The sequence below is a fragment of the Mirounga leonina genome, unplaced genomic scaffold, assembly GCF_011800145.1.
Source record: "Mirounga leonina isolate KUSES-001 unplaced genomic scaffold, KU_Mleo_1.0 Mir_53, whole genome shotgun sequence".
NCBI lineage: Eukaryota > Metazoa > Chordata > Mammalia > Carnivora > Phocidae > Mirounga > Mirounga leonina.
This window is the reverse complement of record NW_023270807.1, coordinates 48,097,402-48,241,580: the sequence shown is the minus strand read 5'-3', so window position 1 is coordinate 48,241,580 and position 144,179 is coordinate 48,097,402. Positions and strand designations below refer to the sequence as shown.

The 144,179-nt window shown below is 36.6% G+C and overlaps 1 protein-coding gene across 2 annotated transcripts; it reads left to right on the top strand.

Moving 5' to 3' along the window:
- Nucleotides 1-48,476: 48,476 nt before the first annotated feature.
- MAP3K7 (mitogen-activated protein kinase kinase kinase 7) lies at nt 48,477-118,914 on the top strand. 2 transcript variants are annotated; one of them, XM_034991430.1, is made up of 17 exons: nt 48,477-48,805; nt 62,573-62,683; nt 65,404-65,469; nt 65,968-66,013; nt 67,124-67,262; nt 75,067-75,191; nt 78,425-78,553; nt 80,330-80,460; nt 82,442-82,523; nt 85,472-85,602; nt 86,266-86,395; nt 89,959-90,039; nt 98,952-99,016; nt 110,918-111,023; nt 114,392-114,453; nt 115,541-115,656; nt 117,758-118,914. In XM_034991430.1, exons 1-17 carry the CDS (start codon nt 48,686-48,688, stop codon nt 117,936-117,938), a joined length of 1,821 nt encoding a protein of 606 aa, XP_034847321.1. In that variant the 5' UTR covers nt 48,477-48,685; the 3' UTR covers nt 117,939-118,914. The 2 variants fall into 2 exon arrangements, with proteins under 2 accessions (XP_034847321.1, XP_034847322.1); XM_034991431.1 differs by lacking the exon at nt 89,959-90,039 and having other exon boundaries at nt 48,479-48,805.
- The last annotated feature ends 25,265 nt before the right edge of the window (nt 118,915-144,179 follow it).

Here is a 144,179-nt window from a genome sequence, read left to right as displayed (position 1 = left end):
TGAATTTAAATTAAAATATTTAAAAAATAAGGATGGTTGTATATAAATGCTGACATCAGAGATAAATGTGATAAAGTTCACTAAAATATTAGAAATGTAATTAAATAAAACTTGTTTTTAAGAGGCATGTTCAATAGCAACATATTTTATGGATAGTCTCAATAAATGAACATAATAAAAAGTAAAAAAAAAAAATTGGTGTAGAGAACACACGACCTCAGGAAAAAAATTAATTAAAAAATGCCCCAAACAGAATAAATTTAAATGACTATTTAATGAGAGATGCTGTAAAAGGCAGAATAGGGGCGCCTGGGTGACTCAGTTAAGAGTCTGCCTTCGGCTCAGGTCATGATCTCAGGGTCCTGGGATCAATTCCCACACTGGGCTCCACACTCAGCGGGAAATCTGCTTCTCCCTCTGCCCCTCCCCCCTGCTCATTTTCTCTCTCTCCTTCTCAAATAAAAAGAAAAGAAAAAGGCAGAATAACAACCAAGAGAATGAAAATAAGATAAAGGAAGAAGTGAAAGAGTTCAGAGAAAAATATTTAAAATGGAAAAACAGGAACAGGAAGTCCAACATACATGTAATTGGAATCCCAGAATTAAAAAAACACAAAATAAAACAGAACTAAAATTTAAAAACATAATCAAGGAAAATATTCTAGAAATGAGAGATAACAAATTTTACATATTTAAAGGTATACATGAGAAAACTAGATAAGACAGTCCTAGTAAAACTGCTAGAGTCCATAAACAAACAAGAAAAAATCTTAGGACCTACAGACAAAAAGATCAAATTAGTCATAATAGGAAGAAAATTTGACTGGTATGAGACTTCTCAAGAGCAATATAAAAAGCAAGGCAACAGTGGAACAACATTGTCCAGAAATTTTTAAAAGAGTAAGGAATTTTATATCCACCCAAGTTACCCTTTAAAGCAGTTTTAAATGTGCAGAAATTCAAAGAATAGTGTACACATGTGCCCTTCTTAAGGAATAAAATAGAGAATGATCTTTATTTAACCAATAGAGTACTGGGGAAACCAGCAAAGGCACTCTGGTGAACATTAAATATACTTAACTGTGGAGCTCAAGAGGGACATTGGTCAGAAAGCAACATATAAACATTGTATATAACAAAGTAGAATAAATGCAACTAATGGGAGGATAAAGAAGAAGAAAAGTGGAAAATAGAATAAAGTCATTATACAGGTAATAAGTGGGAGTGAAAAAAATCACTTTAAAATTGACAAAAGAGATTGTAAATAAGTAAGAAAGATAGAGATTCAGTGAAGTATAAAAAGTATAAACACAATGGTAATAAATAGAAAAACACAAATTTTCTTAAATACCAAAAGAAACTTTTTTAAAGTAGCAAAAATGCACACATGTTAGAAAAAGAAATATAGTAAATATGACATAATACAGTAATTATGGTATAAAATAATATGACACAGTCAGCACCAAACATCATAACAATAAATGTGAATTAGCTTGACATGCTTATTAAAATTTCAAATTGGTTCATAAAACAAAACCCAACTATTCTGTATACAGGAGATACATCTAATACAGTAATTTTAAGATGTTAAATATAAAGGTATGGGCATAGATGTAGAAGGCAATTGGAAACAATAAGAAAGCAGAGTTTGTAATCCTATTATAATGCACAATTCAAATCAAAAAGCAATAAACAAGAAAAATAAAAACACTATGAAATTCCAAAAGCCAGAATTCACAAAGAAAGTAGAATATTTATGAATACCTATGTCCCAAGTAACACATACATATGCAAATCAAAAATGATTGGTGTAGAGAGAAATAGATAAAAAGTTACAAATAATATTTGTATTTGAAAATTTGAAAATTTACAAATACTTAACAACTCTTAGTACAGAACCAGTCAAATGGAAAAACATAAACAAGGACATAGAAGATCTAAAAAATATAATCAATAGAGTATGTCTTATAAATACACATGAAATACAACACTAACCGTGAAAATAAAAAATACTTTCTTTCAGGATGGTCATGAAAAATTCATCAAAAGTGGTAATATGTTAGGTGACAAAGAAAACATTATAAAATTGCATAGAGTATAAACATCACAAATAACACACACTGATCAAAATACAATAAAATTAGAAGTGAAAAATGTAATGAAAAATCAAAAAGGCCTTTCAACTTAGATTTTTTAATTGTATTCAAAAAGTCTTTGAAAAAGTGAAAAAATATAAACAGAAATTACCAAAATTGTGAATAATATTAAAAATGAAAACACTACATGTCAAAGAGTCTGTTGGATATATTTATGGCAGTGATGAAGAGAAAATCCATAGCCTTAAACATCTCTATTCATTAAAATGAAACAATTAAAATACGTAAATTAAATTTCCAAATCAAAAAGTTATAAAAAAGCAACAAAGTAAACCAGAAGTAAGGACTAAAAAGGAAGATAAAGGTAAAAGTGGAAATAAATAATGCAGAGAATTTTTTTTAAAGATTTTATTTATTTATCTGAGAGAGAGTGAGAGAGAGCACAAGCGAGGGGAGGAGCAGAGGGAGAGAGAGGCGCAGACTCCCCACTGAGCAGTGAGCCCAATGCAGGACTCACTCCCAAGACCCTGAGATCATGACCTGAGCTGAAGGCAGACGCTTAACTGACTGAGGCACCCAGGTGCCCAATGTAGAGAATTTTTTAAAATCAAAATTTAAAAAACAATATCCTGATTCTTTGATAAAAATTAACAAATTAGACAAACCACTCCTTAATTTAAAAGGGAAAAAGCACAGGGGCACCTGGGTGGCACAGTCAGTCAAGCAGCCAACTCTTGGTTTCCTCTTCCATCATGATCTCAGGGTTATAAGATCAAGCTTCACATTGGGCTCCACACTGAGTGGAGTCTGCTTGAGATTCTCTCTCCCTCTCCCTCTGCCTCTCCCACTCATGCTCTCTCTCTCTCTCTCTCTTGCTCTAAAATAAAGAAGGAAGAAATAACTATTGATAAAAGAATGGCTTTGCATATCCCTATGTAAATAAATGTGCAAACTGGGAAGTTTCTTAGAAAAATACAGTGTATCAAAATTGATTCCAACTGAGATAAAAAGTTTAATAGACATTTCTATAGAAGAAATAGGTATCTGGGAATTCCACACCAAAAAAAAAACTTTTAAGTAAACAGGAATGATGGTTTTACTGGCAATGCTACCAAACTTTTAGAAACCAGACAGTCCCAAAGTTATATAAATTATTTCTAAGAATAAAAAGTAAAAATAAAAAAAAAACTTTAAATTCCATTTATAACAAAATCACTTAAAAAGAATATTAAAGGCCAATATCACCTAAAATATCGATGCAAAATCCTAAGCAAAATATTAGTCAACAGATTCTAATACTGCTTAAAGAAAATAATATAGCATGACTAAATGGGATTTATACAAGGAATATAATGATTTCTGATATTAGAAAATCTATTAACATAATTCACCATATTAATAGTTCTAAGGAGAAAAATAATATATTTCTCCCTATAAATGCTAAACACAACTTAGAAAATTTAACATGATTCCTAATAGAAACTCTTGAGAAAATAAGAACAGAAGGATATTTCCTCAATATGGTAAAGTATATATCATTTTAAAGTCTGCATCTTAATGACTAAAAACCAGAGGCATTAACATTAAGGTTGAGAAGAAGGTAAAGATGCCCACTATCTCTACTGCCATTTGATATTGTGCTGGAGTGTTAGCAAACACTATTTGACAAGAGAAAAAAATTAGAGGCGTAAGAATTAGAAAGGAGAAGGAAGGGAAGGAGGAGGAGGAGAGAAGGACAACAATGTCTCCTTACAGGTGACATTTCTTATATTTCAGCTTTATTGAGGTACAATTAACATAAAATTGTAAAATACTTAAAATGTACATCATGGTGGCTTGATATATGTATGCACTGAGAGACGAGCCCCCCATCAGGTTAATTAATGCATTAATCATCTCACATATTTACCTTTTTTGCAGGGGGGAGAGTTGCAAACATTTAAGTTCTTCTCTCTTAGCCAATTTCGATCATATATGACAGCATTATTGACTATAATTACAATGTTTTACATTAGATCCTCAGAACTTACTCATAGCTAAGTTTGTACCCTTTTGCCAACCTCTCCATATTTCACTGATACTTCAGCCCCTGGCAAACACTTTTCTACTTTCTGTGTCTATGAGTATGATTTTCTTTTTTTTTAGATTTCACATATAAATGATACTACACAATATTTGTTATTTTCTATCTGGCTGATTTCACTTAGCATAATGCACTCAAGGTCCATCCATACTGTTGCAAATGACAGAATTTCCTTCATTTGCATGGCTAACTCCATTGTATATATATATATAATATATCTTCTTTATTCTTATGGATATCCTTATCCTTTGTTGATGGACACTTAGGTCATTTCCATATCTTGGCTATTATGAATAATACTTCAATGAACATGACAGTGCAGATATCTTTTCAAGATCCTGTTTTCATTTCCTTTGAATAGATACCTAAAAATGGAATTGCAGTATCATATGATAGCTCTATTTTTTTAAAAAAATCTCCATACTTCTTTCCACGGTGGCTGCACCAATTTACATTCCCACCAAAAGTGTACAAGGGTTCCCTTTTCTCCACATCCTCATCAACACTTGTTATCTCTTGTCTTTTTGATGCTGGTCATTCTAACAAGTATGAGGTGTTACCTTATTATGGTTTTGATTTGCATTTCCCTAATGATTAGCGATGTTGATTACCTTTTCACATACCTGTTGGCCATCTGTATGTCTTCTTTGGAAAAAATGTGTATTCAGTTCCTCTGCTGATTTTTTTTTTTTTAAGAGAGGAAGAGGGGAGGGGCACAGGGAGAGGAAGAGAGAGAGAGAGACTCTTACGCAGGCTCCACGCCCAGCACAGAGACTAGGCTCAAACTCACACCCCTGACATGGGGCTCAATCTCACAACCCTGAGATCATGACCTGAGCCAAAATCAAGAGTCAGATGCTTAACTGACTAAGCCACCCAAGGATCCCTCTCTGCTGATTTTTCAATCAGATTGTTTGGATTTTTTCCTATTGAGGTGGATATTAATCCCTTATTGGATATAAGATTTGCAAATGTTTTCTCCCATTCTGGAGACCACCTTGTCATTTTGTTATGGTTTCCTTTGCTGTAAAGAAGCTTTTTAGTTTGATGTAGTCCCACTTATTTATTTTTTGTTGTTGTTGTTACTTTTGCTTTTGGGGTTTAATCCAAAAACTCATTACCAAGAAAGATGTCAAGAGGCTTACCCTCTATATTTCATTATAGGAGTTTTATGGTTTCAAGTCTAATGTTCAAGTCTTTTTTTTTTTTAAGATTTTATTTATTTGACAGCGAGAGAGGGAACACAAGCAGGGGGAGTGGGAGAGGGAGAAGCAGGCTTCCTGCCGAGCAGGGAGCCCAATGTGGGGCTCGATCCCAGAACCCTGGGATCATGACCTGAGCCGAAGGCAGACACTTAACGACTGAGCCACCCAGGCGCCCCTCAAGTCTTTAATCCATTTTGAGTTGATCTTTGTGTATGGTGTAAGAGGGGGTCCAGTTTCATTCTTTAGCATGTGGCTGTCCAGTCTCCCAGCACCATTTATTGAGACTTTCTGTTTGCCATTGTATATACTTGGAACTCTTGTCAAAAATAAGTTAACCATGTATGTGTAGGTTTATATCTGGGCTTTCTATTCTGCTCCATTGATCTATGTGTCTGTTTTTATGCTAAAACCATCCTGTTTTGATTACTATAGCTTTGAAATATAGTTTGAATCCCTCTATTGAATTATTCAATATAGTTATATTCTTCAGCTCTGTGATTTCTCTCTGGTACTTTCGTATATTTTCTACGTCTTTGTTGAAATTCTCACTCTGTTTATGCATTGTTCTCTTGACCTCAGTGAGCAGCTTTGTGACCATTATTTTCAATTCTTTATCAGGGACATCACTTGTCTCCATTTCATTAAGGTCTGGAGTTTTTTCTTATTCTTTTGTTTGGAACATATTCCTCTATTTCTTCATTTTTCTTAACTCTTTGTGTTGGATTTGGTGCATTAGATAAAGCTTCCACCTTTTTGTCTTGATGGAGTGCTCTGTATGGTAGAGGAAATTTATCTTTCAGCCTAGCCCTAGCTCTTGGTTTTCTCTCAAACCTTTGTGATTGTCCAAGTTGCCTTCTTTGTTCTTAATGGCTACCAGTAGTTGAGGCTATGCCCAAACCTGTCCATGTACCAAAGGGCAGGGTATCAGTCAGCATCTAGATGCAGGCTGATGGGAAGCCAGACACTCAGGCAGCAGCTTTTAAAGTATGCAAGTAGACCTCTTCCATGAAAAGAAAGACAGGGAGCTGGGTGTTTCTGTCTGTTCCCTGTGTACTAAGTCCTAGGGGAATAGCCAGTTAAGAACGGTTTCTTTTTTTGCTATAGTTCTAGGGGGCCTGAGAACATAAGCCCCACTGGCCATCACAGCCAGATGATCAAGGGGTACATCCTCTGGGTGGCAGCCACAAAAGCCAGGGCATCAGACATGTGTATAAGCTCCTTCCAGGGAGATATCAGCAACCTGGAGTAGACCAGAGGGAAGACATAGAGAGGACACCTACTAGCCTCCCAGGTCTCAGGGGAAGATCACAATCAGCACTAAAAGTGTGCCAAATTAGAATCCTGACCCTCAGACAGCCCACTTTTAAAGTAAATAAATAGGCTTCTTTCAGAGGAAGATTGGGAGATGGTATTTCTGTCTGCTCCCTCTGTGCTGAGCCCTGAGGGGAATAGCCACACTGACTCCTCTTGAGTCCGTTAAGAACTGTTTTTTAGCTCACTATAGTCTTGTAGGTCTCATGGATGAAAGCCTTTGGCTTTCAGAACTAGATGTTTTAGGGCCCCATCCCCAGGTGGAAGACTTAAAAATTGGGGTGCTAGATGTTGAATCCAAACCCTTTGTACCTCAGGGAGAAGCTGGGAGTTGAGTTCCTTCCTGACTATATGTCACTTTGCTGGAAGTGGGGCTTACGGTAAGAGTTTGTCTCAGCCTTTCCTATCTATTTTAATGTCTATATTTTCTTATTTGCCAATATGTAGTATTTACTCCACTAATTTCTGGATTTCTTTCAGAGGGATTTTCTCCATTTATAGCTATAGATTCAGTGTGTCTGTGGGAAGAGGTGATTTCAGGAGCCTCCTAAATTGCCACCTTGAACCGGAACTCACAGAGAACATTTTAATACATCTAGAAACTCCTAGAGAATCAATGATAAAACTATCTCAAGAAATTAAAGAATTAACCAAGATAGGAATATACAGAACTAACATGTAAAAATCAGCAACCTTCATATACACAAATAATAAATAGAAGATACGATGGAAGAGAAAAACCCATTTACAACAGCAACAAAAAAGATAAAATACTTAGGAAAAAACTTAACAAGAAATGTTCAAAATGAATATGTGAGTAAAACTATATGAATAAACTATAAAACATTCCTAAGTGTAAAGATACTCTTTATTCTTGGTTAGGACATTTCAGCATCATCACAATGTCAGTTCTCCCTTAAAGTTAATTTACAAATTTAATACCATCCCAATAAAAATACTTACAAGTTCCTTTCTAGAGCTAAATAAGATAACACCAGAGTTCATATGGAAAAATAAACATGAGGCAACCTACAGAATGGGAGAAGATATTTGCAAGTGACATATCTGATAAAAGGTTAGCATCCAAAATATATAAAGAACTTAAAAAATTCACTACCCCAAAAATGAATAATCCAATTAAAAAATGGGCAGAAGGCATGAATAGATATTTCTCCAAAGAAGACATACAGATGGACAACAGACACATGAAAAGATGCTCAACATCACCGATCATCAGGGAAGTGCAAATCAAACTACACTGAGATATCACCTCACATCTGTCAGAATGGTTAAAATCACAACACAAGAAAAAACAGGTGTTAGCAAAGATGTGGAGAATAAGGAACCCTCTTGTACTGTTGGTGGGAATGCAAACTGATGCAGCCACTCTGGAAAACAGTATGGAGATTTCTCAAAAAGTTAAAAATAGAACTACCCTATGATCCAGCAATCGCACTAATAGGTATTTACCCAAAGAATACAAAAATACTGATTCAAAGCAATACATGCACTCCAATGTTTATAGCAGCAATACTTAAAATAGCTAAATTATGGAAATAGCCCAAGTGTTCATTGACTGATGAATGGATAAAGAAGATGTGGTTTACATAGACAATGGAATATTACTCAGCCATAAAAGGAATGAAATCTTTCCATTTATAATGACATGAATGGAGCTAGAGAGTATTATACTAAGTGAAATAAGTGAGTCAGAGAAAGACAAATATCATATGATTTCACTTATATGTGGAATCTAAGAAACAAATGAGCAAAGGGGGAAAAAAAGAGAAATAGAGAGGCAAACCTCTCTTAAGAAACAGACTCTTAACTGTAGAGAACAAACTGATGATTACCAAAAGGGAGGTGGGTTGGGGAATAGCTTAAATAGTGATGAGGACTAAGGAGTGCACTTATCATGATGAGCACCAGGTGATGAATGGAAGTGTTGAATCACTCTATTGTACACCTGAAACTAAAATTATACTGGATATTAACTAACTGGAATTTAAATAACATTTTTTTCAGATTTATTTATTTATTTATTAGAGAGAGAGCACGAGTAGGGGGGAGGGGCAAAGGGAGAGGGAGAAGGAGAATCTCCAGCAGACTCCCTGGTGAGCCCAGGGCCCCATGTAAGCCTTGATCCCAGGACCAAGATCATGACCTGGGCCAAAATCGAGTTGGATGCTTAAGTGATTGAGCCACCCAGATGCCTCTAAATAAAAACTTTTTTAAAAAGGAAAAGAAACATGGAAGAATACTAAGAAAACACAGAAAAAGAAAAGTTAGGAGACAGCACTGTCCCTAACAGATATTAAAACATACCATAGAATAGTATACTACTGATGCATGAATAGACAGACCAATTGACAGAAATAAGTGCTCTAAACTGTATTTTAAATAAATAATATAAGCCCACCATGTGAGAAATAGAGAACTAACCAAAATTACTTTTGAACACTGGGTAGTGAATAAAAGAATTGCAAACAAATCTGGATCTCATCTTAGTAGGTTTGTTTTTGTGGTCGTAAATATATGAATTCTTAAACAAGTTGATGTGCATTGAAGGGTTAAGCAAATGAGTAAATGTGTTGATGTGGCCAGAGCCAGAGTTCTCCTGTAGAAGAGACATGCAAATATGGAAGACAGAAAAGCAAGTAAAGAACTTTGTCCTGCTCAGCAGGGAGCCTGCTTCTCCCTCTGTCTCTCCTGCTTGTGCTCACTCTCTCTGTCTGTCAAATAAATAGATAAAATCTTAAAAAAAAAAAAAAGAACTTTGTGAATTTAAATTGAAATTAGAGTTATCAGTATGAGCTCATGATTTCTAATATATAAACACACACACACAAGTTATACCCACTAAATGGGCCTCAGAGCCATGAGCACATTTAACATCTCATCTTGGTTTCTAAATGTCATTCCCTACTAATAGGACAAGAGCTCCTTGCAGAAATGCTGATTCCAGGTCTGTGGCAGGAGAAGTTTAAGACCAGCCTTAAATATCTTTTTATGCCAAAAAGTAAAAAAAAAACACTCAAAAAATGACAGAAGCATATCAGAAAAACGTAAAACCAGCTTAAAGGGCCTCCCACTGACCAACTCTGGGGCAATTTGAGCATGAAAATAAAACAGTAAGAATTATAACCCAATGAATAAAATAGGAATCCATGAGTTCATACTGATACTAAATGACAATAATGATGATAGATGGTAGGTAGATACATACATATATAAACTTTTCTCCTATCTTTAATATTTTTCAATATTAATTTCATTGATTACTAATAATAATAAATTTTAGATCCTTCTATTTCTTTGAAATGTCTGCCCATGTTGTTTCTTTTCATTTTGATTGGAGTTTCAGTATCTTTTGTAAGACTATTAGCTCTCTCTCTCTTTCATATATACCTATATGATGGCAAAACTTTACCGTATTTATTGCAACTATTTCTCCTAATTTGTCATTTTTAATAAACAAACTTTTCAGTCTAAAAACTCCTTCTGACAATATATGCACATTAAGAAAAATACTTATTGTGTTGTGTTCCTTCCAACACATTCCTTAACTTTTTCTCACAAAAATAAAATAAAATGTCACCCAAAATCCCCAGAAGGCACCACTAATGCCAAAATGGAAGAGGAAAGGAAAGAGACAGAAAAGAGGAAGCCAAACTGTGAGGGTTAATGAGAGAGGAGTCATATCCCCTCCGTTGTGCCTTAAACCATTCAATTGCAATTGGGAAGGACATCAGAAGACAAAAACGTGATCTTCTTCCACAGAGAAATTACTTTCTTAGATTTGAAACCTTTCCAATGGAAAATTTCCTGTTGCCCAGAAGCACCTTTCTAATTAATGATCTTTAGTTTCTTAGGTAAGCTCATGCTGCCCAAATCCCTTCTCAGCTTATAAGGGAAGAGGCATTTAAGGAGTGAATTGTGAGCTGAAAGAACAGGAGAGTTACACAGAGGAAATACACTGACAGCTGGAGTCCATGCATCCCACTCTTACGCTTGGAGCCCATGAAGGGCTACAAGGATCTTTGTCCCCTGGCTCGGTGGAGAGGAGTGTGTGCTGACTCAAAGCTCTGGCACATTCTTGAAAAATCACTGCACAGTTAACTTCTAAATTACTGAGGACAATTGTAGAGATCGATAGAAAACACCAACCTCTAAAGACATTTCCTACAGCATAATTTGAAGAAGTAGAATACATGAAGCAGTGAGCCACAGAAAATCAGTTCTTAGCACTAATTAGAAATTTTTCTAAGCTTTCTCTCTCAGGAAAATCAGTTCACCAGATAAAGGGCCAATTTGAAACATGGTTGGTTGACAAATTATCATTTGGGCTGAAAAAAATTACAGCCAGATATTTGAACCAACATTCTAAATAAAATTGTGAGACTGATTAATTACTTACTGTTAATAAAATTGTAATGGAAATTGATTATTCACTAGGAGTTAAAAGCTGTTTTCCACATATCAGAATGAAGGCAGCCTATGAAGCAGAAAAAATAAAACACCAACTAGAGTATCTCGTTTAATCACAAAGGGGAGAAAGAAGCCTAATACTGTGTCCCCAGAAACATAACTTCTTCCCTTAAACTTTGATTTTATAACATTTACTTGCAACAACTTAATAAAGCTTACCTCATGATTAACTATTAATCTCAACTAGGAAAGCAATCTTTTTCTTTTATAGCTTGATCCTCCTTGACCTAGAGTCACAGAGATGCCACAAAGCACTATAAATGTATATCTATGTGTGTGAGTGTGTGTATATGTCTGTGGGGGGTGGTTTCGAAGTAAATCATTTAGAGGTGATTTCTCCTCTTCCTGAAATAGAAATTCCTGCTTAACTTCCACTTAAATCCACCCACCTCATTTGATTTTTGTATGTGTGGTTCAACTGTTTACACTGATGCGTTGTCTGAATTACAGTAACCTGAGAATACACCTGCCAAAAGGTTGTTTTAAATAGAAGAAAATAAACTCTCCTTGATTAGATCAATTGGACCATGTTTTCTCCTCAAAGGGATACAATCTTATAGAAAGGTGGCCAGGGTGTTAGCCAACGATCATCTTTTTTTAAATGAAAGTCACAATTTCTTTCCTGACTGGTTTGATCAATCACTACAAATAATTCTATTAGCCTCTTCCCCATGTGCAGATTCAAAATGTGTATAATTTGGATCTATTGTCTTTCATTTCATTCCTTCTATATGGCCAGGTCACATCCTATACATAATTCCTTCATATTATCTTAAATATTCCCTTCTCCTATATTGCAAAACTTAAATTTAGGTCCATTGTTTGATTGTCCTTTTTTCCAGTTATGAATTCACTCTATCTTCTCATTCGTATGAGACCAATTAGGTATTATCGATGATATATTTTGCTAAATTTTTAATACTTGTTATAGTAAAATGTGTAAATACAAAAACAGAGGACAAATGAACAAATAGGAATTGTAAATATATGTTAGGACCAACTAAATATCAGCAAGAGTACATAGTTATATTCTAAAGTCATATGAAGATTTTCCTGCTAAACACTAGACAGACCAGAATATTAACATATGATATTATATATTGTAATTTATCACATAATTAAATATGTTTGCTGTAGGAAAAATTAGGAAAATACAGATATGCCTAATGAAAATAAAAATCTCCCACAATTCCACTGCCTGAGATAACCACTGTTAACACTGGTATACATCCTTTCTGGTTTTCCCCATTCTCACATATGTCGTTTTTTCTAACATACTATATAGCCTGTTTTGTAATGTGATTTCTATGTCAATAAATACACAACTGAAATATCATTCTTTATGGTTGCATTTTATGAATACCCCAATTTGGTTACCCAAACCTTAAAAGATTTTTAGATTCTATATCTAGATCCATTTTTGCATATAATTTTTACTTACTAATTGCTTTATGATAGTTAATGCATACTAACCAGGCTCCACTTAAAGTCTACTATTATATCAAAACATCAGCAAAAATATTTGGCTCTTAGAGAAAACCATGCATCATAATGTGAAATCCAGCTAAATTTTTTATTGAACTACAGCATTTAGTTCCTTGGGCTCATCTGCTATCAATTAGGGTGATAAGCAGGCACTCAAAAGCTAGCTTTTCAATTATGTTTTCTACCTTTCAACTGAAATGTTCCTGTCATTGCATATCGTGTAGTAACTCTGAAAAGGCTTCATCTTAGCAACCAAGTGATAACTTTAAAATCAAGAATCTGAACCAATTAATTCCTAACATTAATTACTTCTTTTAAAACAAAAGGCACTTTAAAGTAAGTGACTGCAAATATACTTTTTAATCCCACTAACAGTCCTTATCTCTTTTCCCCCAGCTCACAATTCTGTTGACAACTCATGCTCAGACTCAAATCATCATTCAAATCATAATTAAAGCATAATTCTGAGCTCTCTTTGTACATGCTAATTCCACAACCACCAGATGTAAAAGCCACACAGAAATTCCTATAGAGTATTATTAGCTTGCAAGGAGCAGAATTAAGATGCATAAAAGTATCTTCTATAGCAAGTAAATATTTTGGTTTTAATTACATTATTACCTTACTTTATGCAACTAATTACTATGATTTATTGTATAATTGACTCTCAGAAAAAAATATTACCAGAGCAGTTCTTCAGCCTTAAACTGAAGATAGTATATACTAATGACTTTGCCTATACCTTCAGTTCCCTTAGAAATATAATGTAAAATATTTTTTGTAATAGGTTGGATAAATCTCTTTTCTATTCTCCCATTCATATATAAAGTTATCATATACTACAGCTATTTGCTGATTTATTTCTCTGTAAATCACAGGGCAATTTAAAAGAAAAGCATATTTTCAAGCCAACGACAATGTATTAATCTCTTTATTCCCTAGAACCTAGCCCAGAACTTGAAATTTAGCAGGTGCTCAGTTAGCTTTATTAAATAAATTAATGAATTAATCATTTAAAGTATTCCTTTAACTTAATGTCATAAAAGCATTATTATTAAATACTAGCTGGTATCTATTTCAGCTTTACAGATTAAAACCTGAAGCCGTTAGAGCAAAAGACTGAACATTAGAAATAATAACAGTTTGCTGTAGATTGAAAACAAATGAACTCATTCTGAGACTCCGCAGTCATTCATAAGCCTCTTGAGCTGCCTGCCCTCTTGCAGTTTATGACCTCAGCCAAGCCTTTCTAGTGAAATAAAGCCTGTTGTTCACTCTGGGTCCATCCATTGTTCTCTCTGTAATTTGTACCAAATTTTAAAGGTTATAAATACTTGCAGTGAAGCATATTTGCTGAGCTGCATTCATTCACACTTAGGTGCTTTTTTTTTTTTTAACTACAAAACCAGGGACTGGCATTTACTTACTTCATAATAACCTAATCATATGTAACTTTGAACTCAGGATGTTCTTCAAATGCCATGATTTATTATGTCCTCCTTGGTCACATAATAGTCAACCTTGCCAAATTCAACTAGGCCAACCTCATTCTCCTCGGAGTAGTAGCTAGCAATAAAAAGTGAAGAGTTATTTCTTGCTTGAAATTCTATATGCCTGAATTCTTTTCAGATTAAAAAAAAACCTGGTAAATTATGTTGCAAATGACAATGAGTGAACATAAACATAGTTAAATACATAAATTTTCTCTGCCTACTACTTATATTTCCTTGTTGCTATGCTTTTTGTTTAATATTTCTTGGACTAATGTGCCCTCTAATGGTTAAAATAAAAATACAATTAGAACCATAAGAGAAATGCCAACATATTAAATCCAAGGAACAATTCTATTTAAAAGATAGTTCTTTGACTCAAACCTATGTCTTCAAGGCTAAAATGGATATGCCTTTAATAAAGAACAAGATGACTATGCATTTTATTTGTTCTGTACGATAGACAAGGCAAATGAGGTACAGCAAACAGAACTTTGTCAAAAAATTTAAATGTTAGTTCCCATGAAAAGGCATAAAGTATTTTTAATAATGTCTATAATTAAGTCTTGCGTGCATTGAAGTTGACAATGGATTCGGATTATGCCTATTCTAATATTATAATTTAAGAAAGATACTACTCCAAAACAGATTATTTGGGTCCTTCCTTCATTTTTATTTCATTAACCTAAAATGAAAGCCTGCCCCAGCCTCTAAAAAAAATATAAACGTATGTACATAAAAAGAGTTAAATAGCTGTGCTATTTGTTCACAATTTACCCTCAGTGTTTGTGCTTTCTCATTTGTGGTTCAGCTGTAATGTCAGAAAGTAATGGAAATTCAGTAATTACCCAGTTAATGCGACCAATGGCCATAGTCCACTGAGCTAAGGCAGGAATTCAGGGAGAAATTGCTTGAATGATTTAGCTTGGCTTACTAAGTTCAGGAAAGTTATTGTAGTTTTACAACACAATTTATTTGTAAAAGATTTTGGTCAAGACAGAAAAACATATATACAGAAAATATATTTAATTCTATCTAAACAATAGAATTACATCAAAGGCATAAAGAAAGAATATCATGCTTAAAGATTTTCTGCCTTGCTTAACTATATATTATTAATACTTCAAATAATTTGCTTCTTATCAAAACATGATAGTATGTCCATAACTGGAATTTTCAAGCTCCCTTCCAATTGTTGATGCACTTTAAAAAAAAAAAGATAGCCTTCCTATTGTATACATGGGGTAACTGTCATTGAGGTGAACTGACCTACCAAATACCGCACAAAAACCGTGACAAAAGCAAGATTAGAATTTAGAATTATTTATGCAGTTTGCTGATTTTGGCTGGTGCTTTGTGTGTATCAGAGGAATGTGTTATTTTGTTAGAGAAAAAAATTACATTTTCCTGAATTAGATTACAGCGTTCTATATCCTATTCACATGATTTTTTTTTTTTTATTTTAAGTGAATACAAAACTACTGAAAGGGCTACAGACTAAGAGACCCTGTTTCTGTTTGTGCTCCCAAGTGAACTTGAACAAGACCTGAAAAATTCTGATCCTCAGTTGCTCACCCTATGAAGGAGACTGAATTACATAACCTCTGATTTCTCTACTAATTTAAAACCAGAGCGCTTTTTAAAATAGTGCACATGAAAAAAATATGCAAGCATTTTATAAATATAATCTAAAATTCAGGATTTTATTTAGTTTTTTTAAGATATTATGATTTTTTTTCTTTCAGATTTTCATCTTTGTACTTGACCATTTTGCAAAAATACTCAATAATATTCAAACAGATTAGGATAGGATAAAATATCCAGTGAATGCCCTTTTAAACTATAACCACTGAGACTTAATATAAGTGATTCTATTATCATCTGCCCTTATTTATGTTGCTTTTGATTACGTTACTTATTGTTTGTTTTGTTTTGCTTTTTGGCTCTTATATTTTGAAGACAGGAATTATTTTCTCCTCATGGAATCATTATATAATAAAAGGATACTCAATAAGATTAACCAACACAATCAAGATTAAGTTTGGCAGTTGAATGAATAAAACAACTGAGACCAGTTGAGTAAATTGTCAATAAAAGAGGTGAATGAATGTATTCTCATATTCTTAAATAAACTTAGAAACAATATGTCAAAGGCTTTAAAAGTATATGTAATAAATATATATTTGCACCAAAATCAATTTGATAATAAATGATTAGAACCAAAGGTATCTTGGTTGAAAAGAATGGAAATAACTGTCTGAAACATCAATACAACCCAGAGTGCCTGGGTGGCTCAGTCCATTAAGTGTCTCACTCTTGATTTCGGTTGAGGTCATGATCTCAGGATTGTGGGATCAAGTCCCACGTGGAGCCCCAAGACGGGTTCCACACTCAGCACAGAGTCTGCTTGTCCCTCGCCCTCTCTGTCTCCCCCATGATCGTGCTCTCCCTCTCTCTCTCTCTAATAAATAAAATTTTAACAAAAATTTTTTTTAATTAAAAAAATAAAATAGGGCGCCTGGGTGGCTCAGTCGTTAAGCGCCTGCCTTCGGCTCAGGTCATGATCCCAGCGTTCTGGGATCAAGCCCCGCATCGGGCTCCCCGCTCAGCGGGAAGCCTGCCTCTCCCTCTTCCACTCCCCCTGCTTGTGTTCCTCTCTCACTGTGTCTCTCTCTGTCAAATAAATAAATAAAATCTTTAAAAAAAAAAAAATTAAAAAAAATATCAACACAACCCACATTAGAACTGGCAGTATATCGCTCCCAATGCTTGAATCTCATAATTTCCTACTATAAAGAAGGCTGGAAATCAAGGAATAATGGATCCAGTGGTTTCTCTGTGATTTCTCACACAAACGCAGCATTGTGGAACCTCCTTGTGGTTTTCAGCAGTTTAGTGGTAGCCAGGATTGGAGGCTGTGCCAAGGATCTTCAGTGCATTGACTGAAAACCTCCCTTTGTCCCTGTTTTCACCAGCTTTCTTTCATTCTTTTTTTCCCTGGAAGCAAGAGCAAGTCGTTCCCTTCTACCAACAAAAACCGAAGCCCAGGTTGTGTATATAGCTCATGTATAGACAAAAGAATAGCCAGGAGTCTCCATTCCCTGTCTTTATTCCTCATCTAAGTCAGATATTCCTTTTGCCTCTGATTGCCCTGGGTCCACCGTGTGGTTATCATTCCTGCTTCCTTGAAGCATGCGTTAAGATCCACACCTTAGAAAGCACACCAAGGGTCATCCATAACTGCAGTCTCATTCTATAATTTCTGATTTATAATACCAGGTGTTTTTATTGGTCTCTAAGCAACCACTTCACAACCTCCTACCCTGGATTTCCAATTTTTTATGGCCCCTCGGATTGCAAACCTCTGAGATCTGCTCAGCCCTTCAAAAACTATTGCATTCAAGACCTGCCTCCACAACCATCAGTGCTGGATGCACGAGAGGCAAAATAAAGTGATGATTAAGACATAAACTTTGGAGCCAAAATACCTGACTTTGCATCCCACCTCTTTTAGTAGTAGCTTTGTGGCTTTGGGCAAGTAATTTAACCTCTCTAGACCTCAGTTTCCTCATCTATGAAATAGGAACGAGAATAGCTACCTCAAAGAGTTATCATGAGGCTTAATCATGTTTTTGCAAATAAAATACTCATAATATTGCTTGGTACATAATAAGTGATAAAAAATGTTAGCTATTGGGCGCCTGGGTGGCTCAGTCAGTTAAGCGACTGCCTTCGGTTCAGGTCATGATCCTGGAGTCCCGGGATCAAGTCCCGCATCGGACTCCCTGCTCAGCGGGGAGTCTGCTTCTCCCTCTGACCCTCCTCCCTCTCGTGCTCTCTGTCTCTCATTCTCTCTCTCTCAAATAAATAAAATCTTTAAAAAAAAATGTTAGCTATTATTAGAATAGCCAATTTAACTTTTTCCTTGGTCATAATGGCAGAACAATAAAAAAAAACAAATTAATTTTAATGATTCAATCTTAGCTTCTATTTTTTATAATAAAGGTGCTCATAAATCCTAGTTCCCCAGTTTATACCTGTCATCCTGGGGTAATTATTAATAGCAACCTCTTTTATTTTCAGTGTCCAGATTTGGACAATAAAGTATATAACCACCCTAATTATAATATAGAATACTCAGTGGTTCTCCTGTACAATTAGGAGAATGAATTAGATGGCCTCTGAAGTTAAGTAAAATATGAGGGTTTTCATTAAAATATATAGGTTATAAATGAAAAGAAATATTTGAATGTTTTATAAATAAAGTCTAAAATATTACAAAATGCTATTAACTTTGGTTAAGATGACATACTTTGATGGCTTTTTTCTTTTTTAATAGAGTTTGAACTTACACATGGAGAGCTACTTTCATTTCACTTGTTCAAAAAGCATGAGAACCTCTCTGGAACTATGCCCTCCCTTCCCTTTAATTTTTCCTCTCCTTTTCCCTACTTAGTTTCACTCCCTGTTCTCCCACTAGATACAAGTTGGAATGGGGAGTGGGCAAGAAGAAAGAGGGTTTTACCTCTCTCCTTAAACTCAACTGTTAAATCGGGGTTCTCAAAGAAGCTGGCCAGTCTCTAACCCAACCCTGGTAAGTAATCACTCCTAAACAAATATTAACTGAACTTCCTTAAATATAGGGAAGGAAAAAACAGATTTGTAAGCATCGTCTGTCGCTGCATGATATCTACAGAATGACAATATCGAACCTAAGAAGTACTAACATCTTCATTTAGTTCATTACTAACATTTTAAAGTACTGAAAGCCAGAAATATCTACTGGAGGATAACAGGACTTTTAAAGGTTAGATTAAAATACAACATATGGGAATTGCTTTTATTTCTTATCTTTTTTTCATCATACAGAGTAGCTTTTCCAATTTGAATATTATACTATTTATGTCCATCTTTAATCACATTGTTTTGTTATAAGCCCCATTGATTGATAAAAAAAATTTAGGCCAAATAGATATTACTTATAAAGGATATACTGCAATCAATACTACTTACTTAAAAAGTTGATTGATTATATAAACATAGCTCACAATTATGAAAAACAGAGATTTTTATATACCTCAGTAGACATGCAAAATTTAATCTTAAATATGAATCACACTATAATTGCTTGATTGTTGCAATGAGCTGAAAGAAAAAAAAAAACACAAGGATCCTGTGGAGAACAAGAAATTGTGAAAGCAATCATAGAGGGAAATAACTGTTACATTTATGATTCTTTCAATTATGGATTATGGAGACGACTACACAGCAACCTCTTCAGTTTCAAGACAGCATGGTGTTTTATATAATAAGGCTCTGAATAAAGCAACTATTATCAATAGTGTTTGCAACTTAATTGGCTACCTTTGAAGCTAAAGAGTTCTTTTTGCTTTCTAACTTTGATTCCCAGCTATATTTTAAAACATTTGGCATTTTGTCCAGCTGTTTAACTTCCATTTATGTTCTTAGGTTCTCTAGAGGATAGTACATATACATTTTACTAGAGCTGAGAAACATTTTCACTAGGGAGGAATAAGCACAGAATCTGTTAAGCATCCATAAATTTGTGTGTTTATCCAACAACATGCCTACTCTACACCTCTACCCTATTATAATTACATTTAATTTTAAAAGGAACATTACCTTAAACCACAAGTAGAATTTATTAAGTTCTCAAATAAAGCCAGCCTCTAATGCCTAGCGCATTTGCCAGAATAGTATTTTTTTTTTAAAGATGTTTTATTTATTTATTTATTTGACAGAGAGAGAGATAGCAAGAGCAGGAACAGAAGCAAGGGGGAGTGGGAGAGGGAGAAGCAGGCTTCCCGTGGAGCAGGGAGCCCGATGTGGGACTCGATCCCAGGACCCTGGGACCATGACCTGAGCCAAAGGCAGACGCTTAACGACTGAGCCACCCAGGCGCCCACCAGAATAGTATTAAGAAGGATGCTTTCCCCATTTAAACGTTTCTATAGAAGAGGCCTTGCCTTAAATAGGCTTCGGCCTGATACAGGCTGATGTTCTCCAAAGTATCTGTACCAAGAGAAATGCCAGTTAATGAGGATGGCAGTTTGAGAAATGACAGTTTCACTGCCCTGGTTTAATCAACCAAAAAAAAAAAAAGAGTCTTGGTGTAGCCAAAAAAGGGGAAGGCTTATTAATGTAATACTGTAAGTCAGGAAGAAAAGAGGGCAAAAATGTACACCTCACTATTAAAAGTAGAGATCAAGAATTATATGACCTAAAAATCTTGGAAGGTTAAATTTGGGAGAGAGAAACATTCATCTCAGGCTAATTTCAATAATCTGTCCCATTTGATTTTCCTATAGTGAGGTCTCAGCTATTATATGACAACATCCTCTTTAACTTATGCCATTGAAAATAATTGTTTATTTGATGTCTGTTAAGTGTCTTTTGATCAGTAATACTGATGCAGAAAGTGTAAGAGAGTGTATTATTAGAGATAACAATATATAAAGAGCAATATACTGATTCACAAAGTGAGCTTTCCACATCATGATATTACCTCAAATAACTCAGTATTTTGACTCATTCCTCTAAGACTATTGTCTGTTTTTCCTGGATAATCTGTGCTTATATAAAAACATTTGGAAGGAAGTAAATGCAGTTCTGGGCCATAAGGTCCTAGTCCTGGTTCCCACTTCATCAGTCCCTGCAGGAAAGGAGTCCTTCTGTCCCTCACACAGTTCCTCCTGCTCTTGGCCCTACACCCCGCTGGCCCTGAACAAAGGTATGTTATAATTTCAGGCATTGAAAAGCTCCCAAAATACCTCCCCAAGAAATCCAGTACTGATAAATTCCCACTTTTGTGGCTTTTCCTGTACCTCAAAGGACTGATTCCAGAAAGCCCTTCTTAAAATACAAATATGTTACCAGAAGACCTAACACTTTATCATCCACTATGATAGCAACACCAACTTGTAATTTCATAAGCTCTTTGTTAGAAAAGGCATTGAAAAAATGAGGTTAGTATTCATTCATTCAAACATATATTGTCAATCTACCACAGCTAGACTAATGGCTGGGATTTCAAGATAAATAAGACAGTATCCCTACCATCAGGGAGTTTATTGTCTAGTGGAGAAGATGGATATATATACAATCATTTTACTGCATATATTAGATGAGTCTTAATAAAGAATCATTTTTAACAAAAAACAGAAACTCAACTGGACAAGTTAAATAAAGAATATACTAGCATAAATAGCTAAGAGTTTCTAAAAGGCAACTACAGTCTCAAGAGGGACTCCAATAAGAACTGATAAACCAATGAGAAACCAAGACAGCTCCCAACTTGTTCTCTTTCTTAGCACATCTTTCATATGTGCTTTTTCCTGCAATTGCTCCCATTTTCCTACCTTTTCCCATAGATCAACTTTCTTGCCTTGGCCATATGACCACATCAACCCTTGAGACCATAAGACCTTACTCATCCAACATGCATAGCCAACTAATTCACTCTCTATCCCCATATCAATACTTGGAAAGAGAATCTGACTTAATCCTACCCTGGTCCAAGGACAGAGTCTCCTAAAAGGAAGTGTGGGAATGAGGAGGAAATAACTGCCACTTTTAATTCAATAAGGTAAATTACAAGGTGAGCCTTGAAGGAAAGGCAGGCATCTTTCAGAGAAACAAAGGAAAAAATGCAATCCAAGCAGACAGACTGTCATGTTCAAAGGTATGGATGGAGCAAAGCAGCCCTTTTAAAGACACATGTACAAAGATCCATGGTCAGGTAGCAATTGATGCTGGGAAGATAGTCATGGACCAGATAACAAAGTACTTTTTATGCTCTGCTAAGGAGTATGATTTTTATCTGAGAGCCAATGCAAGTGGGGTGTCAAAATTTTTAACCAGAGGAGAGACAAAAGCAGACCTGTGTTTTAAGAAAAAAATAAATAAAACAAAACAAAAACTCTAACAGCAGGTGAAGGATGGGCTACAAGAAGATCTAAATGTACCAGTCAAGAAGCTATTGCAGGGGCGCCTGGGTGGTTCAATCTTTAAGCATCTGCCTTCAGCTCAGGTCATGATCCCAGGGTCCTGGGCTCCCTGCTCGGCAGGAAGCCTGCTTCTCCCTCTCCCACTCCCCTGCTTGTGTTCCTGCTCACTGTCTCTCTCTCTGTGTCAAATAAATAAATAAAATAAATTTTTAAAAAAGAAGCTATTGCAGTAATTCAGATAAGAGATGATACAGTCTCAAAATAAGACCGTGGCAAAGAGGATATAGAGGAGTGAAAGGATTCAAAAATATTATGAAAGCCGAATCTAAAGTTCAGAAAAGCAAAGAATAACAAGCTTTGACCCACAGAAGAGAATGAAAGTCTAAACCAAACCCAAGGCAGGTGCTAAACGGTGTAAGACACACAGGAAAAAGAACACACTGGAAGAAAGGATGGGCACAGAAGACACACTTTGCATTCTTTCCGATCTTTCCTTGGGGGTAGCTTTTCCTATGACCTCTGAATATTTTAACCTAAATAAATAAATGCAGACTCTAAATCTTCAGGATGTAAGCACAGGGAGCAACAAAATAATTGGTAATCAAATCTTAATCAAAAGCATACTCTAGTTATCCTGTCATTTTATTACAACGTCTGTCAATTCAGCCTATCACACGGAAGGACAAGAATCCACTCCTGGTGAAGCCTAAACTCACGGGTGCTGGGCCTTGTTTCATTACGTATTTCATTAGAAGTTTTCACGGTGTTGTTTTCCTTTCAATTCCAAGAATAAAAAGTAAAAAATGAGAAATGCGAACTTCTCAGATGATCCTATGACTTTGAAGCCACATATCTGAATATATGACCTCTTGCTTTTGCATTTAGAAGCCCTGGGGAGCAACATCATCAGACTGATTACGAATGCATATATTTTCATAAGAATATGAATCTCAGCCAGCTCAGCACAGGACACTGAAGTGACTAAGTATCAAATTAAAGATTATTCTTTTTTGTGTGGAATTCACTCCAGCAAGAAATTGAACAAGGGGATTTAAAATCCAAAAACAGTAGGACCCACCTCCTGAGACATTATTAATTATTAGTGGGCCCAGTCTTCCAGTTTCTTATCTCCCTATACACCCAATGCTCCCATTGCTTTAAATTATTATCATTATTTGTTAAATGCCTTCAATGTGCTTGGTACCCTGGCAGGCACAGAAAAAAAAGGTACCATATCTGCCCAGGGGCTTTCTACCTAAATTGCACAGATATAATTTAAGTTTGAAAATGGGTTGTAGTTGTCAGTTACAGTCTTTTCCAAAAGCTTAGAGGCAACAGAACAAAACTAAAAGTATATAAGTTCCTGCTCATCCCTTTTTCCCCCTTGGGCCTTCTTTATATTCCACAGCCTGGTCTACTAACCCAGAAAACCTACTAAAACCTGTGGAAACGTGCCACAGGTCAGAGAAGCCATCAAGAGCTCAGAGAAGATTATCAACACTTAGAAACAATCTTGTGTGTCTGACTTCTCACCCCGCTCCCTGCTGTCCTGGTCTGAGGGTGGGCTGCAGGGTGAGGGAACCTGCTGGGCAGCTTGTATTCAGAAGAGAGGTGAGTGGAGAGTAGAGGCCCAGACCTGACTTTTTCTTCCTTATCCTTGACTTTCCCCACCCAGTCCAAGCTGCGACATTGCCAGCAGTGCCCACACCTGCTCCAAGTCTTCACCATCCTCTCAGAAGCCTTGTCCTTCCCTGATGTCTACTCCAACTCCTGTGACAAATTACTAAAGCGAAGTCTGAAACTTAGCCTCTGATTTAGATCCTTCTCTATATATTTTTCATTCCATAAAAATTAGTTGTATAAAAAGAAAGAAAAAATGGGGATACACTCACACCTCTAGCTGCCCCCTCCTTTCCCATCATTACTAATAAAAACAATCCTTTTTAAAAATAAAAAATGCTGTGTTTGCCTCAAGGTCAGATGGGTCACAGGGCAAAAGCAGTGAATCGGGGCTCTATTCCACCATGGGATGAAGAAAAACACACAAAAAACCATAGGAAACAGATGTGGAAAAGGAAAGCAGACAGACCAACACTTGGACCAGTGAAGAAAACAACAGGATTGGTGGATGGGAGGGGCTATTAGGAAATGGTCTAAGGCTCTGGAGAGTGACTGGGAGTTTACTAAAAAGTTTCCCACCCTATAACCCCACTGCCACTGCAGTCACCACCAAACCGATAACATCCCCCAAGCCCCACCCCAGCTTCCACTAGTGGCCTTGGGATCTACCACCAATGGTTTGGCATTCGGAAATTCCCTTTTTCCACCATCCAGCAGAGAAGAAAGGGAGGAGCTCTTCCTGATTGCACAGAACCATGAAGTTCAATGACTGAAAGTCATTTCCTGATACATCATTACACATAGTGAATTATCTAAATTCGAAAACATGTTTTTCCTTTAAAATACATATTCCTTGAAGGCAAAGCTCTTATCTGAGCATAAATAAAGTGACCAGTGCATGTGTATACATTTCCAAAGGATAAGCACTCATATATCCACAGCATTATTGCCTACCGGCTTTATCCTCTGCTTTAATTCCCAGAGCCAGTTCCTCAGTCATTGCAACCCAGTAAAGTACCACCAATTATGCCCACTTCTACAACTAACAATGTCCAATTCTGCCACCTCCTCTGGCCTTCTCTTTTCTGTTTCTTATCTGTATTCATTCTGTCCTACATTCCCTCCTGCATGCATGTGTTACACAAACATTCACTATTGATATAAAAATTATTCATTGAATGCCTACTATGTACAAGACATTATGCTGAGTACAAAGCATTGGAGTACCTGGAGTTTTAGCATTCCATTCATGTCTTCTCTAACCCACCAATTTCTAAAATGTCAACCAGTGTTAGTCCACTGATGCAATATGAACCTGAGTCCTTATTCCTCATACTCCTGGTATTTGTCTAGAGATTGTTGAAGGCATGCATAGTTCTTTTCTTACTGATCCTTGGTAGTCTTATTAGGTAGACCACAAAAACCCTCGCTCATTTTTTGAGAAGGAACCTCAGTTGTTCAATCATTTAAATAAATGAAATTGCCTTCAATAGATAGTTCTGTGTTTTACAGAGATTATATAAAAGTAACCTTTTAAATGGTTATGTTCAGGGTGCCTGGGTGGCTCAGTTGGTTAAGTGACTGCCTTCAACTCAGGTCATGATCCTGGAGTCCCGGGATCGAGTCCCGCATCGGGCTCCCTGCTCGGCAGGGAGTCTGCTTCTCCCTCTGACCCTCCTCCCTCTCATGCTCTCTGTTTCTCATTCTCTCTCTCGCAAATAAATAAAATCTTAAAAAAAAAATTTTTTTTAAATAAATAAATAAATGGTTATGTTCAGAGGTAATTCTGAGGAGATAAAGGGAACAAAAGGAGATGAAAACTATAATAAAATTAAAATAACTAAAATCCTGAAAGTAAGAGGTATAACTGCCATGTGTACTTGAAAATACAGATTTTTGGAGGGGGGTAGGGAATTGAAGCAGAGGTGAGTTTTCACTTGACAAAAAAATTTACAGTATCACTTTCCAATATGAATAAAGTATGGTTCAATTAGTAAAAATAGAATACACATGCTTATTTTTTGGTATATATGGATATAGTAAATCTGCAGTTTTTATAACACTTTACTCAACATAAGTTTGTTAAATAATGTATGCCCACCTTCTCAATTTTTAGCTCCTACTTCATCTTCAAAACCTTGCCAAATATCTACAAAAATAAGAATAACCAGGTGAGAGGCATATTCTAAGAACAGGTTAAATGATTTAAGATTGGATCAGTCCTCTGCTTCTTCTCAGCCACCCAGACAAAAGCTGATATATGATTGTCAGATCTGGAATCCATAAATGTCATAAGCACAAAGCTGGATAATCCATATCAGTGTGCAGGGGTTGGGGGAAGGTGTGAAAAACAGAGGATAGAGAGGCAGAGAGATTACATTTAAAGAAAAAATTTTATAATCATAGTTTCTAAATGTTGGTTAAAGGAACATTTTAATCTTATTATAATGTATTTTTCCTACTTTCTACACTGCCCAAATCCTTTCTATTCAAATTACTGCTTAAATGTTATTCTTCCTTGCTAGTAAATTCCTTTTTCTCCATCTTTTCTATAGATTTTTACATTTCTCCAGATTTTCTTATCCTTGCTTCTTTTCCCCTTTTCATTAGTCTACATAGTAATGTATTCTTCTCTCAACCATTTTCTCATTTTTTTTCTCATGTTAAATCTGGTTTGTTTACAATCAGATCTATAGATAACATTAGTAGCTAATACAGGATGCTACAAATAAGTATAAGAACAAAAGTATCATTCTAGTTTTAAATTTCTTTGTAAATCAACTTTTTGTTTTTCTCAAGCCTTTCTACCTTATTTTCTTTTTATTGTTAGAAGCATCTTTACTTAGTTAAATGTATAAATGTGAATCAGTGTTTCCAACAAGAGCCCAAACCCCAAGCTAGAAACCCAGAGAATTCAGGGTCTGTAAAAATTTGCCAGTGCCTCCACTTTTTGATGAGAACAGATTTGGGTCTGGATGAAGTCACCGATGTGTCTCTGAAGAAACAAATGTCAGCACGACCTATTAAAGTCAACCCTGAGCTAGGTAGCAACAATGAGCTGGGGATTAGCATTGACAGCTCCCTTAATGTGATTCTTTTGGACAGGGATTAATTTAATGTGTTGCTGTCAAATGAAACAAAAAACGAGATGGATTTACTAATGACTCTATTCTATACCACACACTTTTCCACCCCTGATCTATGTCAGAATGAATCTGACAGCAAAAGAAAATAATTTTTAAGATGAAAAGGAAGAAGACATTGCCTTCTTGACAAACTTCCAAGAAAGGAGTTTTACTGGGCTCCCAAGAGGGAGGATGAGCATAGGGTGCGGGGCCAAGTGAAGGGAGACAATGGGAACAGTTGGCCACCACTCCAACAGAAGCAGCGCACAAGGGCGGGGACCTGGTGTTGGTCCCATGCTTTGGCGCAAACTTACAAGATGCCCTAAACTTCTCCAGGCCTCTTTTATCTCCTGGGTGAAAGTAAAAGGTTGTATGTGCTAGGAGGCTTCTAAAACTCCTCTTACTTCTAAACTGCTAAACTCTGAAAGAGAGGGACCCCAAAACCAACTGGGAGCATTAGCCTTGCAAAGACAACCCTGCACTGAGGCTGTGACAGAGAGGGGGCGAATCAAAGAGCGAAGGTTGATCTTTTAGCAAAACGGTTTGCCTGACTTCAAATGCTAAAGCCTCCTTAAAATAATTTGGATTCTTCTTTGTTCTCCCTAACAAAGAAACTTTAATTCGCAGTTCTCTGCGAAGAAAGACAATGCAGACAAGCCATTTTCAGGTGAAAGGTGTCTCGTCAATTAATAATCATTGAATAATCACTAAGAATTGGCAGGAGCTATTCATCAAATGGGACGCTCATAACATGAAACTGCATTGACTTACAATACAAACTGGGCATTATTCTTCCTTGTGATTGTTTTTGTTTTTACCTCCTATGAGGTGCACAGGTCTCTACTCACGTATCTGTGTATACTCTTGTAAGTTACCATGAGGCTAGTAAATACCCCTGGCTTCCCTGTGTCTGAGTCTGGTCTTACTGAGAGGTACGCTCCACCACAGCGTGAGCCCAGGCGCTGGGAAACACTGCCCTCGGAGCCCTGCCTGAGGCGTGTCGTTAATTCGGCACCACCCCGAGCGGCGCCCGTCCGTAGCCCACCAGTCGGTGGGTCCAGGTGGGGGTGGAGGTGCAGGCCGCTAGAGAGAAAGCGGGGACACCCCGCGATGGTTTGATTGGGGGACCCAAGTGCAGAACGATAAGAACCTGGATGCGACGGTGAGCGGAGGGATGGGACGCCCCTCCCCTTGCAGGAGCCCAGTGCCGCTCGCCCTCGCTCCTCTGCCCAGACTCCGGCTGGGGAGAGGATGGCTAGAGATGCCCCCGGGCTGCGCCCCTGAAAAGCGCCCTTGCTTCGGGAGTTATTGACCGCTCCCCGCCCGGCCCCCTCCGCTGCTCGCTCCTGGAGCGGCGACTCCAGCACGGCGGGTTCTGCGCTTTGCCCGCCCTGCGCGCCCTTTTCCCTGGACCGCTGGCACGATCCGACCAGACCCTGGATCCGGGTGGAGGAGGAGTGAGAATCCTGCCTCTGGTATTTAACTCGGTGACCTTGAACAGTTATCTAGCCTCTTAAGGTCGATGTTTTCCACCCGTTAAACGGGACCGAAGATGCCTTCTCCGCGGGCTGAGAGGCTGAGAGAAACGAGAGGACCTATGCGCAGCCTCGAACTCCTAGTGCCCTGCCCCGTCTTCGTTCAATTCCGCTTCTTCCTCCTTTATGTTCTCCTTCTCTCTTCCCTGGCTTTTGCTGTCATTTTTGATCCCGTGTTTTCCCTTGATTTTGTCTCCCCAATCTCTCCCAGAATCCTTTCACTTCTCTTTTCTTTTTCTTCCATATTCATTATTGTAGCCAACAAATTCATCAAAGATTTGTTTCCACTTCCTAGACTCTAGGATTCCCAAGGCAAATCCCTATCATCTCCATTGGCGTGCTCCCCGGGCCACCCCAAATAATCAGGCAGTCAAGGAAGAGCTCTGCTTACTATGTAAACGGGGTCTCAAGATACACGTCCCCTCGCCCCACTTCCAACCAGTAATTTTCTGCTATGCAGGACCGCTGAGACCAGTGCTGCCCTAAAGGCAAGTGCCACGATGGCATCTTTGTCATTGTGTCCCCTCTGCCAAACCCAGAAATCTATGCAAGGGCTCAACAACGACACAAGCTACCAGCAGGCAGAACCGGGAAGCTGAAACTGGAACCCAGTCTTGTACTGACTTGCCTTGATTTCTTACTACAGAGAAAAACATATATGATGTTCCATATTCATATATGAACATATTTTTCAAATCTTCAAATAAGCTGAATGATAAAGTGTAAAAAGAAATAGCACAAGATCTACTCAAGTGTTTTTGTTGTCTTTTTCTAAGCCATGTTCTGTAATTTTTAGCTATAGAACTGAGGTTTAAGATCAAGGTCTTTATTGAGATTGGTTAGAAGAGGGAGAAAATTGAATTGCCTAAAAATGAGGAGTTACATTTATACTCATTTATTGAAACATTTTAAATATGTCTGATAATGCTATTTTTTGTAACAACAAAAACTGCTACCATACACTATCATAGTATATATAGCATAAAAAGTATAAATAAAATACCAAAAACTATAACCAAAGTTTGTATATGAACTTTTTTAAAAAAAAACAAAAAACAAAGGGGAAAAACTCTTCTAAAGAAGGCTAAGTAGAGAATTTTTAGTTGCTTGCCATTTACCTCAAGCCTAAAAGTATCAAGTTTCCCTTAAAATTATTTCTCATTTTTATTAGAATCTAATTGTAGATCACCTATAAAATGTTGGGGGAAGGAAGACAAGTGGAGAAATACCAATTCTGTGCTTAGATTTTTGAAAGAGTAAAAGAACCACAGTACCACCTTGTGGGGAACTGAGATTTTTTTTCATCTATATTATGGCTGTTTTATTTCCCTTCACTATATAGTCACATACACACACATACAAATTTCAAATAAAAATAAAACCATTTATAGCACAGAACAAAAACTTGGGCCTATGTGAATAAATTATGATACTATGCCTTCTCTATTATTTTAAACACACTAGCATGTTTATGTCAAAATAACTTTCAAGTTTTATTAACAAAGTAGCATAACAATATATGGCATTAAGAAATTTTGCTTCTAATACTAATCCCAGAAATCAAATGTTAGGCATGAAACACTAAATATAAAATTATGTACACATCCCAAAAGAAGAATAATTCTTTCAAAATTGGTTTAAATTTCGCTATTAAATAGTACTTATGCCTTTTAAATTTAATTTCTTTGTTCAGTTGCTTGGACTTGAAAGAGGGATATTCTTAGACAAATACAAAATAACGTTTTACTTTTTAAAGCTGTTTGTTTCATTACATTTAAGATTGGCAAAGAAGCCAGACATGTATAGAACCTATATTTGTTAGTTTAACAACTCTTCTAGTCATTTAGCGGATATAAAAAGGGCATAGATCATAAAGCTTGCATTTTAAGATTATAAGACTCCAAAGCCAAGAAATGCAAAATAAAAACTGTGTCTCTTCTATTATACATCTGGAACTATCTTACATGACATGAATGTCTCCTGCTTCTAAACGTGTTTTCTGCAAGGCAAGAGAAAATTCTGGGGTTACCTATAGGCATTCTTTATTCTCTGTGCTTTAGAATCACAGAGCTAGTATATCCCTCTGACCTTCAGGAAGGACTAAATCAAAAGCATCCCGGGAAGAGAACAGTGTATTTCAAACTGTGTTCGGCAAGCCCTAGGGTCTGTGAAAAGATTATAAGGGGAGGGGAATACCAACAGAGCCCCTCACTCCCAGGTTCCACCAACTGACTCTGATTTCATCATTTTCACTCTGATTTTCATCATTTAAACAACAGGCTCCATGGCTTTAAAAATGTTAGAAAATCACTAACCTAACCTAACCTATTTTGTAAGAGATCAGTAAAGAACTGCTACAGGAAATGTCCTGATGCTTCCTGCACATTTATTAACTAATGCATTTTAGGAGCAGTCCACCATGTTTCCATATAAAACATTCTTTTTCTTTAAAAAATAGTTCATTACAAAATGAACTAAAATTTAAAACAGTTTGGCTGTTTTAAAAAATTTTCAATTAAAACATAAGTATATTAAAAAAAAAAAATCTCTGTATCACCACCTCAACCCACTCACTTCTCAAAGAACAACACAATTAACAATTTGGTTTGAACCCTCCCAGACACTTTATCTCTGTGAGCACAGATACAAATATATGTGGATACACACACACACACACACAGTGTTTGTTTAAAAAAAAACAAAAGGATTTTATCATCTGTGTTTTCACCCTAAATAATATAATAAAGAATATCTTTCTGTGTCAGTACCTACAGAACCACCTCATTTCTTATAATTGACTCCATCTTATAATTGACACCATATATACTTAATTTCATCTCAAATGTTGAATATTTGGATTTTTGTTTGTATTATCATGTATTTCCACTTGCTCTTCCCTGTATCCAAAATGTTTCCTACACTCCACCTGGCCAACACCTACACATACAAGTTTCAGTTCTTTATGTTACCTCAGAGTAACCACACTACCAACCTCTAAGAAGCAACAATTTCAAAATTTTAAGACATAGTTTCTCAATACAACATACTTATCTTCTCTACCTGAACATTTTAAACACAATAATACAGGGTTTTTTTTAAAGCATATTAATTTCTTCACATGAAAACAATAAACCTATATCCTTTTTAGATTTTCCTACTACCTCAAGAATGGGATTTATGGCTCTTTAGAGAGCAATCTGGCTGCACCTATCAATATTTAAAATGTGGATGTCTGTTCTCATGAAAGAGTGGGAAGAAGAAAAGGAAGAAGGAGGAGGAGTGGGGGAGGGGGTGGGAAGGGGGAGGAGAAAGAGACAACAACCCAGGGAGGGTATATGATACTGGGATAAATCTGCACTGGATAAAAAAAATCATATAGTATGTGTATCATTATTAATTTTGATAAATAGTAATAGGAAAATTACATTATGATAAACTATTTTAACATTGGGTTTTCTTCTCAAAGAGCTGCAAAATGTTACAAAACCTCTCATTCTTCTTTACCTTTTAAACCCAATCTTTGGTGGTATATTTCTAAAACATCCCACATATTTTTTTTTTAAGATTTTATTTATTTATTTGACAGAGAGAGACACAGCGAGAGAGGGAACACAAGCAGGGGGAGTGGGAGAGGGAGAGGTAGGCTTCCCACCCTGGGATCATGACCTGAGCGGAAGGCAGACGCTTAACAACTGAGCCACCCAGGCGCCCCTGTTCTCTTTTTAAAAAAAAAAAAAAATATATCTCAACATAAAGACAAGCCACTTTTATGTCTAATGAATCTTTGAAATTGGTAAATCATTGCTTTCATCTCATTTAATGATTATAGTCTTTGTCCTAAATTTATTATTAAGATACTTAGGCCTTTGTTTTTACCAGCTCATTCATTTTTCTACTGTTCATTCATTTTTCAAATAAAGATAAAATATAATTGGATATTCAACTATTAAATAAATACCACTACTTGGATAAAGCCAAGGAGATAGGCGAAGCTAAATTTTTGGTTGATTTCTAAATCATTGCTGATAAGATGGTGTATAAGAGTCCAAATTCAATGTGCAGAGGTAGTTCAGGTGTGTCAATGTTTAAATGTCTTAAGTCTTCACTTTAATACATGAAAAGGAATGTATGTAAGCTAAAGGCCAACATAAAACATAAAGTGTTTTCCATGGTATTACAGGAGTAACAACTAGAAAAAAGGTGTACCCTTCTCAGTGGTTTAGTTTTCAAGGATATCATTTGTAATAGTAGCAGCAGACACCAAGATAAAGCTAAGCTATGAACCCACAGAAAATTCAGACATGTCTGAGTATATATATCTAGAAGAGAAGTGGGATTTGGTTACCAAAGGTCTATTTCTAAAAGAGACCAGGGATGCTCCTGGGAAATACATCTTTAGTTCAGCAGAGACTTTAGGAGTACCAATTTAAACCAAGTGAGGGTAATAAGCTACTGTTAACACAGAGAGATGATTTCGGTCATGTTAGCAAGATTATATATGACATGTATGGAGACTTTTTTTTTTTAAGACTTTTATTTATTTGACAGAGAGAGACACAGTGAGAGAGGGAACACAAGCAGGGGGAGTGGGAGAGGGAGAAGCAGGCTTCCCGCTGAGCAGGGAGCCCGATGCGGGTCGATCCCAGGACCCCGGGACCATGACCCGGGATAGCAGACGCCTATCGACTGAGCCACCCAGGAGCCCCTGTATGGAGACTTCTTAAAAGCACTGGTAAGAATTTAAGAGACCAGAATGACCTTGGAGTGGCCTGGGGCAAGGGGTGAGGGGAGGATGGAGGGAGGTGATAACCATAGAAATACTGTTCCCTTTCTATTAAAGTGAACTTGTAACCCTTTATCCTATCTTTATTCTGTATCTGGTGTCAGATGAGATACCCTGAGACAATGTGAGTTAGATAACACAACACTAGGCCCCAACCGATGAAATTCATTATGAAGCATTATGTGCCAAGTTTTTTCTTTCAAGTTTTGATTGATTTTTAATTTTTGGAAGCAGAATTTTTATTTGAATCATGAGAAGAGCAAATAACTACTAAAGAAAGATTATTTAAGGGCTCATTAATGACCCTAACTTGTATAAGCTGATGTCTCCAAACTATGATAGGGAAAAAATAAAAACAAACAAACAAACAAAACCCAAAAAACAGAACAGCCCTGGCCTTTGAACTGGTAAGGGTGTAAGGGAATTTACACAGATGATGGCAATGTTTTATACCTGAATAGGGTTTGGATTATATAGGGGTATTCATTTGTCAAAACCCAGCAAATGGATACTAAAGATTTGGACATTTACTATATGTAAAACTTACCTCAAAAGAAAAAAAATGTAAAAAAATACTGAACTCCGGTTAATGATATGAATGTTGAAGCACTTAAAGGAAAATGTACCAATGTCTACAATTACTTTCACCAGTGAATACATCAAAAGTTAAGATATATTAATAGGTGGATAAAGGGCTAAATAGAGATGTAATAAAACAAGTAAAAATGTTAATGTTAGACTCTAGGTGGTAAATATTTGGGTTTCACAGTAAAATATTTTCAAGTTTGCTGTACATTTGAAAACTTTCATAATGAAACATCAGGAAGAAAAATTAATACCTTGGCTCTAAGAAGGTTTGAAGTCTAAAAGGGATCAGAGTAGGCTGATAGGATCTGTTTATACCCCATCTAAAACAACCAGTATAGAATGGGAATAGGAAAGAGCAGTATGTCAGCTCATATCATTTCTACTGCCTCCAATTCCCCCGGCATCTCCCAGCACCTCAGATTATTTTGATTCCCCCACCTTTGCCTGGTTATTCAGCCATTCTGTGTGTCAGGCAGTCAGTATGTAAGTAGTTACAGCTGTCCTCCACACCACCTCCAACTCACACAAACATCACACTCCAAACAAACAAGTTTAGAAGCTGACACACTCGCCCATATTCCCAGTCTCATCACTGGCTTCCATGTTGTTGCCTGAACCTCTTTAGCCCACAGTCAGGTTTGGGATTCAGTGCTCCCATAATGACCAAATTACCCTGCCCCTTTCAATTCCAACTCTGAAAAACTCTAGTTGAAAGGGCGGGGTTTCTGTTTTGGTTCCAGTTATCTCATCAGGTTTCTGTGGTCACTCTCCCAGTTTGGTGCCTGCAGCCCAGCCTATCACATAAATAGATGATGACTGCTATACCAGAATGACCTCTAGGATAAGCAGCTTAAAGAAGAGGACTACAAAGGATCCTTGACTTGGAAAGCATGAGGCTCAAAGAAGGGTTAAGACAGTAAAAGCTACATCTAAAGAGGCTGGGGTCAAGCCACATAGTTATGCAATAAATATATATAAGTCCCTACAATGTGTTGGGCACTATGCCAGGCACTGAGTAATTCAGTGGTGAACAAAACAAATATAGTCTCTGACCTCACAGAGAGGGAGAGGTAAATAAACACTAAAAAAATATATATATATATAGATACATATTAAGTTTATTATAAATACTATGAAAAAAGAGATCAAATATTAAGGAGCCCCACTTTAGGCTGGGTGGGGAGGGAATGTCTCTCTGAAGAAGTGTCATTTAAGCTGTGACCATGTGAAGCGTCAGGGGAAGAGACAGACAAGATGGAGAGAAGATGTGACTGTTTGTGAGAAAGATGAATGTTCAAGGGAGGAAAGAAAGCTTGTTTGCCTAGAGCAGCATGAGTAAGGAAGTGTAAGTTCTTGGATAAGGTTTTAGACAAGTGAACATGGACCAGATCCATGCAGTACTGGTAAGCTTGTTAAGGCCTCTAGATTTTATTTAAGTACAGTGGGAAACCACTGGGTTTTAGGCAGAGGAATTAAGTCTTCCTGAGTGCCACCTGCCCCCAAAATGGCTCCAGTTCTGGGTACCAAGTCTTCTGAAATAACACAAGAATGTCAGCTCAGAGAGTTCAGAGACTTTTATCTGTATTGCTCATTGCTCTATTCCCATGCCTAAAATAGCAGGAACTTGGTATACAATTGTTGAATAAACAGTGTATCTCTAAGGATAATAGGTCTTCTTTATGATTGCAGATTCAGGTCATACTCAGTTTCAGTAGCTCTGCTCTCCTTTAAGCATCTAACTATGGTTTCAACATCATAGACTCTTCTTATTGCTTCACAGAAAAGAAAGCTTAACTCTAGCATATATCCCAAGAGCCAAAAGATTTTTAAAATATAAGTCCATTTATTTGGTGTTTTTATCACAAAAGTCTTGCTGGAGGAAGGAGAACAATGGCTTCATATAGTGTATATAGTATTACAAAACCTACTGTTGCAAGTTAGAAAAAATGCAAATAGTTCAGGGGTAGAACTCCAGACACCTCTGAACCCAGATGCTCAGGCATTGTCATTAGGATCCCGTCTCTTTCCATCCATGCTCCAATTCCCTTACAGGCTTTGTTCTCAAGCAAGGTCTCCCCAAATGGTCATAGGAATAGTTAGTAGTAGCTCTGGATATACAAACTACCAGTCTAGCAATCCTAGCAGAAAGAGAATGCCTCTTTCCCATAGTTCTAGCCAAAGTCTATTGGTTCTGATTAGCCTGATTTGGTTTACATATCTACTCCTGAACCAATCACTGTGACCAAAGGGAGGTATTTTCTTTGTGGCCACACCTAGATGGTTTTCCCACCATTGAAAGTTGGGGGCGGAGGGCGGGGGGGAGTAGTCAACCTCACCTGAAACCCAAGTACAGAGAGGGGTCATTCTCCAAAGGAGAACTAAGATGCTAATGCCAGAAGAAAGGGAAGTATTAGGTGGACATGTAAAAAGCCAACTACAGAGTGTTAAGAATCACTTCTATGTGCAAAAAATATTAAAGGCAGAGAATGACTAATAATTATTTTTTTCAAAGGAACACACATATTATACGAGTACAAACCTTTAAATAACAGACTCTATGTGTATAAACTTCCTGCTATTTCCTCAAGGTTCAGCTGAGTGCAAATTTCAGGTGAACACTCCAAACAATGCATACACTTGAAAAAAAAACCACAGCTTTTAATTTATAAATGTTTACCCTGACATGTGACAGGAAAGCAATAACCATTTACAAGAATTTTATGCATTTCTAAGGAAGTTTTAACTTAATATTTTTTAAATGAAGCTAAAATGTGAAAAGCTAAATGTGACACTTATTTCAAACTACTATATGCTATTCTGCATAGTATTAAGAATTACTTGTGTTTTGAACCACTTATTTACTTAATAAAAATGTATTCAGCTGTAAGCATTTTTATACTTTATCAAAAACTTTAAAAAAATCTTAAGTGTAAATATGGCTGAACCAAATATGATAACATTGAAAAATGCTAATTGCAGTAAGACATTACTGGAATAATAAAGACCTCAAAATGGAGTCTACAGTAATGAAGTCGTTCTTGAAAGAGAATTCTTGAAAGAGAAGAATGTCTGAAACTGAAGAGGAAAAAAAAGGACTGATTAAGTAGACCTACCAAATATGCAAAATCAGTAAGCAGCAATCAATATGGAAAGCATAACAGAGGAAATGTATTACAACTTTGAGTCTTGCAATGCAAGTACTAGGGAAAAGTATTAAACACATTGAGTAAAACCAATAATTTATTAACAACTATTAAGATTTGTAAGAATAGTATGTAAACAACAAAATAAGCTCAACTTTAAGTTTCCATAAAAGGGTGGAGAGTTAAGACTAAGTAATCAAAAAAAAAAAAAAAGACTAATCAATAATCTTATTAATTGCTGTATCTCTAAAGCCTCCTAGAGTACCTGACACATAGTGGATGTTCAATGTATTTTGTTCAATTAAAAAAAATGGCGTATGTAATCATTCCATTCAGTTACTTCCATTAATTAAAGTGAACAATTTGGTGGATCATTTGGTGAATCCAATACAGCATTTACTTGAATGTGAATTTACAGTCAAATATACCCAGTAAGATTCTGCCAGTCATATATTGGGGTATGTAAGTTTTCAGTCCTGAAAAAGTAAAAAAAAAAAAAAAATCGTACCTACTATTTGAATTTTGTAGACTTGCATGGCTTCAACCAAGATTCTATCTTTATTGTTTAGAGAATACCAAGTTCTTAGTTGGGTTTCCCCTAAAGGCAAATCCTGAGACAAGGATTGAGTGCACATGGTTTATTTGAAATAGTGACCTTGACAGGGAAATGAGAACATTTTACAGAAAAGGAAAGGCAGCTAATACACGGTGCATAAGCCAAATACCACAGTGGACACCGTAGGAAAGCTCTAGAATTATTCCAGTAAAGGGGTGAAGAGCCTCGTGTTTTATCCCTCTATACCATGTTCACTGGGGTAAGGGCCATTACCTAAGGAATATTACTTTTCATGCATTTTCAGACCACCCAAGCATGTCAACAAAGTGAGTTTTGGTAACCCAAAGTTAGCCCCAACAAAGATGTAATAGCTGGACCTTAAAAATCAAGTTGGTATGCTTGGAAATACTAAAAGAATCTGGGAGGGTATGACTATGGCACTCATAGTGTCTTCTACAACAGGCAAGAAATGGCAATTGGTATGTGTAACTGAAGAGGCTCTAGAATAAAAAGAGAAGATATGAAAATAAAACTCTTCATAGCACCATGCTAACTAGCCTTTAAGGACACTATAGTATAGTAGCTACTACTGTCTATACTCAGTAAATCACTGCTGCTTGATGGAGGAGTGGATTAATGATTTAGGACTGAGCTATCCAGGAAGAGATACACCACAACACTACACACAGCCATAGCAGCCCACTTGCAGTGAGCTCTCAATTTTATTTTTTAATGTTTACTTTTGACCACCTAGCTAAGAGGGGATGGCTTTGACGTAGGACTTTTTCTTCTAAGAGATAGTTAGTTATATACAGTATTTTAGCCATAAAATATCAAAAATAAAAATAGATTAAACCCCAACAATTTCTCCTAATATAAACACAATTATAAAGTCAATTAAAAATCTAAAGTAAAAAAAGCATCTTGAAAGAAGTGTTGTCATTTAACTTCTTATTCTCTACACGTCCTAAATCTCCCACATTCTTTCTCAAAATATAATGGCATTTCAAGACTAAATTTTTAACCCAGATTTCACATCTTATTACAGTCCTCCAGCTAAATTTTGCTGCTTTCAGAAATCTTTTGTATGTCGGGCGCCTGGGTGGCTCAGTTGGTTAAGCGACTGCCTTCGGCTCAGGTCATGGTCCTGGAGTCCCGGGATCGAGTCCCGCATCGGGCTCCCTGCTCCGCGGGGAGTCTGCTTCTCCCTCTGACTCTCATGCTCTCTGTCTCTCACTCTCTCTCTCTCAAATAAATAAATAAAATCTTTAAAAAAAAAAAAAAAGAAATCTTTTGTATGTCAGTTCAATATGCTTCAACTGGAGCTGAATTATCAATTTTGATGATATGCATTTTTTTTTTTTTTTTGGTAAATTAAGCTAGAGACTCAGGAAATAACGTATTCTTTGTTTTCCAAAGGGGATCAGTCTGAGGTTTATTAAAGTTGATAATGAGTCTTTTAGAAAAAGCAGAAATCAATTCTGAGCAAGAAAGTTAAGGTAAGCAATATTATATGAAATTGAAACCAAAGATGACTCCATTTTTGTTAGTTTAATAAAGACCATACGTCAATTCAAATATGCTATTGTCTCTCTTTTAATGAAGATAGCTTATATTGATTAATAAACTTTTGAATTGTCTGGATATATGAGACGGTATAAAACTTACTCTCATTTAGATTGATCAAGAGTTGCTTCATTAGATTTCAGAATGAAATTTCCCTTTAGGCTGTGAATCCAGTTTGATCAGGATAATGACATACTAACCTTAAGCAAGTACCATTTATCAAGGAAACACAAGTATTTACTAGGAAAGTTTTTAAAAATTAAAGATTTAAAACCCTAACATAAACTGAATGATAATATTTTTCATCATCTCCAAATTACAAATTTCTACATAATGGCCATGCAGTAAAACAACATTATATTTGATATACTCATTACAGTATGACCATATTCCTAAACATCCCTGAAGATTCATTCTTAATGATTAATTGAACTTGCACTCTTTAAAATGTTTTACTCTGCTTAAATTTCAACTTTTATTTCTTCTCCCTGAAACCAAAGAATCTCACCACACCACCACCAAGTTTTAAGCATAGTTGGCCTTACATCCATAAATGATCAGATAAGAAAAGAAATACTATTAGAAAAATCATAGTGATGCAATCCTAAAGTATAATTATCTCATCAAATAAATAAACAGAAAAGGCTCCACATTTTTCCAGAGAAGGCCCATATTCAAAAAACATCCTGCAAACAAATAAGGTTACAATTAACCTATTTTTAAGGGATCCCAATATACCAAAAGCAATTTGATCATCTGATAGTTCAATACGCAAAAGCCTAGAACTGGATTGTTAGCAGCTACAAGTAGTAGTAGAATCTAATTCAATAGCTCCATAGAAGCTAGGACCAGTAATCTGGCTCTAAACTTTCAGGTAAATAGGTTTTGGTGATTTTACAAAGAACCTCAAGGGTCCATTAAAATGAGAAATCTTTCTACAGTTACAATGCCAGTTACTGTCTTTATAAAAGTATTCAGAGAATGTTGGTAAAATGATTTCATAGGACACTGGTGAGTTCATCACAACCGCACCATAATCTTTAAATACACCACCCCTTTCAAGCTTCTTTGGTTAATCTACTCTATTATTAGAGTCCCCCGCTTTAACTAGGCTCCCTTTCTTCAGCCCCTCACTCAGAAGGACCATACTATAGTACTGGCTTTTAGTTCTTTTGGTCACTAGTGGTTTTGACAAGCAGGAATCTAAAGCCTAATCAGCCTCTGAGTGAACCAATAAAATTGATTTACTGAATTTATAAAACCAAAGATTTCAACCAAGATCAATGTGTCCTCACCAAGGTGAATTGTTCCATAGATGCTACTGGAAACAGCCTTCAACTGTGGCCAAAAGATATGTATTATAAATCAGAACAGAATCACTAACATCAACTTTCTTATTTTCAACAATAGAAAAATAGGCCCAAGATTAAAGTTGTATAATTTTTAGTTCTTCAAAATGAATTATTAAAATACATGCTATTACCTATATGTGACCTTAACTGTTCTCAACTCCAACCAGGCTGGGAAATAGAAACTAAGGCTGCCTCAGTCACATTTTAGACCTACCTGATCAGATTCTCCAGGAGTAATACTCACTGATAGAACTGTAGGCTGTGGCTAACTTTTGTTGTCACATCATGTCATCTACTTCTGTTCCTCTATCTAGTATTTCATTCATACTAACATTGCTGAACACCACATATTTTCTAGGCACTGTACTACATACTTTCACATACCATTTCATATACATTAAGATTTAGAGATGGATTGACATTTTAATATTTAACAACTTTGATATGATTCATATTCCTAACAACATGAACAAAATGTTGTAATATTAATAGGAATATAGCATAACTTACAAGGTAACTCATTTAGCTCAATATTGACAGTGTGGTCAGTCAGGCTTCAAATAATAAAAAAATATTGGATTATTTCTTTAACAATTCAAGCTAAAGCTCCCGGCATGAATTTAATAATCCATGCTAAAATTGCACTACAAGTAGGAAATTCCATTTAAAGAATAATCGTCATAATTACATTTCCTGAATTTTTCTAATATTTCCAGTATTTCTCCAACTATCTGAGCTTTAAATATTGATTTCCCAAACTTATCAAATATGACAGAACAAGTGAATATTGAATATCAAGCTAAAACACCACTGGGGGATGATTTTCGTTTAGACTTATTTCCCTTAACTTTCTGAATGCCTCTGGGCATAATTGAAAGACCCTGTTTCTTTTCCTGTACCATGTGTTAAAGTTTAAGCACGTTACATAATTGAATTGATTAACAATTTTTAGAAGATTAATTAGCATCCCAACAGAAATTTAACAGAACTTTTCATTAATACCTTAATCTTGATAGTACCAATTTTCCTCTCAGAACACTATGAATTCCCAGAGATGGCTTCTAAATACAGATCCTCTATTTACTTAATGGAGATTTGCACCACTGAGAGTAGCTCTGTGGGGTGCTGGGGAACTCAGAGGAAGATGTGAAATGGGCTGTTTACGAATAAGAATGCAAAGTAGGCCCTCTCAGCCTTGCAGGTTTCAAGCACTATATATCCCTTATCCTGATTGCAACTTCAGCAGAGTGGAGTGGTTTGTTTGTTGAAATAATGAACAGTAGATGGCATTCATTTTAGTGGAAAGTTTTAATTTGTCATTCCCTGAGGCTGTGTGAAATAAAACACCCTTATTTATTCCCATAAATGAAGTCAACTTGTTTCTGGAATTTCTTCTGATAGACCATCTAAGAACACTAATTTGACATATTAGTCTGTGAAATAAAATACTTAATGAATGCACTTTTGTAGTGAAGAGCAGTACTTCTATGAAGATTATTTTTATTTCTGAAGTATATTCTTATCTGATTAAGTTTTTGCTTTTAAAAACGAATGCTAAAATATATCATGATGTTTAAGCTTGCCTCCGAAGCTCAAAAAATAAAAATCTGCCTATTCTGTTTGATTCTACATCTATTTTATTTATTTATTTATTTATTTAAGTAAGTTCTATGTCCAATATAGGGCTTGAACTCAGGACCCTGAGATCAAGAGTCTCATGCTCTACTGGCTGAGTCAGTCAGGCACCCCTGATTTTATATCTATTTTAGTTAAAATATCAGTTATTTCTGAAAGCAATCATTAGCATCACAGTAACATTTCAATTTCAATAAGCAATTTAAATGCATTAAATAGTAATGAGTATTTGGAAAGAAGAGGAACTAAAGTTATCCTTGCAAAATCTAGAAAGTGAAATATCTTAAAAATGAATAATTTTAAGATTGGAGAAAGATTTAAATTGACCAGGATAACAAAGCATTTTCAAAACTCTCAAATACTTAAGAAATCTCCATGATAAACATGTGATTAAATCATTCCTTATACCTGAAATAAATTAAACAGTATTTACTTAGAATTAAAGATACTCATTTACATTTTAGAAAATTTTTAAATGTCTACTACATTTCAGGTGCTGTTCTAAATCCTGAGACAGTGGTGAGCACAATGCTTATAATCCCTGTCCCAAGTGGAACTAACATCCAGTGAGCAGGAATGGGGAGGGGTGGGAGGACAGAAAATAAACAAGGACGCAAATAATTAAATAAGATGATGTCAGATAGGTAAAGGGCTAGAAATGAAACTGAGTAATGGATAGAAAGTGAAGGGGTATGTTGCTGAAGGGAGGCTAACATCACTACCTCTGGGATGGTGACTGAGTTGAGACATTGTGGGAAATTTGGGAAATTGCAAATCCAAGTTGAGAACAGCTTACCTGTAGACTAGTATGTAGGAAAAGAAACCTAACACACAAAAAACAGACCTTCTCCTAATATTTGTGGGTCCAGGGCAAGAATACAAATAAAGGCTCACATACTACATGTCTAAATATTTGTAAGTTCTAACTCAAGACAACAAGCTGGTAAAGGAAATATATTCCATCCTCCTACTTTGATGATATTACCTTCACCAGAATGTGGTAATATGAGCAAAGCCTGTGTTCAGCTCCTGACCTAGACCCCTCTTCTCCTATTTTGGACTCAAGTCCATACTGCAAGGAATCTTACACACCCACATGTGGACACCTCATGTTTAACTTCCTGGAAGTATTGAGCACTGAAACATCCTTTTATCTTGGTTCCCACAACATCATAATTTTTAGTTTTCCACAGATTTCTTTAACAATTCCTCTGCATCCACCCACACCTTAAATATTTTATTCCTTAAGGCTCTGTTTTAAGTCCTATTCTTTCTCACTTGACACATCTTCCCTAGGTGACCTTATTCATTTCCATGACTTAAATTATTGTCAGCAGGCCAGGATCTGTTTCCCTAGTGCCATGTTTTTCCCTAAGACTGTCTGTTTGATAATTCCACTTAGAAGTCTCTCAGGTACCTCTAGCTCAATATGTCTAAAACTGATTTCTTTATTTTCTCCCCCAACCTTGTCCTAGTCTTCTCTGCTTCTGTAAATAGCATCCTTCCTATCCAAGTTGTACAAGTGAAAAGTTTGGGAATCATTCTTTATTTTGCTCTTTTCTTTCCCTCTTTCCTCCACATCCAGTCAATCACTAATTCCACCCATTCCATTTCCTCAGTATCTCTCAAATCTATCCATCTATCTATAACTCTTATGGCCACTATCTATACTGTTCAAACTACTTATTTCTTGCTTTACCTACTTTAACAGCCTCTTAGTGCTTCTTCAAATTTTTCATGTAGAGAATAACACTGTAAGATACTCTAAGATGAACTGTGAAGAATTTGGAGGTATCTATTTGGGGCTTAATAAAAGAATGTAATTGCTTTTCTCAAAATAAACAAAACATTAGAGATGATATTAAGCATTGAATTTATATAAATATCAAATATTTTTCAAAATTTTAATAGGAATTTTTAATATATTTTCCTTCATAAATTTCACTTTTTAATATAAGATTTTCTGCTTAAAATGCCCACTATCAATTCCTGATCAAGACCTTTAAGGATGTTCCCTTCAAACTCTTGATAGTCATCATCAAAGAGAAACTTTATTCTCTTTGATGAAAAGAAATGAAAAAAATGTTTAAATATTTTTAGAACCATTTTAAAATTTGCAACAGTTGAAATATTTAAGACTCTAACAGCTCTTCCTCTTCTTTAAATGCAAATGTAATGTTCAAATTTCTTGTGATAATATGAATGAATTTTGAAACCAGTTGAACTTTTTCTTATCAAATATTCAAAAACAACAGAGATTCTATCTGTAGGACATAAAGGCACCATCAAGGCAGTTGCCTTGCAGCCAGCTTAGCTGAGGGAGTAAAAACTAAAACGTTAGCTACAAACAGAAATGTCCATTATATGTAATGTCGAGAATGCTTTGGAACTGTACCCGCCTCTACTCCCCCCCTCCCCTTCACAGGCCTAACTTTACCATCCACATTATGGGCATCTGAAACACAAACCCCTTCAGCAGCCCCATGGGCTGCAAAAGACCTAGGATAAAGATGTAGGGAGTAGCAAATATGGAATAAATTCAAATATTTGAGAAATACATGAATTTGGGGAGCTGCTCTCCAGCTGTGTCATTGAATTGCTAAGGAGTTGGCTATCCTTCATGTATTGCAGTTTTGAATATTTGAACAGAAAACTATTTCTGAACTTCCTGGAAAGAATAATGTTTGATCAGGTTGGGCTAGTTTGGTTCTAGAACAGGCAGTAAAGATAATACTTTCTAGATATACAGCTCAACCAGAATAGACATATGAATAATGAACATTTGTTGGTTGCCAAACAAACAAACATTCCCTGCTTTGCTCCTCCTAGGGGTCTTCAGATTTTTCTTCTGGTTGGGAGTTCCTCCTTCTCAAAGCCCATGATTCCTGGAGTCCTCAGTCTAAGTTATACAAGATATTTTCAACCTCAAACCTCCTGTCTCCTATTGCTCACTCAAGGTACAGTTGCCAAGGGCTTTTTGAAAATGGAAGTTCCTTGCTCTTCTGAAATAGCTACCAAAAGAGACACTCTCTGTCATTGTACTGGAGAGTGTGTATGTCACATGAAAAGCGAAACTGCTAGAGCCTACATTCTCAATGGGGGTGAAAATTGGGGAGAGAAAAAAAAATCTTACTCTTTTTATGTATAAAGCATAAAACAGGCATAAAGTCCATAAACAGATATGTACCATATCTGTGGTATTAAAACTGGGGCGGGGGGGCGCATTGAGAAAAAAAATCTTAAAAGGCTCTTAGGGAAGCAATAAAGAAAAAAGGGTTGAGAAACACTGTTCTAGAGCAATGGCAAATACCACAAAAGGCAGAAGACAATAATGAAAACTAAATTATTGATATCATTAAGTTTATGAATCAGTTTATGACACCTAAAATCTGTCCTAGCTCTTGACTTTCCACTTAACTAGGCAAATAAATTCCTTTTAATGTTTAAGCCATTATGTGTTGAGCTCCTGTTATTCATAACAAACGTCATATTAACTGACAAAATATGGAACTCATTATCTGATGTATTATACATGCCGATGCAACAGAATATTAAAGTGGAACTATTTTAGTCTGTTTCTGCTAAGTCTCCATGAAAATAGGTGCCAGATATCCTCATATCCAAAATGAGCCAAGTAAGATGAGAATCCCACTTAAAACATTCAAAAAGATAGTGGGAAATTGATATCAAAACTCTTGGTCCTCATCCCATGGAAGTGCAGAAGAGTTAAAATTGAAGACAGGGTTGAAGGTTAAAGAGTAGTTATTAAGACACTGACACGAGGGTAGTTGGTGGAGAGTGCTCAAATTGGGAGGGACTTCATGAAGACTCTTTAAAAGCCTTGTTTGTATCTCTGGAAATTTGTGTAGACACAACAGACTGGTAACCAAAGTTTAAATTGTGAGGTTCAACCTTCCATTCTTAACTCATTAAAGTTAAAGAAGTTAAAGGGAATACAAAGTAAAAGTTAAGGTGAATTAAGATAAGTTCAGCCCCCTTCCTTCATTTCTCTGGATTCAAACTGAATTACTTAGGAATCTTTGATTGCAAATGACAAAAATACAACTTGACTCAGCTTAAATGAAAACTGGGAATTGACATAATCAAATCACAGGAGGTGAACTGGACTTTGGGGATGACTGCATCCAGACATGAATAATGCTGGGACTTTATCACAAGCTAGTGAAAAGGTTCCAGGCAGACCTCCCTGCCTGCCTCCCCGCCCCCCCCCCAAAAAAAGCAGTCTGCAAGCACATTGGGGAACTGACTTTAGTATCAGTCTCATAAGTCCAAATCAATGGATAAAATATAGAAGCAGAAATATTGGAGATTTCAAAATCATGTAGGAAGTTCACTTTGAAATGCATCCAACAAAAAAATGATAGAAGTATGTGTGCATGGGTAAATAGATGGACAAATATAGAATAAAGCAAGTATAGTAAAATGTTAATGTTAGAATCTTGATGGTAAGTATATAGGAGTTCACTGTAAAATTCTTTAAACTTTCCTGTGTTTGATTTTTTTTCTAACAATGTTGGGGGCGGGGAGAGGAAGTCAAACAGAATAGCATCATGGCTGTAAGGATTAGTCCCTTGCCAGCAGGATATTAGTTCTAAACTGAAGGTACAGAAAACAGACCTTACACTCCAGGCAAAGGGAGAACTAGCAAAAGCTATTCATTTAACCAGAACATGGAACAAACATTTCTTGTGCTTCCACTTGGTAGACCCACTGAATTAAGATCAAGGTGTTAACGCAGTAATGACCTGCAGAGTGATAGCATGAGGTAAGAGGTGACCATCTTAATTTGAGAAATCCAGAAATGACAGGTGAAAATGAAAGTTATCCTATTGACTTAATCTGCTTCTGTTTAGTTATTAGTGCACTAAACATCATTTTAAATGTTGAAATAAAGCCCTGATTTCGCACTTGGACAAATGAGTAGATGGAGGGTATCCTTCAGAGATAGAAAATGCACACGGAAAAACATTTGTAGTGGCTAACATTTGCATTTGCTTTTGAAATCTTGAGTTTAGGTGCTTAGGTTACACCTAAATAGAGATGTTCAATAGGCTGGGAATTCAGGTAATATTTGAGCATTGGGAGATTGGAAGTCATCATAAAAGTGGTCTAGGTATTCAAGACACTGTGTATCATCCAGAGTGTATATGGAGAAGAAATTCTTTCATTCTTTTTATAGCTATTCACCAAACTATCATTATTACCAGAACTACAAAAAAATGACCGATGTTTTTCAGTTCAAAACTTAATTTCCAAATCCAATGACCCATTTGCTATCCCAAATGTGTTTAACTTACTTCTGTACAGCATTTATTGGGTTGGCTACTCTTTAATTGGAAAGCTCTCCCCCAGTGATATTCCCATCACCATTCCTCTCACTTCCCCCTGACTGTTCCTTTTCTGTCTCTTACCCTATGAGTCTTAGAATTTGACATTTATAGGGTTTCATCTTTGGTCCTTAAGCCTTCATTTTTAACTCCAATTTCCCAGTTAGGCTTTGGTTCAAATCGACTAAATAAAGTTTAAAGGCTAGTTTAAAACTAAAAATGGTATTGATAGCACAACACTATTCACCTTGGAGCTACACTGACCTAGCTTCTACTAGCCTGTGAGGTTCATAATCTTTTTCATCTCTCTGAGCTTATTTTCTCATGTCCTTAAAATGGTAGCCAAAATATTTAATTTGCAAGGATACTGATGATTAAATTATAAACGTAAAGCACCTGAGTGCTCCGCACTCTATAAGTACAATTAATACAACCCACAACTTCAAATGAATACAAGTTATGCCAAGTTATAAATATCTACCTTACCTAATATTAACTTCTGTTCGTGTGCACTCAGCCTACACAGTGTTATTCAGGTTACATGCGTTGACTCGCTCTGTATTATTCTCTTTAGAATCTCTTATAGCATCAGGGACTGGCTCAAAGTAACAGTAGCAACTGCTTCCTTCCATACACCGCATTGAGGGAAACACATTTCCCAAGGCTTCTTAAATAGTTCAGTTTAGCTTAGAGGTTAAACTAAAAAGCTTCGTCACAAAAACTTAGTCCAACACTAGCCCATCCGTCCGCAGGTCTCTGAGAGAAAAGGGAGCGGAGCCCTAACACAGTTTACCAGAGTTGAAACCTTAGTTTTTATCTTTCCCGCTGGTCTCTGAACGACCAACCGCATTAATATTTCGTCCTACTCCGCGCCACTTCCGTTCGCGCATTTTAATTACGTCAGCGCATCAGCTCTCGCGGTATCACCCGATGCTGAGGCCCTTTAATAAAGATCTCGCGAAATTTGTTCTGCAGTTCCAAGCCCGCCACTCACTCTCACCCACCCCACCCCCAATCTGTCCTTCCTTTCCCTGTCTCAGTCACAAAATTCTCCCCTCCCCTTTCTTGAGCTCACAGCCCTCCTCCAATTTCCGATTTCAGGCCGGAACCGGAAGTTCAGTGGGCGGGGCCCGGCGGCGGAAAACGCAGCGGAGCCGGAGCCGGGACTCGGCTGTGGCCGCTGTCCCTGTACCCGCCACGGATAGCCGTGGCTTCAGTCTGAAGGTCGGTCCGGAGGCGGGTGGGCGCGGGGCTCCCCCGGAGTGTCCGGGTGGCAGCCTCCCCAGGCCCCCCGGGCTTCGCGAGGGATCATGTCTACAGCCTCCGCTGCTTCCTCCTCTTCTTCGTCTTCGGCTGGTGAGATGATCGAAGCCCCCTCCCAAGTCCTCAACTTTGAAGAGATCGACTACAAGGAGATCGAGGTGGAAGAGGTGAGTGAGGCCCGGCACGGGGGCACCGGAACCGGCCTTTGCGTGGTCCCGACTCTTAAGGTGCCTCCCCCGGCCCGTCTGATTCTCTGGGCCCCGTCGGGTCCACCCGGGAGTCTCCACACAGGCTAGGTATAGAGGGGACTTTGCCTTCAGATGCTCTGGGAAAGCTTACTTTTTCCTCGCTTCGGCACTTTTGTGTTTGGTCCGGTGCCTGGAGTTCGATCGTCTGAAACAGCAGGATGAACTGGTGAGATGGTGTGGTCCACCAGTTCTTAAATACATGTATGTAGTCAATTCATCGAAGACCGTGGTCGTTTTGGAGTTGCAGTTCACTGAGATTTGGTGTTCTTAAGGGCCAGCGATTGTATTATGTTCGACTTATAGCTCAGTGCCTGGTACGTAATGTGTGTTCAATAAGTGCTTGATAAATAAATATATCATCATGTCTAAATGAAGTGTTTCCCCAACTTCTGAATGGTTCTGTTTCGCCGATTCTATAGAACAGTAGTCATAGTATTAAATGGTCTGCCTTCAGTTGGACTAATTTGGATAAATTTTACCATTAGTAATGTAAACTACGATGAAAAAATGTTTCAAGGTAGCATATTCCGAAGAGATAATGATTTCGGTGACAACCACAATATAACACCAAACCAGAAATCGCTCTTAGAAAATCCAAATCATTCTTTATTCTGTATTAAGTTATCTTAGAGAAAGATAGTAATGTGCTTTTAACATGTTGTTTGTTTTCATATATACAGAGTAGATTGGTTCTAAGGACCACAAAATTTAGAAAAGTAAAAACTATATATATTTTAAAGATACACTTTAGAAAGTGTTAAAGCTTTAGTTGAACATAGTATCAGTTACCATTTATTCTTCATTTTAAAAATTTATTAAATATTTTGCAGTATATATGCCATAAAGAATACTGTGTATCCTATGTTATAGACTTTCAACGAGTTATCTCTACTCTAAAAATCCAAAATTATTTTTAGGCAGTGGCAAGCTAAAGTGGTGAGATAATTATCATTCAACAAATAATTTTTTTTTCTATGCATGTTTTGGGAGAAAATGGATTCCTTAATCATATCTTCTTATGGCATAAAGTAATCATTGAGAACAGCCTCATTTTACAAGGTAGCATAAACAAGGCCTTTGGAGTTAGAAGGTTCAATATATCAGGTATACTACTTATTAGCAGTGTGATTTGAAGCAAGTTTCCTAACTAATCCCTTTGAGCATTATAGCTTTATTCCTTAACTATAAAACAGGGATAATAATTTCTATTTAATTTTATCTGTATACTTCCTTATTAGGCAATAAAATCAAAACACCCAACATGGTACCTGACACTTACTACTAGAAAACTGAGTTCCAGAGAGGAACAGTGACCCTCTTTAAGGTCACATGGCTAAAAGAAGGACCCGTATTTTGGAAAGAGGAGGGAATTTTTTTTTTTTTTAAGATTTTATTTATTTATTCATAAGAGACAGAGAGAGAGAGAGGCAGAGGGAGAAGCAGGCTCCCTGCCAAGCAGGGAGCCCGATGTGGGACTCGATCCCAGGACCCTGGGATCATGACCTGAGCCGAAGGCAGACGCTTAACCATCTGAGCCACCCAGGCGCCCAAGAGGAGGGAATTTATTTGCGTGTATGGGATGTGTGTTTTCTATTGAGGCTATGATAAATTCCTTTTTCAGAAGTGGATAGTTGATCCGCTTTCATGGCTAACTTTCTTTTTTAAGAAAAATTCAATGAGTCAGTATAGAAGAATTGCAGTTTTTAAATAAGCATTTACGTCTACTCTGTGGCAAACTGCTGTACTTGTAGACTACAAATTGTTATATAATAATAACTTGTACTACTAAATGCTTTCACAGACTTAAATCATTTGATTCTTACAACCTTCATTTTCTCACACTACTTTCTAAAGCATTTTACATTATTGCCTTTTGGAAGAATGGAAGTTACTGAGGGGACATTCATCATTTTACTGCTCTTTGCAGAAAGCTGTTTAACTTCTGATGAAGTTTTATGTTTCTAAAGATTTTTCTTTCAGTTTAGATATTGTTTCAACCTTTCTTTATTAGTATACTTAGGACATTCCTGAGGAGTAAATTTTTGTTTTCAGATGAAAATTTCTAAAATTAGCTGGTTATTTAGTTTAGTTTTCATTTTTTAATACCCCATTTATTTTCACTTTAAAGATTGAATTTGGACCTTTCTAATGTTGAAAACATTACATAATTCCCATTACATTTACTTGCACACATTAAAACAGTGTTATATAATCCAGAGTACTATAGGCACTCAGTTAATAACTAGTTCTCAACTTAGATTTTGCTTCTAGATTAAAATCAAAAATAAGAGAACAAAGAAAATGACCAGAAACAAAAAGTATTTTACATTGCTTTTAGTATTTTAAATAGTACAAATACATTGTCTATAAATAAAATTATATTCTGTATTTCTTAAATAACAATGTAATTGAAGCAGCATTATATTGATTCAGTTAGAAACTGTGTAAGAAAAATACTCCAACCACAGACCAAATATGCAGTCATTTAGTAGATATTTTAGTGCATCTTTTTAAGGCATCAGCTGATTGTAATCCTTACATTCCTAATCTTATGACTCAGTAATACCAGGGCTGCACTTCCTAAATTCAGTTCTGATATCAAATTATGTGAGGTCTCAGCCTCAGAAACCAGAGACCTCAAATTATGTGAGGTCGCAGCCTCAGAAACCTTAAAAACTTTTTTTTTAAGCCACCTAGTTTTTACCATTCTGGAAGAGAATGTTAGAATAAATTGTGAGGTATGTACATTGAAGACTAGGTTGCAAAAAATGGTAAAGGCAGTGTGATGTGGTAAAAAGTGTATTGGGCTGGGTATTTTAAAAAATTGAATGTCATACTGATTCTACCATAATATTTTCTGTAGCCTTGAGCAGGTAACCTAGTTTTTCTGGGTGTCTGACTTCTCATGTGAAATGAAGGATTAAACATGATCATTTAAGGTCTCTTCCAGTTCTAAAATGAAAACACATTCATTATTTTCAGTATTTTTGTTCTGTTTCCACAGTAAGCTCTACATGATCTCTTGTGGAATGTAGTTGGTGACCAACCAACCCTGGTTAGGCAGGACAAATATCCCCATTTTACAGATATTGACAAATGGTCATAGAGTTTGATTTACTAGAAACCTCATGTCTAAGTAAATGGTAAAGCTGGGAATCGAATTTGAGATTTCTCACTCATGAGTTAGTTGCTCTTTCTTCTAGATATACAGTGTTGCTCTAGTTCTTTTTGAAGCACTCTGACCAAACCTTATTCTGGGAATGGAGAAACAAAATACTGATTTTCTTTACAGTGGTTGGTCCTACACATTTAATGAGCATTCTCTTCTGTGTAGAATACAGCTAAGATACTGTGGAAGATGAATAGAAGAATGCTAGGATTCTCTTGAAATGTTTGACTTATTGTGAGACTAGAATAAACACAGAACAGTTAATAATTAACATTTTCAGAACCATGAATTTAGAACTGTGGCTATAGATAACCGAGCACTGAAGCCATAATTTGAAAGTAGGGTTAAGCACAGAAGACTTCATTGAATGGAAAGTAGCTTGAAACCAGATTTTGAATAAGGTAAGCATCATAGATTGGTAAAGGCACAAAGGTGAATTGTCTTTGCACTTGTTCCTCTGCCTAGAATTCTCTTCCCCCAAGAACTTCACAGGGCTGGCTCCTCTCACCAAGTCCCACCTCAAATGTTTATTCCTTAGGGAAACTTGCCCTGAGTAACCTAGATCTTCGTCAGTTCTGTTGTTATCCTTTGTGGCACTTAACCAGTAAGCAAAATTGTGTATCCCCCAGCAAAATGTAAGGTGCCTTATTCACACTTGTAAACACCAATGTGTAGAGAACCTAGTTTTTCTATAAATATTTGTTGAATGAGTAGTTGAAGTTATCACTGCATAATCATGTGGATTTAGTGCTCATCCAGTTCTTTTATACTGCATGTGATAAAACCAGAGGTTGCAGTAAGTATGTGATTTGGCTAAGGCAGCATTTAAACTAGAAATCTGATTCTCTATCCAAATGTTGATTCCGTTATACTCCATTATACCTAGCAAATAAGTTTGTTTAGCAGGGGTTTTAAAAATGCTGTAAAGGGTAGATGCTATAAGTAAACCATGTATTAGTGTGCTTTCACTAAAATCCTAAAAAGACCCTCTTTGGCGTGGCTGCTTTTTAAAAGGGAGACCCACAGTGCTGACATAAAGTGTAAAATGAGCAAGGCACATATAATCACTACAGTATTTATATGTTGTTAAGCTTCATTATAGAGACCCAAACGTTTTGTTTTAAAGGGAAATGTAGAAAGAACTTTGGCAATGATGTATATTTTGTAGTTTTAGAAGTATATGGGCAACTGATAATGGAGAAAAACCTTGTTTATAGTGGCCTGAAAAAAAAACTGAGTCTATAAATGTGTTAGTATTTAATTGTGGATATCCAGAATTATTAATAAACTCTTCCATATGAAACTTAATGATCATTGGTTTCATTAGAAATCTGAAATTGGGGCGCCTGGGTGGCTCAGTCGGTTAAGCGACTGCCTTCGGCTCAGGTCATGATCCCAGGGTCCTAGGATCGAGTCCCACATCGGGCTCCCTGCTCTGCATGGAGCCTGCTTCTCCCTCTCCCACTCCCCCTGCTTGTGTTCCCTCTCTCGCTGTGTCTCTGTCAAATAAATAAATAAAATCTTTAAAAAAAAAAAAAAGCTGAAATTGTTAGCAGTGAAGAGATAAGCACACTATAACTTATATTGTGTGTGTGTGGCTTAAAAGATGACATGGGCATATTATTTGAAAGAAAGGCCTACTAACTGGGTCAGATGTCTATGGCAGGTTTTAAAACACTGCGTGAAAATTCAAAAGTAAGTTTGAATAATCAAAGCTTTACTTTTATGTTATCAACCCTGTCTTGTCAGCAGATGGGAGTTCTGCTCTGCCACAGTTTATTAATAGATATTGAAGTTCTAAGTTCTGAAATAGTTGGAGGCTCTAAGTTCTAATGAATAAACGTAAGGTCTATGCTTGTTCTGTCATGTTCCATATTTCTAGCCAGAGCAGTGGCAGCATAGCCAGGGTCCATTCACATAGTCCACCAAGCAGGGCCAAATCAAAGTGACAACTATAGTCACTGAACTAAAAATAACATGAATTGGGGACAATTAAGAAGAATTATTTCATAGTAAATTAAGAGCATATGGGCATCCTTTTCCATTTTGTATAACTTAGGTGGGTTTTTTGTTCATTTGTTTTTATTTTTTAAAGATTTATTTGTTTGAGAGAGCGAGAATGAGAGAGAGAGACAGAGTACATGAGAGGGGGGAGGGTTAGAGGGAGAAGCAGGCTCCTCGCCGAGCAGGGAGCCTGATGTGTGGCTCGATCCAGGGACTCCAGGATCATGACCTGAGCTGAAGGCAGTCGCTTAACCAACTGAGCCACCCAGGCGCTCTGTTCATTTGTTTTTAATAACATGACTTGGATGAAGGAATAGTCTTTCATCCTAAAGAAATTAGTTATTAAAGGAGTTGCTTTCTTTAAACACACACACAGAATGAATTCTGATTTTGATATTTATGTTTTTTAATATTAATTGCATGGAAATATTCACACTTTCATATTCTTCTGTTCCATTTTTTACTTAAAAATTACATTTAAATCTGCTTTACTATATGAAACTAAAGTTTTGGACCCAGAACCTAGAAGACTACACCACAGGGGGAAAGATGCATATCATAAGCGAATTAATCTAACAACATTTTAATTTAGAAAACATTCATAAATTTAGGAGGAAATATTTCTAAATTAACTTCCCTTTTAAAACCAGAGTCCTCTTTGCATTCCTCTGTTCTATTTTTACAGATGAGGGATTGTGAAAAATATCTAATATTTATTTCTGGGTTTGCCATTTTGTATGGATGTGTGTGATGGGGGAGATAACTTGTAATTTGGATGTGTGCCCTTTTTTACACACTTGCTGAAAATTGGTCTTTGGGGAAAGCAGTCATCCAAAATAATTGTTAATGATAATGTGTCAAAGAAACTTATGTTATTTGGATATGAATGCAATCCAAAAAGCATATTTGATTTGTCAACTTGAATTAGAAATTTGGTAGTAAGTAAAAAGTGACTTCCTTTCCTTGTTTTGTAATTTGAATATTAGGTTTTTCATTGTTTACCTCAGTTGCCAATGTGTATCAGTTTGACATCTATGCCACTCATTTATACTGACCTACTGTATGTCAAGAAAAACATTGGGTTGCTCACAAGAATTCCCCTTTTCCTTTCTTCATGCCCAAGATGGCCTCTTAGTGCTCTGGACAACTTTCATAGATAATATCAACTGGTCTCTGTGATGGCTTCCACCAGAGTATTTTGTTTCACTGTTAATTATGTTTTTAATATAACCTAAAGTTGTTCTCAAACCAGAATCACTTGAAGAGCTTATTAAAACACAGATTGCTGGACCCTACCCTCAGACTCAGTACTTCTGGGTTGGAACCTTAGAATTTATATTTCTCACAAATACCCAAGTGATGCTGATGCTTTTGATCCAGAGACCACACTTTGAGAGCCATTGAATTAATGCTTTTGCTGTTTTTGCATTTGCTTTCTTTTTAGAAGTCTTCCCTTGGCTTCTTGTGACACTCTTCTGGTTTGCCTGCTACATTATTGACTGTTCCTTCCCAGTTTTTGCTGGTTCTATCTCCTCTGTGTTCTAGATGTTGAAGTTCTTCAGAACTCAGTTCCAAGGCCCCATTATTTAGATACTATTTTTTTGGTAATCTGACCCAGTTGATTGACTAGAAATAACCAACTAAATGCTGTTATTTAGTTGCTAAATGTGTTATCTTAAAAAAAAAAAAAATCTGCTTGCTCCATTCTTTGTTTTCCTTCATTAAGCTGTTGCCTAATCTAGACATTATCCTTGATTCATCCCTTCTTTCCACCCATCCTGCTGTGTGCAGACCATCAGCAAGCTCTTTGTTTTTTTTCTTTTTAATTTGAGACAGAGAGAGAGAAAGAAGCATAAGTGGAGAAGGAGGAGCAGAGGGAGAGGGAGAAGCAAACTCTCCACTGAGCAAGGAGCCTGATGAGGGGCTCAATCCCAGGACCCTGAGATCATGACCTGAGCTGAAGGCAGGCGCTTAACCACCTGAGCCACTCAGGTGCTCACGAGCTCATTTAACCCTAACTATCAAACATATCCCAGATCTGCCCATTTTTCTGCACTACCATCAGTCTTGTCCTCACAGCTACTCTCTCTTGCTTAAGCTGCGATAATAGCCTCCTATCTAGTCTCTCGATGTATTCTAGCTTCCCTACAATCCATTTTTCATGTAAGAGCTAGAATGATTTTTTTAATAAAAATCATATCACATCTTTCCTTCTTAAATTCCTCCTGTTGCTTCCCATTGCACTTAGACTGAAATCCAAACTCCTTTTTGTGATGCAGAGAGCCATTCAGGATCCAGACTGTGCCTGTCTCTTCAGGCTTATCTTGCATCACTCTTCCCTTCTCCCACTATGCACTGCCCCCACCAAACCCTCCAAGTGTTTCTCTAGGTCATCACTAAAATGTTACCTTTCTCAGTGCAGCTTTACAGGACTACCCTGTTTAAAATTGGCAGGGTGGGTAGTGCATACATGTGTGTACACACAAGATTTTTCTCCTTTTCTTCTTAGCACACTTGTTATTTACTAAAATATATGTGTTTTCTTGTATATCTTGCTTCCTCTTGGTTTGTCTCTCTCCACAAGAATATAAGCAGTAGGAACAAGGATTATGGTTTATTTCATTCACTTCTGTATCTTGAGTGTCTAGGATACCACCTAGTCCATAGATGGAGTTCAAATATTGTTGAATAGGGAGTGAGGGATTATTTCCACCCTTCTTTAGGGCCTTCACATTACTTGTTTCTTCTTCTTTGATTGGTTCCTTGTATCATTCAGATATCAAGTTAGTAACCTTCTCAGATGGCCTTGCATACTGTCCATCCCAAAGTTTCCACTAGTCTCTTTGTCCTGTCATCCTCATTTTTTGTTTTCTACATGGCATTTTTTTGCAATCTGATATTTTTCTCATTCATCTTTTTGTCTATTGACTGTCTTCCCCCCCCCCCCACCTCCCTTCATTAAAAGCACATTCCATGTAGATCAGAGCCTTTGTCTTATTTATTGCTGTATCTCTGGTATCCTAAATCATAGCTGGATATAGTAGACATTCAAAAACTACTGGTGTAAGGAGTAAACAAATGAAGTTCATTATTCTCTTGGCATGAACCTCACCTTTACCCATTTTGAAAGGAGAACTTAACCTATTTCTCTCTTGTTTACTGACTAGGCCTTCCCCCTTGGCTTTCATTGATTCTCCAAAACTCAGCTGAGCTCTGCATTTAGCTCCCTGTGTTTGAGTTATCTACCATCCCACAGCCTGTGATGATAGGTTCCAACAGTTTGCTCTACAATAGCCTCCTTCCAACAGTTCAGAAAACTCTAATTTTCAGTTGCCTCACTTTTCTCTTGGCAAGAGTTTTTTGTATCATTTCCATGTTCTCTTGGGGCTGAGAGAACCTGAGTAGGGCCTCCCTTTGTCTGTCTCCCTTGCGTTCTCAATCATCTGTAGCTTCCCTTGTTAGCTAAGCTGCATGAGGCTGCCCTCTCTTAGGGATCTCTTTGAGAAGTGGGAGGGATAAGTCCTTTCCGCCCTCAAATCCCTAAACCTATCCTGAATCCCTAAGCCTATCCCTGAAGGGGAGGGGGTGTTTCTTCAGCCACTATCACAGACTCACCTTTGGCTCACTTCAGCTGTTAAGTATTTAAAAAATTATTTTAACACTGTTGTTTTGTCTTATTATTTCTCTCTCTCACAAGGTTAGTTCTTTATCTTTATTTCTTGTTACTCTTAATGTCTCTACATTTATGCCTTTTGAGAAAATGGGAGGTTTTTTTTATACTGCATTCTGAATGACCAAATAGTATATTTCTTATATATATTTGGCCTTTTTCACAGTTCCTGGCCCACAGCTCCCAAAACCCTCAGAAGTTCCTAAGTGAAGAGAGATATAAAAATGTTTCTCTCTCTATCTCTCTCTCTCTTTCTGTTATGTTAATGAGGCTACTTTTGAACCCTACCAAAGGATGGGAGCTGGTGCTAGGAGAACCTACTTTGTGATTAGAAGGTTGGAACTTTCAGTTCCATCCCCCTGACCTCCAAGGAGGGGAGAGGAGATAAAAGGAGAGAGGCTGGAGGTCAGATCACTTGCCAGTGACCAGAGATTTAATCAATCATACCTGTCTAATGAAGCCTCTATAAAAATCCAAAAGAACAGTGTTTAGAGAACTTCCAGGTTGGTGAACACGTAGAGGTGCTAGGAGAGTGGCTTGCCTGGAGAGCTCACGGAAGCTCTGCACCCTTTCCGCATACCTTACCCTATGGTTCTCTTCATCTGGCGGTTCCCGAGTTATATCCTTTGATAATAAACTGGTAATCTAGTAAGTAAAATGTTTGAGTTTTATGAGCCATTCTGGCAAATTAAGTGACCCCAAGGAGGGAGTCATTGGAACCTCCAATCTGTAACCATTGATTAGAAGCACAAGTGACACCTGGGCTTGTGACTGGCATCTGAAGTTTGTGGGAGGAAGGGGCAGTCTTATAGAACTGAGCCCTTAACCTGCAGGATCTGATGCTATGTCCAGGTAGATAGTGTCAGAATTGAACTGAATTATAAGATACGCAGCTGGTATCTGAGCATTGCTTGGTGGTGTGGAGAAAGTCCCCTTCATTCACTGGAATTGGCGATCAGAATCATTAGATACACAGAAATTTAATTCTTTAAGCATTGACTCTGTGCTTCTAACGTCACTCCTTTGAATTTATAGCAGTTATTTTTTTTATCATGCATTTCAGTTTATGTATACAACCTTTAGATATCTTATACTTTCTTTACTATCATTTTGTATCTGTTGTTTCACTATATATGTGAAGTATCTTATAGCCCTAACATGAGTGGAGGCTTCTTAAAGCCATGGGCCCTCATCTTACATGTATATGCCTGTTTTATATTTCAAAGTATTCCCAAAAATTGCTTCCTTAAGCAAATGGAGGAAAGTTTATCATATCCTCATTTGTCCACATTATGTTCCCATGATTTTAAGTTGAAAATTCAGACTCAGCCATTATCTCAGCACTAGATGGCACTTGTGGATCACAACTAGTCATACAATACCTAACAGTTTTTATGACAAGTGAATGATCCACAAATGTAATGTTTGGAATTCCTGCATGGACGTTCCTGAGAATAGGAAAATGAAACAGGAGGAGACCTACTAAGTACCAGTTGCTGTGAGGTATTTTTAAATACATGGTTGAAGAATATTTTAAATTCATAATCGTTATCTCATAGTAATCTCAATAGATAGTCTGGTCTCCATCCATACCTTCTTAGCCTAATGTTGCCATAAAGTTGAAATTTGTTTTAGGACCTGTTTGCTATTCATTATGGCTAATTGTGAGAGAAATGAGTAATATAGCTCCTTACACTGATTCATACCTAACTCTAAGCACTTATTCTTTTGTAGGATTTAAGAGAATGCATGGTTTTGGCTTTCTTATGAACCCTATAAATATCACGGAGGACACTGTAAGCATCTCCCTTTTACTGTTGAGAAAACAGAAGCGCAGAGATGTTAATCTCCCCAGCATTAATAGCTAATAGGTAGACAGAACCTATATTCAAACTCAAGTCTGTTGGGGTTTAGAGCCCAGATGTGCTCTTTCCCTTACTCTGGTGGTGCCAGGTTTAGCCAGTACCCATTCATGTTAAAGTAACTGGATGACTAGTGCAAATGACTGATGTTGGTTTCTTTCTCTTACAAGAGGTATAACTCACCACCCAAAAACAACCCAATTAAAAAATGGGCCAAACACACGAACAGACATTTCTCCAAAGAAGACATACAGATGGCCAAACAGACACATGAAAATATGATCAACATCACTCATCATCAGAGAAATCAGATATAATGAGATATCACCTCACATCTGTCAGAGTAGCTAAAATCAAAAACAACAAGAAAGACCAAGTATTGGTGAGGATGTGGAGAAAAAGGAACCCTCATGCACTGTTGGTGGGAATGCAAACTGGTATAGCCACTGTGGAAAACAGTACAGAAGTTCTTTAAAAAGTTAAAAATAGAACTACCCTGTGATCCAGTAATTGCACTACTGGGTATTTACCCAAAAAATATGAAAAATTAATTCAAAGGGATACATGCCCCCCCCCAGGTTTATTGCAGCATTATTTACAATAGCCAAGATATGGAAGTAGCCTAAGTGTCTATCGACTGACAAATGGATAAAGATGATGTGGTGTGTGTACGTGTACACACACACACACACACAGGAATATTATTCAGCCATAAAAAAGAATGAAATCTTGCCATTTGCAACAACCTGGATATAGCCAGAGAGTATTCTGCCAAGCTAATCAGTCAAAGACAAATACCATATGGTTTCACTCATATGTGGAATTTAAGAAACAAAACAAACGAACCAAGGAAAAATAAAAAGACATACCAAGAAACAGACTCTTTTTTTTTTTAAGATTTTTATTTATTTGACAGAGAGAGACAGCGAGACGGAACACAAGCAGGGGGAGTAGGAGAAGCAGGCTTCCCGCCGAGCAGGGAGCCAGATGCGGGGCTCGATCCCATGACCCTGGGATCATGACCTGAGCCGAAGGCAGATGCTTAACGACTGAGCCACCCAGGCGCCCCCAAGAAACATACTCTTAACTGTAGAGAACAAACATGGTTACCAGAGGGGATGGGTGAAATAGGTGACAGAGATTAAAGAGTACACTTACCATGATGAGCACTGAATAATGTGTAGGATTGTTGAATCACTGTATTGTACACGTGAAACTAATATAACAGTGTATGTTAACTATTCTGGAATTAAAATTAAAAACTTAAAAAAATACTTAGAGATGACAAAATAAAATAGAGAAGCATGTGTTAATGCATGAAAAGTGCATAGACTAGTACCTGGTACATGGTTAACCATTTGGGTAGTTTTATACATTATTTAACATGAGAAATATCCATACTGCTTTGTGTAATGTATGAAATAGAATTTGAGCTATGGCTAGAGTAGCCATACATCCCAGTTTCAAGCTACTGTCCTGGTAGTTATTAGCACTTTCTTCTTACTCTAAAAAGAGTTCTGATGTAAATATACCCAGCTTTGTTACAGAAGAGCTTTGTGCCCAGGGATTTGTTCTTGTAAGTTTGTCTAAAGTGAAAATTTCTCCGAGGAAAGATAACTGGTACTTTTCTGACATAGAATAGAGATATATGTGTGTATATTAGGATCCTTAACATTCTGGTGTTAAACTGTCTGGCATCAAACTGCTCTTTACTAATATAGCCTTGGACAAGTTAGTTTACTTTAAAACTAGGTTACTTTATCTGTAAAATAAGAATAGCATTAGTACCTATCTCCTGTGGTTGTGTAAATGAGGTAATGTATCTAAAGAGAGAGGTAGATATTTCACTTAAGGAAAAAACATTGACACAAAGTACTTAGATACATTGGAAGCTGAAAAATTGGAGTAGATGACACTTAACTAAGATCCTTTACAGTTATAAAAATCTAATGATTTTGTTTTACAAGGATCAAAGCTGTTCTTTTGTTGATTTTATTTTACGGCAAATTTCAAACATATGTGAAAGTAGAAAACATAGTGTGAGAGAGCAATGAACCCATGAGGTACCCATCACTTAGCTGTCAATAGTAATACAACATATGGCCAATCTTTACTTTAGAACTTTCAAAAATAACTTTAATGAGATATTTTACATATCATAAAATTCATTCACTTGACCTGTTTAGCCATTTGTACAAATTTACCAAGTTATGCAGCTATCACCATAAATCAGTTTTCAGACATTTTCATCCCCTTAATTAATATTCATCCTACCCATTTACAGTTAATCCCAGTTTTCACTGTCAGTACCAAGCAACCACTGATCTACTTTCTGTTTCTATGGATTTGCCTTTTCATGTCAATGGAATCATACAATATGTGGTTTCTTATGTCTAGCTTCTTTCACTTAGCATAGTGTGTTCATCCACATTGTAGCATGTATCAATTAGTAGTTCATTTCTTTCTCTTGACGAATGTATTCTGTTGTATAGGTGCTACCATGTTTTGTTTGCCTTCACAGTGGCCAGTCTTTTATCATCTGTATTTTTATCCTTTCACCTCCATTTCATACCCCTACTGAATTATTCAAAAGCTGTTTTTAAATAGCTTAAAAACATTGATTATATGTTCTTGCTTTTTATATTTATTTTCCCAAACATCATCTTTCTATCCTCTCCCTCATCTTGTCTGTTTTAATTTGTTTCCTTGCTCCAAGAGTCTTTGTTGTTTGTTGTTTGGTTTTACCTGACAGTGAAGAGCTGTCTAAACCATAAACTTTCAAAAAGATAGAGATAAGTTCATTTCATTATTTCTTCACTTTAATGAAACTTTATACTTGCTCGGTGGCAAATCCAGATAGTGGTGATTTCTAAATCTTTTAATAAGTCTTTCACGTCAGCTTCAGTGTTTATATGTTGGGCAGGATCTATTTATTTCTGATTCTCATGGGTATTTTTGTTTTTTGTTTTGTTTTAACTCAGGTTGTTGGAAGAGGAGCCTTTGGAGTGGTTTGCAAAGCTAAGTGGAGAGCAAAAGATGTTGCTATTAAACAAATAGAAAGTGAATCTGAGAGGAAAGCTTTTATTGTAGAGGTAAGTTGAATTGTTGTTTCTAATATATAATTCTTTACCTAAGATACTCTGTGAATTTAATATTATGAAAAAGTTGTTTCCCAGTTGTCATTTCTCTGTATACTTGAACCTCAGCAATTTGGTTGAACCAAAGATAATGCTGTAGAAACATTTTTCATTCACACTCTTAATTCTGATTAAAAATTGGGGGGGGAAGACTCTTAACTACATAAATGAATTCATCCCTGAATTAAAATACAGTCTCATCCGTGTAATTCAGATCTATTTCAAGGCATAGGATTTAAATTTTAAAATAGAAAGGAAATGGTATTCTCTCCCATTATCTAAAATTAAGAAGGGAAATTTTATGCATTCATTTTTGACTGAATATTTTTAGAAATTCAAATGAGATCACTTTACAGGGAAATAATTTTAAATTTAATTTTTTTCTCATTTAGCATGAAAATCTAGAACTCTGTTCTCTTACGGATTTGATGATGAAGGAGAATTCAATAATCAATAGTAATTGTATTGTCAGATTTATTCTTTATTAATTTTATACTATTTTGTATATTAGATGACGGCAGTTCCTTAAATTTGTGGGTTTTTTTCCTCATTGGCCAATGGATAAGTGGTCTTTACCTTACAAACCTTTCTGAATTTATATCTGTGATTGTATTTAATTATAACTTGCAAATATACTTTATGATATTTTTAAATGTATAACATGGAGAATGAAAACTTAGGATACGATAAAGTGGATTTTTGTAATTAATTGAATGAGTTGAGAAATGCTGATAGTTTGGGGTCCTCATGAAGAAAAGGTGATCTCTGGTACAGTGCTCCAAGAGTGGCCTCAGCCTTGCCTTATTCATGATTTTTGTTTATGGTTTAGATAAGGTCTAAAAGTGCATTGGCACTTTCACAAAACTAGCTAAAAGCATATGTGTTAAATGCTAAGAATTAGGAGTCAAAAAGATTATAATAGCTTGGATGAAAAAATTTTATCGAGGTTATATGTACAGGTAATTCAGATTCTCAAATAGTTCTCCACATAGTCTTATTTTAAAAACTTTAATCCCCTAGACCTCCTCCCATCAAGTTTTCTGCTTCTCAGAGGCAACTACTTTGAGTTCATCCCTTAGTTTTGTTTGGTGTCCCCTAATCCAGAGACTCTTTGTTATATCAAAGAATCAACCTCTAATTGTTGGGATGATAAAGAGGCAGTCACTAAACTGAAGTCAGGAAGGGAGAGAATCTGGTCTGCCTTTCAGCTAATCTCTCTGTTCCTTTGTTGGCTTATTTGCATAGGTACCTGGTACTACCACCAGTCCCAACCCTTTGGAGGTTTTATGAGCTTAATCTAGTTTCTGCTCACTTCTGCTCATTTTTTTTAAGTCTGCTGTGTCAGTTATTGCTAGTCATTTGCTTTCCAACTTCCAAAAATGTGTGCTGTTTTCTCATTTCACATTCTCTTTATTCTTCTGAATTTGTGCCTTGAAAAAATGCCTTTAATATCTTGGTGGGATTTGGGGAAGGAGCAGAAATAAATGCTTACATAAGCTGCTATCCGAACCTCAGTGCTAAACCTTTAGAAGATGAAATATAATAAATATATGTTTGTGTATAATAAATGAATATAATAAATAGCGATATTAATTGTTGTGTTAGGACTGAAAATACACAAATGTTCACTGTAGAGAAATACAGCTTTCTAGTAGCATATAGTAAAAAGGTTTACTTTAGTGGACTTCATATGAGCCAGCAGTATAGTGTGGATAATAGAGAAGAAGAGGAAGAGAGGGGAAAAGAGAGGAGAAGAAAGAGAGTAAGGTGCAGTTTGGAGGGACACATTAATAGAAGTTTCAAGTGTAGAGCAAGAGAGACACAGTACAGCCAAACCTCTCACTGACCTTGGTGTGATTCTTTGGATTGGGGAGGACTATTTGCATAGGTACCTGGTACTACCACAAGGAAGTAGGGAATACAGCTAGGAAAATACCCTAGTAATTACTGCAGCAGTTCATGTTGGAAGAATTACTAAGGCAGTGATCGTGGGAATGGACAGAAGGCAGTTAATTCAAGAGATGGGAGAAGGACGTAGAGAAGACAATACACATATGCAGAAAGAGTGCAGATTTTAAGTCAGATGGACCAAAGTTCAAAGCCTGGCGGTAGCTGTAGGATATTTAGCCACTCACTTAACCCTCTCTGAGCCTTATCTTAAAGGTCCGTTTTTCTTAAAGGTAGAAATGACAATACCGCTCTTGCAGAGTTGTGAGAATTAAACAGAATCTATCAAGTGCCCACCAGGGCCTGGCACAGAGTTAGGTAGACTGTGCAGCCATAGCTCTGAAGGTGATGACAGTGACATAGATTCTTCTGCCTTGGATAACTAAGTTCAGTGCCATCTCTGGGACGGTGTCCTAATGTTTCTTGTTAAAGTTTATTTTTTCTTATTTGTACTTATCGTGGCTTGTTCATAACTCCTGTTACAGCACTTTGCATTTGGGCTTAATTATTTATTTACATGCCTGTCTCCCAAGTAAAGTGTGAGAGCTCTAGGGCAGGGAATCTTTGCCATTCTGGGCAGCCATTTATACCACAGTGCCTGCTACGTAGGAAATAATGATGGTTGAATGATTAAACTGATGTTTTGTACACCCTGAAATTGTAATGATGTAATGTAATCAGGTCCTCAAAAGCTAGCATCTTTTAAAAGAAACCTTAATTTGTTACAGCTTCGACAGTTATCCCGTGTGAACCATCCTAATATTGTAAAGCTATATGGAGCCTGCTTGAATCCCGTAAGTTTGTCACTTTTTCATTGTCACCTCTTTATAAGCATTGACATAGTAAATGTTTGCAGGTGTGTAGTTTATGAAACTATTTTGATCTGTTTTGTTATTTTTTTAAAAAATTAGATTTTATATATTTGTTTCTAGTCTGTTAGCAGCACAGTATATTGGAGGGGAGTTATCTTGGGAGGTCTTATCCAATAACCTCATCTTATGAGGCTTATGATGTTCTGCGACAGCATCTACTCAGCACTGGAGAAAGTTCTCAGAGGACTTGCAATTATGTTTTTACATACACCCCCACTCTTAGACAGTGGGCCCCTACAAGACAAGGCCTTAGATCATAGATCCCCTTCTTTTTCCATTAGTACCATTCACATAGTGGGGACCAAAAGAATAATTTTTAATGCACTTATAAAATTAAAGATTGAACTCAGTTATCTCTCAAGTCACCTAAGATGTTACAGCCCTGTGGTTAATTATTATACTGACATATGTTTCTTTTAGGTGTGTCTTGTGATGGAATATGCTGAAGGGGGCTCTTTATATAATGGTGAGTGTCATTAGACCTGTCTTTATCTAGCAGAGTAAAATCATTGAAAAGCTTTTAATACACACCGTTAGTTACTTAATGTTCTTCACAGTTTACCTTCAGAATCTCAAAAGGAGGTAATTTAAAAAAAATCTAAAATTAGAAATGAAAAAATGAGATGCTACAACATTAGTATGTGAAATTTAGAAGTCTAAGTATATCAATCTTTTCAATTGATGGTACTTTTCATGATGTTAAAAGCATTTAAGTGAAGTAAAATTTGCTTTTTAAATAGATTTTTAAATCTCTTCATACTTTTAATGTTTTTCTTTTTGCCCTCTCTTAGCTTTGAGCCTCCTCATTTGAGAACTCTTTAGCCATACTTTCTTCCATTTCATTTTGCTTAAATTGCTGTCTTTACAAAAAATAAAATTGTGAAAACTGACTTCACAAAACATTTTAATTATAACAATGAAAGAAACTAGGTCATTTAGTTATTTTTATAGAACAGAACTAACTTTTTCACTCTTAAGAAACACCAGCCATATAGTAAATATATTAATTGTTGCCTTTATATGAAATAAATGGTTGCATTTTATTTTTTAAATTAACATTTTACTTAAATTTTTATTTATATTTACTGCTCATGTGTTCATCATTGTTAATGGGTATCTCTAATACTCCATTGTCTTACTTGGTTGAACTATTTCTAGTTTTTAGCTATTGTAGAAAGCATAATTGTAAACATCTTGATACACTTTGTTTTATTTCTTTTTGTACTACTTCTCTGTATCTCTCCTACAGTAGCATGCCATCACATTGCTTATAATTTATATTATTGTGTGAAAGACTGTCAATGTGGAAAAGTGTGGTAATTCATATTAATTTTGCTAGAGTGTATGTATAACATTTAATAGAAGTACTATTACATTTTAGGTACTTATGTGGTAGTTACCCATTTGAAATTATTAGATATTTCCATCTTTGTATTTAGGAAAGAATTAAAAGCAGGACTGTTGGGAGCATGTGTAGAAAAATACCCAGTCATGTGTTCCAGTAGTGCTCACATTCACCTTGTGTCTTTTGTTATATGCAATAAAGTTCTTTTTAGTTTGTGCCTTTCTTTTGCAGTGCTGCATGGTGCTGAACCATTGCCATATTACACTGCTGCCCATGCAATGAGTTGGTGTTTACAGTGTTCCCAAGGAGTGGCTTATCTTCACAGCATGCAACCCAAAGCTCTAATTCACAGGGACCTGAAACCACCAAAGTAAGTTCTAATAGTGTGGTGTCTATCTCTCTCTCCCCCACACCCCCCAGCCCCCCGCCCACTTCCTAATTCAAGCTAATTGTTGCACTTGACTTTCTCTTTTCTCTTCCCTTTTGGCTTGTTTGAGAGTGTTTATTTTTAACTCACCTTCATTTTTAGTCATTTATCTAAGCTTGCATTTTAAAATGTTGTCTTTAGTAGGATTTTAATTTTAGTCAGATTTTTATTTTAATAACTCCTGCTGTAGATTAGCATACTTCTACAATTGGTTAGCCTATAAATCTTATTTTGTGCCTGCTGTATATATTGTTGCCCCCAGACAGTTCCGTAAGAGCAGAAACAAATTTGTCTTATTCCCCACTATATTCCTAATAGCTAGTACAATGTCCACATGTAGTAGACATTCTTTACAGAATGGTTAAAATTTACAGAGTGGTTATTATTTGCCATTTTAGAGGAAGGCAAAAGGATATTTCCGGCATCTGGGTAGAAATTGAAATATTCTGGATTTCCTCATATTTAGGATCCTAGGACTTTGAAAGAACTTCAAAACTTCCTAAATAAGTACTTTAAAAGGCTGAAACTTTGGGGGTTTTTTTGTTTGCATAGGTACTCAATTAAAGGAAACATACATGTGGTATTGTCCCCTTTTCTCTCTGATTTTATTTCTTCTTTATCCACTTGTGACAGTAAAAAAAAAAAGTCCACATGCCATTCTCTCTCTCCCCACTCCCCCATCACCACATCAGTCCTCATATAAGAGGTTTCCCGTAGGTAATCAGTCTCAAGTATTGCATTCTCTTGATACAGGTAGCTTTAAAGTATCCCTTCTGGGTACATCTTGTCACTCTCATGTCTAATCTGATACATTCTACATAGGTTTCAGCTCTTGGAATGACTGTTCTCACTAGTGTACCTTATTTCTACTCTCAGACTTAAACTGATTTCTCTTTCCCCAGGTCCCTGGTCAAATAATGTTTAAGACCCAGGTTCATGACACTTTTATTTTTTTAACTTGACTCCTTGAGGCTATTGCCTTAGCTACCTATCTTGGCTAGTGAAGAAGAAATCACTTTGTCTTTTTTTCCTTTTTATGAAGATTCAGTCCTCTTTTGCTCCTCTTAATAACACACAGCTGAATTATCAAAACAAATTCATGAGAATCATAGCTCTTATCCAGCAACAAAGTGACCAGTAGCATCAGGTACAAAGCATCTTTTTCCTGGAAGAGCCAGAAACTATCAGATGGGACTCTCAGAAGTATCCTTTTTCTTCTGCATTATGTCATATCTTGGCTTTGGAATAACTGACTATTGTTAAACGATATACATGAAAATATCTCACAAAAGGAGGTCTCATAGTGGCATATAAAGAAGGCACCTGATGATTTGGTTGGGTATTTTACATAATATCAACTTGTGCTTGTGCCCCTATTTTATTCATCTTTTGCAGGTTCATTCGCATGTACTTCGGAAATAAAAGTGTGTTTTTGGTCCCAGCCTTGTGAACGTAAGCCTACAAAGACCATTTAGGTTCATATTTCAGTGAGCCTTAAATGTCATGCTCATGGCTGGTGACCTATTAAAATCTTAGTGAAGGAGTACTAATTATGAAATAGTAATAATATAAAAGTCATTCAGAAAATTATCTTGAATCTACCAAGATGAAACAAGGAAAACCAGTTACAGTTCTTTTCTTGGGTAAAGAGTAGTTAGAGCTGGAACAAGAACAGTAAAACGAAATTTTTTGTTGAAGTGCATATAAAGGTAAATTGCATTTAGCATTCTTTACACTTTTTTTTTTTTTCTTTAAGATTTTATTTATTTATTTGACAGAGACAGACAGCGAGAGAGGGAACACAGGCAGGGGGAGTGGGAGAGGGAAAAGCAGGCTTTTCAGGGAGCCCGATGCGGGGCTGAGCAGGGAGCCCAATGCAGGGCTCGATCCCAGGATCCTGGGATCATGACCTGAGCCGAAGGCAGACGCTTAACGACTGAGCCACCCAGATGGCCCTAGCATTCTTTCCACTTCAGTTATCATAGGAGTATTTGTCACATTATGGAGATGTGTATAGCAGTTTATCTGGTTTATCCTAGTCATGTTGGACTAAAAAGAAACAAATTTCTAAATAATCTCTCCAGTTAGCATTTTAGTATAAAATTATATACAAAGAATTTATTAAAATTTTAATTTCAATGGACCCCATATACCGCTGTTGAATATTACTACGGTGTGATGGTACAACTTATCTTTATTTCTGTTTGTCATCAAGAGGAAAACCTAAATAAGGGTATCATACTTGGTGATTGTAAGGACTATTTTTTTCCTTCTTCCTTATAGGTTTATTTTACTTTTTTTTAATTATATGTTGTTATTTTCAAATAATATATGTTCGTGATTAAAAACAAATTCAAATAGTTAGAAAAATATAAAGCAAGTCTTCCCTGCCTCCTATTCCTCAGAGGTAACCACTATTTTGTTTTGTTTTTTAACCATGTATGGGTTATACTGTATATAATGTTGCTTTTTTTTCACTTACATGGACATCTTTTCATATCACTGTATTCAAATACTTACCTCTTTATTTTTTTAACCTCTTTATTTTTAATAGATAAATAATACTCCCTATTACCTGTTAAGTAAGTACTTGAAACTATTCTTGGTCTTATAAGCAATCTTAGACTTGGAAGACTTGATTTATAGAGCTGTTTTTAGAAAATACAATGCTACTGAATCATTTTATGTTTCGAGAATCTGAAAAGTTTTTAATGCCCTAAGTTGGTGCTTCTCAAACTTTCCTACCCCCCAGAACAAAGTTATGATATAATACAACCTCAGCAGTTCTAAGACTAGGTACAGAGCCCAAATAACCCTCCTTTAGGAATGTTGCATGTAAATTTTGCATTCAACTTCATATATTATGTAATTTGTTTTAAAGTCAATGTTAAGATGTTGAAAATACTTAAAACTTAGTAAAAGTGATGGCCCAGGGAGAACTGCTAGCTTTAACCTAGGACTCTGTAGGCTTCCTGCCACTTATCCTGGCATACACTGATACAGTGCCAAGGTTTCATAACCTAGTTTGAAAAGCACATAAAGTTAAGCCATGCTATCTATGCATTTAAATCCTAACAATATGTGTTTGTTGGTAGAGATTGTATAGAAATGTGGCTTTGATTCTTAGGCTCACATGGTAAGAATTTTGACACTCAGCATTATGGCGAACCAGATCAACTGAAAAACCATCCTACAACAAACACCCAGAGATACTGCATATGACAACAAATATCCTTTTACATGATTAGGTGATTTTACAAGAAAATAAGGGAAATCACCAGGGCAAAAAAATGGAAAGCACTGAATCCTGAGAGAATTTAATCCAAGCATGGAAGCTAAGGGACTCTACTGTCTTTATCAAAAATGTAGAGCCCCCATGTTAATGGCTCTTGTGTAATTGGAGATAGGTCCTTTGTTCTGCACCAGGTGAAGTAGCAGAACTGAGATCTCCATAAATTTAGGATCCCTGGAGGGAACAACTTAAAAGAGGGCTAGAGGGGCACCTGGGTGGCTCAGATGGTTAAGTGTCTGCCTTCCGCTCAGGTCATGATCCCAGGGGCCTGGGATCGAGCCCTGCATCAGGCTCCCTGCTCAGTGCAGAGCCTGCTTATCCCTCTCCCTCTGCTTGTGCTCTCTGGCTCTCTCTCTCTCTCTCTCTCTCTCTCTCTGTCAAATAAATAAAATCTTTAAAAAAAAAGTGGGCTAGAAACATTATCAGTTTTCTGACTTGGCAAACATTTATTTCTTAACAGAGGCCTCCCCACATGTTGTTGTGAGTTTGAATTTGCCCTACTTGCACAATCAAGAAAAATCCCAACAAAACAGATTAAAAAGGTTTGGGATTGGTAGGGTCCCAGGGCATCTAATAGTAAGTGAAACTCCATTTTAAAGTCCTGTGTTTTCAGTTCAGGCCTTTAATTATTCCAGATTAAAATCAATCAGATAGAAAGCCACAATAAAAATTACCACATCCGTAAGGGTCCAAGTTACCATGAGTAAAAGTCAGCAGAAATAACACAAAGCAGAATTAAGCCCTCAAATATTAAGACTCCCGTTATTTGGAATTATCAATATGGAATATAATGTAAATATGCTTATATTATTTACTAAAAAGAAGAATTAAAATGTGCAAGGAATAAACTATTTAAAATGGCCAAAAGAATGAAATACAACATTTAGGAATAATTAAAAATTTTAAACAGCAGATCTGAAATAGGTGACAAGAGAATTGATGAGCTGTGAGATAGATCTGTAGTTACCTAGAATGCAACACAAACAAATAAATGAGAAAAATGATAGGTTAAGGATCACAGGGAAAGGAAAGACAGGACAGACAACACAGAACTCCAGTAGAAGAAAATAGGATGGAGAGAGTTTATAATTCAAGAGGGATTGGCCAGGGATTTTCTGAACAAAGGTATGATTTCTAAACAGGATAAATGAAAAGAAGTCTACCCTATGACACACCTTAGGATACAGAACAACAAAAACAAAAGGGAGATTTTTAAATCAGCTAATCAGAAAAGAGATTATCTACAAAGGATTGACAGACAAGTATAGTTTCCAGCACCATTAGTGGAAGCTAGAATACTGGAATCATAACTTCACAGAGCTGAGAGAAAATAGTGTACTGGCCCTAAATTAGTTTTTAAGGAGGAGGGTGTGAGTTAAAGATGTTTTGAAACAAAACCCGAGAGAATTCACTATAAATGGACCTTAATTGAAGGTATTTGGGGAAGAAAGAAAATGATTACATAAGACAAGTATAAGATTCAAGAAGGAATGGTGAAACAAAATAAACATACATTAAAATAAATGTTGGCTATATAAAACAAAAATCCTTTTTGCGTGTAAGAGAAGGTGGTTGAAGGGGATTCAAAATAAAGAATTATTTCTACTTGTTTACAGAAAACAAGTAGAATTACTTCTTGTTTACACATGACTATAAGCTTTTTAGGTAATCATATAGAAAGTGTTTTATGCATTTATTTTTAAATGTTTAATTAACTCTTTAATAAGCCAATAAAATTGTCTTTTACTTTCATAGTTCTTTTTACACTTTTAAAATGCCTTATATTGATTTCAGTTTTTTTAGGAATAATAAGTTACATTGGCATATAAAAAACTAAGACTCTGAGTATCAGTTTCTTTAAAGGAATCATAATAGGAATATTAGTTGTTTTAACACCAGCTGCTGTAGCTAATACTGGGCTTATCACAGTAGAAATTTATTGCTCATGCATGTGAAATCCAAAACAGGTGTTCCTGTTTGGCAGATGATCTTCCATATTGTCATTCAGGGACCCAGTTAAGCTCCCTCCGTCTTGGACTTCTGCCATCCTCCAGGACTTTGGGAACTTACGTATTCAGCCAGCAGATAAAGAGAATGGAGATCACATACGAGAGGTTTTTTGAGCCAGGCCTAGAAGTGCCCCTCCCGCTACCCACATATCAGTGGCCACAACTCAGTCTTAGGTATAATTACCTACAAGACAGGTTGGGAAATGTCTTGTATGCCCCAGAGGAAGAAGGGGATGGCTTTTATGAGCAACTGGCCAGTCCCAGTCACCCAGAGTATTTACCACTCTAACCACAGGTTAGAACCACACACTGCTCTTTGCCAGTTAAACATCCCCCAAGGCTCTTGTAGTCACCATCCAGTTCACCATCCAGGATGAACATCTCAGGATGACATGTGGTCCTCCAGCTGGTCTGGATGTGGCCTCTCATAGTTTGGAAACAAATGAATTAAAAGGACAAGTTATCTGTCACCTCTCTCCCAACTCACACAATACATAATAGCAGAAAGACAGGACAATCAGTGAAAGTTTCCACTGGGAACAGGGAAGCATGGAGGCATACAGCAGTTACTGGTCTGTAGGGTTGACTTCTTGGCATTGTCTGGTCCCTCTGCCCTGGATTTATGAGAGGGGTCTTGATCAGACCTTCCTTTGGCCCTTGAAAAGGAACTCCCTTATCCATTGCTCATGACTCCAAGCTTCACCCTTTTGTAGGTTTCTCTTTGTGCATTCTTCATACCATGTCAGATGTGGGTATTGGCATATACTCTCCTCCAAAGCTGTGCGGTTTTCACAGCTGCACCTTGCTTAGGTAGATCTGGGGTCCTGAGGATTGTTGTAAGACTCAAAACAGTCAAAAGTCTTTTAATTAGAAATTTGTGGTTCCTTTGGCAATATTAATTTCCTCAAAAGTAGGCTTGTGATCTCCCTGGTTCCAATCAGTTTCATGTGCCCATGACTATTACCAGAATTCATTCTTAGACAAAATCTTGAACCTGGTATATTTGATTTCTGGCCACATTGCCTTTTCTCAACTGAACAGAGGCACCGTGAAATCATCAAGTGTAGGTGGGAAGTACTTTCTCTTAATTTGTTCTTTGGTGCAGTACTGAGTCTTAAGGGCCTTTGTCAGTCTTATTTCCTGCTATTTGGTGTTTAGAAGCAGTCAGTTTTTCCAGTCCTTCAAGGCCACAAATTATCATGGGAGACAAATTTTACCAGATGTTTTGCCATGTCATTACATGGATCTCTATCTTTCCAGCCTCCAGTTTTAGCGTTCTTGTTCCCTACTGCTAAGCTAATATCAAATATATTAGATTTTTGTTATAACAGCATCCACTTCTATACCAATTTCTTACATTGGTTAGAGTGGCAGTGTTATAATAGGTAAGCTCTGAAATCTCATGGCTTTACAAAATACAAGTTTATTTTTTTTACTCATATGAAGTCCATTTTTTTACTCATATGAGTTTCTCACATGGTGGCTCAGGATCCCAGGCTCCTTGTAGTTTCAAAATCCTCTGCATTCAGTGGCATATGAGGAAAGGAAAAGGAATATATGTATGTGGGAGATTTTTATGGCCAGGCTTGAAAGTGAAGTACATCACTTCTACCTACAACCCATTGGCTAGAATGGTCATATAGCCATCTAACTACTCAGAAGTCTGGAAAGGGTAATCTTTTATGCCCAGGAGGGAAAGGAAATGGGGTCAGTGAACAGCTAACCAGTCTGGCAACAGTAGGCTAAAGACTTATCTCTGTTCACCATAAGGTTAATAAGAACAAAACAGGTTTGCAAACATTTGGACCATGATCCACAATAAGAAATACTTCACAGTCTATCATGTGTGCATATTAATGTGTATAAAACAAACAACACACATCAAACAGTATTTAATTTTACTAATTGTGATGCACTTTGATATTTTCTATTCTATTTTTTTAAATGCTGTTATAGTCTACTGAATGAGTTTTGTGACTTAGGTTTCCAGATCTCTGATCTAGATTTTTATGATTTAAATTTTATGACTAGGTTTCTGCCTGCAGCTTGAAAAACACTGCAATAGGTAGATTGAGTTTAGGGGACAAGTGATTTACGAAGGTATTGATATCCATTTACTTCCATTTTAGGACACATAATGTTGACCTACTAGGACTTTTTTAAACCCTATGTTTTATTTTGGCCCAGGGAGATGTATGGTCAGGAAAGATTATGGAGATAGAGATGGAGACATCAAAATGTGGATCTAGCAGTCTCCCTAAGAGAACTAGGTTAAGGTCATTTATTTTTTGCTAATATTCCTGTGAACCATTGAGCTATTTGGGTGACCAGGAAGCATTTGACAGAAGTTGAATGATGACATTTTGCTTAACCACAAATGTCTCTTCTTTTATTGTAGATATCAAGTATTGGTCTTACAACCTTTGTTTTTGTTTTTTGTAAATAGCTTGCTGCTGGTTGCAGGCGGGACAGTATTAAAAATCTGTGACTTTGGTACAGCCTGTGATATTCAGACTCATATGACCAATAACAAGGGGAGTGCTGCTTGGATGGCACCTGAAGTTTTTGAAGGTAAATGACAAAAGCATGTTGTGATTGATAATCTGCCTTCTTAACTCCATGTACATCCAGTGTGTGTTTATGGCTTTATCCTGTTTCAGTGGTTTTATTTCTGCATAGTACATACTAGAAAGAGGATATACAGTTGACCCTTGAACAATGCTGAGGTTAGTGGAGCTGACTGTACCATGCAGTTGGAAATCCACATGTAACTTTTGACTCCCCCAAACCTAACTACTAATAGACAACTGTTGACCAGAAGCATTAGTGATAACATAAACGATCTTTTAACACATATTTTATAGATGTATTACTGTATTCTTACAATAAAATAAACTGAAAAAAATGTTTTTAAGAAAATAGTAAGGGAACTACATTTATAGTATTGTACTGTATTTCTCAAAAAAAAAATGTGCATTTAAGTGGACCCTCTGCATTTCAAATCAATATTCACAGGTCAACTGTATTAAAGTTTAATAAGGAGGTAGTAAATAAGTACAGCCCTAGACTTAAATCTCATAGCAGGATTTGTATTGTGTCACATAGCAGTGTCCTATGCAAGTTCAAGTGTATGTACAATCAAGCCTTATTTTCACATTCCACCTATTACAGCTGTAAAACGTGCCTATTTTTAACCCTAAAATCAGTATTCATGGTGCTTTCATAGTTATTTGCAGGCATGTACAGAGCAGGGGAAAATTTTGAGTCATCCAACACATGTTCCCAGCTGAGGAACAAGACAACACACTGCCTTCTTATTTCAGCTCTCATACTGTGTCATTTTAATGATCTACTTAGTACCCTGTTTGTTTGTTTGTTTTTCACTTTTTATGGGCTTTTTGTTGGTGATTTCACTGTTTAAGATGGTCTCCAAGGGCAGCATTGAAGTGCTTTCTAGTGTTCCTAAGTATAACAAGACTGTGATATATCTTAACAGAGAAAATACATGTGCTAGCTAATCTTTATTCAAGCATGAGTTATAGTGGTGTTCCATGAGTTCAATGTTAATGACCCTATAATATATATTAAATAAGGTGTCTTAAACAGAAACACATATAAAACAAGGTTATGTACTGATCAGTTGACACTAAGAGGTTCACAGGAACATAACCCTGATTGCCCCTACGAGCAAATGACTGCATTCACTAGTCCAGTCTTCACAGAAACTTTATAGAACATAAATACCAAGAATAACTGTGCTTTGTATTGGTTTCCTAGCAATTAAAAATTGACCGTGTAAATGAGCATGCCTTAGAAGGAATGCAAGTTATTTGGCAGAAATACAATACTAAGAAAGACAAAGGATAAGCTTATGTTTAATTTTTTTTACATCTCCATATCTCACTCAAGTTCTAAAAGAATGATCCACAAATTTCATAATAGTTTTCTATATGAAAACATCAAATTATCTTTTAAGTGAGAAAAGTTGAACTGAAGATGTGTGATTTGTATGTTAGGAAGTATGACTGTCCATAAAATTCAGATATGTTTAGTAATCAGATTCTGATGATGGCTTATTTCTTTTATTTTTGATGAATTTAAAGTTTTTTTGTTTCTTTGTTTTTAGCCACCTGCGAGAAAAATTTGCCATGCAGTTGGTCACTTGAGTGGAGCTGTTTTGCCATAAAATTCAATTAAAAAATGAATGAAACCAGCAAATGTTAAATTATACAAAATTAAATAATGCTTCCTGTTTTTAAGTTCATATACAGAATACATTGGTTTAAAACTGTTTTTTTTTTAAGATTTTATTTGACAGAGAGAGAGTGCGTGCATGCACGCACAAGCAGGGGGAGTGGCAGGCAGAGGGAGAATCAGGCTCCCCATGGAGCAGGGAGCCTGATGTGGGACTCGATCCCAGAACCATAGGATGGTGACCTGAGCTGGTCAGACACTTAAGCAACTGAGCCACCCAGGCACCCCTAAAACAATTCATTTAAAATGCCTCTCTGTGAGTCAAAATCACATAGTATTACTGTAGTGTAAAGAGCAAAAAGATTTATTTTATACAAAAGAGGCCAGAAATAAAGGTTACTTTTAAAATTTAGAGTAATAAAGTTCATACTATAAGACTATGCCGATTTCTTCATTTCTGAAAGATGTCAGCCCCTATAACCCAAATTCGATTGTAATATCATTTTCATGCTTACAGTGCACTGCTTAGTGCCTGTGTGGTACACATGCTAAGTACATGTGTGATTATCACTATAATCATTCATACAGTGGGTTTGGGGGGTTTGGGGGTTTTTTTTGGCTCTTTATTGTACTGATTCACCCAATTTAGTGATCCTGTAAATTTTGCAGCATAATTTGTTTACTATAAATTTGTTATCCATAATTTTCATTGCTTATAACTTTTAAGTTTGCAAATTAAGAATTTTTTTTTTTTAAGATTTTATTTATTTATTTGACAGAGAGACACAGCAAGAGAGGGAACACAAGCAGGGGGAGTGGGAGAGGGGTGAAGCAGGCCTCCCGCGGAGCAGGGAGCCTGATGCGGGGCTCGATCCCAGGACCCTGGGATCATGACCTGAGCCGAAGGCAGACGCTTAACGACTGAGCCACCCAGGCACCCCGCAAATTAAGAATTTTATCTTGCCAGATATTGAAAAGAAAGTCTTGTCATTAAATTAGAAATCTCTTCTGCAGTGATAGTAGAGTAGTTCTATCAAGAGAATGAATGGGGGAAGAAAATTTAAGATTTAAAAATCACAGAAAGGGAAGTACAAATGTTTCATATTCTGCCCCATGGAAAGTGTAAGTCAGAATAAATAAAAGAGAAATCATGTGCCTCTCGACGAAAAGGTAGAAAATGACCGACTTTCTAAAGTTAATCATTAATACTTAATTCATAAATAAGTGTTTTGTTGCAGAGACTTAAGGTACTTTAGAAAGTAATTTCTCAGGCGCCTGGGTGGCTCAGTTGGTTAAGCAACTGCCTTCGGCTCAGGTCATGATCCCAGGGTCCTGGGATCGAGTCCCACATCGGGCTTCCGGCTCGGCAGGAAGCCTGCTTCTCCCTCTCCCACTCCCCCTGCTTGTGTTCCTGCTCTCGCTGTCTCTGTCTCTGTCAAATAAATAAATAAAATCTTTTAAAAAAAAAAAAAAGTAAGTAATTTCTCAGCTCTACATGCTGTATCTTCCTGTTTTTGTACACAGTGCTCATTCTTAAAAATTTGTGTAGGCATTTGTTCCTGTAATTCATGTGGAAAAGAATCTTAAAATTATACCACCTTTTTCTCTAGGTAGCAATTACAGTGAAAAATGTGATGTCTTCAGCTGGGGTATTATCCTTTGGGAAGTAATAACACGTCGGAAACCCTTTGATGAGATTGGTGGCCCAGCTTTCCGTATTATGTGGGCTGTTCATAACGGTTCGTAAAAAGAAATTTTTCTTTAATATATTTTCTGTATTTTCTGTCTGGACAATTGTATCTACCTTAAACAAGACCATTTATCCCTAACATTAAAATGTCCAGTTCTTTGTTACCAGAATACTTTGCTGTCATCAATCACCTACCCTCCCCCCTCGCCCCCAAAATCAGGTAGGGTAGGGCTGAGAGTGGTCCTGTCGTTTGCCCAAGGCTGAGGAGGTCTGCTGATCCTGCTAGTTAGGGAAAGGCCATCAGTAGACAGCCAGAGCCAGCTACCTAGGTTGGCTTTCTCTAGGGGATAGGAAGCCTCAGATTGGACTCCGTGGAGAAAATAAAATTTAAAAAATAAATAAAATCTTTCTCAAGGTTCTTAAGGTTAATTGAGGAGGTATAGCCTTTTCTCCTGAGGGAGCAAAGAAGAAGAAGAATTGTTAGTTCAGCTATTCATAAAGGCAAAACACAGAGTGCTTCACATATGCTTTCTTTTTATCTTTTCATTCATCCTTATAAGGAGTGTACTGTAACTGCTTCATTTAACAATTTTACAGAAACCAGGACTTAGAGAGGGAAAGGAAGTTGTCCAAGGTCATCAGATTAGTAAGTGGTATTGCTGGGATTCCCATCCAGATCTTTCTGACTCCCAGTGTCCATATTTTTAAGTTATATTGACTTACGAACTCAATGTCCTTTATCCCTCCTGCTTCTTTTAAACATGTAGTTGTATGTTTCTAACCACTCAGGATGTTAGAATACATGTTCTTCATTAATCAAGTTATTTCACATTTGATTTGGGAAAATAAACTCTTCATGGAGGGAAATTGCTTAACCTTCCTAATTTTTATATCATTCTCTATTATTTAATTTCTATCAGTTGGTTATAATCATTCTGATTATGGCATTTTAATACACTATTCCACAGATCATACAAATACCTGCCTAACTAGGTGATTCATAGACTTGTCAAACAGTCCCATCATCTGAGTAATCCTAAGTGGTTTTTTTTGTTTGTTTCCTGTACTACCTTTCATTTTACTACCTTTAATGTCATTGTAGAGAATGCTAGAGCATTGACTAAGACAGTGTGTTTTGTTTTTCTGTCAATTGTCAGTAAATAATCGACTGTTAGTGAAGTACAAAATAAAAGAACTAACTTGTTAGTTGGTAGAATTACAAAGATTTCATTATATTTGAGGCTTTCTTTAAGTTAGGGGCCTCACTATATTAGTCTTGTTAATTACACAAAAGTTGACAGTTTTCAGTTGGGGAAGTGATGGATTCACAGCAGCCAAAAAGGTCTGCCATTGACGAAAGAGTCATTTAGAGGTCAGTGAGTATAACACCATAGTTGTGACTTTTCCAATATGGAAGGTGATTCTTCAAATACATTTGAAATTTTTACAGTGAATCTGAAAATCTAGTTCAAGTAAGATTACCTCAAACCATCATTTTATTTTACTTAATAAAGCACCCACTAAGCCATTATTATTTGTTAAAAGAACAGTGTTTAGAACAAATGAGATACTATTTCTCAGTCTTATTTTTACTATAATGAATATAAAAATTTTAATTTGACTTCGCAAAAGGTGTAACCATCCCCTTTATGAAAATGTAATGTAAACCTAATAGACCAAAAAAAAGTACTTTTATTATTCCAAAATAAATCTTAAATTACAAGATCTATAAAATAAATACTGTATTGGAAATACATATAAAAAGCTTACACCATTCTTTGGGTAAATACATTCTTTCCCCCCCTCCTCTAATTTTCAATTATAGGTACTCGACCACCACTGATCAAAAATTTACCTAAGCCCATTGAGAGCCTGATGACTCGTTGTTGGTCTAAAGATCCTTCTCAGCGCCCTTCAATGGAGGAAATTGTGAAAATAATGACTCACTTGATGCGGGTATAATCCTTCTTTTGAGGGGCTTTGGATTTAGGGGAATTTGATATATACTGAGTTTGAATGGGGTTTTAAAGTGAAAAGACATTATTGCTATTTTTTGCTTTATACTTTTCTGTATTGTCCTAATTAGAGTGGGCATTTATTACTCATAATCAGAGGAGGAAACGTTATTTTGGGGGATAAAATCTAGTTCTTTAGAATGGAAAGATAGCTAGACTAGGTTTCTGAACTTGCTTTTTCCTCCTGCTTAACTTAGTGGACAGATGTGTTTTGGGGCCTGTTGCCCCATCTGTAATGTGAGAGAAGCTAAATTAGATGTCTTTATACAGGACTTAGGTATTTTCTGACTCTAATACTTGCCAAACTAAATTTTAAATTTTCTTGAGTACAGATCTTCATTAGGCAGTCGTTTATGCAAGGCAATAGAATGGTTGTATTCCCAGACACGTTTATTTAATGATTTTTACCTTCTGTTGTTTCACTGCATATTTTTAGCTTTTTATTTACCATTAAAAAGTTAAACTTCTAGGATTTATAGATAGAATTTTTTAATTTAGAAAAACCCTTTCAAATGATTATTAAAATTTCTTAGTCTATAAACAAACACTTTTAGAATTATTTGAATAATTTTTTTAAAATTTTTTGTTATGTTAATTTTAGGCTTCTAGTTTTTGGTGCATTAACAAAATCTCCCAAGTGGTACTTTGACTTTAAAAGTTCACATACTTATGAAAGTGCATGAATTTTAGAACAGTAGAACAATTTTGCTCAGTAGAAGAACCTTTCAGTCTCCTTAAATATAGACTTCCTAAATGGCCAAAGATTTGTTTATTCTATTGAAAATTATTTAGGGAAACCAAGATTGAACTAATCTGATTAAAACTTACCATCATATGTGGGTACCAGCTATATTTAGAATCCTAGGCCCTAAAGATGTGCCCATAAGAAAACAACTTCATCTCCATAGTGAGATACCCTAAAACATTGGGATATATAAATTGTTCAAATTATAATTATACTTATATGTGCTTTGTCTGATTTGAAAAGAAAGCCTTTATTTTTTTCCCTAAATTCTAATTTTTGTCCAGCAAAAGTTTCCAATATTGTATCTCCGTTTTATAGAGGAACAGCCATAATCTATCTTTGATATTCAAAATATTGGTTCTAACAATTATTCTATGGCATACCAGGCTCAGTTGTCAGACTGACAATAACTTCTGCAATTTGGAAGTTTGTATCAGTGCTATGAGAGAACATAAATCCATTTTACATAATTACAAGGAATACTATTATATTTGATTGTTCCTCTAGAAAAATAAAGCTGTTTTCTTGAGGACTATCTAGGCTCTGTGTAAAATAGATACTTAAGTACATACACAGCATTGATCACAGTTGAAATTTAAGAGTAGCACATTATCATCATCTTTGTAAAATCAAAAACTTAAGGCATCTGTGAATTGTGTAAGACTCATGAATCACACAGACCTGTACCTCTGAAACAAATAATACATTGTATGTTAAAAAAAAAAAAAAAAGAAGATAGTAGGAAGGGAAAAATGAAGGGGGGGGAAATCGGAGGGGGAGACGAACCATGAGAGACTATGGACTCTGAGAAACAAACTGAGGGTTCTAGAGGGGAGGGGGTGGGAGGATGGGTTAGCCCGGTAATGGGTATTAAAGAGGGCACGTACTGAATGGAGCACTGGGTGTTATACGCAAACAATGAATCATGGAACACTACATCAAAAACTAATGATGTAATGTGTGGTGATTAACATAATAAAATTAAAAAAAAAACTTAAGGCGTATACTGAGTTTAGCCATCATAAATTCAGTATATGCCTTAGGGAAAATAAAGCACCATCTCTGCTACTTTCACATCCCAGGACAAGTAAATAATGTGTATTCTTCAAGTTAATTCTTGCAGGATTTATTTTGTATTAAAGAAATTTTAAATTGTGATTTCCTTTTTCATATATAGTACTTTCCAGGAGCAGATGAGCCATTACAGTATCCTTGTCAGTATTCAGATGAAGGACAGAGCAACTCTGCCACCAGTACAGGTAAGTGGGTAGATTGCAAGAGTAATAACCCTAATTTTTTGTGTGTCTTTTCCCATGAAATTATAATCAAGAGGCAATGAATGATGTCTCCATTTGCATTTTAATTTCTTTATTTCGTATGATTGACTGCAATTTGGGTTTCCAGGTGCATCATTCTTCATGAAGGTACCCAGATTAAAGAGTTACTAAAGACCTGCTTCCAAGTCTTAGAATTCTTGCATAGTTAAATATAAAAAGATATGGGATATTGTATTGCTGGGAATGTCATTCTTTTTTTTTTTAAAGATTTTATTTATTCATTTGCGAGAGAGACAGAGAACAAGCAGGGGGAGAGGCAGAGGGAGAGGGAGAAGCAGACTCCCTGCTGAGCAGGGAGCCTGATGCGGGACTCGATCCCAGGACCCTGGGATCATGACCTGAGCCAAAGGCAGACACTTAACCGACTGAGCCACCCAGGCGCCCTGGGAATGTCATTCTTTATTTGAAAAATAAAATCGTTTTTTACACAGATACGGGTAGATCACATAATATTAGGAGTCATTGTAAATGTAAAAAACAGCATATTTCTTCATCATGAACACTCTACTTTATGGTCTTTGTAAAAGAGTCTATAGAAACTCTTATTTAAGAACTCTTATTTTTAGTTCAAAGTTCATTAGTTTTCTAAATACAGAGTAGTAGGGCGCCTGGGTGGCTCAGTCATTAAGCAACTGCCTTCGGCTCAGGTCGGGCTCCCTGCTCGGCGGGAAGCCTGCTTCTCCCTCTCCAACCCCCCCTTGCTTGTGTTCCCTCTCTCACTGTGTCTCTCTCTGCCAAATAAATAAATAAAATCTTTTAAAAAATAAATAAATAAATAGATAAATAAATACAGAGTAGTAGTGGAATCTGTAGTTTGTGCTCATCAAAAAGCAGAAATAAGTCTCTAAGAAAAATTGTGCTTTTCAAAATATATGGCATTTTAAGCATTCATTATTAATTTAATTACAACTAAAAGGTACATGTGTACCTGTATACGTACACATATATTTATCTGGTACTTAAAATTTTATTTTTACTGACAAATATTTTTGCTCATCTGTTTCCCCCGCCTCAAAAATAATTACATTTATTTTAAGCTGATTTAATAGTTACTCCCAAATTCTATTTTTACTGAAAATCTTTAAGTTGCTCTGAATTCTAAAGTGAACTTCTCCATTATTTGTTTCTACCACCACCTCCAAACTGTTTAAGTATGGTGACCTTCAGGCCTTTGATCCTTCCATCTTTTCACTGAGCCACAGTTCTCAGATCTTTGCTTTCATCCTCCCTTCATTTAATTCCAGGTAGTTATTATAATTTCTTGTCTTAGACTTATTTGGCTAAACCACAAGTGGTTAAATCTGACACTTGGCTTGCCCTTGCCTGTACCAGTGCAGCTGAATGTGGCTGGAAACAACACATGTTTACTCTCTTCAAATGCCTTAGTGATTTAATGATGCTGGATGGTTGTACTATAGTTTAGTCTATCTCCTCTCGCCTAGATAACTTAATTTTATACTTTAGCCTCTCTCCTCAAACTGCAAATATCTCCTCTTCACTCCTCACTTTCCGCTGATCCTATTTGCCTATTTCTTAGAAAAATTGGAGCGATCAGAAGATAGCTTCCAGAAGCTCCCCTACTCCATCTGCCCATCTACCTGTATCTGTGCCCATCTGCTCTCCATTCTTTTCTGTTACTATGGCTGAGCTCTCCATGCTCCTCACCAGAGGCAAGTTTGTCTCCTTGTGCACTGTATCCCACCTGCTCTTCCCAGCAGTTCTTCCCTCAGTCTCTTGCATCATCAGCCTTTCTATTGGAATCATTCCCAGGGTATATATAGTCTGTATTTGCATCCTCTTAGCTTCTCTCTTCCTCATTCTCTCTAGTGCCCAGTCCATTCAGGCTTTTATTATACCACTACTCCAGCATTGCTCTTGTCAAGGTCACCAGTTGTCTCCACATGACTAAATTGAAATGATTTTCAGCTCTCATTATTTTTAAGATTTATTTATTTGAGAGGGAGGGAGGGAGAGCATGCACAAGTAGGGCAGGGCAGGGGGGCAGAGGGAGACAGAAAAAGAATCTTAAGCAGACTCCCTGATGAGCACAGAGCCTGACTTGGGGCTCAATCTCATGACCCTGAGATCATGACCGGAGCCAAAACCAAGATCTTGTCGGACGCTTCACCAGCTGCGCCACCGAAGCGCCCCTAGTTATCATCTTTTTTGGCTTTCAGTAACATTTGACACAGTTCATTACTTTCTTTTTATATGTAGCACTTTCTTTAGTTGGTCTCTAGGATACCATACTAGCCTGGGTTTCCATCTTCTATCTCTGGCCACTTTCTCTGATAGTTTCCTTTGCTGGTAATTTTTTTTATCTTCCCAACCTATTCATGTCAGCATGCTTAGGGCTCAGTCATTAAGGCTCTTTTGCTTATCTCTCTACACTCATTTCCTCAGTAATCTTATCTAATATCATAACTCTGTATACTTCTATTTGCTGATACTTTGCTCACACCTGACCTGAACCTCGTACTCCTGTATCCAGCTACTTACTTGATATCTAATAGGAACTCAAACTTACTATTTTCCAAAAACTAAGCTCCTGACATTCCCCTCAAACTTAATTCTCCCATGGTCTTCCTCATCTTAATTAAGGATTTAATCCCTAAACTGTGATTTACTAGCTGAGGCTGAAAACCTTACAGTCATCCTTGACTATTCGGAGACTAAACATTTTGGTTCCCTTTTTGTACTATCCTTAAATTTCATTTAAAATGAGTTTGGATATCTTCATTGGCTCAAAAAGTCTTATTTTGTTTCTATTCATGTCTTGTTAGTTTTGGAAAGAATTTAAGTTACATATTATTGAATGAAGCATCTGTATTATTCCCAACCTATAATCATAAATATTTCTGCTTTCCTAGGCTCCTTCATGGACATCGCTTCTACAAATACCAGTAATAAAAGTGACACTAATATGGAGCAAGTTCCTGCCACAAATGATACTATTAAACGCTTAGAATCAAAATTGTTGAAAAATCAGGCAAAGCAACAGGTTTGTTTTGTTACTAAAAGTAAAATCATATGATGACCTTACTAGTAGTCATAACTTTATACTAACTGAAATTATTTGTCATCTTCCATTATACAAGTGCTGAATCTTGTTCCTAAAGCAGACAGAATAGAGACATAAAATGAGATTTTCCTACTGTTTATCACCAAATTATTTTCCCTCCTGATGATTGCTGCCTTTGCCACAGTGCAGCTCCTTCCCTGTGATGTTCCCTAACTTTAATGTTGATGATTAAAAATGTAAAATGCTAAAAAACAAAAAAGTAAAATGGTTATTTCTTGGTTCTATTACCCCGTTAAAGGAGTTTGTCCTAAGTCTATCATTTCGTATTGTTCAGATATGTTATATTTTTGCTGTTGTTGATTTAAAAGTATTTTAAGTGATTTTATTCATCTTACCTGAGGCATTTAGGTTAACTAATAATTGTAGCCTTTAACTCCCAACTCCAGTGACTGCCCTTTCCTAAAGGCAGCGTCTGTAGCTTTCTCTCCCTTACCGCTGCAGCTCCCTCTCCCTAAAACTTCCCTTTTCTTTCAGAACAGAATCCATTAAGAATCTCAGGTGATACCTTCCTCCTCCTAGGCTGCCCAGGATTTTTCAATTTAAAGAGCTTCAGTAATTCAAATTGACCTATAATTTTAACAGAGTGAATCGGGACGTTTAAGCTTGGGAGCTTCCCGTGGGAGCAGTGTGGAGAGCTTGCCCCCAACCTCTGAGGGCAAGAGGATGAGTGCTGACATGTCTGAAATAGAAGCCAGGATTGCTGCGACCACAGGTAAAAAGGAAATAAAAATCTGAAGAGGAGTAGAAAGAGTAGTTTTGTTTCAGTAGTGGGAATGTCAGGTTTTTTATGCCATAAATTTTTTTAAAGCAGGAAGTAGGCTTACAATATACTTTCTAAGCTTCTAGCAAATAATTTGTATGTTTTTCTCCAGTTCCATAAATAAAGCAGGTATGACTTGTAAAATTATTTGGATCATAAAATATATTTTTATCAAATGTAATTCTTTCAGCTCAAACGTGAACTGAAAATTTAAGTGGGAAATTGAAATTTTGCCAAAACCAGAATGTTGTAGAGGATTTTTAGTGTTTCTACTAGAATTTGTGCTGACTTCAAATAATAGCAAATATTTTGTTTTGAAATTAGCAGAAAAATGTACTCTAGATCCAAATATGATTTGGCCTTACTGTCTGCCCCTCTTCCTTCCAGTAGCAAAAATAGCTAAGTTGGGTGTAGCTAGTTCTTTTAATTGTTATATAAAATATCATGGTAATTTTATTCAATCTTGAAAAAGCCAGCATTTGAATTCCATTTTTTCAGTTCTTAAAATGATTAATTACAGAAGGACTGGTTAGCACAAAAACAATTACAGTTGACCCTTGAACATCGCCCGGGTTCAGGGCATCAACCCACCATGCAGTTGAAAATCCACATGCTGGCTTAGTCAGTCGAGCGTCTGACAGGGAATCTGCTTGAGATTCTCACTCTCCCTCTCTCTCTGCCCCTCCCCCGGCTTGTTCTCTCTAAATAAATAAATAAGTCAAACCTAAAAAAATTAAAGAAAGGAAGGAAGAAAAAAAGAAAGAGGAAGGAAGGAAAGAGAAAGAACATCAATCAGTCAATCCAGGGGCGCCTGGGTGACTCAGTTAAGTGTCTGCCTTCAGCTCAGGTCATGATGTCAGGGTCCTGGGATCAAGCCCCGTGTCAGGCTCTCTGCTCATTGGAGAGCCTGCTTCTCCCTCTGCTCACCTCCCCCCCACCCTCATGCTCTCTTGCTCTCTTTCTCTCGCTTTGTCTCAAATAAAGAAAATCTTAAAAAAAAAGAAAGAAAATCCATATGTAACTTTTGACTCCCCCAGAACTTAACTACTACTGTTGATCTGAAGCCTTACCAATAACAAATAGTTAACACATGTTTTGTATATTATATGTATTATATACCGTATTCTTACAATAAAGTAAACTAGAGAAAAGAAAATGTTATTAAGAATATTGTAGGGAAACTAGGGGCACCTGGGTGGCTCAGTCGGTTAAGTGTCTGCCTTTGGCTCAGGTCCTGGGATCCAGCCCCACATCTGGCTCCCTGCTCAGCAGGGAGTCCGCGTCTCCCTCTCCCGCTGCTGCTCCCCCTGCTTATACTGTCTCTCTCCCAAATAAATAAAATCTTAAAAAAAAAAAAAAAGAATATTATAAGGAAAACACATTTGCAGTACTATACTGTATTTTTTTTTTAATCACATATAATTGGACCCATGCAATTGAAACCCATATTGTTCAAGGGTCAATTGTATATGTTTTATTACCTGAGTGAACATGTAACCTTCTTTCTAACCAGGTTTGAGCTTAGTAATGCTGGTTTGTTTTCTTTCCATTTCTTCCAGGGGTAGAGGGGAGCTAATTATAAAAGTAAATACATTTCTTTTATGGAAAATGTGAAAATGGAAACAACCAAAAAAAAACCAGTTTTCCATAATTGTCCCACTTAAGAGATAAACACTTAACAATTTTGTGTATTTACCTCTGGTCTCTTAACCATATATGTGTATACATGTGTATTTTCATGTATATTAGTATATATATTTTTTAACTTAGCTAACCAGGTTTGTTTGGGGTTTTTTTTTTGTTTTTTTTTTTAAGGTCTTTTTTCTCATTCATTTGTTGTTTTTCTTTTTTTCTAAATAGAAATTCTCATTTTTTGTGGAGCTCTTTTCAGAAGTTTTCCAGAGGACCAACATATTGTACTTGTCTTCATCTACTAATGAACACTGATTATATCAGCACTAGAATCAGCTAGCTATAACAGAATATTCAAAGTAGCAGTGTCTTTAACACATAAGCTTTCTTGTTCACACATAAAGAAATTTGAAGGTAGGCTCTATGATCATTAGGCAACTGAGCTCCTCTGTTTCTGGGTCACAATCCTATTGTGTGGCTTCCATCCTTAAGGTAACTTTGTGCTCCAGAATAGCTATCATAATTGCAGTTGTCACATCCACAGTCCAGGCAGCAAGAAAGGAAAATTAGGGGAAGGCCAAAAGGCCCATGCCCAAGCTCTTTCAAGGATCTTTACCAGAAGTTCCCCCTAACAACTTCCATATAGATGCCTTTGGCCATAGTAATATGGTCAAATGACCACACCTGGCTGCAAGGGAAAAAAGGATCTGTGATCTTTTATCTGGGGACATTGCTGTCCTGAGTAAAGTCAGGGTTCTGTTGCTAGAAAGAGGGGAAGAATAGAGATTGGCAGGGGACTGGAAGTCTTTAGCACACAGATGGATCTTTATAAATGATCAAGTTGAATGGAGCTCATCAGCCACTAACAAGCCCTCCTGGTCTCTTGAGTCGCAAGTGTTTTCCTGTGGAGTGAGGGCATCTCAGTGTAGTGGCAGATGAATAGTGCACACGGTGACATATCTTCACACTTGGGGAACCTTTCCACTTCAAGGGTATCATTCAAGTTAGATGTGCTAAATAATGCTTACTACTCTAAAATAAGAAGTGGTGTTATAACAGTTTTATATCTTTGCTAGTGTCAATTTTCTAGTCAGGTACTGGTTTATAATTATTCCTTACAGAAGTGATATTTCACTAGGTTAAAAACAACCACACATTTAAATTATCCCACCCTCTCTAAATGTAGAACAGATGCCATTGAACATCACTGAATTTTATACAATTCAGATTTTTTTTATGAATTGTCTTTGAAAAACTCGTATTCTCCAGCTTTTAATACTGTTCACATTTAATGGAAATGTACCTTGAACTTTGGAAACTACAGTAAATATTCAGTTTAATAGAAGTATGTGTAAATACTTATTTTAAAAAGCATATACATTTCACACTTTGATTCAATAATTATCATATGATCACAAATTTTATTTATAGCACACTTCAAGAAACACCTAATTTGAACATATATTCCTGTGTTTGTGTGATTAAAACAAATATGGCAGCTTATTTCGTTTTAACTCCTCTCTCCCTTCCCACTTTCATCCTAGCCCTTCATTGCTTATCAGCGATTTCACTTAGGTAGATTGTTTCTCTGAACATGTTTGAAATTTAGCTTCCTCATTACCCTGCAGCTTTGTTTGTCTCTGTCCTTTTTATTTTTTTTCCTGCTAATTAAAACCAGTATGTGAGACATCTTTATTGATATTTTTCTCCTAAATCACGCCTTTTCTAAGCATGGATGAAAAGTTAGATAGTTCTGCATGCCATTCTGCATGAAGTATTTTTAACATAACTATTTGAAAAGTATTCTGTTTTTGTAGTTAATCGTTTTCTGTGTTACTGTTTGTGGTTGTTTGCATGTATACTGTATATATATGTTTTTGCAGCCTATTCCAAGCCTAAACGGGGCCACCGTAAAACTGCTTCATTTGGCAACATTCTGGATGTCCCTGAGATCGTCATATCAGGTATCATAGACCACCTGAGTTGGTCTAATAGCTATGGGACCGGAATAATGATCCCTGGTACTTATAAAATGCTTCTTGCTCCAATTTGTTTAGGACATAAAAAGAGATACCTTGCATGCAGAGATTAGGAAGACAGATTGAAAACTATACATTTATATATACTGAAGCAGACTTGACAGGATACCTTAAATCTCCAAAAATGAGGGTAGAATAGAAGGCAAAGTAAACCTTTTCCCAGAAGGGAGAATACTAGCCTAGAATTTTACCAACTTCCTCCCTGCTTTTAAGTGAGCAGATGAGCTGAACCAAGACTTTATTTGCACCCAGCAGAAAGAGGAAACAACTATTTAAAAATATTTGTTGACCTTGGCTCCTTTCCTTCCTTAGTTTCTACTTCTGGGGTTCCCTCTAGGCTTCCTCTCCAAGCCTCTTTCTGTTGGTAGCAAGTGAAATTTGAAGTTGAAAAAAGAGAATTGCTAAATACCATTTTGCCTTAACTAGAAAATAGAAACAAAACTAAATGAGATTTGCTGTTTTGCATGGTATCTTGCCAAAGAATCATGGTCAATTCTGATTCTTGTATGTTACCGAAAGAATCTTCTTGCAGATTACATGTTTTTATACCTAACTCACACATGGTACTTCAGTCTTAATTGGTAAATTCCTTTTATTTGTTATAGTAATAATTTCATAGATGACTCTAAATCACCATATTAGGCAGAAGCTTAAATGGCATATGTGACCTTCATTATCGGTTAATATATGTCATCAAAATTATCATTTATTTCTCCATCTGCTTTGGGTTTTCCTCCACCTCTTCCCCAAAAAGAAATACACAGTTTTTCCCACACACATTCATGGGTGTGATTTGGGTAAATTCCTCAGCACTCTATACACTGCCTGTGATTGTGCTTTTAGCATAGTATTGTATCGTAGTTGAATACCTAGAGGTCATTTTCTCCTCTAGTAAAATGAAAACAGAATAGACCATGTCTTTGTTACTTGCGGTTGACAGTATCAGCAGTTATCTGACAGTGCCTCACACATAGTGTTTAATAAATATGTACCTATTAAATGAACAAACTATTATTACCTCCCATGGCCAGGAACTAGGATACATATAAAATCTGTATAAATTATAAATATGCATAAAACATAAATAATATAATTCTTAGGCATTTTATCTGTAGAAAACCATTTTATATTAAAGTAATTTTTATTCTTTCAAAGTGCTTTATTCTATAACATCATCACTATTGCTGTTCAGAGAAAAGAGTTAACCCATTTCTCACATAGTAATTTCATTTATTAAGTCATTTTACCTCCATGCTGAAAGGTACAGTGTTTAAGAGAATAATATTTTGACTAAAGAAGTGGGAACACTTAAACATGCATACTGTTAAGTGTGATTACTTTCAATGTTTGAGTAAATCAGGAGAATTTAGGCAAATGGCAGTATAATCTTAATCCATGTCTATGAGTAAGCATTAAGAACACATACACACACATGTACTGAATGCTGTAGCCAGTACTGTACAAAATAACGAGGGACAGAAAAGAGAAAGAATAGTCTTAATGGTTCTCAACCAGGATGAATTTGCCCTCCAGGGGATATTTGGCAACATCTGGAAACACGTTTGGTTGTCACAAGTGGCAGGTGGCACATATATGGTGGGCAGGAGCCCGGGATGCTGCTGAACATCCTACAGTGTACCAGACAATCTTCCAAAAGCCAAGAATTACCCAGCCTTAAATGTCAAGAGTACCGATGTTGAGAAACCCTGCTTAGATGCTCTTGTGTGGCCTATAAAGTAGTTCAGAGTACACATTCTTAACTGACCTCTATAGCAGTCTTATAAATGGGTTACCAGATAAAATTATGGCTATTTTACGAATGAGGAACTTAGATCTAATGGGTTTTGAGTGGTTTTCCCAGAGGCCACATAGCCAGGATCCCAACCTAGATCTGACTCCCAAGTCACGTCCATTTTCTCCTCTTTTGTTGGCGTCAGAGAAGATAGAGTAATTCTGCCTTGCTCCTCTTTAGTGTTCACATTAAAGAGAGCTCTTTGGCCAGAAGACCCTCTCTTGACACTGGGTCCTTATTGGAGTCAGGAAACCTTAAGTCTGCTCTTAATTGCCAGAGCAACAATGCTATTCAAATAGAAATGGTATTCAATAACACATTTTATTAAATATTCTTGATGACTTCCCCCCCAGATATCCAAACATTAACCTAATCAGTTTTGCTTTCTTTAATAAAAGAATACAAGCACTGAAATTAACAACAGTTGGACATAAAAGCCAGACATTAATGTGTTCTTAAGTTGTATTTTTAAAAATTAAATTAAATATAAAAATATAACCCATACTTTGAGAATATTTCAAATGGTCTTACGTGGCCATTTTAAATTATAAAGGAAGATGATACTTAATTCCCAAAATTTCTTAGTACCTTTTAGAATTTGTTTCTTCAAAGTCCCATTTCCCACAAGTTCTGTGGTATTACAGAACCTCTTGATATACCCAAACAGGTACTCATTAATATTGGATCCCATTTGTAAGCATTTTTTTAAATATAGCAATTTTTTTTTATCTTATCTGTAATGAATAAGTATTTTGAATAATACTTTCCTTTGGCCAAGTCCAGTATACTGGGTCTAATATACTTCTTGGAATGAACTGCCTCTTGTAATAAAAAAGAGTGTTCCTTTAAGCATCACAAAACTTTTATGTGTACTTATTGGCAATGTACAAATATATCTTTTTGAAGGTGTGTCTTGCTTGAATTTTTAAAAATTTACCAAGTTGTTTAAATTGTAAAATGACTGAAATGCCTAATCTAGTCACAGGTGGACAAATTCAAGTCTTGTTTTTTGCTTGCTCTTTGCACTGTTTTATATTCTGCCATCATTCAGATGAGGAAGAGCAAGCAATCTAAGGCTTACAATGACATTCATTAATGTAATAGTCACTCAAGTCATGCAAAAATAGACCCTTTAATACCTCAGGAGTTCCTATGGATCAAGCTACACAATTTTTTATACCTCTTGTACATTGACGCTGGCTCTGAAGAAGTATTGGCAAAGTTTGCTGCTGATGACTCCCTTCTGCTTTTCACTGCCCACAAAGAGTGGCTATAGATCAATCTGGCTTTTTATTACAAAGCAACACGTAGTTAATAGCAGATTGCCAGTAGAGTATGACATTTTGCTAATTCTTCGTTTGTGGAGAGGGCCCTGTCAAGTAACAGGGTTCCATCTAAGCAAAGTAAATGTAAATGTAGAGGTTTCTTGCTCAGGATTTAAACTGTTTGACCTACCATTTTCTAATCTATTTGTTTATTGAACATGATAAACTGATAAACTGAAATGAACTTTGAGAAGAGGAAATAGACTTTTCTTAAATATTTTCCAAGTTTTAAAAGCATAATCATTTCTCCCTTTTAGCCAGTTCCTTTTAATTTGTTTTACTTTTATTTAAAGAAAAGGTGAATGAGTGGCATATTATTAGATTGCTTTAAATTTACTAATTTTTTTCCTCCAAGATTTTAATAAGAATACAATTTTTGTTTATTTGGTTCTTCTACTTGGATTTTCTTGACTTTCTCAAATTCGTTTTGTTATATCCAGGCTTCCAAGGTTCTGTTTTTTCCCCCATCTTCATCTCATATACTCAAATGAAATAGGGATTATGAATTATGAAACTATATAATACATTCTGATAGTATTTACTGGTGTTAGAATAGCTAAATTTTACATTTCTTTCAAAAATCCCAATATAAAAGATAAACAGGTAAAATGTCAAAAATTAACAAAACAGGAGCAACAGCCTTTTCCCGTTTAAAGCATGGAGTAAGAGACTGAGTAGTTAATGCAGATTTTGTTCATGGCTTTAGTTTCAGTAATCGAAAAAGATTAGCAGTTCTGCTCTGGAGTCCTTGTGTGAATAGTTACAGCACTTAAGGAAATCAACTGCAATAATAATGCATTTTGAAATCCACTGAAAAGTTACTATCAAATACATACATATATACCACCTGTAAAAGATTTAATGGAAACATTAGTCTTCTGTAGTTCCTGACTTTCTAAAATGAAATTCCTTACACACAGTTTAGACCAGATTGATTACTATCCTAAAATGATACATATTTCCAAATATTGCAAAAGTAAATTTTTCCAAATACTGATATTGTAGGACTACTGTAATTATATTATAAACACATCTTTAAAAAAATAACCTACAAAGTTTTATAGAATATTTATGTTTAAACAGTTTTTTTGCTGTTATACTCAGTTCTGAATTTCTTAGTTCAGACTAAATTATAATGCTTGAGTTCATTTAAAACACTTGAAAATTCTCATTTATTCCGTAGATAAAAATTGCCTTAATGTGCTTCTATTTGAGAGCCTTGAACAGTGGTGCTTTAGTATACCTTTTGTAAGGCTAAAATAATATGGCATAGCATTTTAAAATCATAGAATGCTTTAACCAAAGATGATTTTCCATCTTACATACAGTTCTTAAGGATATAATAAATAATAAAGATTGAATATGCAAATGTTTTATAGTCAGTCATATAAAATGTTTTTGCCCAGCTCCCTGAAGAGCCTGAATTTAACTGCTATTTTTTGTTTGTAATACTGTTCTTTTTTTTTCTTTTTTTATTGTTATGTTAATCACCATACATTACATCATTAGTTTTTTATATAGTGTTCCATGATTCATTGTTTGCGTAGAACACCCAGTGCTCCATGCAGAACATGGCCTCTTCAATACCCATCACCAGGCTAAGCCATCCCATCACCCCCCTCACCCCAGAACCCCCAGCTTGCCTCTCAGAGTCCATCGTCTCTCATGGTTTATCTCCCCCTCCGATTTTGTAATACTGTTCTTAAAGCTGAAAGAAACTTCAGGTGTCCTTACGATTTCAGCTGCAGTTAGATATCTTAACTGAGAAATATTTAATGAATATTCACTTTTAATTTCAGTCAGACACATTTAGCTCTATATTAGTTGTTTTCAAGAGTATGATGAGTAGTTAAATAGAGTAAGTGGAGTATGGGAGAGCCCAAGCATATTTAACAAAAATAGATGGGTAGTTGAGTTTCTCATATTTAAGTCTTTTCCTCCTTCGAAGTTTCAAATACCTGAAGTAATTGGCAAAGAGATTGGGCTGGTGGGGGGGCAGTGCAGTGAGGGCTTTGTAGAATGCTGGACAGCTGGAGGCTGCAATACTGTTCAGAGACACTTGGGCACTATTTGGCTTTCTCCTGTCAGGACAAGAATATAACCTTTTAATACTATATTTGGTTCAAGAACCAGTAGATACTATTTATAAACATTACTTTAACTGTAAGTACATAAATTACTGGTGCAGTTTTTCCCCCTGAATAGTGCAGTGCTGGTGTGAAGAGACAGATAAGAAGGAAACTTTCCTAGATCTGGCAAGTTCCTACCTTGGACACATTGTGTCATTAGCAGCTATAAACCTTTGAATTAGGGACTCTGAGGCCCAAGGAGAGCTATGCTGAAATATTTCTGTTTCTGCTGTGTGTAGCCACCTCACCTTACTAAAATTCTGTATTTGTGGCTAATTAAATAGGGAAGTTCATCTAACCAACATTAAAGAGAATGTTTAGTAGTCTTTACATATTGTAGCCTATCAAGATCACATTTTGCAGTCGAAAAAGCTGAACTCTAACCTAATGAAAGCTAGTTTGTTAGAAAACAAAACATCAATAATAATTACTTTCCTTTGATAGGAGGAAAAAAAAACTCACCCTGAAGGGCCTTCTAAGGAATGAGGTAGGATTTGTTGAAATAAATAAAAGAATATGAAATTTGTGGCAGCCTAAATGAGAACATATATTTTTTAAATTGCACAGTTTACTATGAAGCAGTGATATAATACTACAGTGTATAGTGCTGTACAAATTTTTTTAATCTTACGTATTTTACACATGAAGAAAACACAATTTTTAATATTTTTAATATTAAAAATTTTAATATCCAGTTTTTATATTAAAAATATTATTTTAAGGAATATTTTAATAATATTTTATTTTCTATATAATTTGTATTAATATTTCTATATAATATATTAATATTCATTGATATTATTTTAAGGAATATTTTAATATTCAAAACTTATGAATCTCAAATTTTCCAATATTTGTTAAGAGATGTCTCTAGGAAAATGTAGTGTTGATTTTTACATGAAAAGAGTCTTCAGGAAGTTTGGAAAATAGAAAAATAAGTAATAAAAATGAGCTTACTTAAACCAATAAGAAAAGCCACAGGAGTGACTAGGAAGGACTCTTCAAATACCAGTTCAGTAAATAAGTTGTACTTAAAAGAGCAGCTTTTTGAAGAGATGGATTCTGTTTTTGTGACATTATTGTAAGAACAATTGAATTGGCCTATAAGCTGCTATTTTAACCATACTTTTCTTTTTGGAGGGAAAGGGGCTATGTGGGGGGTTATGATGGGCTAGAGATACAGTATATTCCTTTTGTTGCTCTTAGAGAAGTTGTTCTAAAAAATATCACTTGTTCCCTATTGTAAGTTTTGAAAGCTCCAGAATTTATTACAAAATGAAATACTCAGGACGTCATTTGCAGGTTTCAGATTCCTTGATCAGGCATCTGTAGACGTCGTATTGGCCCTTGATTCTACTTTTTTCATTTACACTACCATGTGTAGTATAGGTATGCACATATCAAAGAACCATGAAAAAATGTAAAATAAGTGAGTTTCTAAAGTATTCACTTGCAAAAAAAGTTCAGACTCAAGCTGAATTTACTGAGAACACACCCAGTAATTTTCATTTGCAATAATAGGAGTTTTATTTTTTTTTACATTCACATTTCTAAATTATGACTTAAAACTTAATATTGGAGCAACAAGTATTTGTTGATTGCAGTCCTTTTTTGCTTTGTCTAAACTATTTGCCAGATGGTTTCTGCCATGGTTATGCTAATTAAAATGCATTGCCTAATATTGCTTGCTTTGATTCATGTTGTAGCTTGAAGATTTCTCATTTTATGGCATTTGTTAACTGTGTCACCTCTTATTTACCCTACTTCCTTAAAAGTTTTTATTCCCCTTCCTTCTACCCCCTTAGATTTTAGTGTTTTTGTTGTTATTGCAGTGGTGATGTAATGATTTTTAGACACATGTGCTGGGTGGTTCCCCAGATTCACAAATGTTGCTAATCTGAAAAGAGAATTCCAGACACTTTTATAAGCTTGTCTCATCTAAGCTAATTTTAGAATGATTGTGTTGAATGAAGTGTGCCTAAAATTGCTTATTAGTCATGGTGGTAGGGATCTTTTTGTTCTCAGGAAACAGCGATAGTTAAAAATTTTCATAAAAGTATCTTAGTGTGCCTGATTCAACAAATGTGTGTTATTTGTGTTATTTTAATTTGTATCCAAAAGCTGGAACTTGCGGGGCGCCTGGGTGGCTCAGTCCATTAAGCATCTGCCTTTAGCACACGTCATGATCCCAGAGTCCTGGGATCGAGTCCCACATTGGGCTCCCTGCTCAGCAGGGGGCCTGCTTCTCCTTCCTCTGCCGCTCCCTCTGCTTGTGCTCTCTCTCACTCTCTCTCTCTCCAATAAATAAAATCTTTAAAAAAAAAAAAAGTTGGAACTTGGAATGAAATGAAACTTGAAGTAAATTTGAGCTAAAATTATGCAGAGAATTCTAAAACATAGCTTAAAATGAAGAAAAGCGATGATGTCTTATAAATTTGAGTGTGGCTATAAACTTGAATTTTTATATTTACTGCACGTATTACTGCATTAAACATTATTCTGTTGTAAGGTCCTTTGAGTTTACATACAAAATAATAATGGGGTCACATGGATTAAGATGCTAAGGTATATTGCTGATTGGTTTAAAATAAGATCTGAGGATTATAGAAATATAAAATTTTAAGAGTGAATTGTCTGCTAATCGGGCCAAAACTGTTAGAGTGCATGTTCTGAGTGCTACCTACTAGTTGAAAAATTATATAATACAGCTTTCAGAGTCAAAAGAATTTTGAGTATTGTATCAGCTGTTTCTCACAATATTTTGGTGTTTCCTTTTAGACAGCTGATCTCTCATCTTAGAAGATACCATACAACCAATTCTGTGCCCAAATAAAAGTACTGAGTGATACTCCTGCTTAATTCATTCTATTTTGCTTATATTTATAGAAATTTTTTGTAAACTGATTTTTAGATTAAATTATTATTAGCATTGATGTTCCTAAAGCAGGATTAACACAATAGCCCATTTCAGCAAGCTGTACATTTGAGAATGGAATGAGAGTCATTCATCTTCAGTAGGAAATTAAAATAGTTGTTCACCAGTAATAATTTACTAGATTCTGACAAAAACTAATGGGATTAAGTAAGTGTGACTCAGTATAATAAATTTAAGCCTAAGCATCCTTTTAGGCCCTGAATGAACAAGGTACTGTTGTTGGTTAAAGGCAGTCATGTCATACTACCTGCTGGCTAGTTGTCTTGCTGAAGAAACTGTAACGTAAGGCCCTTGAAATAGATGCCATCATCAGCCCCAGCCCACAAATATTCATCTATTTAAATACATGACAGAAGATGGTGCAAGAGAGTTCAACAGCTATTCATGTGGGGTAGGAGTAGGACCTACTTTGCTGTAGGCCAGCAACTTTTGAGTTAAAATTCTGCAGCTGTTTTCTCTTCCTTTCCTTACAACATTCTCTTCTTCTTCTTCTTTTTTTTTTTTTTTTAAACAATAAACTGACTTAACTATTTTTCCCACAAACATTTTGTGTAGATCCAAGGAGGAACAAATTCCGGCCTCCTACTGTAGCAGTAACAACCTTGTTGTCTGTCTGAAGAGATCTCAGTATTCTACTTTTTTTTATCTTTTAAAAGGCAACGGACAGCCAAGACGTAGATCCATCCAAGACTTGACTGTTACTGGAACAGAACCTGGTCAGGTAAGACTTAACATTTGAATTCCCTGTCTTTGAAGAATAATAAGGGGCAGAAATCAAGAATTAACTATAACATATATACTCTGCAGAATAGTTTCATGAGTTGACCTAAAATTGTGGTAGAGGAGTTCATTGGCATTTGAATTTAAATACTTTGGAAAAAAAGTATAGATGCCATTATTAGTTTAACTTGAAGGATAATTTATTATGGTAGGTTGATTAATTCAGTAGTGCTCCATGTGCATTACATGGTTTTTATATATGATTTAATAAAGAAATATCAACTTCGTAATTTAACAATTTGTTGTTATCCTTATCCTCTAAAGTGAATCCTTAGTGCTGCCTCCTTTTTACTAATGAGGTAAAGAAAAAATTTTTTACTAATTATTTTACTGATTACTAATATTTACTAATAAATATTTTCCCAAGAAAATGTCACTCCTGTGGCATCACATAAGGCACTAACATACCTAGATGTCTCTAACATCTTTTAATTTGTCATATCTTATTGGATTTATATTTTTGTGAAATATGCTTAAGACAATATTTACTAAGCAGATGGATAAATTCTGGAAAGGCTTCTATCACAGTTGCTAAGGTTTTCTTCATCTTATATTTCTGGATGTTCTTCTAAACTCCTCTTATCTCTTTATCACTTTCTTTATAAATGATCCAGACAGTGTTATAATTTTAGCCATTACTGACTAGTACAGAGTTTTAACAAGTATATAGAAGTAGAAGCTCAGCCAGTGTTTTTTTTTCTGTTATTCAGATCAATATACTGGACGTATATAATTCATATGATATCTTTAAAATGAATGAGAACTAATTGTGAGGTATTTGTTGATTTATTTTCACTTGTGTTGCAATAAGTGTTATGAGTATAGCATACATCTGAAGTAATAAAAATGTCACATTATGGTCCATATTCATGTAAAATTATAGGATTATGTATTAGAAACAAAGTGATTTAATTTATGATAAAATGTACTAGTACTTTTAGAAAGGTGTTTTATTATTTCATATTTAAAAAAATTTTTTTTAACTTATTTTATTTGAGAGAGCACAAGCAGGGGGCATGGCAGAGGGAGAGGCAGAAGCAGGGAGCCTGACACCGGGGCTCCATCCAAGGACCCCAGGATCATGACCTGAGCTGAAGGCAGATGCTTAACCAACTGAGCCACCCAGGCGCCCCCCCTTTTTTAAATAATATTTTAAATTTTAGAGAATCTTTGTAGTTGTTAATAAAAATTTGAAAGCCTTTTATAGCTATCACCTTAACAAAAAGCACTTGAAATATTTATGATAAATATCCTTGATCTTCATTTATATCTGGATATATTTTTATTTCTCACAATGCCTATACATTCACTCAAATGCATACACACACATACATACATTATACGTATAAATTTATTATATATGGTATTAAGTAACCCTAAATCTGAAGGTATTATAAATGAATACAGTCATTTTATTTCATTTATTTTAATGGCTTTTTCAGCATATCTGCTTTTGTGAAGCCCCGGAACTTTTGAATGAAATTTCCCACTTTCTTCACCTCAAATACTTCAAGTGTTAATGAGGGCATTTAGTAACAGATAGTTTAGCATCTGGTATTTGCTTTGATTCCTTAGAGGCTTGATGAGCTCAGCCTTTTTAACACTGTTTACTATTGCCATTGATATTCCAGTTATGAGAAACTCTAGCCAAGTGTTCTCCCTTTGACTGGGAATGCAAACCTGCTCTAAGGCAGTTCAGAAACATCTGCTAGTGCAAGTGCTTTTCTTTGTACTCTGTAGTAAAGGCATTGCTGTCATTCAGGACTGACTTCACTGTACCAGCCTTCCTTATTTCATCACAAATTCTGTATTACTTGAGATTATGATTTTAATTTGTAATACCTTCCGTAGGAAAACATTGCAACTGAGGCAGACTGTGGTTGTGTGACAGTCATTTGCATGAATTGTCATGGACTACTTACTACAAAAGATTCGGAGTGAGGGGGAATTTGGTGTGGCAGTACAACCTTTTCTAAAACAGGTGATAGATAGCCATTGTGTAGCCAGTTTTTAACACTGATCCACCCTTTCAAAATTACTTAAGTATTATAAACTTAAAATGCCAGTTTGGGATGAGGATGGTAAATAGTAATTCTAATACACTGAGAAAACATTTTCCTTCTGAAAGTGTTAAGATAAATGACCATTAAATCTTTTTAATACTCATGAAAATAACATTTGAGAAAGAAAATTATGCATAGTATGGATTTTCAAAATTGAAGGTATAGTTCTTTTTAAGGTCTGGCTAAGCAATGATAAAACAGATGTATGGGGTTTTTTTTTTTTTTTTTTTGGTTGGTTGGTTGGTTGGTTGGTTGGTTGGTTTTGGCCATGGAAATTGAGAAAGAACATAAAGAAAAGAATTTGCCCACCCAGTACAGTCATCAGAGGAAGAGCGAAAACTTACTAATGAAACTTAATAATACATCTCATAGAGGAAAGTGAACTGATTGGAGTTTATACTTTGGCTCTTGATTCAAGACTGACCTTAAAATCACTTAGACTTTATATCTTTAAAATTAGGTTGTTTTTTTGGTTTTTTTAAAGATTTTATTTATTTATTTGAGAGAGAATGAGAGAGAGCACATGAGAGGGAGGAGGGTCAGAGGGAGAAGCAGACTCCCTGCCGAGCAGGGAGCCCGATGCGGGACTCGATCCAGGGACTCCAGGATCATGACCTGAGCCGAAGGCAGTCGCTTAACCAACTGAGCCACCCAGGCACCCAAATTAGGTTGTTTTTGTACTGCCATTGCTATTGAGCGGAAGAGTGAATGAAGCAAACATCTGAATTAACAGTAGTTGTGATTTGTCTGAAATATTGCATCCTTACAACATACAACTCACTTTTAAATTAATTCAGGTTTTTATTAAGCCAGGAAGCTTATTAAGCACACGTAGTGAATCTGGCCTCTTAGGTATTTTGAAAACATACTGAGAAAGAAAAAAGTTGCCCCAGGATGTCCAGGAACTGATCTGACGCTGAGGCCTCAAGTACTGTTAGAAGCTGGACATAAACAATTTCTCAGAACACCAATAGACAAGATTATACTGAGACCATGATAAAATGAGACAAAACAAGAACATTTTATAATGTCTCAGCACAGACAAAACAGGGTCATTGTGCCACACACAAAATACCAGACATTTCCTTTTCCCAGCTGATGCGAGTGACTGCTTCTTTACCAGCTGCAGCTTCATCCTTATCCGAGTTTATCTTCCCTGGAGAATTGCCTCTGTTTTCTGGCAGTAGCCAATCTAGAGTGAACCCCTCCTTCCTTAGAACCTCCCCAAAATCATTCAACAAAAGCTCCAAATCTACAGTAAGCTCTAAAATCTTTTCAGAGAGACCCCACATTATCCCATAGCGAGCACTCTGCTTCACTGCAATGAGTGTTAAACTCATCTCATCCCACTATGGGTATGTTCCTGGTGGTCTTTGGCTAGGGAGCATTGACAGTGCCAAGAAGGCCCAGCTTCCCCTGATGTATTTGAGCACACCAGACTTAGGCCCAGATCAATTAGAGAATTGCAGTAATATCTGTTGTGCACCAACGTTGTGCCAGTCAGGCCTTTATTTTTTTAATTTTTTTAAAAGATTTTTATTCATTCGAGAGAGAAAGCATGCAAGAACAGGAGCAGGGGGCAGGCAGAGGGAGAGGGAGAAGCAGACTCCCTGATGAGCAGGGAGCCCAATGCGGGACTCGATCCCAGGACCCTGGGATCATGACCTGAGCGGAAGGCAGACGCTTAACCAGCTGAGCTACCCAGGCGCCCCACTAATGTATGTTATTTAAATCATAACCCTGTAAATTTGGTACTTTTATTTTCCTCATTTGCAGATGAATAAACTGAGGGTTAGAGAAACTTTCCAAAGTCATCTTCCCTTGTACTACCAGTAATTGCTATAACCAAGTTATTAATCCAGATCTGATTCCAAAGCACACAAACTACACTCTGTCATTCTGTGTTGCGTGTGAAACTGAGTGTATTGCATGCTAAAGTAGTCCTAGATCTCTTCAATTTCAAGTGTTTTGACTTCTGATAGTCTGCATCATCATTAAGTATTTAGGTAGTTTTCAATGATGATGAGTTTTGCTGTATCATATTATTGAGCAAGGCTAATTCACCTTGATAATAAATTTCCATAGATGGCTGCACAGGTTTATTTTTTATACATCTGGGTAGCCTTTCTGTGTTTCACTAAAATTACACATTTTCGTGTATGTCTGCATGCCCCTTCTGGAGTTGTATCCAATATAGATCTGTTTTCAGGATGTCTCTTGGGGGGTAGGGGGGAGACACAGCAGTCAGTGAAAAATCACAACTGCAAGATAGATGATGTGATTATGATTGTTTAGAAAACGAGGCATACTATATTTTTAAATGGACTTTAGAATCTACTTTTATTAGTCAGATATGTGACTCTAGGTGAGTTCTTTAATTTCCCTGAGCTTCAGCAATCTTATGTACCAGTGGGGACCGTAACACCCACTCCTTGGGGTTCTTAGAACATGTAAAAGTACCAGACACACTGTAGATGCTTAGTAATGTATACCTGCCTCCCCGTAGTGTACCTCCCAAGGTTCTTACTACTTCCTTGCTCTCATTATAGTTTATTACCATCCAGAAACAAAAGTAGCACTGGGAAAGAAGTAAAATCCCTTTGGCATTCGGTTCCTGTATTATAAGACAAGTTTGTGTTAGGGATCATAGAAAATATTGGCCTTAAAGGCTTTTTATATATCAGTTGTTATTTATTTAAGGGATATGATTTATTATACTACTACTTCTGTCTGTCCTCAGTCTGCACCTCCTTCAGTATAAATAATTTTCTGTTAAAGCTCTAAATCAGAGGCTTATATAATAGTTTTAAAAAATTCCTGGTTCATAGTATACCTTTCTGTGGAGAACTTAAAAACCATGTAAGAATAATAAAATTCTAAAATTTCCTTATAATAAACTATAGTGAAGCTAGAATTAGATTGATCCTATACCTTCAGATTAGAAAGAATGTTTTCAGTATTACCTGTCATGTATAGACTTAATTGAATTATCTGTGACTATCATAAGGGAGGAAGTACCCTTATAGATGCACATCACTAACTTGATACCCGTTTTTTTTTAATGTTTGCATTATTCAGATGTTACTTCAGCAAAATTATCATATAAATCAACATTTAATCTCTGTGTTTTGTGCTTGTATAATTTTAGCAACTGAAGGTTTTAAATAGCTTTTAAATGTCAGTATAAATGGTTAGCACTGGCCATAAATCTTTTACTTATGAAAATATTTTCCCAGTCATTCAGGTGAGACATAAAAAGCAAAGCTTTATTTTTGTCTGTAAAATAACTCCCAATTCCTTTTTATAAATATAGAGATAAAGTTCTGGGCAAAGTCCAGTTCTGTTTCATGTCTACCGATGGTTAATTTGCCCTCTGGTTTAAATTTGGCTTAGTATTCTTCTGCCTTAAATTTCAGTGTGGCTTTTCTGTACTCTTTGTAACCACTTTCATATCCAACCTTGTGGTAAGTCAAGTTTCTCTATCTCTCTTAAACTTTACAATTTGTATAAGAATAGAATAAAGTAATTGTAAATGTCTTGAAGGAGCAACCCAAATGAGGTTTTTTTGTTGTTTTTTTTTTTACGTAGCTTGACATTTATTCTTTTCTTTTAATTTTATTTTATTACGTTATGTTAATCACCATACATTACATCATTAGTTTTTGATGTAGTGTTCCATGATTCATTGTTTGCGTATAACACCCAGTGCTCCATTCAATACGTGCCCTCTTTAATACCCATCACCAGGCTAACCCATCTCCCCACCCCCTCCCCTCGAAAACCCTCAGTTTGTTTCTCAGAGTCCATAGTCTCTCATGGTTCGTCTCCCCCTCCCAGTTTTGAGAGCATACATGATCATAAGAATTTGACCAATGATTTTTTTTTAAATAGCTACTATAAAATAAAACTTCTTCCGTAGTAGTTTGCAAGCAGTAACATAAATTTAAACCATAAACGAGTTTGATTTTTTTTCTTAATTGTCAAATATTACTTGATCCGCTTATTTATACCCTAATTTTTCAGGTGTTCAAGAAATTTGATTATGGCTTGTTTTTAAATATTTCTCTAGCTTTTTTTTTTAGCATATTGTTACTTAATCAAAAAACCAATTTCTTGAAATATGAAGACTTATTTAGTTAATTTATGGATGTAAATTTAGCTCATGATGGCTTTTCTTGTAGTTTTAAGGAAAAACTAGTTTTGAAACTTGACTTAAAAATATTAGCCTTGGGGCGCCTAGGTGGCTCAGTTAGGTAAACATCTGACTCTTGATTTCAGCTCAGGTCATGATCTCAGGGTTGTGAGATCCAGCCCCATAATCAGGCTCTAAGTTAGGCATAGAGCCTGCTTAAGATCTCTCTCTGCCACTCCCTCTCTTCCTTCCCCCCTCCCTCTCTTAAAAAAAAAAAAAAAACGAAGAAGAAGAAGGTTTAAAGGACTCGGGAATAATGTCATAGTATCTGTACTTTTTTTTGCCAAGGGTAGCATCATCTGAAAGTAAGAGTTAAGAATTTCATCACTGGTTCTTTCTGGTACATATTCTTTCTTGTATACAAAAGGTAAATAAGCCAAGCACCAGTCTTATATCTGAGTGCTAAGAGTTTATGTTACATTTTATTCAATGAGTATTTATTTTACAGTTATTATATATTCAGTAATTTCCTAAATACTGGAGAGTATAATATAAAAGTACACATGATCTCTGCCCTTAGTATATTACAATATTTTTGAGGAATAACAAACATTGAGAGTAATATAAACTATTACAGTATCAGGTTGAGGTTTATGTAGTAGCAGACTATAGATACAGCCAAAAGGAAAAAAGTATCTTTGTGATAGGGTTTAGTCACTATGTTTTATTAAAAGAACTGTGATTTTGATCTTGAGAGGGAACTGTTAGGTGCTGCAAGTTCATTCATATATTCCCATCTTAGATTTACAGCCTAATAATCAGCCATTTAGTGAACATTTTTATCGTGTCAAAAAACACTTTGGGTACTTCATTTCATTTGATTTTTTTACAAACTGATGAGGCAGGTAATACTGTCCTCATTTTACTTATTGAGGCTTAGAGGTTAAATAACTTACATAAAGCCACACTGCTAATAAATAGCAGACAAGAGATTCAAATTCTGGATTGTATTGTTTCTAGTGCCGGACTTCTTAACTATTACTACTGCTCAACCACACTTGATAAATGAGGAACTTAAGACTCCAAAAGGCAACTTATTCAAGTTCACACAGCCAAAAATGGCAGAACTGAGATTTAAACCCAGGTCTCCACAAAGTATTAGACTAAATCGTGTGAATTTGCTGATACTCAACTGTTCTGATGTATAAAAAGGTCAGTTTCATATAGTTCAGTTGTCATACTTGCTCTTTGCACTAGACCATATAATCCTTGAGTGAATATGGGGTCTAGATTAAAAGCAAGAAGAGAAAGAGGGGCATAAGGAATTGTCAGAGGAGAGATAATCTGGATAGGTAAGGTAACACCTGCCAATGGAGGGTCAGGAATGCCAGGGTGGGACTTTCAGGAATGATCCATTAAACAACCAGTAAATGAACATTTGTATTCTACAAACTTCTGCTAGAATAAAGCAGTCTTCAAACACAGGGTCTGGCTTTGTGCCCAAAGAACCAAGGATGTAGCAAGAATGAACATATGATATTGAAGGGAATCTCAGCAAGGCCCTAAAGGATGAAGAAGAATTAGGAAGGAGGAGAGAAGACAGAATGAGCATTGTTATACACAGGGCGCCTTTCTAAGCATGGCATGAATAAACTAAGGTTTTATTTTATTATTTTTTTTTTTTAATAAACTAAGGTTTTAGAAAGACCGGTCAGATATGGAGTTGAAAATTGTTTATGGTGTAGGAAAGCTTTTTGGAATTTCTGAAGCAATTTCAATAGGTACCCAAGATGAAAGTAATTTCCATCAGTCTTTTCTTCACAATTATATTATGATTAATTTCCGAAATTGTTATAAAAGTGCCTTTTACTTTTTAGTATCCTCAATCCATTGTGAGTTTTCAAGGCTTAAAATAATAGAACTCTGGCAGTGAGTGGATAAAATACTAAAAGTTACCACATCTTTAACCCAGCCCCACCCTCTCTCTAGATAAAGAAAGCAAGACTTCTTGAAGTAAACTAAATCAGACATTGTACCATAATTAGAACTCACATCTGCTAATTTCTACTCAAGGGAACTTTCTACTACTATTGCCCCTCATTTTACTTGATGCAGTCTTTGAGTGTTTCTGTTGAAGACTTCTTTGAATTTATGTACTTTTTATATTCTTAATTCCATATTCTTTTTTGAGTCTCCTACAGAGTATTCAGTAACACTTTAAGAAAAAAAAGGTGCTTTTTTTAAGAAAGAATCTTACAAAATCCATTTAACTCATATGTCCTTTGAGAGTTTTTAATATATGAAATATTAATACATAGATAAGAGTATATGTAATATGTAAGTTATGAAGCCTGATAATAAAACGAACACTCATGAATCTGTCCACCCAGCTTAAGAAATGGAACATGATCAATTCCCATGAGTCTCCCTGTGTGCTTCTTGCCTGTGACCTCTGTCATCCACCAGCCTACAGTGCCATTTTCTGTGCTACCACATTTCTAGACTTTTTATAAATACCATTTCTCTGGTTAAGAAACTATCTTCTCTTAAATGGAATTCAAGTTTGTTAAATGTAGTTTCATAAATGGCTGTTAAATGTTGTCAGATGCTTTTTTATGCATCTATTGAGATTTTTCTCCTTTAATCTGTTAATATGATGAATTGGATTAATAGAATTCCTAGCATCCTCAACTTTTCAAATTATCTTTATTGTTTTTACACTGCCAAATTCCGTTTGCTAATATAATATTTAGGACTTTGACTTTTGCATCTGTTTTCATCAGTGAAGTTGGCTAGCAGTTTTTCTTATTCTGTTCTTGTTTCTTAATCAGGTTTACTGCCTTTACAGAATGAGTCAGGAAGTGTTTCTTTTTTCCAGAGTAATTTCTTTAAATTGGAAAGTGTTTTATAGAACTCACCTGTAAAATTCTCTGGGCTTGGTATTTTCTATAATGTGTAGAAACTTCAGTGATTTAGGGGCGCCTGGGTGGCTCAGTCAGTTAAGCGGCTGCCTTCGGCTTGGGTCATGATTCCAGGGTCCTGGGATTGAGCCCCATGTCAGGCTCCCTGCTCAGCGGGGAGTCTGCTTCTCCCTTTGCCTCTGCCTCTCCCCCTGTTTGTGCTCTCTCTCTGTCAAATAAAGAAATAAAATCTTAAAAAAAAGAAAAAGAAACTTTAGTGATTTATATATTTTTTGGAATTTGTCTATTTCACTTTATGAATTTTTTGTTTTATTTTTAATTTACTAACCACTAAATTATAGTATTTTCTCATTCTTATTTTGTTATTTTTGAGGGGAGGCTGATGACTTTGTTCCTTTTCTAATTTTATAAGTTAAATCCCTATCTTGTAAATTGTCACTGCTTCTAATTTTTTTCATCTAAATACTTGGAATTAAGTATATTTTCTCCAAGTGCCTCTGCAGTTGCATCCCACAGGTTTTACTGAGTTTCATGGTAAAAATCAGTTCAAATACTTTCTCATTTCCACTTTGTTTTCTTTGAACAATGAGTTATTTAGAAGTGTTTTTAAATGTCCAAATATATGAGACTTTTAAGGTTAATTTTGAGTCAATACAAAAATATATGGTTTATATAATACTATATTTTTTTTAACTTTTTTGAGATTTGCCTTATAGCTAATACATGATCAGTTTTCATAAATGTTCCATGGTGCTTAAAAAGAATGCATATTCTCCAGTTTTTAGGTATAGGGTTCATTGATATGTTTAGATCAAGCTTGCTTCTTACGGAGTTCAGGTTTTACTGGTGTTGTATTTTGTTTTTTTGGTCTGCTTATATTGTTTACAGAGGAGTATTAAAATACTGCACTATGGTAGTGAATATGTCCCTTTCTCCTTGCAGTTTTATTGCTGTATCTGTTTGGAAGCTATGTATTGATATAGCGTATCTTGTAATAGGTAGAGCATATAAATTTTGAATTGTTGTTACATAATGAATTGATCACTAATCATTTTATCTCTTTCTCTAGTAATTTTTTTTTAACCCGAAAATGTATTCTCTCTCATATTAATATAGCTACATAACTTTATTTTGGGTAGGTTTGACTATCTTTTTTCATCCTTTAACTTCCTGTTTACTCTGTGAACTAGGTCTGTCTCTTAAAAGAGCATTTAATCCAGCCTGACAGTCTGATTTTTTAAATATCTTAACTGAATAATTTAATCCATTTATATTATGGTTACTGATAAATGTGTTCCTTCTTATTTTATGTTTTCTCTTATTTCCCTTTTTGCTCCTTTTTTGCCTTCCTTTGAATTGAACAAATATATTTCTCATTCCATTATTTGTCTTTCTAATTTGGGAATCATATATATTATTACTTTTAGTAACTACCTGTGAAATTTTAACACTCATACTCAACCTAAAGTTAATATCTTTACCCTCATCTTCAACAATATAAGGATTTTTAAATCAGTGTTTCTCTTGCTTATGCTATTGTTATTCAGGCTGTAATACTGTCTTATTTATTTGTTTGCTTGGTAGTTTTGTAAATTAGTCATGTTTCCATTGTTTAATATTTTCTGTGTATAGATTCATCCTTATGTTTACCAGTATTCCTGATTGCAACTTGGCCCTTCAATCAGGGAAAATTTTTTCTTATCCCTAAAGTACATGCTTCAGAAATTGTTATGATAAGAGCTTATGGATGGTAGAATCCATTTTTGCTCGTCTAAGATTGTTATTTTGACCTTATTTTGACCTCATTCTTTACGTTTTTGTTGGCTAAACAATTCTAGGATGGTAGTTATTTTCTTTTAGCAGTTTAAAGATATTCCAATTTCTTCTGGCTCCCTTTTTGCTATTGAGAACCTAACTGGTATGGTTTTGTGGGTAATCTGTCTTTGGCTGCTTTCTGCCATCTTCTATTTGTCTTTGTTTTCTAGAATTTGACTATAATATGATCCATGTTTAATTCATTATTGTAGTTTTTCTGTTATTTTTCTGCTTGGGATTGGTTGTGGTTAAGATTTTTTGTATCGTCCAGCAATTATGGAAATATTTTATGAATTCACAGTGGATAACATTTCTCCCCTCCATCCAGAGCCACTCCCAACACAGACAAATTTATTTGCTATCTGCTTTTATAGGATAGATCTTTCTTCCTAGTTCACTATTCCCCCAAGACTGAAGCCTTTCTTAGGTTTTAGCTTTAAGCACAGCAGTTCTCCACTCTCATTCCCATCCTACAAACGCCCAAGACTTTATGCCTATTCCTCTGAGTGCAGAATGTAGTCAAAACAAAAGCTCTAAATCATTGGTGTTCAGTTGAAATTCCCAGGGCTAACAGTTTAAGCACTTCCTGGACTCCTAATCCTTTATTTCTGGTCTCAGAGCATTTCTCTTACTTTCTTGAAAGCTCATCAAATTTTAAGAGGTATTATGCATGAGTGCATATAAATTTTATATGTGTGTGTATACATATATGCATACACACGTTGTGTGTGTGTGTGTGTGTGTGTATAAAAATCTTAGAGGATTTATTTATTTTTTGCAAGAGTATTTCCGGACCTCTAGTGAAAGAAATGGAAGGCTATCCTTTGCTTTGTAATAAAAATTTTCTCTTATCTTTTTTTTTTTCACTTTTAAAAATCACGTTTTGTTCCTCCAATCACTTCTTCCTATAGGTAAGCAGTAGGTCATCCAGTCCTAGCGTCAGAATGATCACTACCTCAGGACCAACTTCAGAAAAGCCAACTCGAAGTCATCCATGGACTCCTGATGATTCCACAGGTGACCAGTGTATTTCCTCACTATAATTAAGAAGTTGAATTCATCATATTTGTTTTCATTTATTTGTGTCATGACTCTGATCTTTATAAAGGCAGGCATTTTACAGTAGTTTAGATTTTCATATTAATAAAATCAAATATTTAGCAATAAACTTAAAGATGAGTTTTTGAGTACTGAGATAGATTGTCTTGCCTTCTGCATTTTTTCCCCCCAGATACTAAACATGTGTATTAAAGATGGTTTGGTTTGGGGTCACTACAGACAGGAAGATACTGTATTCTTGATACTTAAGTCTCTGATTTTCCTATTTTTGGTCCATCCTACGGATGATAGTAGTAAAGTTCATTATCTCTTAGATAACTAAAATCAGAATGATAAAAATAATCATCATAATCTCAGTCTTTTGTTTTAAAGACACAAGATACCATGTACTTCAGTGAAAAAAAAAGTTTCTCACCATTAACTTTTTGAATCATTTTTAACTGGTAGGGAGACTTCATTTCGGTTACATAAATTTCTGTTAACTAGACCTTAAAAGGCCTGTTAAATTACAACTCCCTAACATGAATGACTAACTGGTCAAAATACTAGTATTAAAATCTAGTGATGGAATAGTTTTATTATGGGCAAACAGGAAATTACATGCCATAGTGGAATTAACTTTCCCTTAGCATTAAGAGAATTTCCTGAATACTTATCAGTATGGTTCTGTAAAATTTATTATTTATATGTTAATATGTCAGGGAAAGATGATCTCTTAGACCTTGGAAGATTAAACCATTTGGGATTTTATTTAAGATCAACTGTGTTATTAATAGTGGCAATTAAATTGAAATTAAAAAGCTTTCTCCCTTTACAAACTAAAACACTACTTATAAGTATTTACAGATATCTGGCATGACTTAGTCAAGTCCATAATTTAATTTAAAAAATTAACTGAGTAGCTTTTCCCAGTTTCACGTAAGATACAACTATGTTTAGCCAGCGGTGTACTCTCTAGTTTTAGTAAGTTTAAATTTAGTGGTGGCAAAAAACTCCTCCAAGTTTCAGCCCTAGCATAGCCCAACCTAAGATTGTCCAGAACACTACTCAGCACATATACAGAATTCATCACAATGTGCTTTCTCCTCAGAGGTAGATAGGGAAACGCTCTTGACAGATTTGATCATTAACATTCAGGTAAGATTAGCTCTTTTTGGTTCTTCAACCCTCTAGTGAGGGAGTACTTGCCCTGACATTACAGCATTTGCTGAGACCTAGTGCTCAGCTTGGCAGGGCCTCCTGACTTCAGCCTAGACTAGTCTAGCCATGCCAGTCAACGTAATTGTGAATTCGTGAAAGTAAAATAAAAATTCTCTTATGTCCTTCTCACTTAACTGCTGTTTTTTTTTCGACTTCATGTGTTCTTCCAGCCTTTCAACCCCAATCTCATTTTTTTATTTTCCGGGACCTAAAATACCAATAGCTAGAAATCATGCCTAGGTCCAAAATTCAACTGAATTTTGCCTTTGCCTTAAAATACGGCAAGTATGTGGTTATCATTTTTAGATAATTTTGAATATAGTTTTAGAAGTTGAGACTGGTTCAAGCTTATATTTAATGAAGTTCAGCTTTGTACTGTTTCTAAGAAAAGTACTGATAATCAAGCTACTACAATAAATTACAGGGAAGAGATATTGGTAAAGCCTTTTTCTTTGAAGGCCCCTTGATTCAGGAAAAAATTAGAAGTGCATACATAAGTTTAAATAACCTAATTAATTAGGTAGTTTTATTTTAAAAGAGGAGGGATTTCTATGCATTTTCAGAGAAAAATAAAAAGCATATCAATTTAATAATCATAGCATATAATGAGTGTTCTTGGATTTCTATTTATAATATACTGTGGATAAAGAAAGACATACATACCCAAAAGCAGTTAGTGAGAGGGATAACTAGACATAGTAGAGGGAGCCACAGAGAGGGAAAAACCCACCAAAGAGTTTTTCTTATTTGCAAAGATAGAAGTATAAGACATGGCCCACTGCTTACAGTCTTATTAGAGTCATAATACTGACACATTAAAAATAAAAATAAACTCATCATGCTTTATGTAATAAATTTAAGAAACTGCTAAATTTGCAGTGCATAGCTGAGTGTTTTAATAGTTAATAGAACAATCCTTGGATTTTTTTTTTTCCATTCCCTGAATACTGTGAAACACTGATATACTTAATTTTAAAATACATATCAGAGGGGCACCTGGGTGGCTCAGTCGGTTAAGCATCTGCCTTTAGCTCAGGTCATGATGCCAGGATCAAGCCCGGCATTGGGCTCCCTGCTCTGCAGGAAGCCTGCTTCTCCCTCTCCCACTCCCCCTGGTTGTGTGCGCTCTCTCACTTACTCTTTCTCTCTCTCAAACAAATAAATGAAATCTTAAAAAAAATAAATAAATAAAAATAAAATACATATCAGATACAGGGTGTTTATTTAATAAGATCTATCAAGTGTGAGAGATTTAAGAAAGAGTAATAAGAAAAATGTTGAAAGAGTTAAGATACTTAATTTTTCCTATAAAGTCAGGAGGCATAAATGTTAATCCCATGTGACTCATGCAAGTTGTTATGTCAGTTTATCTCTTTTGAAATACAAACAAAAGCTGTCTGTTCAAATACTTTGGTAAAATCGACTGGTTGGTTGATTTAACCCATTTAACTGTTCCACGCATGACATTGAGCTACAGTTTCCATACTCTTCATTACACCTGTGTTCAGTATACTCCCCTCAAAAGCATCTTTCATTTTCTGCAGTGATTCTCATTAGGAGAGGTGGGAAGGGGTTCACACTAGAATCTATATATAAATTGAAGATAATCCAATGGAAGAGAATGTGTCTCTTCTCCCCCCCCCCCCCCTTTTTTTCATTAAAGGACACTAATGTTCAGGGAATTGACACAGCATTATAGTAAACAGCATGATCAAGGAAAGAAAGAGATAGGAGGTTTGAATAGGTAGGGTCAGTGAAGACTGAATTTGAAGTATAAAGGTCCCATACCACTGTTTTGGGTTTTGTTTTCTTTCAGGATTTTATTTAAATTCAAGTTGGTTAACATATAATGTAGTATTAGTCTCAGCGGTAGATGTTTTTGTTTTTAATTGAACAAGAGCTTATACCCTTTAATGTACGAGAGTATGGTTGCATTCTGATTATCTGGTGATTGGATATTCTCTTTTTACCTTTAGAATTCAGAAATAGACTTTCTTCATTACCAATAGCAATAATTTTAATGTATTATTTACTTTAGGAAAAAAATGCCAATATTCATGCATGCTCTCTTGCTTTTTGCTTGTAATTATTTATGATAGAAAATAAAATACATACTTGAATTCCAGATACCAATGGATCAGATAACTCTATCCCAATGGCTTATCTTACACTGGATCACCAACTACAGGTAAAAGAGTACTTTCTCCGTGAATGTTTACTTTTTCCTTAGAAAAAGTTTAGAGAATCTATCTAGAAAGCAGACAGTTATGTTCATATCTGTCATCATATATTTATTTATGCTTTTAGTTGGCCTCCTTAAACTTTCTAAAATCAAGTTAAAATGATTCGTTCAGGTAAGTTAATGAAATCTAAAATTGGTAAAATCATATGTTCTTAACAGTTGTCTTAGAATACTTTCATATCTTTGTTTAAGAATGCCAAGAATGGGTGAGGGAGGCACCTGGGTGGCTCAGTTGGTTAAGCGTCCAACTCTTGATTTTGGCTCAGGTCATGATCTGAGGGTCATGAGATCAAGCCCCACATCGGGCTTTCCACTGGGTGTGGAGCCTGCTTGAGATTCTCTCTCTCACAAAAAAAAAAAAAGGAATGCCAAGAATAGCATTTTTGCTCTTTAATTTTAGTGCTATAGTATAAAATTTACGTGAGCTCATTTCTACTTAATAGATTTCATGATAACTAATGTTCATAGTGACTGAAAATATAAGTAATACACTTCAGTGTCTCCTCATGAGTATGAGAGCCATAAACTTCTTTTTTGTATAATATGGTTTGACAACCTGAAATGTAAAGCCAGAGGCCAGTGATACTCTGGTCATGATTCTCTGTAATAGCAAAAGTGTTAAAACAGCAAGGTGAATTTAAGCTCTGAGTTAACTCTGACAAAAGGACACTGAAGGGGCGCCTGGGTGGCTCAGTTGGTTAAGCGACTGCCTTCGGCTCAGGTCATGATCCTGGAGTCCCGGGATCGAGTCCCGCATCGGGCTCCCTGCTCGGCAGGGAGTCTGCTTCTCCCTCTGACCCGCCCCCCTCTCATGTGCTCTTTCTCTCATTCTCTCTGTCAAATAAATAAATAAAATCTTTAAAAAAAAAAAAAAAAAAAGGACACTGAAATTTTCTAGGCCATGGTTTAACACCTATTTTTAAAAGACCATTGCTTTAGTGCTATAAAAACATATCACAGTCACTGTCTTAACTCTCAGCTTGATATTAAGATTTGATTTAATTATGTGTTAACAGTCCTGATTTATTTTCAGCCTCTAGCACCGTGCCCAAACTCCAAAGAATCTATGGCAGTGTTTGAACAGCATTGTAAAATGGCACAAGAATATATGAAAGTTCAAACAGAAATTGCATTGTTATTACAGAGAAAGTAAGTTATCTTTTATGAATAAAAGACATTAGTATTTTGAGTTTAAAATATGTTAAGGTGAAATATTGTTGGGAGACATGAAAACTTTGTAATTTTTAGAACTAATCGTTAAGCATACAGTTTACCCTTGAACAGCTTGGGGCTTGGGGTGCTGAACCCCCACTCATTCAAAAATCCACATGTAACTTTTGACTCCCCAAAAATGCTAATAGCCTACTGTTGACCAGAATTCTTACCAATAACATAAACAGTCAGTTAACACATATTTTATATGTTATATGTATTATGTACTGTATTCTTAGAATAAAGTAAGCTAGAGAAAAAGTTTTATTAAGGAAATCCTAAGGAAAAGAAAATACATTTACAGTACTGTACAAAAATCCCTCTATAAGTGGATCCATGTAGTTCAGACCCATGTTGTTCCAGGGTCAGCTGTATTTCCAAGTTGGAGGTTTTATGTGTATTCATCTTTAAGTTTGAAGCAACCTTTGGCTATTTTTCATGTAAAACTCAACCCTTTGACTACATATATTAAAATTAGGGAAAATAAACTGTGTTATATAAACATGTTTTATGTTCTAAGAATTTTAAAGCTAAAAGCTGTTTAGATTTATAGTTATAAAGATTTATTATTTCCTTGGACATAGACAAAATAATCTGATTTACTAATATTCAGCTGTGCTTTATCTTAAAAGTATTTTATAGATATATTTTTTCTAGGTATATGTTTAGGAGAGTAGAATTACTTTATTTTATACCTGTGAGTGTTTTTCTGGGGAGTTTTATATTCACATGTGTTTTTCTGAGAGTTATAAAGAGGCTGCCTTCCTCCTCCCTTTTTTAAGAAAGCCAATTTTCATGCTCCTTTATTTGAAATTCTTAAAAAACAGAGCAAAAACTTCAGTTTTCTTAAGCATGATCCTCATGAAATTTTATACCTCTGAAGCTGAATTATTGTGGTAACTGAAATGAAGTGCTATAGGACAAAATCATGGCAACTATATGTATACATGGTAATAGGATTCCCTCTGTTAATTTTAATCTAAATAAATGAAAATTTCTTGGTTCCTGAAGTAATTTGTGGGAAGTTTTGTTTGTTTGTACTTAAAAAAAAAAAAAAACAACTCCTTAACAGTTTACTGTTAAAGTGATTTCAACTCAGTACTTTAAAGGCTATATAGGAAATAAATATTAGAGTCTGTAAATTGTGAAGCTAATTGTGGAACTGTTGACACTTTATGTTAAAAAAAAACAAAACACCTCTTTCTTTTAAATATTTAATCTGTACTTTTTTCATATTTGTTCATTTGAAAGAGGAGTTCTTTGCTGGAAAAAATAAATGATGGATTGAGGGAATGTGATAACTTTGACAGTTTTATTCAGTTTTAAATACTTTAAATGAGAAATATGAGAAAATCATCTAGAGGCTTTTCATTAATTATTCAGTTATATCCAGTAACTTCACTTTAGGAATAAGTATTGAACATATCCCAAAGTTTATCAGGCTATAAAAGTCTCTAATGGTCTTTCTTGAAAATGTTCAGAAAAGTGAGTAACTCATTTGAAAGTAGTACTTTGTATTGTTCTCACTTTTAAAATCGGAAATAGATTTAAGTTGATAGCATCTATTTTAATTAGCTTGCACATGTTTTATGAAGCCCCCACTTTGCACTGTAGTTAAAGAAGACTGGGACTTCAAAACATGAATAAAAAGTTCGAGAGTTAAAAGTGGAATGTGAATGAATGATAAAACATCATGTTATTTTCCTGTGGTCAGAGCCCTTCCCCAGGCTTTTTTCTTCTTCCTGCACAAAAGGGATACCAAATAAAATGTTTTGAAACTTTTATTATACCATTTTATCTGCATTCACTAATTGTCTAATAAGTACAGTTACTTACAAAAAGATTTTGGTGTTTGTATGGGTACACAGAAGAGTGAGTGATAGTTTCCATTCTAGCCTACAAGTGTGTTTGAGTAGTGTATGTAAGATGCATAATGATCAACCCAGAATAAAAGTCCTAATAAGTTGAGCTCATCAGTTACTAAGGTATGAATTTTTCTATCATGTACAATATTTTATTATGTGGTACTTGTTTTTAGGCAAGAACTAGTTGCAGAACTGGACCAGGATGAAAAGGACCAGCAAAATACATCTCGTCTGGTACAGGAACATAAAAAGCTTTTAGATGAAAACAAAAGTCTTTCTACTTATTACCAGCAATGCAAAAAACAACTAGAGGTCATCAGAAGTCAGCAGCAAAAACGACAAGGCACTTCATGATTCTCTGGGACCTTTAAATTTTAAAATATGCAAAGAAAGACTTTTTTTTTTTTTTTTTTTAAAGCAAACAAAAGCCCTTATAATGACAATTCATGAGTGTTAGCTTTTGGGCGTGTTCTGAATGCCAACTGCCTATATTTGCTGCATTTTGTTTCATCGTTTATTTTCTTTTTCTCATGGTGGACATGCAATTCAACTGTCTCCTTGCATAACATGGGGGCATCTGTGACTTGAATAAGCAGCAGTTCTCAACTTCAGAACAGATGCAGTGAACCATGGCTGTATATGCATGCTCATTGTGTGAAGGCTAGCCTAACAAAAACGGGGTATCAAACTAGCTGCTATGTGCAAACATTGTCTTTTTTCCGAGGTGGAACCTCAAGAATGATTTTGTTCTTGTATCTCATCTCAAAAAACAATTTTTTTTCCAAAAGATGGTATATACCAAGTTAAAGACAGGGTATTATAAATCTAGAATAATCAGTGGTACATTAATAGAAATGCAGAACATTTAGGGATAGTTGCAGGTGAGGGCTCTGATGCCAGCATCCTTCAATCAGTACTGAACTTAGTTCCATCCATAAAATATTGAAAGGTAAGTGGCGGCTGCTGTATTTAATAAAAGCATATTTCATTGGACTAAAATTTGACTATGATACACTGAACAAAATGGAACCCTTTTTTTTAAGATAAAAAGATTTTTAATTTTGTGATTGCGTGTATGTGTTGAAACTGTAAAGATTTTATCACTCTAATAATATTATCTCTTAAATGAAATTAAAAGGTAAATGAACACGATCCAGCTTAAATGATCATTCCTTCCTGCAATGATTATTGGATTGTTTTAGTGTATATTTGAAAAACTAAAGAGAAATAATGGAAAATGGAAATAATTGCTCCAGCTAAAAGGCTTGGGCTTAGATTTCTTTTATGATACCAAAAGTAAAAAACCTGGCAAATCAGGAGAAGTTAGTAAGGAAATTAAAAAAGTAAATATAAATTCTTCAAGTATACTATTTATCAACATTGGAAAATTGATTTTCCTTGCAAGCCCATCCTAGAATGCCTGCTGCCTTTCAACACTTTCAAGGGAATTTCGACACTTATAAAGAGAAAATTTATATTGTTAACAATAACTTTGCTACCAACTTACTTTGAAAATAAAAGTAATAAAAAAACTTCATTGAAATAATAGACTATATAAGCTCTATTTTTTCAGTTGGTATTAAAATAAATCACATTTTGATACCAGTACAAGGTGTCTTTTAAACAAGGATGTCATCAACCTCATTTTTTATAGCATTAATGTTTTATGAAGAGAAAATTAAAAATGAAAGCATAATTGCTGTGATTATTAGAATTATATCATGATTGTATTGTAGTTTTGCTCTGTTTCAGATAAGCAAGTTGATCTAAGAAGTTATCAAAACTATTCTTAAAAATGCTAAAGCAGGTAACTTTTTCTTCTGTTATTTTTTTCCTCCTCCCACTGAGTTTTATAATGTATTCCTGTGTATACAAGCAATAAAGGTAAAAGACAGTTTGTACTAAACTGTGTCATTTTTAGCTTCCTCAGAATCTATTATTAGAAAGTTTTCAGTAAATAAATGTCTACCATTACTTTATTTAAATAAAAGAAGGGCTATCATTCCCAAATAATTTGATTACATAATTGGAAGTATGCTGGTCTCAACACATCAGTAGTAAAATAAAATTGGCATAAAAAATAACTGTAGACTAAGGAAAGGTATAACTCATTCATAACATTGCTGCTTGTGATATGTATGTATCACTCCACCAAAAGGGACCTAGTCACTGTTCATAGACTTTTCTGATTATCTCAGAGCATGAGATATTCAAGTGTGGATGCTAATGCTCGACCTTTCCATTAGGATTTAATTTAGCATTATAGATTTCAGATTTTATTCCTAGTCATTAACGTGTTTTTGGTATGTATTACATACTTAAAGGGAAAATATTATTATTACATGTAATCACTTCATAAAAATCTCCAATAGGAAAATGGAAGAAAATAGTAGTGTTAAGTCATGGTGCCAAGTGCAAAAAAAGGCTGTTGAGCACTTGCTGGTTTGTTTACAGTAAGTTCCGGGGATTCTCATACTGTATCCTAGACACTGAGTGTACTTCAGCCTACCTGGTTTTAAAGTAGTTGTGTTGCAAAGATCATACTTTTTAAGTCCTGATTATCTTTAATGGGAGAAAAGGGCAGCAGGGATAATTAAAATCCACAGCCAGTTTTATCCAGCATCCTCACCCATCAAACCTTCAAACAGATTTTAACAAGGAGCCAAATTTTTCATTTGTAAAAAAGTTTTACTTTTTATTCTAACCCTCATTTTTGGGTAGAAATGGTGAACCAGACAAGCAAGTGGATTAAAGGCCCTCATGTAAGAAATTCACAAACAATCCCTAATTACATTTCATTTTTTCCTCGAGGGAAAGAGAACAAAGTCTAGAGAGAGACACTCCTTAGCATTAAAAATAACTTTTTTTGAATCAAATGAAAATCATTTAACATTACTTTATAGGATTACCGCCTGTTGAAGAGATTTGCTTAAAAGTTGTTTACAAATGTTTGACTCTTTTACTCAACCATTTTAGAGTATTTAATATGTGTTTTTTCCTCCCAAGTTTCTTCCGTGTTCCTAGTTTCAGCTCCTGCTTGTAGCCAGATATCACAGGCCTTGCCTGTGAAACACTTTTCTTTCTGTAAGTGTGTGGTTTTCAGCAGTCAGCTCCTCTCTTCAAATGGTAGGAAGTTCTACTTCTGTCATTCGGAACATTTTATGTAAAACAATGTAATGCAGAAATCCTTGTGCATACTGTATACTTGAAGGAAGCTTTTTAGATTTATTTTTGTTTGTAATAAAATTCAGATTGTTATTCTAAACTTGTTTATAAAAATGGTTAATGATTTATATCAGCAAATGAACTATGAGGTATTCTGCTGTAGCAGTGTGTTTACCTTACACAAAATCAAATAAAAACTGAAAAGTGAGTATTCTTAAAATACTCAGCACAGTTGTAACGTAATCATGATTTTTGAGAGGCTAAATGACAGGCCAATTAACATATCCATCTCTAACAATTCACTTTTTTTTGTTAAATGGGTACTCTTCACAGTTTCATTAAATAATGATTTATATGAAGTACAACATGGTATATACATTACTGAGTGATTCTTCTCATTAGAAAACTGATTTCCTGTAATATACTACATTACGTTAAGTATTTCATTCCTTTATCAACCTCCTAGCCTCCCAACCATCACATATGCACACACACATACACTCACAAACTCGACCTTCACTTTAGTAAATCAGCCCATTCATCATTCACTCATTCCTTTAACAAATATTTATTGAGCACCTATTACTTAAGTGAAGCTCCTGTGGCTAATGCCAAGTTACATGTTCTCTTTAGTCACATGGTAGTTAGCTCGTATTTCCATTTCACAGATGGAAAATTAGGCTCCTAAAGGTTAAGACTTGTTCCTGAGTCTGCTTTTCACCCATCATCTGTTTTAGGCAGAATCTCATGCAAGGGGACTCTGTGGCCACTATCAGCCCATGATGTGAAAGGAACATGAGAAATGCAAATGATGGGGGGAAGATATGAGGTCACTTGCAGGCACAGAGACTTTGTGACCACTCTATAGATCACAACAAAGCCAACACTGAGACCCACACATGTCTTCTAAACCCAAGTCTGTGCTCTAAACCACTCTGCCATACTGTAATTTAAAACTTGCTGAGTGCTTCAGCTTTCACATCCATTTATTTGATGAGTGGGGTGTCTTCTTCACTCTTCTACTCCCCTCAGCTGAAAAACAGGCTAAAAATGGAAATACAAATAATGATATTGTGAGGCTTGGCCTAGAAAGAAGACTTGTTCTCCACTCTCAGGAAAGGCTTACTCCAGGCTTTTTCATTTTTGGTTTGTTTTTAGTATTTTTGTTTTTACCTTTTTGTTTTGTTTTGTTTTAATTGGGATACAATTTTTATACAAGAAACTGCATCCATTTAATGATGTTTAATGCAGTTTATTGAGTTTTGACATGCTCTTAGACTCGGGAAGCCATCCAACAAACAAAATACATACTGAACATTTCCTTCCCCCCCTCCCCAAGGTCCCCTATGCTCCTTTGCAGTCCTTCCCTCCCTTTACTCCATGCCCCACAGTGCTTTCTAACAATAAAAATTTGTTTGCATGTTCTACAGTTTTAAACAATGAAATCATTCAGTATGTACTTTTATTTTTAAGCTTTTTTCTCCCTCTTGAATAGTTGTTTTAATTCCTTTGACAGGAATTTTAATTAAACCATTCCTAGTGATACTTGAGAATCTTCCAGTATCAGTCTTCAAGAGAAAATGGGTTTGAAGAGGCAATCGATGCATCTATTGTGGCCAGCTTGTGTCGTGTCATCTTCTGAAACACTTAAGATCACTTAATTTTTACAGAACCCTAATACTTTGCTTACAAAATCCCTTAGGTTGTTTGTTAAAGTAAGCCTGTTCCTCTCTGCATTTAGGTGTTAGAAATGCAACACGGACGTGGACAATAGCATATTGGTAGGTTCATGGTAGTTTTCAGCAAATACGGTTGATCAGTGTAACTTTTTAAAAGTTCTTTTAATTTTCATTTAGATTGCGACTGCTGTTTTGCTTGCTCACAAACCTGGGAAACTATATTTTAAGTAACCAAACAGTCTTCTGTATATAGTATTTGATATGGATATCTCCTACCGATGCTGTCGGTGGTCCTGTCTGCTATAGAGGTGCCCATGGAAATAAGATTACACTGGTAGTTCATGTACTGCTTACTGCCAGGGCCTGTGTTCCTTTTCTCTTAGTAATTAGTAACTGCTCTCAGAGTTTCTCATCCCTACTGCCATGAGGTCCCACCAAAACTGAGTTTGTGAAATGAACTGCGCTTCATGTCAGTTCTCAGTGAAGTCTTTGAGAATCAAGTGCTTGTTTAACTTTGTCTGAGTTTCCTGGTGCACTTTTAAAGGTTTTATTTATTTGAGAGAGAGAGAGTGCATAAGAGGGAGGGCGAAGTGAGGAGGGGCAGAAGGAGAAGGGGAAGCGGACTCCCCGCTGAGCAAGGAGCCCGAGGTGGGGAAGGCACCTCCATGGTGCTTTTATATTTCCAAGTAATGAAATGCATTTTTTATCCTGTAGTTTAGTGGTCAGTGATCTCTTATAGATGCCATATGACATCAGGATAATTGCTTTGAATACACCAGAAATCACTGAGGAAATGCTGGATATTTATCTCCTGAAAAACAAAAATAATGTACAAAATGCAGTTAACTCCTCAGGCTTGTTTTTTGTTTCTCCTTGTGAATACCTCTTCTTTAGTTATTATAGGAAAAACTGCATTAATCATTGATTGATAAATTTACTAAATGCAAATTAGAGCCTGAAAAAACCTGAAAATGGGTGTAACTTTTTTTATGGTTGAAGAAAAAATGGTGATATTACGTCACACACCTTTTTGACTTTTAATCCATTTCCTACAAAGATACTACCTAATATCCATCTAAAATGTCATGAGCATATTACTTGCAAAAATCGATACCACTCTTGTTTCTTCCATGAGAACCTTTTAACAGATACTGTTTCTTTGAGGATTGGAAACATGTCTTTATTCTCTAAGCTGCATATGAAATTGATAAGCTATATGCTTACAATCTATTTCAGTACATTTGGGCTATTATATATTAGTACATTGCCTCACAATGTATATACTTTAATAGTCTTAAAAATTCATACTAAAACTCATGTCTTGGGGCGCCTGGGTGGCTCAGTTGGTTAGGCGACTGCCTTCGGCTCAGGTCATGATCTCGGGGTCCTGGGATCGAGTCCCGCATCGGGTTCCCTGCTCAGTGCAGAGCCTGCTTCTCCCTCTCCCTCTGCCACTCCCTCTGCTTGTGCTCTTCTGTCTATCTCTCTGTCAAATAAATAAATAAAATCTTTAAAAAAAAACCTCATGTCTGACTATGTAATTCTGTCTTCCCATTCATGATTCCACATTTTATGTACAGGAGACTTTAGGAAGTGGTACAAAGTTCCTTGGCCTAAGCTGAGTATTTCTTCCCTTTTTACTTTCTTTTGCAGCCATATCAGAAAAGTCTCTAGTCTCTGTGCTCCGTGTACCCTGTGATTCATAAGGACATAAGTTTGGCTGCTGCCCAGAATAATAGCTTAAACAAGATAGCAGTTTTTTCTTTCTCACAGAAAAAGTTTAAAGTAATATAGTAGCTTTGCTCATTTGCCTCATAGCCAAAGAGGAGAGGGAAAGGGCAAAAGCAGCGAAGGTGCTCTCACTCACGCTCTCATCCATTTGCCAGAACTTCGGCACATGCATTTACCCTACCTGCAGGGAGGCTGCGAATGTCTGTATAAATGGACAGCCATATGCATAACTAGAAGGTAGGAATTCAGTTACAAAAGAAGGATCAAAAAGATTTAGAGGACAAGTAGCCTTCACCACACCCTCATAAGGAAACTAGACCACGGCCGCCTCTCTGTCCTCTGTCCTCCCCTCTCTCCGTAATATGGGAAGTAGGCAAAGCTGGCCCCTCACAAGAATGCACAGTAGTGTCAAAATCCAATCAGTATGGTGTGCTTAAAGATTTCCCTGTATTTGTAATTGGTGCAGCTTAAAAAACTAAACCTTCAAAATGTGAAGTTAGAGCACTAGTAAAATGGACAGCAGTTCAAACCCAGTTCTTCTTAGCTTCAAGGCTTACAAAAATCTCCTTTTTAACTAGTTTAGAACTTAGAATACATTTTCTGATAGACTTAATAAAGGGGAGGAGAACTAGGTTCCTAAGCATTATTTTATAAAAGTCGATTTGATCTTTAATGGATATGAAATAATGTCATTGAATGGAATAGTTCCAACAAAGACTGTGAGAAAACAAAAGTGATGTGGTTGTTGTCTTCAGATATTGACATTGTAGTAATTTTTCCCTTTTAAAAGTTCTTTACCTTTTTACTGTTTTCTGCACAGTAAAAATTAAAACCAGAAGGACACCACCTTACACATCACTCTAACCATGTTTCTTCGTCAGGAACTCAGGGCCCTTTGCCCTGGGCACAACCATTGGAGCCCTTGCATGAATCCCACAGGGGCAGGAACTTCCTTTCTGTACTGGCCCCAACCTGGATCCTTGCAGGTAGGGGTGGACCCAAAGGGTGGGGATTCCAAAGGTTCGCCTATGGATTTTGGTGAGGATGAAGCACAGTCTCAACAAGAGGAGTAAAAAAAATAAGAACTTGAATGGCTTTAAATTGTTTTCTTATTAATACACATTCTAGGGACCCCAGCCTCTGAAATTCTGCTTCACAATGACAGGCTATTATTCAGGGATATAAACTTTTTTTTCCAGTTCCTGAAGTGATTCTGTTACACTGGCAGATTGTAGAATTACCTACACCATAGAGCAGGTAGAAGGAGTATTGCCATTGTAAATTTTCTAGATTCTAACCCATCTAGTGTTGTGAAAGCTAAGAGAAAGAGTATGATATTGTGATGTATAATAAATCTATATTCTCTCTTCCTGTTCTGGCACACAGCTGGAATTTCTTAGGTGGTGAGAACAATAAAGATGTCTTGCTTTGTTAATGAGGTGATTTTTTGGAAAGCCCCTAGGTGGTGGGGATGGAAGTTGGTTGCCAGGGAGGCCAACTACCTGGTTAGAAGGTGGTAACTTTCTTTCATCCCCCCGCCCCCCACTTCAGGGGGGAAAGGAGGGCTGGAGATGGAATTCAGTCACCAAAGGCCAGTATTTTAATTGGTCATGCCTGTGTAATGGAGCTCCCATAAAAACCCCAAAAGAACAGGATTCAGGTTGCTCCTGGGTTGGTAAACACATGAAGATTGGAGAAGAGTGATGCACACGGAAGGCATGGAAACTCTGCGCCTTTTCCAAATACCTTGCCCTGTGCATCTGTTCCATTCAGCTGTTCCTGGGTTATATTCTTTTATAACAAACTGGTGATCTAGTAAGTAAAATGTTTCTCCCAAGTTCTATGAGCCACTCCAGCAATTAATCAAATCCAAGGAAGAGATTGTTGAGACCTCTGATTTATATAGCCAGTCAGGTCAGAAGAACAGATGACAACTTGGACTTGGAATTGGCACCTGAAATGGGGGCAGGAGGTAGTCTTGTAGGACTGAACCCTTCACCTGTGGAATCTCATACTTACTGTATCTGAGTAGACAGTGTCAGAATGGAGTTGAATTATAGGACACCCAGCTGGTGTCAAATGGCTTGGTTTGGGGGGGAAACACCCACACATTATAACTGGAGTCAGAATCATGAATGAGTCAGTGAAAGATAAAATCTACCATTTCCCTGAGATTCACAAAACATAGGAGCATGGAGGTAAGGATAAGATTAGGAAAGATGCAGAGCTAGAGCTTCAAAAACTATAGGAGGGCAACTCAAGACAGTCTTCAGGTAAGTAGAGCCTGGGAGAGAGACTGCCTTTGTATACAAGGAGTGATACCTAAACATCAGAACTTCAAGAAGTTTTGAATATACAAACTTTGTCTTTTCCACCACTCCCATCTCTGTGGAGGAAGCATAGAAAATAAAGGTGATGGGTGCCTGGGTAGCTCAGTTAAGCATCTGCCTTCAGCTCAGGTCATGACCCCAGTGTCCTGGGATCAAGCCCCGCATCAGGCTCCCTGCTCAGCGGGGAGCCTGCTTCTTGCTCTGCCTGCTGCTCTGCCTACTTATGCTCTCTCTCTCGTCAAATAAATCTTTAAAAAAAAAGTAAAGGTGAAATCAGAAATCATTTTACAGGTATACTGCTATACAGTGTTTATCACAGCACTGAGTTGTTTTTAAGATTTTATTTGAGAGAGCAAAGGGAGGAGCAGAGGGAGAGGGACAAGCAGACTCCCAAGCTGAGGGCAGAGCCCAATGTGGGGCTTGATGCAGGGCTCAGTCCCAGGACCCCAAGATCATGACCAGAGCCAAAACCAAGAGTCAGACACTCAACTGACTGAGTCACCCAGGCACCCCAGCATTGAGCTTTTAAAAAGCAATCTAAATAGCCATTAATCCGTGTTAAGTAAATCATAGTAGATCTACACCAGGTAGTACTATAGGTCCATTAAAAAGTATTATGAAACTGAATAAAGGAAACCTCATTTAAAATGGGAGGGGCACTTGGCAGGCTCAGTCAGTGGAGCATGCAACTCTCAATATCAGGGTTGTGAGTTCAAGCCCCATGTTGGGTGTAGAGATTACTTAAAATCTTAAAAAAATAAAAAATAGAGTCAGGAGGCCAGAAGGGGGAGTTTTCGTTCACTCATCGCCAGTGCAGACCCCAAAAGGAAGAGACATACCTTGTATTCCCAATTGGAAGAAACCTCCTTGACTACTCCAGCAGAAGGAAGAAAAGATTTCTCCATGCCCAACAACTAGCCCAGCCAATAAGAAAATACCACAATTCAGCCAATGAGAAACCCTCACCACCCTGAGCTCTCACTTTACCCCAGTAGACTTTGGTTCAAAATAGCCCCTCCCAACTTCCTCCTTTTCTCTAAATAAAGTACCGTTCCTCTCCTTTGATCTGGTTTGGCTATGGTTTGCCATAGCTTACATGTTCTGAATTGCAATTCCTCTGCTATTTCCAACTCCATTTTGCTGGTAAAATAACTTTTAAGGTTGACAGTGTGATATAGTTCTACACTTGATAATATAAATCTGTCTGAATTGAGTGCTTCAAAATATTAAAAGATTGACACGTGAAGTAGTGTTTATAACAAAAATGCAACATTTTAAAAAAATCAGTGTAATTCAACTGTACAGTTCTATCAATAGATGCCTAAAGGACATTTGATAATATTTACAAATAAGGATAAAAATGGAATTTCCCAAACTTGATAAAGATAACACATTTAAACCAACAGCATATTAAATAGTTAAATGACTATCATTTTCACTAAATCTGAAACATTTTAATTAAAATCTGACCGCAAAGGTGCACTGTCATTCAACACTTTTTTTTAAGTTCTAGCTGATGAAAAGACCCCAAAACAATAATGAATATAAACACTGGAAATAAAGAAACAAGATTATCTTTACTTGCAGAATGTAAAATTATATCAAAAGCCCACAAGACTACTTAAATTCTAAAAATTAGGGAATTTGCTAGAGTGACTGTGATATGTATCAAAATTAGTTTTTTCTCTATAAACAATCAGAAGTAGAAATTAGATTTTTTTTTTTACTCCAACTGAAATGGCAATAATACTATAAAATACCAAAGAAAACATTTAACAGGAAATAGGGCTGATGAACACCATAGCCTTAATAAATAATATAAAACAAGACATGAACTTAACATTTTCCAAAATGAGAAAACAACATAAAAATTGTTATGTAGGGGCGCCTGGGTGGCTCAGTCGTTAAGCGTCTGCCTTCGGCTCAGGTCATAATCCCAGGGTCCTGGGATCGAGCCCCGCATCAGGCTCCCTGCTCCGTGGGAAGCCTGCTTCTCCCTCTCCCACTACCCCTGCTTGTGTTCCTGCTCTCGCTCTCTCTCTCTGTCAAATAAAATCTTTAAAAAAATAAATAAAAAATTGTTATGTAGCTACATATATGTATAGAGTATTTGTTTAATGTAATTTCAGTCAGAAACCCAGTGGAGTTGGGAGTAGGTTTGTTTTGAACTGGACAAAGTGATTTTAAAGTTCTTAGGAGACAGATGCTCAACAGTTAATGTATAATTTTCATGCAAATTGCACATACTTGGGTGTACAATTTGATAAGTTTGCAAGACGTATACATCTGTGAAACCACCACAGTCACAATACTGAGACTTTCCCCAATTCCAAAAGTTTCCTTGTACCACTTGATAATGCATCTGTCCTCCACTCCCTTTCCCAGACAACCGCTAATCTGCTTTCTATAACTAATTATTTGGCATTTTCTAGAATTTAATCCTATAGAATTTAATCTCTTTTGGTTGGTTTTTTACTCAGCATAATGATTTTGATATTCACCTAAGTTGCTGCATATATGAATAGTTTGTCCTTTTATTGTTTTTCAGCAGTGTTATATAGATGCAGCAAAGTTTGGTGATGCATTCAACTACTGATGGATATTTGGGGTTTCCAGTTTTTGACTCTTAACAAATAAAGCTCCTGGGGCACCTGGGTGGCTCAGTTGGTTAAGCGACTGCCTTCGGCTCAGGTCATGATCCTGGAGTCCCAGGATCGAGTCCCGCATCGGGCTCCCTGTTCGGCGGGGAGTCTGCTTCTCCCTCTCCCTCTCCCACTCCCCGTTTGTGTTCCCTCTCTCGTTTGTGTTCCCTCTCTCGCTGTGTCTTTCTCTGTCAAATAAATAAATAAAATCTTTAAAAAATAAAAAAATAAAAAAAAATAAAGCTCCTATGAACATTTGTGTGCAAGTCTTCACATAGACACGTGTCTTCATTTCTTTGGGGTAAATACTTGGAAGTGGAACAGCTGAGTTTTATGGTAGGTATATATTTAACTTGTTAAGAAACTGCCAAACTTCTCCAGAGCAGCTATATAATTCTGCGTTCCCACCAGCGGTACTAGAGCAGTATCAGAATTACAGTTGCTCCACATCCTTGTCAACATTTGGTGTGATCAATCTAATTTTAGCCATCCTAATAGGTGTGTAGTGGTAACCTACAGCAGTTTTAATTTGAATGTTTCCCTGACAGCTAATGATTTTCAGCATATTGGCATGTGCTTAGACGGCTTTCGTATCATTTATTTTGTATAGTGTCAAAATCCTTTGTCCATTTTTTAATTGGGTTATTTCTCTTAATATTGAGTTGTAAGATTTCTATATACTTTTGTTACAGTTTTTTGTCTGATATTTGTGCTGTGAATGTTTTGTCCCAGTCTCTGGCTTGCCTTTTTCATTTTCTTAATCATATTTGTCAAAGAGAAAAAGCTTTTTGTTTTTTCCTACGAAATTGTTTAATATTCTTTATCCAAGTGTAATTAACATACAGTGTAATGTTACACTGTTACGTTACTCTACAGTGTTATGTATTAGTTTCAGGTATACAATATAATGATTGAACAATTCTGTGTATTTCTCAGTGCTCATCAAGGTAGGTATACTCCTAGTCCCTTTCATCTATTTCTCTCATCCTTTCACCCATCTCCCCTCTGGCAACCACCAGTTTATTCTCTGTATTTAAAAGCCTTTTTCATTGTCTCTTTTTCTTTATTCATTTGTTTCGATTCTAAAATTCCACATATGGGTGAAATCATATGGTATTTTTCTTTCTGTGACTTTATTTCACTTAGCATTATACACTCTAGGTGAAATTCCCTGAATTAATCTGCATGATAGACCCCCACCCTTCCCCCATAGGAAAGTGACCTTGCCTGAAATAATCCTTTTTTTTGTTTTTTTTGTAATGACTTCCTTGCCCATATCCCATTCTGGCTATAAAAGCCTTCCATTTTGTACAGCTCCTCAGAGCTCCTTTCTATTTGCTAGATGTGATGTTGCTCAATTCATGAATTGCTGAATAAAGCCAATTAGATCTTCAGATCTACTCACTTGAAAGTGGTTTTTAACAGGGCAAATAGAAGAAGTGGACTGAGAGCGAGAGGGGGGGCATAAGTTGTTCATTTTGCCAGAAGATACATTGGATTTTAAAACTAAATGCACATACCTCCTTAAAAAATAAAATGCATCTTTAAAATGCATATACGAAGTCAGGCAAATTGTCAATTTACTTGCGGAGGTGTCTTCTGCTTCTTTGCTCTGAAGCTCCTGCCCCCAGCCTGTGGTCAGGCCGCCATGGCTGTGCTATACAATCAAGACCCTTAATGAGCTGACCCAGCAGGCGGAAGTGGAGGAGGCGTCAGCATTTCAGGGCTTCTGTGGCCCTCTAGTTAGCAGAGCCAAGTTCTGAGGAGTTTTAATTAAGTTCAAATTGGGAATGAAGGAGGGGAGGAATTGGGAGAAGAGGAAAACCCTATCCCTTGTTCCAGCTTGCCTTGTCATACATTATTGCTTACATAGCAATGATCAGCCCTGCTCAGCTACCACCAGGGAAATTATCATATGTAAATAAGAAACTCGGGATTACAAAAGGTCCTTGCATGTTCAAAGTGATTAATGTTCAACTTAATCTTCAGGGATTAGTATTTATGCCAAGTTAATAACTGAAAGGATATTCTGTAAATGACTCATTTAGTCATAGCATATACTTAGGGTTTTACACAAATAATCACTACAATTTATGGTGATTAGAGTATTAAGTTCAATTTCCACTTATGTTTGGAGGCAGCTGTTTCTCTCAGCGTCCCTCAGGTTTAATACAGCAAGACTTAAAATGGGTCATATGTTCTATCAGGCAACGTTACCCTGCCATTTTATCGGAGAGAGACTCTTTCCATTATGCTGGTCTTTCAAGCACATCTCTTGTGCAGAGGAGCAATAATTTGGCCCAAATCCAGGACTCTCCCTACATTCTTAAAGATCTATGGGGGGGCTTGGCTTTTACATTCATTCACAGAACATGATTCCTAAATCAAGGTAACATTTTTAAAAGCACTATAAAGAATTTATGTTAATGTCGTTACTGTAAACGAGAGGACTTAGAATCTTTCCTGAAAAGAGTCAACAAATACACATTCAGTTCTCTTTCCCGTCCCAATATTTTGATTCATTCTGTCTAATCATCAACATCTTAAGTATATGTGACAGAAGAAATTAATTTGCCCTAGCGGGGAATGGGGAAGGTAACATTAACAATACCGAGATAATAGGCGTGTAGAATTGGATCTAGGCCGGGCGCCTGGGTGGCTCAGTCGTTAAGCATCTGCCTTCGGCTCGGGTCCTGATCCCAGGGTCCTGGGATCGAGCCCCGCATTGGGGTCCCTGCTCTGCGGGAAGCCAGCTTCTCCCTCTCCCACTCCCCCTGCTTGTGTTCCCTCTCTCACGCTTTCTCTCTCTCTGTCAAATAAATAAATAAAATCTTAAAAAAAAAAAAAAAAAAAGAATTGGATCTAGGCCATCCTCTGTACTCGGCATGGAAACTGGCTGGGCCTCCTGACTCCCAACAGTAAGGTGGCATCTAACCAGGCCCAGAACCAGTCTTTTTCCTCCAAGGAATTGCTTTTCCTTCACACAGTCAGCTATAACCCTCTCGTTTTCAGGCTCCAAAGCAAAGCTCATTGATGACTGCACCTCCTTCCCCAGGTCCAGGAGCAATTTGATAGATGGTGATCTAGGAGAAAGTGGAAATGTACTTGTTACCATTGCATCTATAGGTGGCATGCCTAGCCTGGAATCACAAATAATAAAAACTGGAGATTGTCATGTCAGTGAATAGTCTGACCTTGTCCTCGCTACTGTGGTTCTTTTCTTTTTCCTTCTTTATATATTTAGGAAAAAAAAAAATCACTAAAAAAACAAGACGGCTATCCACCAAAGGAAAGTGAAGAAGTATATCCACATGTTCTTGAAATCAGTTTGTAGGGGATAGTCCTATGAGATGAAATGTCACATTTTAATAGATAATAATATGCCCCATTCCTACCAGCCAGCAGAATAAGAGAATTTGGAACAAAGGTAGTAAAGGAAATCTTTAACATATTTAATACTTCTAAGCCCCATTTGACTATTTTTAAGTATAAAATAAGACATCTTACCCAAAAATAACCAAAGCACTGTGTCTCAGTAGGAACAAGTTTTATTCTTTCATTTTAATGAACCTGACTGTTGCTCGTACGTCGAACAGTCTGCTGAAACAGACTACTTTTGCATTGCGGACCAACCACCTCCGCATTTGTCACTGTGACAGGCTGTTATTTAAGGGAAATGGCAGGTTGTTCAGATCCTAAGTGAAGTTCTAAGGAACAATTATAGCAATGTTTAAACATTTCAGGCAGCAGAACTGGCTCAGGTACTAGCTTGTTTAGGCAAGGAAAAATATAAAAGCTGATTTCCTGTATGTTTCAATCTATCAACCTACCCAAAGAATACGTGCTTCCTTTCTGTTCCTTTTAGGATAGTCACGGGGACGCCTGGGTGGCTCAGTTGGTTAAGAGTCCGACTCTTGATTTCAGCTCAGGTCATGATCTCAGGGTTGTGAGGTCGAGCCCGCATCTGACTCCACACTGGGCACTGGTTTGGAACCTGCTTAAGATTCTCTCTGCCTCTCTCCCTCTCCCACTCCCCCCACCCCCCCAAAAAAGTCACTTTTGTTAATAGCACGTAGTTTTAACTGTGATAGTTGGCATAGCTAATGTTGGAAAAAGTAGACTCATCTGAGGCTTCCTAAGTATGAGAATAAGCTAAAGTAGCTTTAAAACTAAAGTATCTCTCTTCAGTATTTTCTCTAGTCTTTTGTCACGACCCCAAGTGGTTGACAGTTTTGGCAAGGCCTGAATAGAAGCACAGCAGGAAACCCCCTTTATCCACTTTAAAGGAATGAGTAAGCAAAGTTAAAGGACATTTCATCGCTAGTAAAGGTATATGATCATGAAAAGGACCCAACTCCTTTGGTTCCTGGTTTCAGTCTGATCACACAGGCACAAAGGTGCTTTGCTTTGTCTATGCAAAGTTTCTGTCTACATACGTATTCTGTTGATGGGAGTTTGCTCACAACTGTCTAAGCTGAGTGTCTCAGTGAGATGGTTCCTCATTGATTTTTGAATTCACCTTCATTTCTTTCCCTCAAGGAAGACAATACAACTTGAAGCTTTCCTTGTGTGCTTCAGATCAAAAACCTTATTGGGGTGCAGAGAGATTTAGGATTCATTACGTGTGGCTGCAATGTACTCTGAAAAACGGCTAGTTGCAATTTGTTCTCTTCTAGATGGTTATAGACCAATTCATTATGCTGTGCTCTTGTGTTTTCCCTCTTTCCCTCCTCATTTATTAGTCTTTGTCACCATTTACAGACTGCGGTAATCACAGAAGATCAATTTAAAAAGAAAAGAATATTCTTGATTATCTAAAAACGATTATCTTTGCAGGCCTTCATCAGATTAGTTACATTAGGTATGCTATAAATGCCTATAAATTTTATGAAGCCTTATTCATCTGATACAACTACTTTTAAAAATATGTAATTTTAAAAAACATTTATTTTAAAAATGTAAATCACTTTTTTGTAAATCAAGAAATTCATATTCTTATGCAGAATCTTTTAGCAAATGCACAAATACAAATCTGGAATTCCCACCACCCTACAGCAACCTGTGTCCCCATAGACCACTGTACCTTCAGTGCATGACTTCCCACTGTTCTGTCTCCACTTCTGCCTCCTCCTTCTTCAAACTTAGATTTTCAAATTACAGTTATCTATTCTCATTAAACATGCCGAACAATTCACAATTACATAAAAAAGGTAATAATCTGTTAAGAGTATCCTTCCCTACTGTTTTCAAAATACATGCAGGCTTTTTTCTTTTGCTTTAATTTTTTTTTACCAAACAGCATTTTATATTTGCTATTTCATGTAGCAATAGATCACGGACATCAATCCAGATCGGCATATATAGACTTAATTCAGTCCTTTAAAAAAACTACATAATTTAATCTTTTCCCTATTAGTAGACATTTTTGAGGTTTAGGGTATTTTTTTAATTAAATATTTTTGGTCATTATGCAGTATTTGAAGTAACTTCTTTGTATATATCCTTCTATACAGGTGCTCTTAATCCTTAGATTCCTCAAAAGGAAGGTTCTATCCAAGAATATGATTTCACTTTTTATAGAGGCTCCCAGACTATTCTGGAATAAGTTTAACAGAACATGAGAAATAATAAGTATTGGTGAGGATGTGGAGAAAAAGGAACCCCTTGTTATGCATAGTTGGTGAGAATGTAAACTGGTATAGCTACTGTGGGAAACAGTACGGAGGTTCCTCAAAAAATTAAAAATAGAATTCCCCTATGATTCAATAATTCTGCTACTGGATATTTACCCAAAGAAAATGAAAACATTAATTCAAAAAGATATATGCACCCATATATTTATTGCAGCATTATTTACAATAGCCAAGATATGGAAGCAGCCTAAGTGTCCATTGGTAGGTGAATGGATAAAGAAAATGTGGTGTATACACACACACACACACACACACACAATGAAATATTACTCAACCATAAAAAGGAATGAAGGCTTGCCATTTGCCACAACATGGATGGACCTAAAGTGGCTAAACAAGCCCTGAAATGCTGACGCCTCCTCCACTTCCACCTGCTGGGTCAGCTCATTAAGGGTCTTGATTGTATAGCACAGCCATGGCGGCCTGACCACAGGCTGGGGGCAGGAGCTTCAGAGCAAAGAAGCAGAAGACACCTCCGCAAGTAAACTGACAATTTGCCTGACTTCGTATATGCATTTTAAAGATGCATTTTATTTTTTAAGGAGGTATGTGCATTTAGTTTTAAAATCCAATGTATCTTCTGGCAAAATGAACAACTTATGCCCCCCCCACCCCCGCTCTCAGTCCACTTCTTCTATTTGCCCTGTTAAAAACCATTTTCAAGTGAGTAGATCTGAAGATCTAATTGGCTTTATTCAGCAATTCATGAATTGAGCAACATCACATCTAGCAAATAGAAAGGAGCTCTGAGGAGCTGTACAAAATGGAAGGCTTTTATAGCCAGAATGGGATATGGGCAAGGAAGTCATTACAAAAAAAAAAAAAAAAGGATTATTTCAGGCAAGGTCAGTTTTCTTTTTTTTTTTTTTTAAAGAGGATTTTTTTTTTTTTAGGCAAAGAGAGCGGGGGGGGGGGGGGGGGGGAGGAGGAGCAAAGGGAGAGGAAGAGAAATCCTCAAGCAGACTCCCTGCAGAGCAGGAAGCCTGATTCAGGGCTCAATCCCAAGACCCTGAGATTATGACCCGAGCCAAAATCAAGAGGGGGACGCCCAGCTGACTGAGCCACCCAGGCGCCCCAGCCACTTTCCTTTGGGGGAAGGGCAGGATTCTATCATGCAGATTAACTCACTAGTGTTGATAAGGATATTTCAGATGGGTTCCAAATTCCATTCCTGAAGGAGGCTAGAACTTCAGTTAGGTATTAAGTCTTGGTCTCCTGGAATGGGGATTAGTACAGGTGACTCCATTTGGGGCCTGTTGTTTCTTTTTAACAACTCAATACTTGTAAATAATATGTACTGCTATTACGAATTTTGCATGCCAAAATTTTGACCTCATATTATGGTAGTGGAAGGTTTAGCCGGTTTGTGCACACCTCTCCTATTTTCCTTGCCCTTTCATCCCAAGGTCACAATCTTAGATTAAATCAGTCAATATTGCATTATGACTAGATAACTAGCATTCACAGCCGAGCCAAGTAAAATGACCATAATTATATGGCCTTTCTCTTAAAACCATTTGTTTCTCCTAGTATCTTTTTTCATTTGTCTATAGATTTATCACCTTATTTTGGTCAATTTTATGGTTTTATTAACACAATGCGACATGTGCAGAAGCTGTCCATTCATTTTCTTTGATGCAAGCCTGGCATTGGGATTGGTGACTGATGGCCAGCTGAACTGTTCTTTCCACAATGGCTTTAGGGTTCTTGGAGGAGATACTGTGAGCAATCTCTGTACAGTAAGATTTGTTGCACATTTGCAGCACTTCAGGCTGCTTGACAGTGTGGATGAGGAAGTCCCGGAAGCCACTGGGCAGCATGTCCTTTGTTTTCTTGTTGCTCCCATAACCAGTGTTGGGCATCAAGATCTGGCCCTTGAATCTTCTACCTCTGGGTTCCCACCAGCTGTGCTTGATTTTGATATATCACTAACTGGTGCCAGATGGTCCTCTTTTTAACAAACTTGGGCTTCACCAGAGTGAAGTAGGAGATATGGCTGCCACCTCTGCAGGCTGCACCAAGGAAGAGCTAGATTTATCACCTTTAAAAAAAAATGCTCCAACAGATTTATCACCCACACCTATTAATAATTTTTCATATTCTCAAACACAGTTGCAGATCCATTTCCTCTCTGGAGCCATCATTCTGCAGACCCAGTACAATTTCCCGAGCTCCCATACAGACTTGGTACTCTCCAGGCCAGGGCTGAGCTGTCATCCTGTGACTTCCCTTTGGTGCTTTCTTGGGCTGGATCCCTGTTTCCTGGACGTCATGTCTTTCTTTTTTGTGGTTTACTCCCTCATTTTGCTAAAGTGTATCATCCAGCAACTTCTTCAGAAAAGGCACAGGTGAGGTAAACTTTTTGATTGGTTAATTTGTCTGAACATGTCTTTATTCTACTCTAGATGCTCAGTGGCCCCTACATTTCTCCCCAAGGTGTACCCAGTTCTGTAGTATGTTTGTCCCCTGAAGACTGAGCACCTCCAGGTAAGAAGACCCTAAAATGGCCTTCTTGCTCAACTGTTTTCTAGGCCATTTTAGACTGGGAGAACTGATCTTTTCAGTTTTCAAGTCTCTACCCTTTTAGCATATAAGGAAATTCATGCCTCACAGTTACATACTTTTTGTTTTTATTATTATATCCTTAGGCCTTTTCTATCCAAGGACATAGATTGGGATGAGGAGAGGCAGAGGTCATAAGTGAAAACTCAACTGCCTGAAATTGACTCTCCTTCGCCCATGAGAGTTGGGCAGTTTTCCAAGACAAGGAATGTCGGGTAGTATTCTCTCAAGCTGCCATCTGTCCAGCTGTTGGTGCCTCACCTCACTATGGGCTACCAGTTGTGGAGCAAGGCTCACGTGCCCTAGCATCTGACCCTGAAGAATAAGGATTGGTCAATCTCAGAGGGATGAATTGTCCATGAGAAAATCAATACCATTTTTACCTAAAAGGAGCCGAAGCAATTTAATATTCTTCTGATAAGGGAGAGGGAAGGGGCATCTAGGGTGCTGCTCAAATTAAGGGGAAAAGGAGAAAAAAAAATTTACATTAGACAAAAGATTTATGTAAAAAAGATTTCCAGTAATCATTATCTTTACCACCCTTCTCTCTTGCCTCTGTGGAGGCTAGAAACAAGAGATTTGCATTTTGAACTTCTGTTACAGGTTGGGGTGGCTGAATAACCTACATATGGCCAGTGGGCAGTGGGGGAAAGACTGCTCCTGTAAAAGCCTTCCAGACAGGCCTAGAAGGAAGCAGGCTTTTGCTTCCATCTGTCCTTCCTGCTTAAGACACCATGAGGACCTAATACATGGAACCATCTTGTGAGATGGTGACAAAAAGCCCACATGTAAGGGCGATGGAGCAGAGGATGGGAATGACCTTGACAAGCTGCCTGCCAACCCTGAGATCACTCTCTCCAGACCTCTTATTAATAAGCAATAAATGTCCCTACACAGGAAGCCACAGGAACTTGGGTTTTTGGCCACTTGGAGCAGATAGCTTACCTAACTGATACCACCAATCAGGGAGAGAGCTCTTTCCTACTACCACATCCCTGCCATGGTCCATGTGACTTGACTCAGTCCTGTCCACACCCTGGGAGTGTGGGCCACTCAGGGACTCAATGTAAGGTCCCCTTACTGCTCCTCTGGCTGAGCTTATGCCCTCATAGAATGACATCTTCCCTTTAGGGCTGGAGTCCTGCCTTGATCTTGCCCATTGTAGGCCCTAATCCCATCAACACCATCAAATATGTTAGCTGATCCAACTCAGGTTGTCCAATTCCCTACCTATCCAACATCCAAATATGGTCTATTCCCAGAGGTCCCATCCTGTAACCCATGATACCCTGCTGGAACTTTCCAAGGTCAGCTGCTTGCCTAAATGGCCAGTTACCTTCCACTGGTCACCTTCCTCTCTGGGCACCAGGCTCCACCTACCTGGCTGAACCGCCTTCCTGACCTTCAGGGGAGTTTGCTGATCCTTCCTCTGCCAATCCTTGCCCAACCCCAAGGAGGTGTCTGGCTCCATGTCCTGCCCCTGAGTAACACATGTGCCAAGCAGATGGAATCTAGGCCATCAATATCCTCTACAGGTGGCTGGTCTGCATTTTAATCTCTTATTCTATTACCCATTGTATTGAAGTTATGAACTGCTTCTACTTTCTGAGGCAAGCAGGGCATAAATGCTCCCTAAATGTTAATCGGAAAGTTGATAGAGTCAAAAAGTAGCAATGGCTCAGTCATGTTGATTTTGCTCAGCTAAAGAAAAAAGTCACCTTTTCTTGAGCTAAGCAAAGAAGTATTTTGCATTTCAAAGTTTTCCTCAGAATGTCTTAGATTTTAGATTTTCTTATCAATTAAGTCTTTAAAATGAAAATTAAGTTAAAGTTATCAGGAATGTTATTTCTTTTTTCTTTCGGTAGAGGATGATTTTTCAGTCTAGGCATTCAAGAGAATTTTTTTTTTTTTAAGATTTTATTTATTTATTTGACAGAGAGATAGCGAGAGCAGGAACACAGGCAGGGGGAGTGGGAGAGGGAGAAGCTGGCTTCCCGCGGAGCAGGGAGCCCGATGCGATGCGGGGCTCGATCCCAGGACCCTGGGACCATGACCTGAGCTGAAGGCAGACGCTTAACCGACTGAGCCCCCCAGGCGCCCCTCAAGAGAATATTTTTTATCAGTTTAATAAATGGGAGGGTACCATGACAACCAAACCAAGGTCCCTAGGGCTGTTGTAGCTTCAGAAAGACGTGTTCTGTGGTCGGTGGATTGCCGGAGTTCACTACACAGACAGCAGCACGCTTTTCCCAAGTTCGCTCTCTCCAGCCCGTCCCCACTCAGCACAGAAAGGGGAAGGACCAGGTGGAGTTGTGCAGACAGGAGCTCCCAGCTGCTGTAGCACACATAGCCACCCCTCTGTTTCCCCTTCCTGAGAAGGTATTTGTTGCTGCTGCAAACTCCAGCCACTGTTTAAGTGTATTATAAGTATTAACTTGTCTAGTGTTCACAAAAACTCTGAGGTAAGTACCATTAGTATCCCTAGTTTACAAAGGAGGGCACAAAAGCATGCAGAGGTGAAATAATTTGCTTGAGGTTACCCTGCTAGTGCATGGCAGAGGTGGGGCTCAGGACAAGCTGCTTGGGCTCTTAACATTACGCTGAAGTCTGAACGGCACTCGGGGAAATAATAGGTGAATGTTTTCCAGAAATGGATAATGTCCTGACTAACAATGAAATGAATGTATCTTTAAAATGGGCTCTTCAAGAGTAAAAACTTGACCAGTACTTGCAACATGAGGGTTAAATGTCCATTAGAACAATATGTCTTTATTTAAAGGTCAGTTATTTATGAATTGCTAGTCTTCAGATTAAAGAGCTAGAAGTGTCATGAAAAAGGAAGGAAAATGTACTGAAGAGTGTGTCGGCATTATGAACAAAAGCGATGGTGAGAGGCTTGTTCACCACTGAGAAGTCTGCAGAACTAAAATGTGATTGATACTGTCTAAGGAATTCAGATTCCACTCTGAAAAGTGGAAAGAGGCAAGCATTTCGACAAGGGACAGAATCTGTGGGAGGGTGGGAATGGAGATCTTTAGAGAAAAAAAAAGAAGTGATGTTAAGCAAGAATTCAAAACAGACCTCTGGGGGAGCCACCTTGAGTTCTGACTCACTTCTCGTGAAAGAATTCATCTACCACAGTGGATGGTGCAAGGCACCAGGACAAGGAGTTCCTGCCTGGAGGCATTCATGGGTTAATGGAAAAAATCAAGTCGGGTAAAACAGGCAAAGGCCGCCCATTGTGGTATGTGCCATCACAGAATTAGGTCAGAGGGCTGGAGGGAGCTCCCAAGGCGGGCCCTATAGTAGTCTGGGGCCAGGACCCTATGAGCCTTAGCTGCATACTGCAGGTTGAAGAGAAGTTGGCCAGGCAGATATTATGGGGAAATGTTTCAGGATAGGAGCATAATGTCCAATGGCCTGGAGTGAAAGAGACTATGGTACCTCTTGAGTACCGAGGGCTGTTCCATATGGCTGCAGCAGAGGCTGTGGGGTGAGCAGGGTGAGGTGAGCCAGGGGAACTGGGAAAGGAGAAGGTCCTGATGACAGATGTGTCCCTGGAGGGATATGGACCAAATTGGCAGCCCCAGGGAGCCTTAGTCCAAGTTGCTTTTGTGCATTGCATTCTTCCTACATCCCAGCTCTGCTCTTTTTCCCCTGTCATCCATTCCTGCAGAAATCGAAAGTCATAACATGCAGGCTACTGTGACTGTCCCTGGTTTAAAACCCTTCAGATTTCCCATGGTATTTGGGGTAAGATCTGAGACACTTGATGTGTCTACAAATCCTTACCTCATCCTGCCATAGCCTTCCCCTTCAGCTCCATCCTCACCCACTTCTTGCCAGTGGCATCTTCTCACAACCTGCTCCCAGCTAATTCTTGCTCAGCTGGGACCTAAAGGTCCCAGCTTCAACTGTGCTTCCTCAGGGACGCCTGGGTGGCTCAGTCAGTTAATTGTCTGCCTTCAGATCTTGTTATGATCTCAGGGTCCTGGGATCGAGTCCTGCATCGGGCTCCTTGCTCAGCGGGGAGTCTGCTTCTCCCTTAAAATAAAATCTTAAAAACAAAAAAAAACAAACTGTGCTTCCTCAGAGAATCCTTCCTTGATCCCAATCTAAAATTGGCTCCTTTGTTATATTTTGGGGGGTTTTTTTGAGGTGAAATTCACATAATGGAAAATTAACGATTTTAAAGCACACAATTCAGTGCCATTTACTACATTCACAATGTTGCACAACCACCACCTGTAGTTTCAAAACATTTTTTTTAGGTTTTATTCATTTATTTGACAGAGAAAGAGCACACAAGCAGGGGGAGCGGCAGGCAGAGGGAGAAGCAGGCTCTCCGCGGAGCAGGGAGCCAGATGTGGGGCTCGATCCCAGGACCCTGGGATCGTGACCTGAGCTGAAGGCAGACGCTTAATGACTGAGCCACCCAGGCGCCCCTAGTTTCAAAACATTTTCATCACCACAAAAGAAAACCCTGTACCCATTACCAGTTACTCCCTATTCTTCTCTCCTCCCAGCTGCAGGCAACCATCCGTTTTCTGTCTGTATGTTTTTACCTATTCTGGATATTTCATATAAAAAGAATTGTATGATAGGTAACATTTTGTGCCTCGCTTCTGTGAAGCAACTTCGTATGACTAAGTAACTTTCCACTGTTGTATAGATACCACCGTGTTTTGTTTCTCCATTCCTCCCCCAATGAACATTTGGGTGGTTTCTATCTTTTGGCTTTTGTAAATAATGCTGCTTGAACAGTTGTGTACAGGTATTTGAGTACCTGTTTTCAATTCTTTTAGGTATATACCTAGGAGTGGAATTGCTAGTCATATGGTAATTTTATGCTTAACTTTTTGAGAAACTGTCAAACTGTTTTCCACAGTGGCTGTATGCTTTTTTTTTTTTTTTTTTTTTTTTAATGATCCTATTTATCTCTCTCTTTTTCTTACCTACCTTACAAACTCTGTAAATGTCCTGGCTGTATCTGATTTATTTACTCTTGTGTCCCCAAAAATATTGGTTGGCTGCACAAAGAAGTGAGTGAATGTGACAAAACTGATTCACAGTTTAAACATCACTCAGGGTACAGGTGATGGATGTGTGACAGAAAGCAGGGGCTGGCTGCGTTCATCAGGAGCCTGACTAGACCCAAAGACCAGATGAGAGACCCTCCTCCAACTTGTCATCACTGCATGTGCAGAGCACAGCCCAGCACACTGCATTATACCTGTTTGCTTGCTTGACGTCTTCCCCCATCTGTCTGTGAGTTCTTTAGGGCAGCCACCACCAAGTTTTTCTCCATTGCCAGTTGGTTACACGGTAGATCCTCAACCACTGTGTGATGAATGAATGAATGAATGAATGTGAATGGAGAAACAGATACTAACTATATGATCTTAGGCAAGATACTTAACCTTTTAAGTCTTTGTTTCAGTGGTAAAATGGAGACAGTGATGGTCTCTGCCTCATAGGATTCCTGTGAAGAGTGAAAGAAATGAAGCCACCAAGGCTCTTGGCACCGGGCTGCCCGTGGCCAGCACGCACAAATGGCATCATGCCCTCTTTATGACTGCAGGCATGATTAGAACAAATGAGCTTAAGGTGAAGGAGCAAGATTTCAGCCTAAAAGACAGGACAGTCTAATGTAAACTTTACGAGAGCAGGACCACGTCCATGTTGTTCCCTTTGGTGTCTCCAGTGCCTGACACAGGGCCAAGACAAACCCTTGGCTGAATGTGTAGAAAGTGAGACTGATCAAAGGTGGAGTGGGCAGCCTGGGAGGTAGAGAGCTCCTCATCAGTGGGAGTAATCAGGCGAACAATGTCCACCTGTCAGAGATACCTGTCAGAGATACTGTCCTACTTTGGTAGGACAACAGAGGAGTTGGCCACAGAGATCCCTTGCGATTCTGGGATAATTTGTGTTCTTCGATTATCCTGGTGAGACAGCAAACTCCTCCCAGGCAAGACTTGGGAATGAAATAATATCTCTAGAGGTAAGGGCTACCGAACATAGTACTTCTATCATCTTTCATGGGAAAAGGGAAGCATTTTAAATGCTTCAAAACTGAAGATGACGAAAGAAAGTGAAATTTGGAATTTTCTTGGGAGTCTGAGTTTAAGGATGAGCCCTCATAGGAGCCCAAATCTCAAAAAGATATCTGTACTCACATGTTCATTGCATCATTATTCCCAGTAACCAAAGCATGGAAACAACCTAAATGTCTATTGGCAAATGAATGGATAAAGAAAATGGGTGTGTGTGTGTGTGTAAAATAGAATATTATTCAGCCTTGAAAAAGAAGGAAATTCTGCCATTTGCAACAACATGGATGAAACTGAAGGACATTCTGCTAAGTGAAATAAGCCAGACATAGACAAATACTTCATGATCTCACTTGTATGTGGAATCTAAAATAGTCAAACTCGGGGCGCCTGGATGGCTCAGTCATTTGAGCATCTGCCTTTGGCTCAGGTCATGATCTCAGGGTCCTGGGATCAAGCCCCGCGTCGGTCTCCCTGCTCCACAGGAAGCCTGCTTCTCCCTCTCCCACTCCCCCTGCTTGTGTTCCCTCTCTCGCTGTCTCCCTCTCTGTCAAATAAATAAATAAAATCTTAAAAAAATCAAATCAAATAAAAAATAAAATAGTCAAACTCATAGAAGCAGAAAGTAGGATTGTTGATGCCAGCGCCTTAGGGGAAATGGGGGAAATGAAGAGAGGTTTGTTAAAGGGTACAACTTTCAGGTATAAGATGAGTAAGTTCTGGAGATCTAATGTACAGCATGG

What these genes read in the sequence shown, in the direction of transcription:
- MAP3K7 (XM_034991430.1), top strand. Translation starts at nt 48,686, where the DNA reads ATGTCTACAGCCTCCGCTGCTTCCTCCTCTTCTTCGTCTTCGGCTGGT. An exon ending in CAGGATTGCTGCGACCACAG is followed by an intron (nt 86,396 to 89,958) that starts GTAAAAAGGAAA and finishes ATGTTTTTGCAG; the next exon opens with CCTATTCCAAGCCTAAACGG. An exon ending in GCATTGTTATTACAGAGAAA is followed by an intron (nt 115,657 to 117,757) that starts GTAAGTTATCTT and finishes ACTTGTTTTTAG; the next exon opens with GCAAGAACTAGTTGCAGAAC.